The sequence below is a fragment of the Sphaeramia orbicularis genome, chromosome 2 (genome assembly GCF_902148855.1).
Source record: "Sphaeramia orbicularis chromosome 2, fSphaOr1.1, whole genome shotgun sequence".
Lineage (NCBI taxonomy): Eukaryota > Metazoa > Chordata > Actinopteri > Kurtiformes > Apogonidae > Sphaeramia > Sphaeramia orbicularis.
Genome location: NC_043958.1, coordinates 10,513,188 through 10,651,809, shown reverse-complemented (window position 1 = coordinate 10,651,809; position 138,622 = coordinate 10,513,188). Strand labels below are relative to the sequence as shown.

The window sequence follows — 138,622 nt, the reverse complement described above, 5'->3', positions numbered from 1 at the left end:
CTCTAAAGAGATGTTACGATATCATTAAGGAAGCAAAAGTAATGTGTTAGGTTGTATAAATGTGAAAGGGGGGTGGGATTTAATAAGTTTTGTTCTTCCTACCCCTTTTTGAGTATTACATATTGAATTCATTTTGCCATCACTAGTGTACATGACAGTTGCTATTTTGTTTTGATTATTTACTAATGCAGTGTTTTTCAACCTTGGGGTCAGGACCACACATGGGGTCACCTGGAATTCAACTGGGGCCACCTGAAATTTCGAGTAATTGATAAAAATTGAAAAAAATAAATAAATAAAAAATTACTAATAAAAAATATATGGTGAGTCAAGAGAGACAATCCCAATCCATAAAAGCCATGACAAACTGTGAAGCTGAAACTGAAGCACTGTGGTTCTGTTTATCTGTCAAATGTTCATTGTGGTCAGTTTCAGATGCTGCAGCTCTTTCATAATTCATAGTTTGAGTTCTTGTTTGTTCAGTATTAATTGTCAGCCTTGTAAATCCAAGCTGGACTGACTGTACATATCCTGACCAAGGAAAGTAAAATTCTCCCTTTGTGCAGTAATCTACACCTGGCTTTTCTGCCTCCGTCCATAATAATATACATTATATTGACTAAATGTCGTCTAAAATTAAGGTTTATTTGCAACATAGTATAACAAACTATTACATGATCAAAAACAAATTAATTTTCGCAAAAAAAAAAAGTTTGGGGTTGCCAGAAATGTGTGATGTTAAATGGGGTCACGAGCCAAAAAAAGGTTGGGAACCACTATTGCTCTGCTATTAGTTCCTTGTACACAATTTAAAAAAATTTTTTTTTTCTTCTGCTCAAAACAAATGAATGAAATGAGAAAAACCTGCCTGTAAAATCCCAGCTGCATCTGATCCAGAGAATGCATGTGCACACAAACATGCACGTGACCTCTGTCCAGGCCCATAATTAACCCTCTTAATTAAGAGAGGAAAAAAAGTTGCTAACTAAGGAAATGGATTTAATTAGCCTGGTCTTAGCCCAGACCGACGTGCACGCAGCAAAACACACACATGTGCACCCGCATGCACACACAAAACAATTAAGCCTCTTTTATCCTGGCTAATGGCTTCAGTGACTCAGAGCCTTTCTCATTAAGACTATCAATAATATGCTGATTACATGCATCCACCGGTCTCCTTTATCAGGGCACAAAGGGACGAGTGTGTGTCTCTGAGGTTTCGGAGGTGGGGCAGTCTGTCTGAGCGACCTTATCTGCTTAAATAGACGTCTGAATTGTCTGGCTGGAGAAGCTCAAAGAGGCTTCATTTTACCGTGTCTTTATTTTGTGAAGTTTTATCTTATCAAAGAAGCCACGTGTGTCATTCACAGGGAGGAAATGCCTATGAAGTTGTTCTGCTGAGGGCTTCATGGGAGCAAGATAATAGACTGAGGAGTGATGGGTTTGTAGGGTTGGAGATCTACTGCTTGTATGCCACCAACTCCCGCTGGCTTTATGTCAAATATGTTCCTACGCCTAGAACTGCTTTCTATTTTTAGGTTTCTGATGGGTTTTTTTTTAGTTTATCTATTACTTTAGTTGTTACAATGAGAGAATTATTTCCTCCATGACAGTCCTAAAATGTGTTCGATGCCTGCCTGTCATTTCCTGCACCACTGCATGGCGGGGATGAGTCAAACTAAATCCAATTAAATCATGGTTTTACTTGAAATGATGTTGCACATAAATCTCAGATTAGTTTTGACTCTAAACCAGGGGTGTCAAACATGCGGCCCGGGGGCCAAATCTGGCCCGCCAAAGGGTCCGGTTCAGCCCCTGGGATGGTTTTGCCAAGTGCAAAAATTCTACAGTCTTGAATTGAATTAAGAAAAAAAAAGTAGCTTGAATTAAGGAAAAAAAACCTTGAATCAAGCCCCCCAAAAAATCTGCGATTAAGTTAAAAAAAAAATCTTCAATTAAGGCAAAAAGGATCTTCAATTAAGTAAAAAAAAAAAAAAATCTTCAATTACGCAAAAAAAACCCCTCAAATTTAGCAAAAAATCTTGAATTAAGCCAAAAAAATCTTCAATTAAGTAAAAAAATCTTCAATTAAGCAAAAAAACCCTCAAATTTAGCAAAAAAAATCTTGAATTAAGACAAAATAAACTTCAATTATATAAAAAAAAAATTCTTGAATTAAGCCAAAAAAAAATCTAGAATTAGCAACGTATTTTTTTTCTTTGTTTTACTGCAAAAAATAACATTTAATTATGAAAATATTTACATTTACAAACTATCCTGTAACACTAAAATGTGAATAACCTGAATAAATATGAACAACCTGAAATGTCTAAAGAAAATTAAGCACAATTTGAACTATTTTCTCCCTGTTTGTAGATCTGATCCATTATGTACATGTAGAAATGATAAGTTGAGGAATAATATTGTTAAAATGCACTAAATTTTCTTACGTTTTTTAATTTAAATTTAAGTTTTTTCAGTTTTTTTTTTTTTTTTTTTTGGATAGTTTAAAAAAGTAAGTATTTTCATAATTTAATGGTGGTTTTTTTACACTAAAACAAAGACAAAAATTTGGAGTTGTCATTATTTATAGGTTATTATGTTATTATTTTTCTGGTCCGGCCCACTTCAGATCAAATTTAGCTGAATATGGCCCCTGAACTAAAATGAGTTTGACACCCCTGCTCTAAACCTTTGTTCATTTTAGTTCTATTGCACCAACACGTTCAACTCCATACACCTTATAAATGATCTTGTATTCATTACTATAATAATTTGTCCTGTTGGTAATCACTGATAGTACAAAGCCAATACTGTGACAGATGTGACATATCTGACAAACAGCATGTCCATGTATGTCAGTGATAAACACACTGAGAGGGAGTTTATTTACACACTTCAACATCAAATACTGGCTCCAGCTGAAGTTCTGCCCCTTCCAGTATGAAACATGGAACGAATCTTAAGAAAAAATACAAACAATAATGATGTCTGTCAGTGTAAAAGAGGATTTTCTGAGGCAATAAACTCACAACCTACTGTGTTGAATTATGGGGATCTACTTTTAAAACCAAAACTGATTAAATTTGTTTCTGTGTTGGCTGTAGCACAGACTCATCAATAGTGTCAATAGCATCAATGGTTTTTAGCTTCAGTGACACGGTGGTGCAGTGGTTAGCACTCGTGCCTCACAGCAAGATGGTCCTGGGTTCGATTCCAACACCAGTCGATGGTGGGTGGGACCTTTCTGTGTGGAGTTTGCATGTTCTCCCCGTGTCTGCGTGGCTTCTCTCCGGGTACTCATGCTCCCTCCCACCATCCAAAGACACGCACTGATAGGTTAATTGGTTAATCTAAATTGCCCGTGAGAGTGATTGTTTGTCTCTACAGGGTGTCCCATAAGTCTCCATACATAGGAAAAATAAATGTTTCTTGACATAAACCCTTTTTATTTATATAATATGCTCTATATGACTGCCATTTTGTCGGGAACACATTTCAATGCCTGTCCTCCACTGCTGAAGAACTATAAAGAAGAAATATAAAGAAATACATGTTAGAACCATATGTATTATGTCTCCTATGTATGGAGACTCATGGGACACCCTGTAGATGTCAGCCCTGCGATGAACTGGCGACTTGTCCAGGGTGTACCCCGCCTTCGCCCCTGTGTAGCTGGGATAGGCTCCAAGCGACCCCCGTGACCCTAGTGAGGATAAAGCGGGTTCAGAAAATGAATGACTCTTTAGCTTCACATTGTTGATGTCCCGCATCTTTGTTTGATATCTACGATAGCTGCGTATCCGATGTCATTTCAATACACCACGATACACATTGTGCCTTTTGTTGTGAAGTAGCCATTTTTAGGCATTTATTTAACAGAAGCTATTTCATCACCTGAACCTGAAATACACAAATGTATATCTTATCAATTGCTTTTGTACAGGGTGGGGAAGCAAAATTTACAATATTTTGAGGCAGGGATTGAAAGACAGTGTATGACCAGTTAGTTTATTGAAAGTCATGAGAATTTAAATCTTCAAATCATATTTTACTGCATTTCTAACAGTCTTGTTGTCTACCTCAAGTTCAGTTGCCATTTTTCTCATGGATTTGGTTGGATCCTTTAGGATTTTGGATTTGAGAGCTTTAATAAAAGCTTTGGTACGTTTTTTGTTGCTTCCTCCACTTCCAGACTTTCTCGTAATAGTTTTGCTCATAGTCATTCTCTTCTTTCCATTATAAACAGTCTTTATGGACACTCCAACTATTTTTGAAATCTCCTTTGGTGTGACGAGTGCATTCAGCAAATCACACACTCTTTGACGTTTGCTTTCCTGATTACTCATATGGGCAAAAGTTTCTGAAAAGGTATGGATAATAGTGTTAGGTATGATTATGACATCAATATATGTTTAGTTTCAAAACAATTGACGTAGTGCCTGCTGAGAAAAAACAACTAAATGTTCATTTTAAATTTTGCTTCCCCACCCTGTAATAAAACATTTTAATTGTAAAGAGACTTGGTGGACATCCCTGCAGTAACTATCCAATCTGCTTTGTTAAATCCAGGTAGCAACTTTTTTCTTTTTTGCCCACATATGTGTTTTTGAGACAGAGATAGTGAAGACAGACAGGAGTCCGTCACAACCAACAGGAAGACAATAGGTCTGTGCTTTGACCTTCAGTCTCTTCCTGTTGGAACGTACGTTGGGTTTTCTCCCAGAGGAGGAGAGAGGAAAGCGGAGGCTTGACCTGCCGAGCCACACCTTTACCCTCCGACACGCTGCATCCTAAACATCCCTGATGGGGGGCTGCCACGCTGCCTCTGATCTCCAACGTTTTCCACTCGATGCTATTGTCAGATTTGTTTTTCATCCGAGTTCTGAGGGTCTCATGTGACCACCTATGGAGCTGAAAGACAGACCTTTGTTTGGTTCTCAGCCTCCTTCAGCCCACGCAAAAACTGACTTTCAAATGTTCTCTGGGAATCTATGCACTCAAATCCATACTACTGTCATTTATTGTAATAGTAACAGTCACACAGAACAAACAGTCCGTGACAGTTTCTTCCTCTTCCAAGTGTATCTGTGCACATCAAAACATTCAGACCTGCACAACAACTCCATCTTCACACAAAATGTTGATCTTTAATTGCTGTTTTGCTGTCATATATTCCTCTGCGTCAACGTGTTTGAGTCTCCCAGTTCATTAATTTGGAGTTAGCAAAAGCATTTTCCTGAAATTTAGAGTGATTATTTTCTGGAAGTAGCTTGGAGTAAATGTGGGAGTATGTCTTTAGTCTTTGGCTGTTGCATTGTGAGCTGAGTCTCCAACTAAAAACAACACAGGGTGTGTTAGGATGGAATTAGTTTTTTAACCCATAAAGACTCTGTGCTACTTTTATATCAGTTCCAAAATGAATTTCCTTCTAGATTTAACCTTTCTTAAGTGATTTATCATCATTTATTATAATATTATCCTCTGTATTTTGCATTTTTTTCAACAAAAATCATGTATTTTTCCTCTGTTTAATTTCCTGATCATGCAGATGCTCATGAAAGCTCAGATTAAAGTTGAAAATTATTATGTTAAAAAACAAAGAAAACTAAAAAAAGTGACTTTTAAGCACAGATATGAATGACTGAACACAAAAATAAGCATCTACAACCACTGTCATTGATCCGACTCCATGGGTTTTACTGGTGAATCAATGTTGTAGAAGATGACGGTGTTTCCACGGTAACTACAGAACCTCTGAACGTCCAAATGGGTCATATCTGATGACCATGAAAAGATGAATAACTATATTTTACACCAATTATTTACATGTATTGATAGGATTAGTGGATCAATAGGTATTAAACAGTTTAGATCAGTAGATGGTTTTATTCTTTATGGGTAAAATTTTTGGTTTTTTTTGGATATTTTACTCCAAATTAAAGCTGATACTGGAGCTTTATCAAACACTGAAAACTCCTGGGAAGTCTCATTTTTACTTTCCAGTCAAATTTGAAGTTTTGCCCTGATGCATTTTCTGTTCTCAGTGTGAAGATGTGGTTCTTTTTCTACACCTTTATAGACTTTAACTGGAAAAGTTGTACTTCTATGTGTATAAAAGTTGACTTTTCTCCTTGGAAGTCATGAATGTCAAGAAATTTTTAGAATAACTTTGCTTGGTAAATATCCAACTCAACTTGTAACTTAAAAACAGCTTACTTTTTTTTTTTTTTAATCACCCATACTGAACGTAGCCAAACGTAACAGCTCCTGAATGAGAATAAAGTATTTCTTGGAGACTTGAGTTCCCATGGCTCTTGGTCAGCTGTGCCAACAACACCGTACAGAACCTCTCCAGCCCAAAACACCCACCATATGAGACAAATAAATCGCAAGCATCTGCACCAGTGAAGGACTAACATGGATATGACTTAGTGCAGAACAGATGTCGTCTGTGACTGAAATAACACCAGATCCATCGCATAGTGAACCCAACACCTTCCTTTTAAACCACCAGGAGGATAACCACAACAAAAGGGCCCCTTTCCGTTTATTCCCACTTCAGATGTGGTTTTTTTTTTAGTAGACAATAGATGAAAATATCGTGGCCTTCATGTTTGATGTGGCCATTTTCTTTCTTCTCATGTTTTACATTTCCTTTAATGGGAAATGTGCTGAACGCTGTTTGATCACCGTTCTCAGGTGCATGTCGGACAAAGAGATAAGGAAATTAAGAAACTCACACCTTTCTCATTTGCGGATTCTAATATACACATTTGTCCTATAGACCACGACCTTTAATCCTGATTGGCACGCTGAAAGTGGATCAACACCCGGCACACAAACACGCTCCTTTATCATTCAAAGTGTGCCAGAGCTATCAACCTGAATAAATAAATCCCCCTCTTATCTCACAATGCAAAACTGGATAAGCGCTCCCACTGGGTCTGGATGGAGGAAGCTGTCAGCACCTCTATTTTGGTTTGCGTTTTGCCTCATACAGGGACAGAATCCTGTTTTTCTCTCCAATCCATCCTCCTGGTTTTCAATCCCCGGAGAGTCATTTCCCTCCCTGTGCGTGAGACATATGTGTCCCACCACCCCATCCATACATGATCCCCTTTCCTGCTTATCTTCCACACCGGGCCTATATCTTTCAGCACTGGATAAATCCGCAGTGCTGCAAAAAATTTCCACATTAGGGTGAAAGAAAACAGGATTTTTGACATTGTGTGACTTTAAAGCCTATATTTGCTTTAACTCATCCCACCATTCCTTCCTATATCACACCCATGTGCCCCCTCTGCCTGTTTTGACACCTGTAGCTGCTGTGGAAAGACACATTTTATAGCCTTTTGTCTCGTAAAATTATATGCTGATGTATGCATTGGGATGTTTTTTCACATTCAATAGAAGTTTGGATTTATTTCATCTTATATGTATTAATACTTTAAAAAAACAACATTATTGGTTAATGATCAATAGTCCTCAGAACTGAATCTACATGAAGCAAAAGCAATTTGTCAAAATAATTTCACACCGTTATGTTACTTTGATGATGCATGCTTCCATAAAGTCTGTATTCTGCAGGTTTTTCCATTCATCACAAGAACAAAAGAAACCATCAAAGACAGCAAACAAGAGACGGCGAGCCATGCCGTGCAACTTTCCTGCAGAGCAACATTGCCACCTGCAGCCAAAACATTTCAATAAAGTGTTGCTCTTGCCTGGGAGGACACTTGTGTGGCTCAGCAGAGGCATGCTTAATCCAACACAGATTCAAAGATTTCACATGAGCTTTGTTGAGAGTCTATGAAAGTCTATTCCTTGTGCTTTGCTGCCCTCATGTGGAAGTATAGGGTCATGATATGATCAGGTCTTTTCTGCACCTTTTGCTTGTTTGTGTATGTCTGCTGTGGAGGGTTTAATGTTTAACCCATAAAGACCCAAACATCCACCAAAATAATCTACTGATCTAAACTGTTTAATACCTGTTGAACCCTTACTCTTATTAATACGTGTAAATAATTGATGTAAAATGCAGTTTTTCATCTTTTCAAGGTCATCAGATATGACCCTTTTGGATGTTCAGAGGATCCATAGTGAACATTAAACATCTTCTGCAGCACAGGTGTCAAACATACGGCCTGGGGGCCAAATCCAGCCCTCCAAAGGGTCCAGTCCGGCCCTTGGGATGAATTTGTGAAATGCAAAAATTACACTAAGATATTAACAATCCTTTTAGTTCAGGTTCCACATTCAGAACAATTCAACCTCAAGCGGGCAGGAATAGTAAAATACGACCATAATAACATATAAATAATGACAGTTTCAAATTTTTCTCTTAATATTTTCATGTATTTACACTAAAACAAAGTATAATTTCGCCAAAAAATGTGAATAACCTGAACAAATATGAACATCCTGAAATGTCTTAAGAGAAGAAAGTACAATTTTAACATTATTCTGCCTGTTATTTTAAATGTTTTGTGTGTTTGTAGATCCACTGTGATTTGGAAGTTATAATGTTCATGAGTAAATGATAAACTAAAGCATAATATTGTCAAAATTCCACTTATTTTTTTCAGTTTGTTCATGTTATTCACATCTTTTGAAAAGATAGTTTGAAGATGTAAACCTTTTCATAATGTAAATTTACTTTTTTCGCTCTAAAACATAGAGAAAAGTTTGGAGTTGACATTATTTATATATTATTATGTTATTATTTTACTGGTTCGGCCCACTTCAGATCAAATTTAGCTGAATGTGGCCCCTGAACTAAAATGAGTTTAACACCCCTATTCTACAACATTGATTCACCAGTAAAACCTATGGAATTGGATCAGTGACAGTGTTTGTAAATGCTTATTTTTGTGTTCTTGATAACTTTGCTTCAAAAGTCACTTTGTTTCAGTTTTCTTTGTTTTTTAACATAATTTTCAACTTTAATCTGAGCTTTCATGAACATCTGCATGATCAGGGAATTAAACAGAGGAAAAAGACATGATTTTCATTGAAAAACTGCAAAATACGGAGGATATTACAATAAATGGTGATAAATCACTTAAGAAAGGTTAAATCTACAGGGAAATTCATTTGGGAACTGACATAAAAGTAGCACTGGGTTAAAAAAAATAATTCCACCCCGACAGACCCTGTGTTGTTTTTACTTGGAGACTCAGCTCACAATGCAACAGCCAAAGACCAAAAACGTACTCCGACATTTACGCCAACCTACTTCTAATTTCAGGAAAATGCTTTTGCTAACTCAAAATTAATGGACTGGGAGACTCAAACACGTTGACACAGAGGAATATATGACAGCAAAACAGCAATTAAAGATCAACATTTCGTGTGAAGATGGATTCACCAGAAAAACCCAAGGAGTTGGATCAAAGACAGTGGATGGAGACACTTGGTTTATGTTTAGTTAATGATATATATATATATATATATATGTATAGTACCAAAAAAGTCCATTTTTCTTCAGATTTCTCTGTTTTTGATTTAATCACTCTCAACTTCAGTTCGGAGCTTTTATGAACATCTACATGATCAGCATATTAAATATAGAAAATACATGATTTTCACTGAAAAATGCAAAATATAAAATCTCTTACGAAAGGTTAAAAATAGAGGAAAGATTTGTTTGGGAACTGCTACAAAAAAGGCACTGGGTCTTTATGGGTTAATTTAAACATAAAGCATAAAAACTAATGCAACACAGTGAGATCATACATGAAAATTTTCATTTATCCATATATTTGTTCTCCTTACCGCTGCCACTACTTGTATTTAAGAAATAAAAATCAAATATTCTAATCAAATGTTCTTAAACACAAAAAGACGTGACAATAGGACACATATTTATGCAATGCTTATGTTTTATTCAACAAAACAATAAAAAAAAAAGCATTTTACGAAAATTTAGCTTTATGTAAAAGGTTAATTTAAGTAAAACGTGCCAAAGAGTGTGGTAGGATCATTCTAACATCAAAATATAGATGAACTCATGACCTGCTAATGCACTTATACTTGAATTATGAGAAAATTTTATTAGATCATCATAGTTGGAGCATAAATGACCTTGCACAGCTACCAGTCGGCTGATCCCTGGATAAAACTATGAACAATACAACCACAAATTCATGGTAAGAGACATTTTTTCAATTAAAAATGACCTCATTTCGGTCATTTGAAGGACAACTTGCAAGACACGATCAAGGCACTTATCCAAACAGAGTGTTTGGCGTGTAATTAATAAGTATATTCTGTTATTTCCTGTTGGTTTAATTATGCATATTTGAAGTCTGTCAAAACTACAACAACAAACCATAAATTAAGAGACAGATTCTGCTCAGACAAATGAAAAGAAAAGCCACTTGGTGTTGATCAGTGTCCAAGCTTTTCATGTTTCATTTGTTAAATGGTGCAATATTGAAATTTAATAATATTGGAATCATGGGCGTTAGCTTTATTTGGGATCTGGATCATTTTGAGCTGTAAATATTTCATTTCATTTCCCACATATGCATCCATTTGTGCCTTATCTTAATGACACAGATGGTTTTATTAACATGAAGCACATGTTTCTGAACTTTTCCAACTCAAACTCCAAAAGATAAATTTATAAACTTAATGGGATCCAGACTAAAAATCCAAAATGTAAAAGTGCAAGTGACTGAAAAACACAGCCTGAAGAAAAAAAAAAAAAAAAACTCGCCACCTGGATTTAACTAAGCAAATCAGTGAGATCCTTCCATTGGATAATTACTGAAGTGACTAATATGTTTCAGCTGCAACAAGTTCTTCAACCCAAACTCAATTAGTTTGATAGAGAACATAAGGTGTTGACTCTGTTTCAGTGGAAAAAAGTCATGTGGTCTGATGAGTCCAGATTGACCCTGTTCCAGAGTGATCAGGCGCATCAGGGTGAGACGAGAGGTAGATGAAGCGATTACCCATCATGCCTTGCGCATATAGTACAAGTTTATGGAGCTGTGTTGATTCAGTTGGTCAGATGTACGTTCTGCAATGTTATGTGTTCGGAAAAATGACAGAAATACTGTAAATGTTGCAGATTGTTCAGTATTCAGGTCAGTAAGCAGGTCAGCGATGTTATATGTCCATAAAATGATGTAAATGAATATTGTGACATGGCAAAAGCTTACTGAAGTGATAACCTCGTGAATGCACTAAGAAGGTCCGTGTATGTTTCATTTTAAAAGTACAATACAGTTTCTTTGCACTAAAAATGAGGGAAAATGAAATTACCCAGAATACAGTTGTGGAAAAAACATTAGACCACCATTATTTTCTTCAGTTTCTTGCTCATTTTAATGCCTGGTACAACTACAGGTACATTTGTTCGGACAAATATAATGATAACAACAAAAATAGTTCATAAGAGTTTAATTTCAGAGCTGATATCTAGCCATTTTCCATGTTTTCTTGATAATAACCAAAATCACTTCAGTTCTTCCATCAATATCTATGGCATTGTACTGACAAAAACAGTGCTTTTAGGCATTCCATGTTTTCTTTTCTGTCTGTTTTAGTCACATGATACACACAGGAGTTAGCGCTTGATTGCATAACCATTGTTTTTGATGACTTTTGATGGTCTAATTATTTTTTCAGTGACTGTATGTGCATATACATGAGATGTTTGACAGTTTCCAAGCATGTGGCTCTTGCATTCTGTGTTTTATGATGTCATATCAAATGTACATTGTTGGAAAGTGGTAGTTCAAGCACTTTATATGAAACATTTGGTAATTTGCAGTGGTGTTTAAAGCAATGTCCCCAACATAGAAATGCATGATCCTTTCACTGTGAAAATAGTAAAAAAAACAAAAACAAAACTGAATTCATTAACTCATAAAGACCCAAACCTCCACTGGCAACCAGATGTAAAGTGCATAATGACTACTGATAAACTATTCCTTTTAATACATGTAAATAATTGGTGTAAAATACAGTTTGCCATCAGATATGACCCATTTGGATGATCAGGGGGCTCCTTAGTTACCATGGAAACACCGTCATCTTCTACAACGCTGATTCACCAGTAAAACCTATGGAGATGGATCAATGACAGTGGATGGACAAACTTGGTTTATGTTCAGTTAATGATAGATTTGCTGAAAAAGTCACGTTTTTCTCAGTTTTCTCTGTTTTGATATATAACCTTTAAATCTACTCTGAATTTTCATAAATATATAAATTAAATATAGGAAATTATATACAGGAAAGCACATAATTTACAGTGAAAAGTGCAAAATATAGAGGATAATATTATAATAAATGGTAATAGATTGGTTAAGAAAGATTGAATCGAGTGGAAAATTTATTTGGGACCTGCCACAAAAGTAGCACTGGATCTTTATGGGTTAAACTGAAAGAGACTGTGCAATAAAAGTAACAAAAAAAGCAGCAACAATTACATCATAATTACATTACAACAAATTTCTGCAGAATATTGATCTTCCCCACTTTTAACTTCCATACAGTCCTTCCCATTTCTTGTTTCAGGATCATTTAAGTACATCTTATATCAAAAATACAAAAAATTAAAAATTCTGTGACACATTTGGACATGGCAGAAGGTTACTTATATAACCCTGGGTGCTTCCATCAAGTGGATTAAACCTGTCTTTTCTAGATAACATATGAAGGGACCCAGGATATTATAAAAAGGTGATGGATTACACATGATAGTATATGTATTTTTTTCTAAGGACAGAGTCATAGATAACTCAAAAATCCATTTACCCACACTCGGCCTACTGACCCTTTTCCATGATTGAGCAATAACTCTCTAGATGTCTCCTTCTAATCTCCTAACGTTAAGATTAACTGCATATAAAACTGGTATGAGAAGCTTCTGATGTTGGTTATATTCTTGTGTCAAAACGGGTTTTGTGCTTCAGCAAAGCATCACATGTATTTAATTAATAAAACAAAGAAAAAGACAACAAATTACTATACCATCCTTGGCCACTAGATAGAGCAGTCTCTTCATTATTGGAGGTCATGATTTAGAGGAAATACAATGAAATGTAAAACGAAATTAAACATAAAAACATATATAGAAGGAATATGAAGTCACTGGGTATTCACTGTAATTTTCACAATAAAAATTAAAGGTCGTTTTAATGAACGAAACGCTTGGTTCAGGATGTTGAGTTGGGTAGGTTTAATCAACATGCGTTAAAAATGTATGACCCAACACATGCCTTTAATGACTTAACCAGTCCTAAACCTCATCTGTCTTTAGTCCAAGACCTAAAAGACTATGGGAAGACATTTAACCGACATCAGTATTTGCAGATAATTCATTTATATTCAGCTCAACCAGAAAACAAATTAGCTCACATTAGGCCACATTAGCCCGATAACTGTTATCTGCTGTGTAAAATCTTTAAGGTGCAACATTGATTGGCATCATTATCCTATTGGGGAATGGGAATGGCTGAGTGGCACTACCATCGTAGGAGGATAGTGTACTTAGCAAAGGTAGCTGTCACTGTCGCTTTACGATGTTTAACAGTAATTGTTTAGACAGTGGTGGCCTGTCACATTGTAATTTGTCCCAGATCTCACCAAAAATATCATAGCAGAGATGATTTACTCAGAGTTCGTCTTCAGCCCAGATGAACTGAACTATAGGAAGAACATAAAACAACTTAATATGGCAAAATGCGTGTCTTTAACCCTTTCATACATAGTGGTCACTACAGTGGACAGCTATTCTACAGCTGTTCTCTTATCGTATTTTCAAGGATTTTATTATTTTAGTTCCATATCAGCCAACACGGTGGACACTTAAGCATCATCCCATACACTGCAATTCATACCATTACAGTAACTTTGCTGCTGATAAACCTAATCTGTAGTAACATGTTTGAGTGTAAATCAGGTACTTGTTTTTGTTGTTAGACTGTCTTTAACATTAAGTTTTTTGGTTTTTTTTTTTTGCATATAATCTCCATAAAATGAGTAATAACTAGTTTTAGAGTTTGTTAAAATGTGACAAAACATCAGATTAACAATATTTTAAAAATGATTTCATAATTTTCATACAGTGTATCAGTAAATATATGTTTCTTTGCTTCAAAAATTCAACACATGGTGTCCAGCTGAGTGGCCATTTTTGCAACTCCATGAAAAATAGGTTAATAAAAAACAATTTCAATCGCATTACTTTTTTTCATGCCTAAAGAGGAATAAAAACACCCAGGAAAAAAACAAAATCTCAATTAAGTTTCTCATAATTCATGCATGATAGGGTTAGTATGGCCATAGGTGACTCAGAGTTTTAGAAGTATAATCTTATTTGGCTGTTTTATATGGAGCTTAATTTTTTTTTTAAATGTGTGTAGAATAGATGATAATCCAGTGATTATTTTGATCATATTTTGTTTTGTTGTTTTTGTTTGTTTTTTTTTAATATGTATGTGTTTTGTATTTTGTATTTAACTGAAATAAACATTCATTCATTCATTCATTCATATTTAAGGCCACAGAGTCATGGGAGAAGATTTTTTAGCATTTAGAAATCAAAGACAGAGCTGTGTACAGTCTTGTTGCAAACAGTTCTGCATCCTGGACCAGATAATTGAACTGAAGATCTGCATTTGTCCAATACTGTCAGGTCAAGGAGGGATGCTGATTATTCAGAGATGTTCAGGTCCTCTGAGGTCTCTGATCTCTATGAATCTACTTTTCTGCTTTTTGACAGGTTCCAGCAGCGACAACAGCTGAGACAAGACACCACTTGGGATTCACCTCCCTCTGCCACTTGGTGAGTGAAAAAGTCATTCAGAGTAAAGCTTCTCTGATAAGAATAAAAAATACTCCCATTTTTTTTATTGGTTAGTTAGATGTAAAATTGGCTGACAACCCACAACACAACATACTTTCCCAACCATGATATTTAGATGGGTAATGACAGCAAACAGTGTACATATTGATGATGTCACATTCCCTTTCATTTTTCTTTCTGAAACTTTTTAACTGAAGTCAGTCACAGGTCATTTATTGGCCTTTTTTCCTGGTGTGGCAAGCTAGCTAGCTAGCTAGCTAGCTAACGGAATAGAAACATGAAGAAACTAGCCAGCTAGTTGTTTCAGCAGAACCAGTAGCATTTTTAATGCGTTTTATGGGCAGATAACAAACCAAAATGCTTTTGTAATATAACATCTGCTTAGTTTGTCAACTGAATTTAGTTTTAATCTCCTTGTGGAAATTTGTCTCCATATTGCCCATCCTAATACACACACAGTAATTAGCATTAGCAATTAGCGTTAGTATTAGCACATAGCACACGTTAGGGGCAGTGAGCTGCCATTGAAATAACTTTAGATCTTAATTAGCAGCATGGTCAAAGGCGTCAGTAGAATTAACTTATATGCATTTGTTTTTAATGGCAGGGGAATGGAATTCAACACAAAAACAAACTTTTTAGCTGTGAAGTAGAAGTGCTAACCACTACACCACCTTTGTACCCACTACTACATTTTATAGTCTATGATTGTGACTTATTTATATGCAAACTTAAAGCTGCAATGCTTAATAATTTTTTGGCGTCATTCGGCAAAATTTCCATAATTACATTTCATTGTGTTCTAATGTAAGGGGTCTGGGTGAAAATAAGACTTTGACCCACTTTTATGAACTCCATGGACTGTAGATAATTCACATAATAACAGACTTTGGTGAATCACAGATGTTTCCACTGAGGTAGGAGGAATTAACTGCATGACTGACAGCTGTATTTGTCAATCATACATCAGATTCTACTCTTCTATTCTTTTCTATTCTGCATTTCAGAAGCTCACTCAAGTGTCTTTGGCAAGAGCACAAGGCCAGAGAGGGAAATTTACTTTTATATTTTGGCGTTTTTCTCCTGATTTCAGCTCCTGTAGCTTTATCATGTATGATTTCCATCAATATAACTCATAAAATGAAAATCCTCTGTATCACAGAGGGTGGAAATAGTAATCGTAGCAGAGGCAGGTCATAAACACTTGGACTGTATTACTACTATTCTATTTGGATCATACATTAATGCATAATGCTTCCAGGTCAAGCATACATGTGAGTGTACATAGGAAAGGTATTTAATTAATTTAGCCCATAGGCATATACACACTTGTGCACAAACACACACTCACTCACTCACTCGTCTTCCACCCACTCTCATCCATAAATACATTTCCACTGCAAATCACACAGCAAATAAATCACCATGGTTACTGTAATATAATAATTGCTGTACTTGAAGGAGGCTCTGACTGATGATGCTTGCAAGGCCACTTAGAAATCGATAATTACAGAGAAAATATGGCGTGCGAGATTCATTTAGTGGCAGAGCGAATGTTTCAATGGCTGTTTGATACACTTTTAGCAGGATGAAGTACAGAAAACTGAGCGAGAATATCAGCAAATATGTGAGTGACAGAGTGAGTGTATGTTGGTCTTCTCAAATCACTTCCATTGCTGTATGGGATGTCAGAGGGTTCCTTATCAAAGTTATCTGCATCTTCATCAAAGAATTGCTTTTCAGGACAGAATGAGAGCTTAATTTCTCGTTACTGATTAGAGACCTTAAAGCGTAAGATGCTGCTAATGATCTGATATGTTTTGCATGTTCTTTGATTAAAAGAATTAATGAGAGAATGCGAATACTGAATAGAGAGAGAGTGGGGATCGCTGTGAATGACAATTATCAACCAGTTTTGCTTGTTTAAACAAGATAAACTAGGAGTTTTTTCTTGATTTTCAGAGGGATGAGGAGCTTAGGTATTGCCCATAGGTTTGTGGAAGACTTGGAAGAATGGGGTGGCTGGAAACTTTTTACATTTTTATTTAAAAAAAAAAAAAAAATTCTCCTTTTACTGCACTTGGGGTATTTAGTTTTACAATATCTGTGCATTAAAGTCATTTAGCTAGTTTTGATGCTCTCTGTTACAATGGGGCATTCATTTACATGACAGGTACATTAATCTGTTAGACTTTGCTTGTTTCATACAGTACTCAATATAATAGATCACCAAATAATGTTCCTGTTTCTTGTTGCAGGTGAGATGCAACAGAATTCTTGGCTTAACTAATTTACACAAGTGTTTTTGCTTTCTTTAACCAACATAGTTTTAACCTTAAACCACTGTGTATCTATTCATTCCAATATTCTTATCAATTATACCCACAATAGTGTCGTAATGGCATCCCATCATTACCCTCTCCACACTGATTTTACATTTACATTTTGTTTAGGTGCTGCCCAAAATGGCTTGGGTGATGCACTTTGGCTAAGCTTTATATTGGAAATAAAAGCCCTGGGAGTGGAAAACATTCTGGATGTCAATTTCCATCTTGTAAACCATGAAAATCAAGCTATTTTGTGTTTACTAGACACGGTGTAGGCTAAATTGTTGAAATGGGGAAGTTAATTTTGTTTTATTTATGTATCTTAAAATGATGACTCCACAGAATAGTATACGTATTACTTAGTAGTTTAATTTAACATTGTATTAATTGCACTCTGGTGAGAAGGAGTAATAATTCCTTCTCACCTGGAATTACAACTTTAATCTTATATTTTTTGTTTTCAGGGCGATATAGTAAAATATGTGTAGGGATAACAAAAGAAAAATAAAATTTTGCCTGATTCTGACACATTTATAGCAAAGTTGAATGTTGTGCACCGTCTCTGTCAAAAGAAATTATAAATAATTAAATACATAAAATAAATGGAAGATCATAAATGTCGGAATTTTTTTATTGTTATTTATTTACTTATACTTACACTTATATTACTGTTTGCTGCTCTTTACCAATACACTCATTTGAACTTCTGCTGTTTTTTGCAGTTTTGCAGTGTACATACCTGCGAGTATATAGCCGCGAAAAAAATTATTAGACCATCATAAGTCATCAAAAACAATGGTTATGCAATCAAGTACTAACCCCTGTGTGTATCATGTGACTAAAACAGACAGAAAAGAAAACATGGAATGCCTAAAAGCACTGTTTTTGTCCGTGCAATGCCATAGATATTGATGTAAGAACTGAAGTGATTTTGCTTATTATCAAGAAAACCATGGAAAATGGCTAGATATCAGCTCTGAAATTAAACTCTTATGAGCTATTTTTGTTGTTATCATTATATTTACCCGAACAAATATACCGTTAGTTGTACCAGGCATTAAAATGAACAAGAAACTGAAGAAAACAAGGGTGGTCTAAAAAAAATTTCTGCGACTGTAAGAGGTTTCCGCCCGACAGTAACAACATGAATGTTTTTGCTAAGGGGTCTGAGGTGTAATGACCTTTGTCCAGGTGTGCAGGTGGAGAAGACGGTTGTCCTCGGCCCCGTCCTGCTGAAGGACACCACTCTACCGGCCGGACTGATGGAACTGTCTGACCTTCATTCTGAGCTGCAAACTCAACCCAAACAGGCTGATGCAGGTAAAAACGTGATGTTAATTATATTTGTCCAAACAAATGTACCTTTAGTAGCACCAGGCATTAAAATGGACAAGAAAACAAGGGGTGGTGTAATAATTTTTTCCGCAACTGTATGTATTATCTATTACTTACCATACTACAACATCCATCCATCTAGATTCGTGGCCCTGGCTAGAGTTTGACCTGCCGGTGGCACCAGCAAGTCAGATATTATTAAAACTGAAAAGTTAGAGTTGAACTGAGTGCTCACTGTAGTCTATGTAATATATAAATTATACATGTAACGAATAAGAATCTCTGTTCCAGAAGCAGAAACAGGCAGAGGCGGGTGGTTCCACAGTTAAACAGAAGGTCAGCGTCTCTCTGCCTGCTCGTCCATGAGGCTTTGGAAGTGTCCTTGGAACCTGCTGCAGCAGCCGGCAGCCTTGCAGCAGAACCATCAATATTTCAAACTGATGGGTTGCCTTGAGGTAGGTTATTATTGTCTGTTATACACACAAGCGTTGCAACACAAACATACTTTTTTTTTTTTCCTTAGTTACATCCAGCAGCTTTATGGACTCACACACTAGATCATATTTCATTCACAAAAATCCCAGCATCATTACAGCTTGTCAGCGTGCAAAACACTTAATTACTACCTCCAACTTCACTGTGTTTACAACTAAGACAGACAGAGAGAGTGTGTGTGCATGTCTGTGTGTGTGAATATAATTAGCAGACTTCTCTCTGATCCTTAATGCATTATTGAATATTTCAGAGGAGTCTAAATCCTTTGGGCTAAGTGACTGCCAAGGCGGGATCACAGGGCGGGTTCGGCCCTGATGAAGGAGGTTCAGCCATTAGGAGTCTGGGCCCGAGCTGTTGGCCTTGTGTGAACCCCACCGCTCATGAATAATATACATTCCTTTACTGTATTTGGAAGCACTTTGGACTGTGGTGGGAAAGCCGGCGTCGCCATGATTACATTTTCGGTCACACAATTTCAGGGAACGGGCCCGTTCAGTTTTAGCGGTGAATAACGGCGCGGAGGAAAATCGACAATTTACAGCTATTACTCCTGATGGAGAACAAGAGCCGAGGTCTTGTTCCGTTGCCGCTGAACTCCACTCACCACAACCCTGACAAGACAATAGCTGCGTTGTCATGGTAATATGCCATTTCTACTGACATTTCCAAGATTTTCATCTCTCACAATTACAGACACTCTGTTTTCTTTACCGAAATGCCACCATTTATTAGTGGATTTACTCCGCTCTGCGATGAGATCTCACAGTTGTTCAAACACAATATATCTATTGTTGTCAAAGTTTATGCAAATATTGATTATATTGAGCTGAATCGTAATAAAGACATTTTATATTATTCAGAGGAATGAGTTTATATCGAAACAGTGACCAAAAACCAGAACTAAATTATGTTAAAATTGCAGTTATTCCAGTAATGCTCATATTTGACACGCCTACCTCCTCAAGTGTGTTCTTGACTTGGCTGAATGTGTTAAAATGATGATGATAGATTTATTTTGAGGTTTTTTTTTTGCCTTCTTCACTTGCACTGACCCCTCACATTGAGAATTCTAGCAAACAGATGCCATGTGCAAATACCTGGTGTCAGCTGTAGGTCTGTATGTGTTTCATTTGTCATAAATAACCAGGGAACAGGACGCATCTGGACATGAATCTGCTTTTCAGTTAGTTCCTCAACTACTTATGAGCTTCTAAAAATGAAAGGAGTCTGCTTAAAATGATGATAATTCCTAAATAGTTAATGCCATATTTTTTTTTGTTCCAAGTGTTTTTATTACATATTGAGTCATCCACAAAAGCATACTGCAGTCATCACTTTTTTATACCCAAACCCTGGAACACTCCCACCCTGTTGCGCCATAAAAAAGAAGATAATTAATTAATAATAACAAGAAAGAAAGAAAGAAAGAAAAAATAAATAAGAGACTCAGATATTAATCATAGATAAGTATTAATAAAACTGCTGTGGAATAAGTGAGGGGTCTACCTCTTTTATGTGATTCATAATAGGGGTGTGTATTGGCAAGAATCTTGCCATACAATACAAATCACGATACTATGATCATGATACAATATATCACAATATATCATGATACTGTTAAAAGGCAATTTTTTTTTTTTTTTTTTTTGAATGATTAGTTCCTGAAGAATTGAATTACACCAGAAATATGCATGAATACTAAACACATTTTTATTTTATCACAAGAGGATTTATTGCTATATCACAAAATTTTCCTGTGTTAAAACTTAATTCTGTTTTACAGACATTACAGTTTAAGAACATGTTCAAGTGTTCATATTCTATTAGTTCATTACTAACATCATAACATTGTTTTTGTGCAATCCCACGAAAGGAACTAACATTATTTAATAAAAGAGTGTTAACTAATAATAAATAAAATACAAACAAAAAAGAAAAACAAGAAAAACAGACCTCCACCAAGACAGATCTGCTCCCCCCCAATCACCACCAAAATTTAATCATTTGTTCATTGTGCCAGTATCAACATTCCTGAAATTTCATAACTTTTTGAGTTATCTTGCTAACAAACAAACAAACAAACAAACAACAAAGCGAAGTGATCACAATACCTCCTAGTGGATGTAAAAATGAACCTCCACAACATCTGCATTTGAATAAATACGTAAATATATCGAAACAGTACTTTTTAATATCGATACAGTATTGGGAAGCGAAATATCGCAATATATTGCAGAACTGATATTTTCTTACACCCCTAATTCAGAACAGGTTGCCAGGTACTGAAAAACTTATTGACACGTCCTCTTATAGAATATCTAATTTTTGCCAATGTTAAATGATGTAAAAGATCCAGAAACCAAGATTTAAATGTTGGAGGTTGTTTATCTTTCCATGTAAATAGTCTTAGTCTACGAGCTAGAAGAGTGGTAAAAGCAATCAGATTTTTATATTTTTGATTAAAAGGAAAAGAATGTGAAAATGCCATATTTTTGTTAAACTCCTTGAATTAAAGCTGAAAGCCTGTGCTCCAATTCCATCCTGCAAAATTAACAAAATTACTAAATTTGTGCCATTGTGCAAATACTTATGGACCTGACTGGACATGTACTTTCAGGTGATGAAAGCAGAAACATTCAGAAGAGTTTTCGGACTGGAAAAGGTTGAGGTTTACACCTGACAAACCTGATATTGTTTCACTCAGACAAGTAACTCCTTCTGCATTTAAACTCTGAGGTTTTTCTCTTCTCTTGTGCAATGACAAGTTGGAATAATTAGCAGTGTTGGTTGAAAAATCCAACTTGATTGCCTTTGAACCGACCAAGCATTTATGATGAAACACAATGATCTGTTTTTATTGATTTTTTAGAGAGTTCTTTTATTTTCTTTTGAGGTTATGTCGGGTCAGATTGAGATGGTCTGCGGGTTGGCTCTGACCCTCAGGCTGTATTTTGTACATGTGTCATAGAGTCTTCTGTGAAAGATTCAGTTCAGTATTCACATATCACTGAACACAAAACAACCACAAATATATATTTTGTTGGTGCTGTTACAACAGACACAAAAACAAAGGAAGAAAATTAGAATTGCAGGGCAGTAAATTCAAGGAAACAAAGATCTTTACAATAAAATTACATTGCAAACGTCAAAAAAGAAGAGGAAATGCTAGGGGAAAGGGCATATGACTGATTCTTTTATCACAAATGATATTAGCACTATAAAGGCAAGTAGGAAAAAAGTTTCTGCATGCCTCTTTTTTAAAAAAAACCCCACGTATTTATTGAGATTTCTTGTATTAACCAAAAGAGCAAGTTACAAACAAACAAAAGGTGCATAGAGAGTATATATGTATATAAAAATATAAAATACACACACAAAAAAACAACTCATACCTCTTTTTACCTGTGTATTGTTCTTTTACCTTATGTTTTACATTTCTATGAAAATATGTGCAGATGTTTTGTACTGGAACAATCTCTCACATAAGCAGATATGAGAAGATTATATATGCAAAAAAGTAAAACCAGCAGTGTTTTGGATTAAGTACATCAGTGTGTTTGTTGTTGCAGTTGTGAAAGTCATTCATATGGTGCTCGTGTGTCGGTTTGTTGTAAAAGTGTCATATTGAATAAATAATATGCTTAGATATTGATTGCAGAGTTACATCGATATGGAAGTCAGATGTGCCTGGCTCAGCTTGTGTGTAGAGTTTTGACACAGATGAGCCAAATTCTGCAACAAGTAAGCAATCAGCAAAAACTGGATTTCCCAGCAGGGAAGTCTAACTGTGCCTGAGTAGCATTTAGACACACCCAAAAAACAAACACACTGAAATCCCCCAACTGCTGTATTGTTAGGTCACATTAGCTATAGCTATGTATTTAGTGATCGACTGGGCTGGGGAGTCGTTAAATCCAACTATCGTCAGACTTCAGTTGTAGGTTTAGGTTCCACATCTAAGGGCACTGACAGGAGAACTTACCGAGCATACATGTTTTAACTGCATGTGGAGAGTATGCAAACTTCACACAGAGACACAGAGTCCTGGTCCACACAGATAACTAGAAGCACTTGGAGAGCGCAGACCTCCGCCAAGGCTGATCAGTGGCCCCCCCCGTGGGCCCCCCCACCCTCGATCACCACCAAAATGTAATCATTTCTTCCTTATCCCATTTCCAACAAACCCTGAAAATTTCATCCAAATCTGTCCATAACTTTTTGAGTTATGTTGCACACTAACGATCAGTGGCCCCCCCCGTGGGCCCCCCACCCCCGATCACCACCAAAATTTAATCATTTCTTCCTCATCCCATTTCCAACAAACCTGAAATTACATCCAAATTTGTCCATAACTTTTTGAGTTATGTTGCACAGTAACGATCAGTGGGCCCCCCTCGTGGGCCCCCCCACCCCCGATCACCACCAAAATTTTATCATTTCTTCCTCATCCCATTTCCAACAAACCCTGAAAATTACATCCAAATTTGTCCATAACTTTTTGAGTTATGTTGCACACTAACGATCAGTGGCCCCCCCGTGGCCCCCCACCCCCGATCACCACCAAAATTTAATCATTTCTTCCTTATCCCATTTCCAACAAACCCTGAAATTTCATCCAAATCTGTCCATAACTTTTTGAGTTATGTTGCACACTAACGGACAGACAAACAAACAGACAGACAAACAAACAAACAAACAAACCCTGGCAAAAACATAACCTCCTTGGCGGAGGTAATTAAACTCTGAACAGTACTAACTACAGAACTACTACTGAAGGCAATTATTCATTATTTTTATTTTCCTTCCAAGCATTGAGATTGATCTCAAGCTAAATGAATGGATAGAAAGGACAATCGCCTGGTGTATCAGTGTCACAAGATATAACAAGAAGAAAGGGATGAAACACGATACGACATGACGTAACTAGACCAACACTCACTTGCAGCATCTGCGTTTGTGAGTTCATGGTTATGTTGTTCATTTTGATCAATAATACGTATTTTGCTTATTTTTCTCTGGATTTATCAGTGTTCATTTACTGTATTTTGATGTCACAAAAGACAACACAAAAAGAAACAGACGAGCAGGAGGTGATAAACACTGTTTTAAAGTGCAAAAGTAAGCTATCCACTGACTGTCATGATATTGACATGACGATTGTTAAAAGAGTCATAAATAACATTGCAAAACCTCAAACCCATATCTGTAACTTATCATTCCAATCAGGTCATCTCCCAAATAACATGAAAATAGCAAAAGTCATTCCACTGTACAAAAATGAGTGTAAACACAGCTACACAAATTACAGACCAATATCCCTACTACCGCAAAATTTTCAAAAAACTCTTTAATTCCCATCTTGAAAAGTTCCTCAACAAACATCAGATAATCAAACAGGGTCAATATGGTTTCAGAGCAAAAACAACCACCTCAATGGCAATAATTGAAGCAATAGAAGGAATCACAAATGCTTTAGACCAAAAAAAAAACATGCAGTCTGAATCTTCATCGATCTGAAAAAAGCCTTTGACACAATCAATCAGTCAATCCTACTAAAAAGACAACATTTGTAATTGAACAAAAGCAACATTTATCCAGTCACTGGCAAAGACAAAGACATCCATTGACAGCGCTGTAAAATTTATTCTCACACTAACATGCTGATAAGGAAGTTTTCTATGTGCTCTGATTCGGTGAAGTGTTCTCTGTTCAGAATGTACATCACACTGTTATATACTGCTCAATTGTGGTCAAACTATAAGAAAATGAGTATGCAGAGGCTCAAGGTAGCCTACACTGATGCAATACGGTTGCTGCCTCGCATCCCTAGGTGGCATAGTGCCAGGCAATTGTTTGTAACCACAGGAGCGCCAACTAGTGACACACTATTAAGACAGTTGATGTTTAGTTTTATGTGTCCCCTGGATAAATCAGAGAACCACATCATAGAAGCCCTAGTCAGCCCCCTGAAAAGCTGCTATTGTTTCACTTCTAAATTGAGACGCCACTGGTGCAATGGTCTGTATATCTACTCATGTGCACAAATTCTGTATCTCCTTTTTATTGTATTTATCCTGTATGTTGTGTGTATGTTGTAGGCTTGTGTCATATGGACTTGTCTGCAATAAAGTTTATTATTATGATATAACAAACAAATGACATTAAAGATGTACCAGCTTAAGATAAGATAAGATAATATAATATAAGATAAGATAAGATAAGATAAGATGAGATAAGATAAGATAAAATTAGGTAAGACAAGATAAAATAAGACTTTATTTATCCAATCGTGGGGAAATTTCACAGTTAACAGCAGCAATGTACAACAAGCAAGTGAAGAGAAAGATGGGTAGAAAAACAAGAAACGAGTGAAACATGGAATATAAAGAGAAAAAAAAAGAAAACGGTGTGTGACAAAGACCACTCCTGACATTGCAGAGCCTGTTCTTTTTCACTTTTCTAAAGTACAAAGTTGAATCAATACTTTTTCTTCTCTGACACAAGCTGTAATTCTCCTGTTCTAGCTGTACTTTCCCTCCCTCTGGTTGCATACCTGGCCAAAGATTAAACTATTATATTATTGCAAGCTGATGCAATCTTTCAAAAATGATTTTGAATTGACTCTCTTTAATATACAGTATCTCCCTTTAAAGCTGAAATGGATCCAGGAGGAATGGACGATGCAAAATGAACAAATAGCCACAGCAGATGATTTATGATGATGTATAACTACAGCCTTTTCTCCGCAGACAAATGAGCCTTCCTCAAAATGGTTTCTCTCAGCATTTTGAATAAGCTGGGCCTGCAGTGTGCACGCATTTGGGAATCCGTTTGTTTAACGCCAGAGACAGACCCTCTTCAATCCATCATTACTTAGGCCTTGTGATTAGAAAAATGCTCATCAAAGTCATAGCAGGGAGTAAAATGCCCAGGTGATCTGTCCACAATCAATCAAATTGACTCCTCCGATGTGCGCACACATACACACACACACACACACCACACTGTCACCCCTGAGCTTTGTGTTAGCCGTAAGCTGTTTCCATTAAACCTGCACTGCATTAAGCATTTGGGTTAAAAGCTTTCATAATCAGGTGTGTTCTCATTTAGCGCACAGAGATTTCAAGATCAATACTGTCCTTGACGTGAGAGCTTTATCCACTGTGTGTGTGTGTGTGTTTGTGTGTGTGTGTGTGTGTGTGTGTGTGTGTGTGTGTGTGTGTGTGTGTGTGTGTGTGCAAAAGGACCTCAGAGTCAAGGCTTTGGCCCTGGTGTGTGTCATGTATTTGCCTGTCTGAGTGTGTGTTTACTGTCTGCAGTCCATGGGGCCAAACTGTATCTAAGTGCGCTCTTCTTTCTGTGTCTGAGAGAAACTAACAGCAGAACAGTGGTGTTCTGCAGAGATACCGAGGTTGTTTTTCTGCCTGACGCCTCCATGGTTCATCTCGTGGTCCACTCCACAGACTGCTGCTGCACCAAATGGAGAATCAGAAAACCATTAATGAGCAAAACGCACCACAGACATCTGCTTTGGTCCACTTTTCTTGAGTTGTGTGTATATTTTAAACAAATACCCTGTTTGTCTTAGCATATGGGAGTCATGTACATTTTACAAGCAGTTCTTAGGCTGGTGTTCAGCCTATATATATATATATATATACATATATATATATATATATATATATATATATATATATATATATATATATATATATATATATAATCAAATGTCTAATTATTACTATGAGGTGAGCAAATTTTACTTTGGGCTATTTCTACTTTATAAGTTTTAGCCACTGAAACACCATAATGTGTCTTTAAAAATACTGTGCTTATAATAATAAGTAAAAACGTAGAAACACATTTAACATATAGACTTAATATTCTTAATTTAAGAAGTTATGCAAGTGATGCAACTCAAGGTTTAGTTTAATAAGTAATTTCATGTAGCATTCTATAACCAACCACTGAGCAGGTGAACCACACATTTACCATTTAAGTCTTTAAAACACTTTTAATACTGTTTCAATCTCAAAATATACAGTACTCAGGCAGAATCAGTGCCATGTACAGTAAATTCAGTCCATGAAGTATAACATAAATCACACCCTCACATCAGTTGTCAACCCTTAAAAAAGGAAGTTGTAAAAAAAAAAAAAGAAGTAAAGGTAAATAAATAAATAAAAAAAATTACATATCAATTATTTATATCCTGAGTGTAAATTATGCATGGTCATGCTTGACATAACACTGTACATGTACAAATAAGTGGAAAAAAATATGTTTCTTATTAATTTGTTTCCTTCCATAAACAATAAAAACATAATAGATGCAAATAGGATTTTAAAACTTTTGCTCTATTAAGAAAATTGAGAAAATTTTGATTAATCTGTCCTGCATTGTGGGTCTGACCATAAGATTTTACTCTCATCACATGCAGATAGTTGAAAGGCTGCAGTTCTGCAAAATTGTATTGCTGTTTCAAAGTTAAAACATGAATTCAGTTTGACACACTTTGTAAATGCAGTGGCTACAAGTGCACATAAAAAAGTGTAATATCCATGCTCTAAAAACATTAAATCAAACAACATTCTCACTGCAGTAAAATGTTCTTCCTTATAGCATAAATAGGAATACAATAAAATCTCTTGCTTTTAACAGACTTGTTTCAGAGGCACAGGAGGGACATTATGTGCATTTTAAGATTTCAAGGAAAACATACTATGTATGTGTGTGTGTGTATATATATATATATATATATTTGCTTTTGTTTTATCGGTGTCAGATGATGATAAATATACACTCAGCTGCAGGTTAAAAAGGGGAATAAACTTCTCTCTGAAAGTGACTAAATCTGCCTCTAAAACTCACAAATTACCTCATAATATCCTTTCTGCTTAACCTGAGCTGAAAACTGAAATGTATAATTTACTGCAGTACTGTTATCACTAAAGATTTAGAGGTGGTGAAAGGCCAGGCTCACTGTTTTTTATACCAGAAAGATTTGCACGTTGTGTGAATTTTCTCTTCCCCTGTTGACAAGAAACCAAATAAACATACTGCTCAAAACGACTTATTGCCCTTCCACTTTCATAGTCTGTAAAAAAACAATAGGGGCCTGTCTCTCTCTGTAAGACTTTACCACCTGTTACTAAAACACTCTTTAGGTGACAGCCAAAATATTTCATACTCGAAAACCCAATTTGCAGACTAAATTGTTGCATCTTGAATAAATTAAGAGAGAAAAAAGGACACAGATGTATCAACTATACGCCTACATCCAACTCCAACTTCATTTCAAGAGAGTACATAAAGAAAATGTCTTGTTAAAACTGATATTTTTGCAGCTTATGCAGTGTGTATGTGTGATTTTTGTGTGTATGAGAGAGCCAACTGTATGCTTGTGCGGTTGTTTGTGAGTGTGTGGGCGTTCAGGGACTTTTAGAAAAAGTATGCCGGCAGCAGCGTTTTTACAAATGCCTCCTCTGCATTGAGATCAATACGTTAGGCCTTGGGGATGAGCTTGACCTATGTGAGCAGTTTTTCATAATCACTTACGTCTTGAAAATTCTGTTTTCTCCATAGTTGTGCTGCCTTGGATACGCTGTATTTTTACTTTTCTCCTTGCTGGAATCTGATGAACATTTGCTACACAAATGGACAGAGGAATCAAGTGAGTAATGGCTTCTATTTTTTTAATTAAAAATGTTGAAAGGAACATGAACAGGATCAACAAACAGACTTTCATTCATAAATAAAAAGACAGTTGCTTAGGTTTTATGATGTTGGTCGTCCCATATGCATGTTTGGTAACTTTTCAGCGTTTACATGTATTGGTGTCGAATATCACATGATGGATTAAGCTGTGACTGGGTCAGACAAGAGGTGACTCAGTACATTTCCAAAGGTCAGCAGTTATCATCACCAGTCTGACCCCAGATCCTTTTCACGTCTCTAATTTCAACATGGTCATTTAAATTGGACTGTTACAGGAAAAACATTTGTTCCTTATGAGATAGTGACACAATCGGGTGATGCTGACTAATAACGTCTTCATCCATGACACTGTCAAAGGCCGATGCTTTGACAAACTGTGATGCCTTCATTCCCAGCAGCATTCCTCTGAAGCAGCCCTTGGCCCTGACAGAGCAGTCTGTGATGGCTATGTTCATTGTTCATGTGCTCAATAGGCAGCACATGGCGTGGGCAGCAGTCAGTGGGGCTAAATTTGTGCCTCTCTGCCCATTCCGGGGATATTTGTGACTTGCTTCTTGTTGACTTGCTACGCTCCTTGCTGACAACGGGTCTCTGTGTGTCACAGACTGCTAAATCCAGCCAGCTGTATGTAATTAGGCTGCAAAATGCTGGGGATGTGCAAGAACCGCTCTGGAGCATCAAGTGATGATGATGTGCTGATTTAAAGTAGCTGAGGAAATCAAAGTACACACCTTTCTGTCTGCAACATGTAGAGTTAAGCGATTAATATTGTATCAATATGAAAAACAAGAGACATATGTAAATTCAATACATTTGTTAAGGAAGTTGTGTCCTCAGGAGCCAAATGTAATGTGTTTTAGTCAAGTAAAGATGTTGGGACTTGAGAGAGACAAGTGTCACACAGAACACACTGCGATCTGTTTGTCAGATGTCTTCAATGTGGTCATCTTGTCGATGGCAGGTTACTTTGACAGACAGACAGACAAGCACTGGTTCATAAATCAGTGGCTACATCTTTTCCCCCAGGGAGATTCACTGTAGTTTCCTAGGTAACAAGCCCCCCCTCCCTTTACCCTTGGTTCCTCTGGACTGTACCACACAAACTGGAGGGTGGGACCTGTGTTGTTTACCGAATAAAATTAGGTATCCGGAGAGAAACGTGCTTTATACGTTTCACCGCGTTTTAACCACGTGTATTATAGCTTTTAGCAGGAGGTTGTAATAGGTTAAGGAGTTGTTTTGTCCTCTGTTACTAATGTTTTATACCATCGTACTAACCCCCATACGAAGCTCAGTCAACATTTCCTCGAACTGTCAAAATCGCTTGTTGCTTCCTACCCTAGCCTTAAAAGTAGTTAGCGAGCTAGCGTGTAGGGAGAAATAGCCTACTTTCGCCTTTTACTGAAATACTCTTCGGAAACGAAAAAAGTTTACATCTGAAAATAAATCCTGAAAACCCTCAGTTGAAGACCTTTTTTGTCATCGTGTCCCGACCCGTGAGTCCCGCTCCAGACGAAATAGCGCTCGCGACAGGAGGTGGTGGCGATCCAAGTGCAGCTGGATGTGACAGGTTCGTCATCAGGTAAGCTGCAGGTAGTAGCTTAGCTTAGCAGCTAGCACCCTTTGGCTGTGGTTGGTGCTTCTTCTAACACTTGTTACAGCGTCAAGCCCATACAGCGGCCTGTACAGTACACGAATGAAGCACAATGTGTTCGCTAGTAGTGCTACAGCACTTTGGTAAACATTTTTCGCGGATGGCTGGTTGTTATGCTAGCTCTAAATCACTGTCCACTTAGCTAATAAAACAAGTGAAAGCGAAAATATTATATCCACAGTCATTACATCGAGGTGGTCCCGGTGTGTTTGTCTTACACTCTCAAGTCTAATGCTTTCTGAGACCTGCTGTTTGGTATTACAGGAGTTTCAGAAACCAGTCCTGATAATAACTCATTTATTATTTACTCCGTGGCTGATAACTATATTACCAGTACTAAGCTGTGGCGCTTGCATCATTGTGCCACGGAGCATACAGTCAACTACTGCTCCCTGGTACTTGTAACTGCAAATGCAAAAACACAATCAAAGTAATGGCGCCCTGATTAATGGATTGTTAGATTTAATTGCTGTGTACAGGCAAAAATAAAGCTGCACTAATGAGACGTACGTGGAGACACATTTTCAACCACTGCTGGTTGGTTGAAGAGCTTGTACACCTGGCTGAAGTTAATATGTTTTGATCAGGCCAGCTGATTGGTCATGCACATGTAACTAGCCCTTGTCAAAGGCAAATTGATATTAACTTCAAATCATGCAGTTTAGATTAAACAGGTAAAGTGGATCACAGCTTTTTATTTAGATTTTGTTTTACATCCACTTCTATGCATATGGGCGTTGTTGAATGTCTAATTAGTATTAAGTTAAACAGCAGACTGTCTTTGTAGTTGAATTTGATCTAATGAGTTTTTTGCTTGAATTTAATTGCTTTTATGACTTTTGCCTCAGTGTTCAGCCTTGAACTTGAGCCATAATACCATGGTCAACCTATATGCAGCTATTAATTGTTTGTATATTCTCAGTCTTCATGTGTGTGACAGACTTATCAGAATGAGTTTCAAGCGGAAGGAAGCGCAAACCTCTGCCGCTTGATATTTGATTACAGCTAATAATAGAAAAGACAGAAGCTTTTCCATTGATCTGCCTTCACTGCCCTATTTCTGAGCCCTGCTTTTTTTTCCAAAGCTATCCAATTGTAATAACACTCAATACAAGCAGAGCTCCGTGCAGGGAGGAATTTTCATTTGTCCGTCAGTGTTCATTTGCTGTAATTAGCCATAATTCTCCTTTTTTATTTTGGAAATTAAGTCGCTTTGGGGTACAGAATCCTAAAATCTGATTGTGTGTAATTGAGCCAAGCCGTTTAGGGTCAAACAGGACAAAGATAATAAGAGGGGAGGGGATACCATGCGGGAAGGAAGTCGCTCAGCTTGTTTGTCTGCCAGGCTTTTGTTTGTTTTCCTGTCGGACAAATCTATTTAGGAGGTAGGCTATCTGAGGTCTGCCGGTGGAAATTAGCTACAAGCAGTGGTTGTTATACAGTTATTGACAGTTATTCAGTAATCTAGTTATCCAGATGACAGCCACATGAAAGATTGTTAAAGCTAAGGCTTCATCTGTCACCAGTTATGGAAAAGGCTGCCCTCCACAACTATAGCTCTGAAAGAATGATAACACTGAGCTGTTTTTCTGCTCCAGATTTCTACCTGCAAGAATATACTGTTGTTGCAGTCTGAGAGCATTCCTTCTTCCTTAATCTCCTACATCTGTGTACATGACGTACTGTCGTAAGGTTATTTTCAGGGAAGGTGTAAAGTAACACTTGCTTTTGAGTGAGGCTGATGTTCCCTGCAGCCCTCCCTCATGCTTCTTGTACTGCCAGTAGACTTGGTGTGATTTCCCTACAAGTGCCCTAGTGATGTCAGTATACACTGTCATTCGCTGAGGTGGACAATTTTTCATGCAAAACGGATTAATCCCCCCACCCCCATCTCCCCAAACCATTTGACAAAACAATTGCTTGTGGAGCACCATATTTTGTAAAGCAGTCACAGTGTAACCAGACATTTAATAGGTTTGTTTATCATGGAAGCGTAAAGCATGTTTAGCCTCACGGATGTTCACGAAACAGCCAGGCTGCCGGGCATTCATAGCCTTTGTATGAGATAGAGAGAGACAGACAGACATAGGGAGAGGCAGAGACACAGAGACAGACAGTACAGCTGTTCTATTGAATCTGGATCGAAAAGTCATGAAGCTGGATCTCTGACTCATCAGTTCTGTGACGCTCTGGCTTCACGGCTCGTATGATGCCAACCAGCATGTCATCAGCTGGGTGGAGAGGGAGGAGTCAGTCCAAGGCTTCCAAAATGCAACCAGCACTTTTTTTTCCCCAAGCGAATTTTGATGCAGTTACAATAATGGAAAGATTCACTACTGTGCAGTTTTCTGGTTCAGTAAACTAAGGAATGAGATTGAAATTGAGCTTGAATGATACAAGTAGAAAAATGTATTCATATAGGTGAAGGAGATGTCTAGGAGAGGAAAAGAAAAGCATAAGAGATGGGAAGAGGGGAGTATCAGGTGGTAGAGGACGGATGCTGAAAGGTAGAGGAGAGAAAAGTCAGGAGGGGGAGGAGATCCCGTGCTCTTATTCCTGAGGGGATGCTGTCAGATGTAGAGCTAGAACTTAGTCAAGGACAGACCTGTACTGTGAGATAGGGTTGGTGGAATATGACCAAAATCTTACCCTGATATTGGCCATTTCATATGCGGTTAATGACGCATATCATCATTGATTTACCATTTTTTTCTGTAAAGGAAATGAATAAATAGTTTGTATAAAACGATCACGGGGAAAGGCTTATTTCTTACTGTATTTTCAGTTATATACGAAACAGTGTGGTTCTTCATATTTGACTATTTTTATCCTTTTGTCCAACGATGAACATATGACAGAAGTGACGTCTCTTTAGATACGAGCTACTTGGTAAGTCTTGGCTGGTTGTAGTGCAATGGCGACCTCATAATGTGTGAGGACAGTGAATTTTCATATTTCTGCTTGTAATGGACCGAAGAAAGATTTATGTTCTACATTTGTTATAATGTTTGCATATTGCGGTTGGTCACACAGTGTTATTGAATGGGTGCAGCTCTTACATATTATAAAATATTGTAATGTTATGTCATCCTCCGAACAAAAATAAGAGTTTAGATTTTCAGATCTGTATATAATTGATTAAAAAACTGTCCTGTGCACGATATAGATGCAGTATATTGATATGGACTGAGAATCTTTACCAAGCCAGTTTCAAATTTCAAAACTGCATCCGCAACATGATGAAATAAATGATAGAAACCAACATGAAACTGTAGACGTTTTTTTGTTATCATGCAGTATCATGATGTCAACAACTCTATTTTGAGACTGCACCAACTTTGGGATGATTGGTAGCAGATGCTGCATGAAAAGTTTAGGAAACATGAACGTGTTCCATTTCAATGTCTCTGCCAAAAGACAAGTGGATATCAAAATAAGCTATGTGATCACTAGTTAAACAGGTATGAAATTGGGGAAATACCTTTCAAGTTCAGCATTCAGAGGTGACTGTAAGAGCAGTTCTCAGCTCATTGCATAGTCTAGTCTCTTCCAATAAAAAGACACAGAAAGCTGTGATTCAAAGTAGCTGTCCCTCTATTGGCTGGAGCTGTTAAGGGGCAGGGCCTTGCCACAGGCTGGTGGGCAGGAAGGGGCTGGCTGTAAGGGGTGTGCGGTGCTGGGAGGGAGGGGAGGGGGTTTGCTGGAAGTGTTTGAGCCAGATAGTTGAAGTAGACACTCTTCTGCTTCCTGCCTGCCCGCCTGCCTCGCTCGCTTGCTCCGCGGCTGAAAGGGAGAGAGAGAGAGACATCGAGAGAAAATCCCTGTCTAGGCATGGACCTCCGGCTGCAGCACTCGGGAGCTCGTGAGGAATGACAACAGTTCACATGGTCATTAACTCCAGTCGCTGAGGCTGAAGGGAGAGCTGTGCTGTAGCTCAGCGTCACAGAAGCACCGGGTGCCTCCTTACTGTGTTTGGGACAGCAGACAGACGGAGGCTCACAGCAGAGCGACGGAACCCAGGGAAACGAGGGTGGGAAAGGACCGACCGTCATATTGGCTGGCTTTTTTTTTTTTTTTTTTTTGAAGATTTTTTCAGGAGTTTTGCTGCAGTGTGCTGCATACCACTTTGGGTGGGGGAGGAGGGAGGAGAGGGAATGTTTATCTATGTGAGAGGAAGAGTGCAGGCTAAAGAAAAGGGGGAGAAATATAGAGAGCGTGGGATAAAATGCATAGCAGCCACGCAGTAACTACTGCCTCACTGTAATAGACTTTCTCTTCGACTCCTGAGGGAGAGGCATTATCACAGCAGTTGACTTGCCCCATCTTAGTGCAAATGTCAGAAGCTCTTTTTGCCACATGAGCTCCATATTTTCACATCCCTAGAGAAAAACTTGTCATGTTTTGTGGCATCTGTCCTGCCACTGTGTGTATTGTGTAGTTCTCACTAAGTTTTTCCTCATAACTCCTCCAAATTTTCCAAATAGCTAAAGGCATTGGTTTGTACAGAGCTGGGTCTGACGTTTTGACACTATTCATGCATGTGGACGCAAATAGCTAACAGCCTGATTAGACGAGGACTTCACAGTTCTAATAAGTCTCACATTATAATTAACCTTTTGAGTTACATGGGGCTCGGTTGACGTGTCCCTAGCTTTCCCCTGTCTGTCTCGATTTAGCTTTAGTTTAGGGGCCCTGCGCGGTCAAGAGCTGGACATCATCGCCTGCATGGAAAAGGCCAGGGTGGTGTCATACGTCTGGCTGTGGATCAAGGGGGAAGTGGGTGTTTTCTAAAATGGAACATCAGTTCAGCCCTTCCTGTTGAGAAAAGAATGGGATAAGTCTCAGCAAAGTTGTTATCGCAGGACTCGTCCAGCCCAAAATTCCCCCAATTCCATCTCATTCAGATTGCACCTCGACATGGCATTAACTGGGATTTAGTGGTGGAAAGATTTTACAGCATCTTCTGCATCAAAGAGGGAGTGTGATGCCTCTGTGACACAAGTTTGCTGAATCATTCAGCTGTTATGTTTTCAAGTGCAGTCTTTGGAAGGCTTAAGATTTCCATCCTCTTGATGTGTTTCACTTGAAGGAGGTTTAATATTCCCTCTCCTCCATGCTCTAAAATGCTCAGGCAACACTTTTACATTGGGAAATCTTCTGTTAATCATGGTGTTTATCTGAACAGCGCTAGTCACCCCTGGCTGCTAACCATCCTGTAATTAGCAGATGACTTGTCTGTGGGTAAATGACTAGACTTGCACAGGGAAAAGATGCTGACACTTTTTTTGCTTGTTAAACAAAAACTTGTCAAATATTGAAAAAATTTATGAGCACATTGATGGGTATATAATTGGGCTAGGGAATCAGGACAGGGATATCCAGTCCTATATCATGTACAGAGCCATTCAGGTCACTGTGGTCTCACTAAGGCTATTATAATATGGGGCACACCTATCTGCTGACACTGTGAAATGCTTCTTGTGTTGCCTCCGAATAGTAGCTTAGTCCTGCTATAGCCTCTGCTGAGCTCACTCAGCCGTCCTTCTCACTAATGGTACCTGATGATATTGAACCTAAGGAGCCGTAGCTTATGCCCGAGACAATTTCATAAGTGTCATAACGTCTATAGCATTAAGTAGGAATTAGGAATGTAGGGTATAGCCCTTCTCTGACCTGCGCTGGAAGCTGCAAAAGGAAAATTTGCAGGCAAACAAGCTGGTGATGTCAGACTAAGAGGTGAAAAAAGGTTAGGTTTCTTAGGGACGGATGACGTTTTGATCAAACCTGTACAATGAAGCTCACTTACTTTCCATTACTCACTGGAAGCTGAACATTTTCCTATTTCCCCCTCCTCAGTGAAACTCTCTGCAGCCTTGAAAAACATAGACTGCTTGTTCCTCTTGGCCATGCAAATGACCAAACATCTGGGGGTTGCCAGCAAAAAATGGTAATAAATGGAAATGCAGCCACTCAGGTACCCGGCACGTGTGTTCATCTGTCACAGCCATTTGTATCTTTGCTTAATTTCACTGGCAGCACCTGGTTGGTGCCACAGTAAACATTGTCACAAGGGTTACGGCCAATGGAAACCAGGTAGCTTATCGTCTCTGTTGAACAAATACGAGCAGCTAAGATAAACTGTAGAGCACAGTCACAGCGCACAGATACCAGACTAATGGGTTACATACGTGGTATTCAGAGGTCAAGCCAATGACTTTCACTCGAGACGCCCCAGTCCCGCTGACTCTCATTCAATTAAGCAGACTGACCAAGATAATGCCCCTGCCAGCTGGCCTTAGTAAGCGTCAGTAATCCATAAAGTCTAGTACTGTGTTGCCTTTCTTCACATCTCTGCCCTGCTTTATCAGGTCACCGTGTCTGCCCACTGTTTGTAGTATGGACAGAGGGGGCAGATTTCCTGTTGCAGGAGCAGGAACTAAGGCAAAACAAGATACAGATCTGTACGCATTTGACTTTTAGGTGAAAAAAATTATGGAACACTCATTCTGACAGGTACAAATTCATACAGGGTCTCACATCTGGTATAAAATGATCCTTGGACACAGAACGGCACAATTTAATTTTACACAGGTTCCATTTATTTTGCATCACTTGATTTTCAATATGTTAAAGCTGTGTTAGATATTAATCTTGCTCAGCGTAATACAGTAGGAATTATTTCTGTTGAATTCACACTAGCCCATAATTAATTTCTGTATGGATGTGCTCAAAACTGCAGAAACAGAGCCTGGATCAGCCACGAGGGCACATGGGAGGGCTAATCTCTCGGGTCAAAACATAGGGTGCTCCATAGTCCTTTCCTACCTGCCGACCATCTGTCTTTCTCTCCATTTATATCAGAAGCATTGTGCTCAAAGCGTGACTGCTAAGCTCAGCGTAAACTAAGCCAGACTGTATGTAGGTAGCCTAAATCAAGACAGACTGCAAGCACGCTGTTTAGCTATATCAGAGGTTTATAAAGCAGCCATTTTGGTAAAATAGTACTGTGAGGTTCATATGCTCCTCAGATGGGATGTTTTTTCATGAGAGAGGTAACATTTTTCACTCCAGGACAGCACTTTACTTTCCAGCAGGGGCTGCGGTTTGTTTCATGAGAGTGCAGCACTGACAGCATTTGTGGGTTTCAATAATACATGCTACAGCAGTATTATGTCAATCTCTCACACACGCACACTTTTTTTCTCCTTGTTTACAGTGTATTGATGAAGAGATTGACTAATTAAGGAAGATAGTAGTAGATTAATCAGGGTTTTCCCTAGCTTTGTGGAGGGCTGTGATGGCTTGTTTTATATGGAAGGGACTGAAAACCTTGCTTTGTTACATAATTGAAACCGTTAATGCAATATTTAGAAGACACAAGTCTGCTTATTGATGAAGTAAACACGTTTAGTAGTTACTTTTTTCTGCAGTAAAGATTCTGTTGTTACAGTTTTAGTGTTGATACTATTTTATCCGTCACAGTTAAACACATTACACATTATTCCTGCAGGTCAAAGGGGAATAACCAAGCATTTTTATTGCTGACACACTCTAAAGAATCACTACAATGTCCTGAAATGCATTCACAAGCTGAGCAACATTGATCACAACAACAACTGACAGACAATCCATGATGCAACACTGTAAAATGCTGGTACTAGGCCCATTGAAAATGGACATTTGATATTCTTAGCATACAATTTCCGTCTTTCAAATAGTAGATAACCCTGTGTTTTAAGTAAGTTATTTCAGAAGTCCAGAAATGTGGTCTAATATGGTATCTCTTCTCTCAGGAGAGGTTGAGAAATTTTGGCATAGTTTCTAAAGATTAGGTACTGCCCAAAAATGCTTTGGCTCAGGGCCTCAGTCTTACAATGATATGGAAAATCTTGAATGAATCAATGATGAATATAATAGCTGCAATTGTCTAATAACATACTAACCAGATAATTAAAGCATTGATTATGTCCCAGTTTCAGTGCTCCACTTGTGTGTGATGAAGGTTTTCTGGGGCAGCAGTTAAACATACAGTTTGGGTGCAGACACGCAGTCATGTTCTTGCATGACTTTTATCTTACCATCACCCACATGAGGGTGCTTGTGAACGTCGGTCCTTGCCATTTGTTTTGAATAACTTTCATGGCAAGCATTGTTTGACTCTTACTTGTTGAGTCCCCCTCTGAACTTTTCAGATGACCCCGTCTCCCCAGCCAACCCATATCCAGCTGGCGACTTCCATGTTTTTGGCCGTTGTAAACAGCCACTTTTATGACAATATTTCCAGAACCGCTTACTCAATTACTTGAGGCCACAGAGAGAATTGGCACCATTGTGCCCTCTCATATTTTGGCAAAGTAGGTTAGCTTGATCATAGACTTGTATGGCTTCTAAAAATAAGAAGGGATTAATTGTTAAAGGTCAGATCTGACATGATTCTTACCTGACTGTCTCTTCTGCAGTGATTTGCCTCTCTCCTTGGGGAGACAGTGTGAAATTAAATCCTGCCTTAGAGAGTGTAGCCTGAGCGTCAGTATGATCCGGTGAGGAAGCTTCTCATCTCATTTCACATGATCAGCGCTGAAGTGGGACAATATGATTAGTTAGACAATGGTCTGGATTCACAGGCTTGAAGCAGTATGTGGTTGGTGCGTGATTTTAGTGGAAATGTTTTTCTCGCACTAATTGTCAAACGAAAGTCTACCTATCCTGTATTTGTCTCTAAATCTGTCAAATGTATACATACACACACTTTTAAAATGTCTCCCACTCACGGTTAAGACCTCAAAAACAAACACAATGTTATTAGAATAATAAGTGAAGGTCTACAGGACAGCAGGAGAAAAGGGCTGATTGATGATACATGTGTGCACAGTTTTTTTCATGCAAATCATGACATTTTTATTGGCCTTACTCTTGTTTCCAAACTTCACCTGATAAATTAAAACAGCATTTAATGACATAAAATCTAAGAATGCAGTATATAAGTTAATATACTGTTTGTTGTCTGTTGAACAAATAACTTTCCGAGTTTCTTTTCTAACATGACAAACATGTAAACAATGCAGTTTAAGTATGCAGCATGGCTGGATGAAGACCTCCTTATAAAAAACCAAACAGTTGTCATCGAGTGAGACATTTGAGAAGCTGACAAAGTACAACCAAGGCAACAAATTCAACAGAGAGGTGACTGCGTGGCCACTTTTATGTAGCCGAAGACACGGTACCAGTAGAAGCTCTGGAGAACATGGGTCTGAAAATACTAATGCAGACTGAAGACCTGTGAAATGACATGGCTGCAAGTATTTTTCCATTCCTGTCAGTTCTTTCCTTTATGCCAAGTGTTGACAGAAGGTTGCTGAAAAGGTTACTGTTTAAATTAAAATACTTGCTGTCTTGTAATTTTCTTAATAGTACAATATTTGTTATACACAACTCTCTCATGTTAGTCATTTACTACCAAAACATGCTCTGAAATGGAAATAGTCAAATCTTAAATCTAACGTTTTGTTTTATTCAGATGTTGAGAAATGAGTAGAGATTAAAGGCTGACATAATAATTTAGAGCCAGAAAAAGCTAATATCTAACCATATGATATCTTGTCACTGTCTTTCTTCACAAATAATATTCTTCATTGACAGAAATGGACTCAGATGTACTAGAATGGGATAAGTGTTGGACTCAACATCCAAAGCAAAGTAATTAATCAGTAACTCTAGACCTGAGTACCACATTCCCCATTAAAACTATGTGGGTCTGATTTTTGTTGTTTGATCTATTTTTTTTTCTTCAGCATCAGTAATTCCAATGAAAACCTGATATTTGACATTGGCTATTAACTGAACCAAGCTCTGCTGATACCAGTAATTTGTAAAGAAGTACAGTTGAATCAGCCAAACTAGCCAAAACTAAACTAATCAGTCTATTTCTTGCTTTATTTGTGCAAACAGAGAAGTCAGTCTATTTATAATACCTATGTATTCCATACTTCACTTATAAATTGAAAAAAAAAAAAAGATTGGCTTTTAAGTTATTGATAATGATTGTATTTAAAAACACAGTGAAATGATCTTTTGGCCTCCTCTCCCGTGTCTAAAAACACTACCCTGAGAATGACTGTACACCTGTATGACATCTGTGCAGGCCTGTTCATAAAAGGGACATCCTCTCCCCTTAACAGTAGCAGACAGTATGAGTACAAGTCTCGACCTGTCTTCATTAACACAGAGTAATGCTTCTCATGTTGTTTTCATGGGTTTGCACTTTTTCTTAGACCTAATTCCAGTAGCAGACCAAGTAAGTCTGGCATCTCTCCCTAATGCCATTGACAGTGTCTGTTTTCCGCAGGTACTTTTATAAGTTTCAGACAGTTATGGGGAATCTTTTAAAGAGAGCTGCAGGTTTTTACAGCCCGTCTTTTTCTCCTCCCTCAGTCTGGTGTCCCCAGCCCCCTTTTCCCGCCCCCAGTTAAGAGAAAAACATTTCCAGATGTGCCAAGAAAGGAGCTCCCTGCGCAGTAGCTTAGTAATGGATTTCATACACTCAAGCTAAAGGTCACTTCCTCAGATTGTTGCTTCACCAACATCCCCCCCACCCCCCCCCACCCCAAGTCTGCAGAGACAACAACCAGACCCAGAGTCCGATATCTTTACAAGACAAGGCAAGGCACACATTCTTCCACCTGAATTTAAACGGACTGGCTGCTGTCAATGAGCCGGTATCTAATTTGGACAGTGGAAGACCAGTGAATATTGCCGGGCAGCGTCGTAATGGTGTCTGGCACTGGCATATGCATCTGTCTCGGTCCCCTCTCCGGTGCTGGACGTTTGCCTAGAATAGTGCTGCGCTGTGCGGTTTTCTATTGGCCACCATATCCCGCCGTGCATGGCTGTACAGGGTGGGTTGGACCCTGGGGCTTTTTTGTATCTCTACTCTGACTCGATGCTCTTGTCCACTGTCTCATAGCACAGGGGCTTCTGCCATTCACCCTTTTGAGTGCAATATGTCGGAGAGCCAGTGGGCTTGTAGTCACCCTGTACAATAGCACAAATCGGCGATCGGGGACTTAAACTCGAGTGGCTTCGGAATAACCTCACAAGTGCCTTTTCTCTGGTCCATCAGTCTCTGTACCTTTTAAAGACAGCATCTTTCTGAGGCAGCACACAAATCCAGACTGACATACATTCACAAACACTCTCAGCCTGTTAGATAATTTGTTGCCTATTATTTTTAACAAGGCATCTTCTCACACTGAAATTCTCTTTTTGTTCCTTGTCTGTCTCTGCAGATCACTGACAGAAAGTGCCTTGTGAGACGACACCCCTACTTGAAGACAGATCCCTTGGCGTTTCTGCAGAGCTCCCGACTTTTTCTCTCACTGCAGTCGTGACAGGACACAGCTCAGAGGAACTTCGAGGTCAAAATACTGTGTTGTTGGCCAAGGTGCCAAAGAGTAGGTACGGAGGAGGTCTAAACAATAGAAAGCCATTTTGTGTTGTCCTAAACTGTGCCATTGCACCTTAAAATAGCACCCCTTTTGCATCTCAACATCCACGCTCGCACAGATATCATCACTCATACAGAGGGACATTTGAGGACGTTGGTACAACCAGTCGGGCTTGTCTCTGAGCATGTCCCCTCTGCCTTGTCAGAGGTCTGCACCTGAGACTATCTGATTGATGAACAATTAGTTGTTTGAGTGACAAACACAACCACAGCAGTGCAGTCCCATGCTCGGGTCACAGAGACTTTGCCAGCCATTACCTCCACGTTTCTGCCCACAAGGACAAACTTAATCCACTGACCTGAAGCAGAACATTTTAGCTACATGTCCCATCAGTTTTAGTCCGTTGTGTGTTTATTTATTAATTTTTTTTGTACTGGAACATTCTGAAACACGTCCTCAGAGGATTGTCTCCTCCTTAAACCAAGTGGCTCCACTCCACTCCGGCTCCTCAGCCAGCGCTGCTGACATGGCTCTAAACATTGCCTCCATACGGGACACAAAATGGCTGACCCTGGAAGTGTGCCGGCAGTTTCAGAGGGGAACTTGCTCTCGCAGCGATGAGGAATGCAAATTTGCACACCCGCCCAAAAGCTGTCAGGTGGAGAACGGGAGGGTGATCGCCTGTTTTGACTCATTAAAGGTAAGGACTTTCAGTAGTTTTTTTTTTTTTTCCTTGTTGCATAATTTCACTGTATTGTTTTTCTGACTGTGACATGCTTTTGCCAAGTAAAAGCACAGAAATCATCCTGAGAAGACTTAATGACATCCCTGCAGTACCAATATAGCATCTGATGTAAAATGTTACAGCTTTGTGGGCCCTCATGGTCGATGGGTGTTGGTTGTGCTGCTCAAATTAGCATGTGTGTCAGGTCTCCATGCTGTGCTGCAGTTAGCAGTCCAGCCTGACCTATGAAGCTAAAGGCCAGTGAGGTCTGTTGTCATCTTCACTGTCACCACAGGTGTGTGTGTTTGTGCGTGTGTTTGGTTTTTATATACGGTAAGTTCTTCTAGGGTTACAGTGTCTTGTCCATCACATGAACTTGTGAACCAACATCCAATCGCCTTAAGTCATTCCAGAGGTTCTATTTGTGGATACATGTCAGCTGTCACACAACCAACACACACACAAACAGCCAGCATTACTGTTGTTTATATTGTTAGGTCTGCCCCAAGTGTGTGGTTAATACATTATGATGATCTACTAGTTGCCCAGAGCCATGTTGAATTATAAATCTTCTATTTATCTAACCCTTCATAACATGAAATATATTATAGTGATGATGACATTGTACAGTGCATTTATTTTTGCACTGCTTGCTGGTAAAATATCATAAAGAAGCTCAGACTCAGACACTTTGAATGTCTCCCCAGTTACAACAAGGTTTCTTCGCACTAGCCCCCACATTGTGCAAATAAGAAGACTGCATCCAAGAGTAGCCTATTATTTTTCACGCTCGGTGAAAAAAACCCCAATAAAACAGCTGTGACAATGATAAATAGCCAAAGAAACTAGAGCAGAACACTGGGACTGTGAGGAGATAGTTGTGTTTTTTTTTTTGTTTTTTTTTTTTCTAAGTATGAACTGCATTTCACATATACAGCAGTGCGGGGCTGCTGCGTATACTCTACAGCATTCAAGGTTGTGTAGGATTTCAATGAAAAAAGGTGGACTAGGTGTACGTCATGGGGATCATCATCGATTTATGTTGAAAACTGAATGTTACATTATAAGCAGTAAACAGCAGATGCTTGCTGTAGGATTCCACACTGCTTTGAAATGTCTACCAAGTGCGTCAAAGGCTTTGTCATAACAAGTTGCTCATGGTCAGTTATTTGTCCACACTATAAAAGCGAGCCATCAGCTGTATCATTGGCCTAGACTCACGGTTAAGTCCTGCTGAGTTATTGCTTTGCGTTCAGCCGCTGAGTGACACTCCTTCCCAGCTGCCAGACTCGTGAGCATTTATGGTTTAATGAGTAAACAGCTGACTCCAATCGGGATCGATTTGCTGTTGCGCCATGCGAGGGGAGGCCTGATGTTGATCCTCTGCACATGACATAATTTGGTTGTTTCTTCCAAACTCTGAGCAGTCATGCCAGACTGATGAAAAGAAATGACCAGAACACTCAGCCTCATGCTAATCTACTGAGGCTTTTCTCATTGACATTGCTTTGAGTACCCTGTCAGTACACGCAGAAAACACAACAAAAGAATACCCTGAGTTATATAGAAAAAAAGACCTATATTTACAGCTTCATGTTCTCTGACAGTGTAATATGTTCCTGCCAAGAACAACTTGAGGTTACTGATCCCGTCACTCTCTCAGAAAGCTTGAGTTCGACCAAATTCCTGTTTTGTGCCATAAGGCCAGCTCCATGGGACCTATCATCAGGTCCGAGCTTGAAGGGCTAGACCGCCTGTAGATTCAGCACTGGCTTCTGGGCAGCCTGAGGCACACAACACAACACACACACACACACACACACACACACACACACACACACACACACACACCATCTACTTGTGACATTGTGCAATCATAGGGACAAAATATTTGTGGAGGTTTACTGCTTTTGTCAATAATGTTTCGCCTCAAATAATAAGAAAGGAGAGGGTATGTTAAAATGGGTTTCCTGTGGTTCAGCTGAAAAGTAACACACTACAAGGTATTTTGTATCCACATAGCAATATGTATCACAATGTAGCACATTTTTCTTTTAATTATACTCAACACATTAGATGTACTTAACCATATTTAATTATATTTCTCCTGTTAGTTACAACCTTTGCAAATTTCCAATCAAACAACATATAAAATATTAAAATATGCAAAGGTAAATAGAAACCATCCTGTTTGACATGATTCCTGCACAGTGTGATGTTCACTCAATTATGCTGATTGTTTTGATTAAATTTTTCATTGTTGTTTCTTAACAATCTTGCATATTGATTATGAAACTGTAATGCAAATATAAAATTGTAAATTTAGGGTTAGAAAACAGGAGTAGCACTTACTACCTTTCACACCTTCAGTGTTATGAAGGTGCATATTTATTCATTCATATCTTGAAAATTTCTCATTTATATAAGTGCTAAGTCTTTTTTTTTGTTGATTTAGTTATTACCTGTTAGAAATAATGTAGACTAAAGTTGCAAAGACCAGCCTGTGATATAATTCACACATTACATTTTTCTCATCCACACCACAGTTGTTTTTTTTTTTTTTTCTCAGCGTGACCACCTTATTTTGTCGTGGCTGATCATCGACTTTATCCTTTTCAGAATTATACGTGTGTCACCATGGTGCAAATTTGTTATTTCATGGAAGAACACAAAGCATCGTCCAAAATATTGCCATAAAGAGTGGGATTTGTCACACAGCCAAGTAAATGACAGAGGCTGATACAAAACGACTTTTTCCTATTGTCACAAGATATATATCATCATATTGCACAGCCCTGTCTTGACGTCAGACCCTGTTTCACATGCATCGGTACACAGTGTTGAGTCGGATGTTACAGAGAGATAATCCTTCATGCAAGCAACACTTTCAATATGTTCAAGACAATATTGATATTGAGCCTTTTTTGAATGCCTCTATTTTTGTATCACAAGGGTTGTTAATCTTCAGTGGTTTCTCGATTTTATTACTATTTACCTGCCAGTCATGCACGATGCAATTTAATGGTCACATCCTCAGATTTCTATATCACTGCATATTTACTTTTCCAAAGTTAATGTAAAAAGTCTTCAAACAGATAAACTCCCTCTCAATCAGACTACAACAGGCTGAAATAGCTGCATTTTCCCATACCAGTGTCAGTGCTCCTCCACGGTCTTACAATGAACCAAAAATATGGTGGTGAATAGAATCTCACTTAACCATGTTGCAAATGATGTCAATTCATTTTGGACCAAAGCTAAAAATGCACTGGTATCATTACAATACACACTGATGAAAATGAAACTAACCACACAACAGGCACAACAAACCCCACCCCTAACACATTTTAGCTCGTTTTGGCATCAATCCAGCTGATGTCATCATGTCTATGCATATTCTGATGTCAGCATATTAATTGCCTCTTTATATGTGCCAAGTTTGAAGTAAATTGAAACAAAATTGATGTTTTTATAGACATTTGAAATTTTGCCCATTTTAAGTAAATGGGAGAAGAAAAAAGATTTCAAAAATTCATTAAAAATTTGAACTTTGACCTACTTTTCCAAACTGTAATGACATCTATTTTGGGTTACTGGCAATCTCTAAAACCAATTTGGGATGAATTCAGTCAATAGTTTTGCTACTACAAACATTTGAAATTTCTCCCATTATAAGTAAAAGGGGGAAAAAAAAGATTTTAAAAATGCATAAAAATTTTTTAACTCTGACCTCCTGTTCCCAAAATGTAACCACATCTATTCTGGGTGACTGGCAATCTATAAACCCAATTTGGTATGAATTCAACCAATAGTTTTGCTGCTAGAGTGTTATGAAACCAACAGATGCTCTGTGTGTTTATTACAGGGGCAGGAACTGGTCCGTTCTTACTTATTTTTGCTCGGATTCACACTGCAGCGAAGTAACTGAACATCAGTCCCGCTTATAATGAGCGTTGGTATAGTATGATTTTTATGTATGCAGGAGACTATAGATTACTGATTTACACATGCAGTATGCTGAAGTCCACATTGTGATGCATCTTATAATTAATGACTCTCCCCACCTCTATTGTCATCACAAAAGGCTATGAGTCTGCCAAAGCTTGCTATGACTCCTTGTGTTATTATTCTGAGTATCTAGAAGTTTCTCTGTCTCCATTTGATGCTGCTCTGTGTAAGCCCATCACTATTGTAGCTGAATCGTGGATGCACATATAGACGGATCTCATTCCTCGCTCTCCTCTCTCACACTCGTTTTTTTTTACCCCAGAACCCAGTGACAAAATGAGAATACAGGATTCTCTGTACTTTTTAACTCCATCTCGCCCCCTCTCTCACAAAGACTTTCCTCGTGACAGCTAAGAGAATGAATGCTTTATTATGCATTAGGAAGTGTGCTTTGCTCCACGGCAGGCTGGTTTCCACCCCATTACGCCCGTATCGTCTTCCTGGGTCCTCTCATCTGATAGGGTTATCATGCCAGGGTTGTGCGCTGCCAGGCGTGACTTGGCCAATGATCAGAAGGGCCCTTTTCATAAACACGTGAAAGGTAAGGCTCTGGAGTGGAGTAGAGTAGGAGTGTAAGTCTGTTGTTGCATTTGTCAGGCTGCAGCGGGAAGCATGCCGACTTGGTGTAAAATTTGACTGATCTGATTGTTGTTTCCAGGCTGAGGTGGTAAAAAAAAACACTTGTGTGGTGACAATGGCTCAATCTATTTCATATCCCTACAGCCAAAGTGTCAAAATGTTGTTGTTAGCCGTGAAATGAAAAGATTCTAGATCTTTTATTGGCATTTGAATGACATACAGTAAAACACAGACATAATCCTGACTTCAAGATATTTTTTCTAGTTTCTCTCCCTTATGAGTCACATTAATTCTTGTCACTTAATTTCTAGGCTTATTATTCAATGAGTGTTTGGGTTGCAAAACAGGAACATTTTAGATGAGATTATGTAAATTATAGGTGGCAGACTTGGCAAAGTCATTCCTCACAACACTTCGTCTAAAGGTGTTATTAATTTTAAACACTTACACTGAGACCGTTCAGCATTCAGTGGATGTCGTTGCTTTTGGCATGAGATGCAGAAAAGATAAGTGCCACATATATATGTATATATATATATATATATATATATATATATATATATATATATATAAAATTTTTTTTTAACAGAGTATAAATTCAATTTAAGGGTTTAATCCAATCATTGCCCCTGAGTGTGTGTCCACCCTTATTAATAAGCCTCTGAGAACAACACAACCTTTTTAGACAGAGAAAAGGAAAGTCATAAGACCATGGGGTCAGGATAGAGCATCCCAGCTGCTCATCTGGAGCGGTACAATGACCTAAGTAGCCAACGGCCGCTCAAATCCAAGGGTTTTGCATTTCTGTTAGCGTGCTTTGCATGAGACAGTGTCGACAAGGGGTCATTCCTGTTCCGTTGGCTCCTGCTTTCTCGATCACACAGCTTGTGGTGTCCTGACTCTACCACTCTCTTCTCAGCGTTTCTATAGTATAATGTCTGGGGGATTATTTTTTGTCCACATACGCCACACAGTAGGCTGTATGCTACATTTGTCGTCTCTCAAAATAGAACAAGCTGCTTTGTCTCTGTCTAGGCAAATATCTGTCTGATTCAGTTGGTACACATGATAAAGCTCACCAAGTATATCTTTGTTCCTTTGAGATATGAGGTGAAAATTTGACAACAGTGACCCCCAAATACAGAAACGCTTTTTTTTTTTTAGTCTTCCACCTTACATTTCTGCTTTGGATGGGGTTCTGAGGGTTGTTGGAGCTGTAAAAGCTGCAAGAGCACAACATTAAATGTCAAGCTAAAATACAGATTGTTGGTGTTTAAATGGACTGTATATTATGATGAGAATCCAATTATATGATATACAGTTGGTCATTTCACTTCTAGATAACAATATATGTCACGATTTAGCACTTGTTCTGTACTTTTTGAGTTAACACTTGACAAAAAATAAGCTGTTACTCATTTTTTCTCTTTCTTCCAATACTTCAAAATGCTAAAAGTGGTTAGTAATGTGTTCAACTTTCTTGGGGATCGGTCTGGTCCTAGCCAGAGTTTTCATGCCCTACCCACATTCATGCAACAATAGTAGTTTCTCTTTTAGGTGCGAGCTCTTTGTTTTGTCTTGGCTGGATGGAGTCTTTCTCCTCAGAGCTCGCTCTCATCCATGTTTGTTTGTGCAGACTCTGTGCAAATTTCCTGCCTGTGAATACTGTCAAAACTCAATACCCACACCATGTCCGGCAAAAGCAGAGTCCCCTCCTCATCTCCTTTGTGTATCTGCGTTGTGTTGAGGAACAAAAACAAATGATCAAAATGATGAAAAATATGATATGTGTCTCAACAAAATGAATAAGAACATAATATGAAAAATAACAGGCTTTTTCAATCATAACACAGTATACGTCTCATCCACAGCTGTTATATTATGTGAAACTACAGTAAATATGTGAATAAACCTGCAGATGTGATAAAAGGCTTACACTAAAGCTCAACACCATTGTAGACCATAAGGACATACATATTTTATTTAGTCTAAACACTCTCATTTTTAGTAATAATCAATAGAGGAAGACGCTCTCCATTTCCAAAAGCATCATGTGTCATATGGTGGTTGCTGTGTCCTTAAAGCTCTTTGATACTTGTTGCTGTGACCATGGAAACCGTGACATGGTGATGTTGGGGGAGGAGGGAGAGGGGGCGGAGAAGGAGGAGGAGGAGGGCATAGGAAATCAGTGGGAATACGAACGTTAACAGAGTAAATGCAATCACACAAGTCATATGACGGTGTCACATTGGCTGCGCCTCCGACAGTAGGCTTTTGTTGATGCCTGTTCCTCTGCTTTTCCAGTTTTTGCTCTCTCTAGTGCTGTCTCTGGGCTGTATTTATTTCCCTTGCAGCCATAGGCTAGTTATGTAAAGGCAGCTTGTCTTAATTTATGTTTCTCATTCCAAAAATATGACATATTTAATTCCAGGTTTATATATAGAAGACAGATATGTCATAGCGTCTCCTTTGAGAAATGTCCATTCAGTCTCTTAAGCTTTTCTGCGGATCAGATGTTAGATTACACAGGCTGTTTAGTTTCTCTCCCCTTCTTTTTTTTTTTTTTTACCAGTCAGATTTTACCAGGTGACCTCCACGCCTGAGTGAGCCTCAATAGTCTGGGAGGCGGGAGCAGGGGGGGAGTAGTCTGCCGCTGCATCCTGGCACTATCATGTTTCGTCAAGTTGCGGTTGTCAAAAAAGAAAGTGGCGAAGGAGGAGAAACAATAGAGGCTACTTTTCAGGTGCGCGGACTGTTTTCTCATTTGTATCCCAGACTCGGCTCAGTCCCCCTGGGGGTGAGGTGCCCTGGTTTCCCTCACTTGGTAAGAACATCTTAATCCGGACTGTGCTTCAAAAGAGCATACGTGTTTTTTACGGGGGGCGTGGGATGGAGACCGGTAAATGAAGAAGCGAGGGAAAATGAAAACAGCAAAGTGTTAATATTTGAACAGTCGAAAGGATAATGACATGAAGAAGTGAATCAACAACAGGAGGAAATGAATTAAAGTGGCCTTCATATTTGAAAGTAGCAGCTCCAGACAGACAGGGCAACGTTTTAAACTAATTATCAGATTGTTATTAAGATTCAGATCGTTGTTACCACATTATTACTGATCCAGACAATGACGGCTAAATGTCAACAAGCACCAGAACCTTTTTTTTTTTAAGTAAAGATCCCTCTGACATAACTGGAACTTCTCCCCTATGGGCTTATTACATTGCATTTTTCTTTAATCTTTCAGAAGCTTCAATGAACATGAACTTTATGCCCGTGGCCTCACCCCCCCCCCCCCCCCCCCCCCCCCCCTTCATCTCTTGTTTTAAAAGATGGGCTCGGCTGCATTCCTCAGCATAATCCTCTCGAACTGGGCCACACCCTGGTCAGAGCAAACATGTGGAGGGGAATGTATGCAGCGCAGCAGGAGCTTGGTGTTTCCCCAGGGTCATTCACACAGACACAATGAGGCACTGACTTGAGCTTAACGTGGGGGGCTGCGGCGGACGCGGCGTGCTTTGATGAGCCCCAAGAAGACCCCCGCCGCCACCGCTCCTTAAACAGGCCTCCTCGCACGCAGACACATGCGCACGCACTCGCGGCCCTCCCAGTGCAAACCATGCCAAATTTCATTTGATCCGTGTGATTTCACCCTCCTGTGACCCTCGTGCAGTCTCGCTGATGTGGAAGAAAAAGTTCCAATAGACAGATAAAGTTATTTGAGGAAAAGGTCAAATTGGCGAATCGCGCAAATCATATGACCCAGATCTGTCAGTCTTTGACACCAGAATGTACAAATCCTTCTAAATTAGATCCCTTTAGCTACCATTAAACCTAATTAACTTAATGTTACAGATAGTCTGCAGAATATTATTTAGAAGTAACAGTAAAATTGCATTTTTTTGTAATTTCATGTTACAATTTCATGTCAAGGTTGTCAAACTGATGTGAAACAGACTCTATTTTCACGTTATTAATATTTCTCCGGGCGCACCCTGTTGCACCGTGCTGCTGTCGATCGGAGATAAAGTGGGCTACATGTTTGCATGTTAATTGGGCCACTACTGTGACCCACATCTGTGTGTGTGTGTGTGTGTGTGTGTGTGTGTGTTACATAGAGAGAGTCTGCTGCAGTCCCCACATTGCTCCGTTTCCCTGTGGGTCTGGGTGCAGAGGTGGACGTAGCCAAGTGTAGACGCTATTCTTAGAAAATTCACGTTACAGAAAATAAGTGAAAGACGAGTTAGAAAATGAGGAAGGAACTCATAGCCTGTAGTGCAGTGAATTTCCTATGTGCAGGTATTTGCACACAGAAAGTAAGGCTTATGAGGATACCTTACATACCATATTGAAATGTCAATAATAATAAAAAATCATAAGATGTAAATGATCAGAGTTTTAAGGCTAAGAGGCAATGCAAAATTGATAGGATACCATAGTTTAGTTGAGATGCTTTACAGTCTCGACTTGGAAATTGTCAAAGTTTTGAGAGATTTTCAGATGCTTTAGAATAAGGGTATGTAAAACTGAAGGTAGATTACTCCCTAGTGATGGTCCTCTGTGTGTCAGCGAATATTGATACAGGTTCTCCTCTGAAATGACTACAAATGACTACTTGGTACTGGTGCTTTACAGTGTTGTTGCAAATTCGCCTAGCAACAGGAATATGGGTGCACTGTAATGTGGGCAGTTAAACTAAAAATAAAATCAACTGAGGAAGGATAGGTAGAGGTAAATGTGAAATGTGAGAGCGTTCCGGGAGGATTTTTCACACAAAAGAAAGAAGAGAAAGAGTCGCATTCAAGAGGTACATTTGTGAAATTTTTTACCAAAGTTTATTAATGATTTGTGTGATGTCTGAGTTAGATTTTTATTGATTTAGTTCCATCTCCAGAGAAGCCAGGATATGGATTTGTAATAGAGCAGCAGCCCTTTGAATTCAGCCTTTCCGTGTGTTGCTCAGAGACACTACAGCAGCCCTTTAGCGGCGCTTACTGTACACTCAGGCCTTCCAGATGTAGGACACTCTACTTGCTCTCTGCACCACTCTGCTAATGCACAGCTTTTTACAGTCCCAATATTGAACTTGAACTCCATCATATCCTCTCTCCAACAGAAAATATATAGTGTTGCCGTCGGTCATGTTAGATTGAGTAGTCCTGTAGGTGTTCGTCACCCAGAAAGCCGCCTGCAACATGATGGAAAGACTGAAAATCTGCCCATCTGCTGTACCAGTGTCTCACCTGGTCTCAATCCACCCACTACCTCTGAGTCATCCTCTTCCTCTCCTCTTTTTCCATCGCTCTCTGCTGCCCACAATGCTGATAAAGTACTAGATTCTCTGCATTTTATTTCTCCCTGTAAAAAAAAAAAAAAAAAAAAAAAAAAGAACAGCAACAGCAACTTAAATCAGTGCAGCAGAATCAATGCCATCCTCACATTTGGTGATTTCAAAGCCAGCTGGACTCAAACTCCCTTACTGCTGCAGTAGTCGCTGCCGTTGTGAGCACCTCTGCAGTAAAGCAGATCTATAGCACGTCAGGCAGGAGGCTCACTGCGTGCTTGACCTTTAGTATTGGTCTCATTAATTATTGATGTGTAGTTTCATCATCAGAGACACAGTCAGGTTGTCCTAATCTAATTTCTGCTGAGGAGCATTTATCTGTCTGCATTATTGAATCAATTCCTCATTTAATTGTATATGATACAGAGTGTTTTTACATCGCAACAAAGGAATTTCAAGTCAAAAAACATGTATTTCATCAAAAAAGAAAATATGTCTTGTCTTATTAAGTTAATAGATAAGTGAATGTATGAGCTACATTTAACTAATTAACAAGCTGAGTCAATGCATTGCATAATATACTAGCTGATGATTGAGGCTGTTTTCCTTATTTTAATTATTAAAAGTAAAAGTGAGCCCACTTACACTGCCTCTTAGTCTATCTGTGCTTTTGCTTATATTAAGTTCAACTTGCCTAAATATTTTATTTTCTACTTAATAGATCCATTATTGTCTTTCAGTGGTCAGGCTGACCTCACTGCTACTGTGTAGACCTGTCAAAATTATTACATATTTGTATTATTGCAGCCATCTGAGGCAGGTATTTTTCATAATCCTGATAATAGTCTCAGTTCAGGTGTAAACAGCAAAAAAAGCAAAACAGAAATGCAAAAGCAAACAGAAGTGTCTTATTTTATCTATATTTCCACATGATTTTTCATCCTTTGAGATTAGTTGGCAGTCTTTTAATATCCTCTCATTTTGTCGTGTTCATCTCAACTCTCTTATCCCTAAGTTATTTGTGTATTTCAGTATTAGCTAGGGCTGGGTGATATGAAAAAAATTATCGTGATATGATTTTTTTCCATATCAGTCGATATTGATAGGTATTACAATATAAATCAAATCACTATTCACTTCCGTTACTCATAAGTTAGTCGTGAAGACATCAGAGGGTTATTTTTTATTTAAATCTGATTTATTTTCTGTCAGAGGTTGAACGTGACAGATGTACTGACGAACATTATCCAACTGTTTCAGATAAATAAAACAGGTCCATATTTATAAAACTAAACTAAAAGTCTGACCAGGAGGCAAAAGCTTTCAAGTTTTAAAAGAGAACACAAACAAAAGAGACTATCTTCACCTTAAAATGCTGGGGGTATATATGCGGGGGTGTGTTCCGTAACTGCCGTAACTGGCGTAAACCGAAAAAGAAACTTAACCTGCTTTGAATGTCCGACTCCCAGGCTGTATGCTACACCCTTCTTTTCAGTAACCCGGTCGCCTGAGTTCTCTGTCAAATTTTCTCCTGAGGGAACGCTCATTACCTCCCACTCCAGCCCAAACATTAGCGTATGTGTTGCGGCTGCTCTTTCATCTGTGCTGTGTGCGTCAACCTAACTTGACATAGCTCTAGCATGATCGGTTCAGTGCAGTGTTACTTAATTGTGATTGGCTGTTTTTATGTCTGTCAAAACATGGACAAATGAATTCTGTCAAAATTGTGTCGAGCATGTCTCATATTTCTATCGAGGAAAAGTTATTTTGCGAAATATATTGTTATCGTTTTGTCACCCAGCCCTAGTATTAGCCTTTGTATATTTAAATGATATTGTATTGAATTTATTCGCAAGTCTGCCATTTTCAGTTAAATTTCATTTTCTTCACGTTTCAGTGTTCAGTGTCAATAAATGGCTTTTCATTAGATCTAGTGTTGTATGTGTAAATGAATGATTGTAATGCTGATGCTAGAAGGACACAATGTGAAAACAATTCAGCCAAAAATGTTACCATGATAAAAAATGCTTACTGATTATTAAGATGAATCTCTCTTTTCTAGTGTAAATGATTATTTGGTCCTGAATGAAATTTATTTTTCACTTCTTAATGGTCAGAACACACATTTGCCAAGCAGCAGAACATGTTGGAAATAATTACGATGGTTGCTCAACATTAAATAGTAGAGTTAAGTTAAGCAAAACAACAAAAACCTGGTATGTTTTTAAGTGTTTTAGCTAACTGTGAACACAAACACCAAGTTTTGCTTTCTTAAAATTGTAAAAAATTGCAAAATCATCATTGTTCTTCTGGAGAACTTTGTTGCTTACTAAAAATTCTGGCTACAGCCTGTTTCCATCTTACAATATATTAATTGTGAATGTGTCCAGTTACACACGGCATGTAATTAGATTAAAAAACAGGTATTTTCTTGATTGTGTTTTGTCTTTAGTTTCCGTGTCTACATTGTGTATAACATTAAGAAAAAAAAATCTGTTTAAGTGTTTATAATAACGTAAATTTTTTGCCCAAGCCTGATTAATTGTAAACTAAACTTTTATAGTCCTGGCAGCCCTACTCATTGGCATATTTTGTTGCTTAATACAAGACAGTTTGGTGATGTTTAAGACTGTCTGGCATCTCCTGTTTTAGTGGCATGTTTGTGAGGGTTGGAGAGTCTTCCCACAGTCGGTTCAGTGCACTCCTGTAGCATATGGCGTCTGCAGTGGCCCATATGAAACATGGAAATTAATCGTTGCTCAGGAAATGTGTTGACGGCTCCCCCTAGGCTGCCTCTGAGTCGCTTCTGATACCAAAACGGACAAACTTACAAAGACACAAGACGCCTCGCACACGCTTAACCCACACAGGCATCCGCACACATATACACCTAGGGAGTCGCAAACAGTAAGACAGACAGGCCCAACCGTCTCTAAGGGGCCAGTCTTTATAATGAGACAGAGATCTTCTTAATTGGCTCCAACTAATGAGGCAACAGAAATGCAATCTTCAGGGACCCTCCACCAGAATGGGTCCCCTTCACTTTTTTTTTTTTTCCCCTAAATGACTATTGGTCTGTGTCAAACAAGTGGGCCTAGCATTCCAATCCCATGTGAAGATGTGTCACTTTGGAGCATGTGAAGGCTTTTGTGTTGACACGTGGATATTACAACGATTCTGTTCTATTACAATAAGCAGTACAAAATGAACTAACAGTGACTGACATGGACCAGTCTTCATGCTCTGTGTGAAACCTGTCTTTTTCCCATAAGTATTCTGACTCATATCCTATTGAGGCTTGACAAGCACCAATCATACAGGAAAAGCGGAACCTGTCGTGATTTCTCATGCTGAATTGAGACCACTTTCTTATCAGTAAAAGCACTTAAAAATCCTTTTTTTTTTCCTGAACTTGAACCTATTCCCTTAAAAGAGCCCTAATTGGAATGAAGATCAATATTTCTGTTGCAGTCGCTGCCATGAAGTTACAGTCAAGGCGATTTATTGGAGGCCAATCTAACATTCCTCACAAACATCAGGCTTAATAGGCGAGTGTAGCGTTTCCAATTTGGGGTTATTTGATAGAGCTTTCCTGGATGAAAGTGCTGAGAGTCGGTGTAAATGACTCTTGTGTTAGCGTGTGAAAGGCTTACAGCGCTCTAGTTAGAGGGAGAGTTGGTCTATTGCTGTAAATGTTTTGATACTAGTATGAGCTTTGCCAATACAGATTTGATACTCGTTCTTAAATGAAGCTCTGTTTATGCCCGTTTGCACCTCCATCTTATAGTGTGCAGATCTGCTGCTTTTTTCTGTTTTACTCGCACAAAAAATGAAAATATATATTAATCAAACATAACACCGACATAGGTCTAGAAAACTGTGCTGTGTATACATTATGTAAAATATTTATTTATTCACATTTTACATAAAAATACCTCTTATGTATTACATCAGGGTGCGTAATTATATTTGATTTGTCTCTTTTTGTTGCTAACCTTTGTGCAGATTTTCAATTCAGCAATAACAAAAGCAAGCAGGAGTCTGGGGTTTGTTTTGAGGACTCGGTTGTACTCTTGTGGCTCTCATCCACAGACTCTCTCTGTAGTGTTTGACTTGATTCTTGCGTGGGTAGTGAAAGAGTTTAGCTGTGTTTGTTGTGGAGAATGGCTTGCGGTATAATTTCCTGTTTTAGGGTCTTACTTTTCACACCTGAACCTCAGTCATGGGACAGAATTACCCCGTTCTAGGTCACATTCCCTTTCCTCTATGTTTGTGCTGTCTTCATGCGGTGGTGATTTTATATAGTGTATGAATTTAACATGTTAACCTGCTTTTAATAGAAATCATCCAGATCGTGTCATTAATGAATAATAGGAACATTGTCCAATGACTCCAACTCCACTAATGTTCTTTTTAAATGCACAAGTAGTGTAATAGTTACATCATGGGACATTGAATAAGTTCTAAGTCCACTTTAACCTGCAGGAGTTTTTGTAATATAGTTCTCTGATGCTGATGAAAAAAATTGTGATGAGTTTTTGGTTTTACACACATTTTCAGAAGCAAGGATGGAAAACAGAACGTTTTAGGTCTTTCATGTGATTAGGGGAGATGTAAAAATATTTTCAGCTCATTGTGAAACTTCAGTCCACCACGTTATAAGTTATTAATAGTGAATAATACAGGTATTAATCGTTATATTAGAACCAAAATATAGACTTATGCTGGAAATAATACCCTAAAGAGTGAGATACAACCTTATAAATATAGTATCATAAGTCTGTGGATAGGATATGGGTTTGAATTCTATATTGTTTTACTTAAGCAGAATAATCCCTTAAGAATCCCAGTACCTAAAAGCATGCATGGTAATGTCTACTGTTGGAATAAGGATCGCTTTCCAGTGTTGAGTTGAAGTTCGAAATATTATTTGTATCTTGCCCTTCCCCCTTCCACAACCACACAGGGTGGCCATACCATAAAGGTCAACTTTAGGTCATCACAGCGTATCTGTGCCTCTGGGAGAGTGTGTTTGTACGTGTTTTGTGCACTTGCGTTTGTGTGTGCGTCTCGGCCAACGGGGGCTGGGGCATGCAAAGTTCATGGACGAAAGTGAGATGGCCAATTTCACACCCAGCAGATGCCTGCACCGGTGACCCGCGGCGACAGGTGGGGGACACTAATTGGCAGCGCGCACCGCCACAGAGTCGGGTGAACCCATGGTGGGTGTGGGACTGAAAGTGGGAGAGTAGGATGAGATGGAAAGAGAAGAACCAATGGGGGGGTGTACACTGGCACCATATTTGCTATTATAAACCATCGAAACAGTCATGGTAGTCAGAGCTAGAGATTTAATGAGTGTGTGGCAGTCATTCACACAGCAGTCGGAGCTGATATTTCCACTTTTATGATTTAATTTTTGACTTTCTTCTGGCTAAGTGCTTGATAAAGAAACAAAGCTGCTTCCTGATTTCATTCTGCTGGCATTTCACTTCCTCTAACTTGAATTAAGTCTTCTTATGTCTCTTTTTTTTGATGAATTTGTTCCGCAAAGACACAGCTCAGCTTCGGGTAAACACCAAACAGAGCTGTATGATGACATGGGTGACTACTGTAATCAATATGTTTACCTACGTCCCATGATTTCAACATAAAACATGCCTAGAAGCAACTCCGAAGCTGTATGAGTCACTGTGCACTGTTTTATTGATTTTGTTCCTTTGACCAAAGGGCATTTATTATTTTAACCAAGTGTTAGCAGTCCTCCATCACTCTTTACCTTAGTATTCTTAACCCTTAGAGGACTTCTTTCATCATCTCCAAATGCCTTAGAGTCTTTTCAGCTCACAGGAGAGCGCGTCCTCAGAGGCCTCATCATTATTACAAACAACAAACAACATAGGGAACCAGGCAGTGCTGCTCTTTATTCCCTTTTGGTGACATTTATCAGAATGAAATCACACAAGTATCTGTAGTAATGTAATTTTCCAGTTACTACCAGGTTTCTGTATCAAGCGTATTATTTGACAGATGCACATTGTGTCTTTAACAAACATTTTCATAATCCACATGGGCATTTTAATCCATTTTTAAAACAGAAAGATACTGATTAGAGCTGCTGTTAACAGGCCAAATTCTGTGAATACTGTCAGATGATTTGTTAGGTCTCTCTCAGTTCTAATCGTGCCAGGATATATTTTAGAGATATTTTATCTTAGGCGTGATTAATCATAAGTTGGGTACTAGTTTGCTTGTAAACAAGGAGAAGCAGGGCTCTCCGGTTTCTCTGTACTTTGAATTATAAACCTGTACCTCTCAACTTTTTTTTGTCAGCAGCTGCAGCTTTAATCTCCAGACTGGAGAGTAAGCAGCCATACAACATTTCTGCCCCTATCTGCTGAGTGTGTTAGAAAGAGGCTTTGATGAATAGATCTGCTTTCTCCCTTCCATCTCATTATCCTCCTTTATCTGTTTTATGGATTTACACAACTCCTCAACACACGCTGACACACGGTCGATAGTGTCAGCGGGAAAAGAAGATGTAGGCTAGCACTTTTTTTTTTTTATTCCCCCACATTGTTTGTTTAATTTCTCTCATTAGCGTTTGTAGTGAATTTGTGCTATTTTGGGAGCACTGCTGAGTTGCTTTGATCGCTCGAGAGTGATTGAAATTCAGATATCTGTTAACAAATGTAAAGTTAGGAAATTAATTAAAAAAAAGCTACTGTCTGTCTTTTGTTTCCCCTTGGGTGTACTACAGATCTTCTCTTTCCCAATCTAGGTCATCAACATCATGTAATTCTGTTATTCGCATGGCTATGGGATGGCTGAAATTCACCATGATTTATCTTCTCAACATACTGAAATGACAGCTTGTCAAAAGCAGGCTTATGCCTCAGTCTTTTAGCTGTGACTCACCTGTCAACAGACTGAGAGGTGGCATTGTCATTGTGGAGCCTTTCTTCAGTGTGTGTTTGTAGGAGTGTGCATGGGAGTCACAGGAACTTCAAGTGTACTTCATGCTTGAGAGGCAACACATGCTGGGATGAGTGTTAATACATATACTTATCAGATACAAGTCTCAATGCATGTGTGTTTACATGCATGTTTGTGTGCAGATTAGAGGAGCTCTGAAGGGTGGGTTTCATGTCTCAGCAGGTCACAGATGATCAGATTAACTGAAGCTGGCCTACAGCCTCCAGCTGGATTAACAGTGGGGACCAGGACTCTGCAGGTGCCGCTGCACCATTACCTCCCCAAAAATGGATACAGCAGGGACACATGCACATTTGGCGTGGGTGGCTCGCGCAGCTATCCTTGATAACCTTAATTTGCCTGTGCCTTTTTTTCCTACTTCATCATTACATGAAAGCTCTTTTGTTAAAAGCCTTCAGCTGCTGTGACAGATGAACAAAAAGTTGTTTCATAACCTGCACATGGAAAAGAGTATGCATTTTAGCTCTCTTGAAGTGACATTGGCTCTTGCCTGCAGATGATTTCTTAGTGGCATTAGAACAGAAAATGCCATCACCAAACTTAATAAGCACTACTTTTTAAAGAGCAAGTAGTGCAGGGTTCATAAACATGGAAATTTCCTTCAAAAATACATTTTTTTACTCTGAGAAGTAATGCCTAACTCAAGGCAGAGTTGCATCTTATAGTTTGACAATTTTTTTTTACAGTGCTCAAAAATGCTGCTTAAATTATTTATGAGAATGATCAGAACCAAAGACATACAAAATGTGCACTGTGTAGTAAAACTCTTAACATATTGACCATGGGAGAAGCTGCAAGTAGGGAGTCCTGCTAAAAAAAACTAAACACAAGGCTGCGGCTTCTGTATAAGAGTCAACTCTCAACTGTATTTGCAGCTTTTTGAACACCAATGTAACACAAAGTAATGTTTGTGGACACTTTGGGTTACTGATTAATTTTTAAACATATACATTAAATATATATGCAACATTTCTGCATTGAAATATCAAAACATTTCCAGGCTTTTTTATGTAAGTTTCCATCATTGAACAAATTTGGAGAAATCCCTACTGTTATTCAATGCAGCAGCCCATGTCAGGCCTGTCAGCGGTGTCCTACTTCGTATTTGTGTTACATGTTGTTACTTCACTAGAACACAGTGACATAACATGAACATTAATGATGAAACGTTATTTCAAATGTAAACATGATTTTGTCTGAGTCAGATTTGCTCTTGTAGCTTCTTGACATTCATTGTCCTTTTTTCTGGTCTGGGGAGAGGGAAGTCTGGGCATCCCTGCTTAGACTGTTGCCCCCACAACCCGGCTCCGGATAAGAAGCAGACAATGGATGGATGGATGGATGGACTCCTTTTTTTGTTGTTATTTTTGAAATGGAGAGATTTTGATGCTTCTAAATCAATCTTTATTTTGTATCAAACCATAGCCTGTCATTAATTTTAAATAAGAGATTGAAGATCAATTCAAGTTTGACATGGATTTTTATGCCTATTTATTTAATTATTTATTTATATACACTGCCATTTCAGCAACTGTAGAAGAAAATCGTTGAGAATTTTTGTCTCAATTGCGTGGAAAAGCCAAGAAACCTTATTGGAAAAAAAAAAGTGTCTGAATCCACTTATGAAATCTCCCATTATTATGTTATTTCTCCCTTTCTGTTGTTAACACACAGGATACTAGAACATGTACAAATAGACCCATCCTAATTATCGCTTTAACATCTTTCCCATTTCTGTCTGAGCTGCAGTTGGAGCTAACTGATGACTAGCTGCAGTGCCAGTGCTGCATAGTGACAACACTATCATGTGATTTTCAGCTGATGCACAACAGTCTGCAACTATCCCACAACGTCACTGCTCTGACCTACAAGGAAACAACGTGAGCTAGTGTAGCTGCTACAATGGGGTCACTTAAAACAAGACAAAAATGAGTTGCATGAGACTCCAGGGTGTGGGCACATGATTAACACAGATCCAGCCTTTATTCCACGTTTTAGATGCAGGTGGGAGTGTTTGCATTTCGTACCAGGGGAAGACATACCCCTGCAATCTGAGCGTCCTGGGCCAAAATATATTTTATCTCACCTTTATTCCACTCTCACCCTGTCTGTGTATGTCTCCCCAGCTCCCCTCCTCCTCTGTCTATCCTTGGATAATCTCAGGCGTGTCAGCAGCAATACTACTCCTCCATCTGTAGGATTACAGCTGGTGAAACAAAGACACTTAATTATTGCTGAGGCAACACGGTCTTAGGCGTGTGTTGAAAGAAGACAGTGGAGTACTGTTTCTAAATTACCTGGTCTTAGTCTTATGAGCTGAGGGTATTTACTTGTTTGTACTTATTCAATTTATCACTCATTGCTAGGCAGGTTAACAGCCAGTGCATGTACTCGTGCACAGACGTGAGACACAGCCAGATAAACCTGATTGCTGTTTAACTATAAAAATTCAAACTACTTGTTCTTACTCACTGTCTGTCATTGACTCCAATTCTCCATTACCAGCTGGAATGTGAGCCAAAAGCTCTCGGCCATCATGTCATAATGGATTTTCAGTGTTTCCCTGTGTCCTGGAGGTTCGCTGCGTCAAACTGATCCATTAGTCAAAACGGATCCATTAGAGTTCCAAAAAACAAAACAGGATCCTTCTGAGGAAGCTTTCTCCTCTTCTAAAAGGGAAGCCCTGTCTGTGTGCATCCATCGCCTCATCACACCGCTCACCACCAAGGTCACTGGGTCTGCTTTTTTTTTTTTTGTGGCCTACTGAGCACAGGAGAGCTTGTCCTGTTGGCGTCTCTCATAGCCGGGGGTTTTCACCAAAGTGGTTTCTCCCTGACCAGTCATAGGCTGACCCATAACTAGCTGTTAGTGCCCCTGAAAGAGACTCTTTCCTGAAAGAAGAGAGTAAGATACCATGATCTGTAAATTGTCGAATTGTTGTGGGGCTTTACTTACCTCACCAGTAGAAAAAAAACAGGGGCTGATTTCATAAAGGTTTTTCGAACCGAAATATAGTGTTAAACCAGTCTTAGATTTGCTTTTAGATTGGTCTAATCCAAAATAAAGTCTAAAAAGGTGTCAACTCTACCCCTAGGCAAATGTAGATCTCTGTTACTATGGTAACACTCTGTTAGGATAACCAGTAGCACCATCTGCCTAAACAAGGAAGGCACAGGTCTGCTTTTGATTTAATAATATTGTAGGACAAGGAATGAGAAAAAGAACTGGTTTTGTGATGAGACTGAATCAAGAATTTTTAAGTGCTAAGCTGTTTTTGCCAATTCTGTACCTGCATTTTCCCAATGAAATACCTTGTGACTGCAACACTTGAAAACTTATTTCACTGGAGTAAACTGAGGCGAGTGGTTGAAGTGGTGGCACAATCAGCCATGTTTTTAAGTCTGAAAAAGCCTCAATTTGCCAAGAATCTAAAGCAAATTAGTCCTACTGAAGATGTGAGTGAAAGATACTTTTATTCACCTCTTCTAAAGCGTCTGAAGGGTCTATCTTTGTGAAACCAGCCCTAGGTCTTTATTGGAAAACGGCAAATAGAAAAGAGCTTTATTTCCTAATCCCCCTCCTTTGTATTTCATCTTTTTTTAGTCAGAAACCTTTTTTCTTGTTTTGACTATACAAGATGTGGAGGCATGGGTAAACTTTGTGCCACTGCTTGTTCTAGGATCTGTTCCAGTAGGTGTTTTGGGCTTAAGGAATGGTCTTTTTAATATTTATAGCCACCCATAGCAAAATCTGTAAACAAAACACCAACGCAACAAGCCAAAGAATGAGGATGAGCTGTATTCCTAATGGTGTAAATGATGTCGCATTAATGGCACGGCAAGATCAAAGCAGTGAGGGACAAAGAAAAGAAAGAGATGTTAGGGAACACTGAGTATTGAGAGACAAGGAGACAGAGTCAGCGGCTGTCCTCCCCTCCTTCACTGGTCAGTGGGGATACAACAGGTTCTACAGCTATGCTCTAAGGGGATTACACATATCACAGGCTTCATGTCAGAAAAATTAGTGTCAGTTTCTCACGGCGCCTCTCCTCCTCCCGTGCTGAGAAGGACAATCGGATAAACGGGGGAAGAAGACTTTGATACAGTTGCTCTGTAGGGTATAGCCATCCAGAAAGAGATGCTTGAGGGATGCACCAGCCAAACTGAAGCACCATGAGCAAATTTGTGGTAATTGCCTATGTGATGGCCAGTACCGTCAGAAGCTGAAATAGAAGCCTTTTTTTTTCTGCTGAGCTGACTTCTTTCTGGGCTGTTTTCCCCATAATCTCCTTCCCTGATTGGTTTTCTGGATTTCAGTCTGCCAATACTGCCACTCACTCTGCCATTGATCATGTCACAGAGCGCTGTGTTAGCATCAGAAACACATCATGAGGGCTCAGATATGTAAAGCCTACACAACGGCTGGAGGAAAGGAACTTAATGGAGAAATGCATGCACACATACACATCCCAGATTCCCCAGATTCTGCTCCTTGGTTTCATCAATATTGTTTCTCAGTTTGAATAGTTGATGTGGGAAAGGAAAGCAAGGGCTTCATTCTGAGTGTATCCATCTTGGGTAATCACAAGCCCACTAGCTTTCCTGTTGAGGCTGATTGGAGCCATTGGGGCGGAATATAAAGGATTGCTTCCAGCCGCCTTTACGAGGACGTTTACAGCTCTTCTGTCGGCTGCAGCCTATAGGCAGCTACTCTGTGCCTCCAGCAGGCCTGAGGATAGAGCGCCCATTGAGGGCAAAATGCAAATGTTACAGTGGTGAACGAAGAGGCCCACAACTGAAGCGCTATTCTGCTGAGGGGGTGGAAGACTGGCCCTCTGTGTCTGTGCCACCCACAGACACACAGCAGTCATCACTCTGACCATTCAGCCTGGCTGATGAAGGAGGTGGGGGGTCGGAGAAAGGCTTTCTACCTCTGATGAAGATGGCCAGTCAGTGGATGCTAATGCCAGTTACACATGGACCATTTGGGCCAGTGTTGCCTCTGTGTTTATTATATTCTGCAGGATGTGGCTATATGTGTCTCTTATGAATAGGTTGTGACAAATGAGATTAATGTAATCTAAGTGTAGTTAAGGCTAATTTAGTAAAACTAGTCTTCAAAAGCAAGATTTTTTAATGGAAACTGGTGTTAAATTGCAATGAATGAACTGGATCTGTAAACATCCAGTAGCATATAATGTGAGGATGGTCAAGAGTTGTAACATTGGTGATGCAGCTGCGTTTCTTTCGCTGCCATGTTTGACAGCCAGTCGAGTCTTTGTGTTCAGCTCTAAAACAGTTACATTACTGATGCACTACCCTGAAAGATACTCAGCAACATTGTAAAAATCTGCTTAGTCTGTCCTGTAGCTTTCTTGGAGGACCTTGATTAGTTTTTCTTAGTTTTAGTGCAACCAAATTAAATGTAATTTTTGTTCTGGGCCAAAAAAAAGTAACCTAAAAGTTAAACCATGATTTAATTGGGTTTCAAAATGAATCCTTGTTGGAGCAGCTCAGCATAAAATCCACCCACAGCCTCATGATGGGTTCCAGTTGAATAATGGTACAGGCATTCTTCTTGTAATCACGGGAAATATGTTTTACATTCTGTCAAATTTTTCCTAGAGAGCAGGGGACATCAGTTTCATTTAAATACTGACACAAAATCAGGCACATGAAGTGTACAGCTGACTCACAGGAGCTTTCGTAGCCTGTCTGTATCTGGTTAGCATCAACAGCATTTTGTTCTCGAAATGTTGCCTGTCAACAGTAGAAGGACATCCTGACACCCAAATCTGACACAGGAAACATTATTAGAGGCAAACACAGCTACATTAAGGAAGTCAGAAATGGTTTAAACAGACACAAACAGGGAGAGAGTGTCTCCCCTGCTAGCATTTTATATCTTTTTAGCCTTGTATCTGTATCTGTTGACCACTGTTGATGTGGGCAGTAAAAAAAATAGTCAACATCTAAGCAGCAGACACTTCCTATTATTACATCTCATGCATCCTAAAGCGTTTGTACATTTCTACATTGCACTCAGATTTTGTAAGCAACAGAATACCTTATACAATTAAACTTTATATCCCAAACTGGTATTTATATGCAGTAAATATTAGACATTTAAATAGAAATATCAAACTAAAACCCCCCAGGCAAGTCTAATGTTCTTTCATTTGGGGCCTATTTAAAAAATGGCAGCACTAATAATGGGCCTTAATGAGGAGAACTAATAGTTAAAGATGTCTCAGTGGATGAAGTGAGTGTAATCCTAATCTGTTTATGAAATTAGCCGCCTTTATCCCTGTCCCCTCTGGATAACCCCTAATATAGAGCACATTTTTATTGACATCACTACTGTATGAAAACTTGGCAATGACTTAATGCTGCCGTGTTGGCAGTGGCCTCGGGGATTTCGAGAACATGCCAACGCTATTGTCTCTTTTATAAACTTGTGGACAGATGATCAATTTCAAAGCAAACAACCAATAATTTGTCGCTGATCTCTCCGTCATTCATTTTCTAGTGCGACGCAAGGAGATAATTATCCAATCTGAATCAAAGCAGTTATTAGTGTATGTCACAGAATGGATCATAGCATTTCCAGCACACAAGGGCAACGGCACAGCCTACAATGAGATGTTGCCATGTGAGCACCCCTGCTGAAAGGTATAATTTCGCTGTGTAGCTATGACTACACACCGCCGGCTGGCGCGTGAATCACAGAGGTGCCTTGGTGCTTTCAAAGATCCTTTTCATAGACGGCTGCTCGAAAGCAATGCCCGCAATGAATGGATCTCTGCTCCGCTCCGAGTGGGTGGTTTAGACAGAAGGCGCAGTGCACTTACTCTGGGCATGTGTGTCTTTCTGTGTGGGTGTTTGCATGTGTCTACCGCCCTCTCAGAAAGATAAGGGTCTGCAACCACATGATGGCATGCTGCGTTTTAGCTCTGTCATTGTTGCGTCTGAGGACCACCTCACTGTCTGGGCTTTAAACCACGAGCCATAAGCACTGCCCCCTTTTTTTTTTTTTTTTATGTGCGTTGCAGCGCTGCCTCTCGACAGAGCTTACCTCATCTTATGTGCTTTGAATTCTCAAGTGTGGCAAGCTGATAATCATTAGTAATAATCCCACCCTCCAACTGCACCGTCTACCCGTCATTATTACCTACACAGGTCTTGCAGTTGGCCTTTGCCTGTTTTATTTATTCCAGTAAGATTTACATGTGCCATACAGCAGATTTTCATCCTTACTTGAGGCTAATCAGAGAGATGTGACGTGGGTGAAAGCTTTTTAACTGCCGTGCACACCACCAATAAATTAACACCTCCCTGAGTTTAATGAATGCGTCAGTATATGTGTGAGTGTGGGTGTAGTCAGTTTTGATCAGCATTGTTACTGTATGACAGCTGCGACTGCATGATTGTCTTTTACAGGATTAGAACAGTCCAGAATTTAGCCTTACCTCCTGAAGTATTTGCTACCTGAATACAGCTGAAATTCTTCCAAATGCACTGACCTGTCTGAACTGACATTATGTTTGAGCCCACTCAGAGGGTCCTTTAACCATGACGGCTGCACGATTAATTGTTAAAAGATCGCAATCTCGATTCACACATGTATGCGATGTCATTTCTAAACGCGGACGATTCTTAAGCATTTTATTTCATGTGCTGCATTACAAACAAATGCCCACAAACGCAGAACCACCGCCGCCTCCTCCCTCTGCTAATGGTGAAGTGTCTTTACAACATGTGAGCCTGCTGCTGTCAGCTGGAGTTGAGTGAGGAAAGAGTGAATTACAGCGGAGGAACGTCTGCGGTAAAGAGAGTGAAATGGATGAAAACCCCAGTAGTAGTGGTGAGAGTCACCCACCCGAACTCATGCCCAATAAAGGTTTGCATTTTGCGGTGTTAATCTCGTGTCTTTCTTCTTTTCTGTCATCCAGATCCAAGTGTCTTTTCACTTTCACTTCTCTGACTTGTGCGCTTTTCTTCTTCTCCTTTTCTTTTCTTTGCTGGTGAGGATAACTCGGCCCTCAACCAAGAATCAAAAGTCTCGCCCTCTCCAAAAATTTTATATTAAAAAAATTCTATTGTGCCAGCTGGGAAGTTCCTTTGCGCTGCAAACTTTCACAGATCAGCTGACGTCGCTTAGCAGCCGGGACCATAAGTGACCGGACTACTTGCAGAGTGATATGAAAGACGCGAATCAGAGGTAAAAGAACCCATTTTCCTTGACAGTGGTGCAATAAACATTTTTCACTTTTTTGCCAGAATCGTGCAGCCCTATTAACCATATATGTACATAATAAATGTATACATTCTGAACCAGGTGAATTCTAAGCTTCTTCCATTTCCTTCTCACGCCTCCACGTGTGGCAGAAAATGACAGCTGAGCCCTGATTTAGTAGGCCATACAGGTGGAAGATAGTAACTGTGATTTCACCCATTGGTTTGTGGGAAACAGTTTTGGAGCCCCGAGTTTGGCATCTGGCTGTTATCATTTGGACAAGAAGGTGGAGCAGAGGGTGACGTTCATCAAGCTGCAAGGCTAACCACATTGCTAAATTGGAATATTCATGTTAAAATCTATTTGTTTGGGTCATTTAACAGGAAAAGACATACCAAGTAAGGATAAATATTTGATTAAAATCCTCTTGGTAGCATCTAAAAAAAGCCATCACACGAAAATGGTGTAAAGAGGAACCCCTACCCTAAATAATTGGAGAGACATTGTGGAAGAAATTCACAACATGGAGAGACTTACTTATTTCATAAGACTACAGCAAGCAACATGTGAAGATCGATAAAAAAAATGGACAATATACAGGATGACAACTGACACTATGTTCTAAATGTCTGTGTTGTAAAATTTAAAAAATGAAACAATAGAATATAAGTACAAAAAATCTATTTGTAATTTCAGCTACTTGCTAAATATTAACACATACAGTTGTATTTGATCACTTTTATGTAAATTTTTCAATTATGTAGGGTATTGTTAGCAAGCTGACAGATGATATATTCCAATACATAATGAATGTTAACATTGCTGACAGGCCATGTTGAAATTAAGTTGTGATAAATTGCGTAAAAAATTCTCTAACGGCATTATTATGTAACTTCTTAACCATTAGTGCTGTAGACCTGTCTGTCAGGAGAAAATACATTTAATTAAATAAACAGAAGTGACTCAGTAGGTGAGCGAGCTAAATTAGACAGTCATCATTGTACACTTCCATTAGCCTAAAATCTAATTAATGTAGAAATAATTTACAAAACAATGATTAAGACCATAATGACTGTAAAAATTATGTTTGATTTAGTGATCCTGGGTAGAAGGTGCCACTTTCAAAAGAAACGGATTCAGCTTGAGCCAGGTTCTAATAGCCATCAGTGTCATTACACTTGAAATTACTTCCTCATTAGCTTCAATTTCAAGCTGAGGTTGTTGCCTGTCAATAACAAGGCACAACGTGATAAATGGACGCATGAATGAAATGGATGAGCAGTTTCACTTGACCAAGGCCTGCACTTAGCGTCTTATGAACCACTCTCAAAGTAACTTCCCCACCATTTACCGCATCACTTCAAATGGTGAGCAATTGTGTAAATCCCGTATCCCTCATAGGCTATAGATAGGTGAAAGGAGCACAAAAAAGGAGGTAATGGCTTCACTTTGCATCCTTGTAAGAGCTGAGGGTTTACAGAGTGTCTGCGAACCGTGCACCCGCTGTTATTTGTGTCTGTGATCTCCATAGGGCATGAAGAGGGTGCTGCGTTTTCCTGCAGACTCAGTTTGGGATGCCATCCAGAGCACAGCTTCAGCACCAGTGCCCTCACACACACACACACACACACACACACACACACACACAGAGTCACACCCGCCCACACAATTTCTCCTGGACACACATGCACAGTTACACCTGCCCACACATTCTCTCCGGTGGACACATATACACAAGGCACACATGAACACGCCTTAGTCTGTGTCTGCGACGGTGCATAAGACTCCAATTAGTTCTGACACCTCTGAGGTTTTTGGTTGTGGGGTTCAGTGCTAGCATTATTCCTCCAGTCTGGACACTGTGGGTATTAAAGCCTGTGTTTGTGCGTGTGGGCGACGGTTATAAATGTGCTCATTTTGTCGTGAACGGGCGGTTCGAGTGTGCATATGTGTGGGCAGGTGTGATCTGGTGCATGTGAACTATAAAGGTGGGGGTATCGCTGGCTCAGTGCAGCTTTAACACTGTGGTTTAGAGGTCAGAACCACTCAGGGGTCACTGTGAGTGTCAAACCTGCTATCTGACTCTGGTGCAGCCAACATATGTCTCACAGAAATATGAGAAGAAAAACAACCATATTCACATCGTTGCGTGTTTATTAATGTGGAAAGAAAAAATAACAACGTGTTGGCAGGTTCAATATCCTTGCACTTCAAATCAGTTGAAAGTAATTGTAACTATACAAATATGTTTGATGATCTGTGTCTTTAATATCAGTCAGAGGGAAAAAGGATAGCTAGCTTTATTAGATTTTCTTGGATGAGACTTGAAGATTATTGGTTATTTACACTGCGAGCAGGGTTTATACCTTGAGCTCCACTTGATTAAAGTTCTCCTCTGTTTCATTTGCCACGTTTCGTCACAAAACAAAGCGCTTCAGACGGATATATGGACTTAAAAAGATCCACATTGTTCCGTAGCTCCCAGTAGTATTTGAGTGACACTTAAAAGCCTTACTGCTTTTAAGCTAACAGTAGTATTCCATATTATTCATCCTACATCGCGGCCCATGGGATGTGTTCCAGTTGTGTGTTTCACTAAGAATAGCAAGATTAAGAATAACACAACTTTGTTTTTAATAATGTATGTACGCAAGTAACAAATTATGAGAAGCATAGGAACATAGAAAGAAAGACTCCATAAGGGACTGACGCATATTAGACGAATTTGTACAATAACAATAGCAAAATAAAATAAATGCAAACCAATATAAAGAATGATAATAGTGTATAAAAATTATGAATGCAAATTCAAGCAGCTGTTGAATATAACACAAGTCAGTGCAGCCACCAGACACAAACTGATCTTTGTTTCACCCATTTTAGAACTGGGTGTAAGTTTATTTCCACTCATGATTTTGGCTTCAAGCAATTAAAAGAAGATAGTCAAGATCTGTGTCTCATAAATCAAAGACTCTAAAACATTATTTTAGTTTTTGGTTAGCAAGAAAGGCCTGAGCAAAGCATTACAAGATTTGTGTCTGCATCATCAGTTTGTTAAATCCTCTTAAAATCAATCACAGCAGTCTTTAACAAAACAATAAAGGAGCAAAAAAAACAGAGAGAATTTAAGTCCGCATGTTTTTTTTTTCACTTAATGCATGATGTTTCCCATGTGTTACTGTAGGATTTTTTTTGTTATAACTGAGCAGCGCATGTCTGTATGGAATGGATGCTTCCCCGTTTCCGTAGGAGAATGCATTAGTGACACAGCTGCACTGCATTACTATGACGACACTGTGCTCATGTTATGGACTAAAGGGACATTAGGGCCAGACCTCCTCGCGATAAACTGCTTTTAATCTGGCTCCTCATTCTCCTTCACATTCTCCAATATATGCCGTGTCATGCCGGTCATGCCATGTCCTTTCCTCTTGTTCTCTTGGCCTTTCCCTGTTTTCTCTCCGTGCCCTCTCTCTTCGTATTCATATCACTCCACTCAGCTCATCTCTCCTTACCACTCCACACTCATACACACACGCACGCACGCACGCACACACACACACACACACACACACACACACACACACACACACATTTACTTTCCATCTTCCCCCACAGCTCCACTTTCTTTTTCCTCCACTGTATTCTATCCTCCGTTTTGTCGCTCCCTCCTGACCTCACTCCTCAATTCCACCCACTCTCCTCACAGTAAGAGCGGCCGTGAGAATCCATATTGGATTATTGTGTTTGCCATTAGCCTCTAGGTTGACAGTGTAATTGCCTTCATCCACCAGGGTCTTTGTAAGGCTGACCCTTTCTACCCTGGATTTGCATTTCTGCAGAGAATACTGGGTGACCTGTCCATCATAAAGCTGCAGATTTAATCTTAATGACTAGGATCAGATGAACCCTTGCACCTTGTTCCCCCTATTTCCATCTTCTGAATTGAATTCCAGCAAGTCACTTTACTCTGGCTGGCACCAAATGGAGGTTACAAACTTGCAAGTCAGAAAACCCAGTAATCATGCTTTGTAATGTGTATTTTTTATTTTATTCAGAGCTTGGAGCTACGTGTTACCTTCTCTGGCAGGGGATCTCATGATGCTCATAATTTTATACATTTCACACTCCCTTAAGTATGAATATGTAAGCTGCCTTTAAGCACTTGATGTTTTGTCAGAATCAGTGAACAGAAATCTGCCACATCCTCAGGCAGGCACGCAACCTGTTCATCGTCAAAAAAGAGAGAATTTGTCAAGTTCACCGTTGATCAGAGATGTTCAGACATGACTGTTAATGACCTGGCTCCACTCTTCTTCTGCTCACAGGGCCGTTGCACGCGAGAGAACTGCAAATACCTCCACCCGCCCGCTCACCTGAAGACCCAGCTGGAGATCAATGGGCGAAATAACCTGATCCAGCAGAAGACAGCGGCCGCCATGTTGGCTCAACAGATGCAGTTCATGATCCCAGGAACCACCATGCAGCCTGTGGTTAGTGTTGGAATATCTCCTGTGGGAATGAAGTGGTAGTGCTGCATGACTCACTGCGAAAAAAAGCTCTGAACCCTTGTGTTTTGCAACAGTGTAAAACATTAGGCTTTGTTATAACACATCGATGTATTAGGCTGCACCAGTCATTTAATACATTTGACTGAGGTTACCTTTCCTGGCAACATGATTTGTCTCAGTGAATTGGCAGAAACTCCAACCCTTTTGTAGGGAATGATTCACTGAGAAGATATGAGTCTGGCGTAATACATTCATGCAGGTTTCTACTGGATAAGCACTCATTAACTATCTTCTCTGATTACAAACAAGGGACAACAACCTGATCTTAAAATTCATGCCAAATCACACGTATCTAAGGGAAATACCACATACAGACACCAGGGATTGACTCTAAATCTGGCACCTTCTCTCTATAAACATGCATTTGTTCTTCCATTGTAGTATTTTAGTTTTATCATCATATGAGTTTGATTCACAGGTTGTTCAGACAGCTTCTTTTACATTTTTAACAGACAAATCTACTTTAATTGTGGTTAAAAGATGACACTAGCAAGACTCCTTTGTTTCAGGAAGTTTAGCATAGTTACAATACCTGGCATCTTAGCTTAATTTAGCTACATTAGCATTCATCAGCATTAGCATTCATACAAGTATGACTTGATGGCATTCAGTGTAATATTTACTAGTAGGCAGTGTGGTCAGTGTTTTCAGAAAGAATCCAGTCTGCAATGATTATGATTACTAATGATTATATTCACTGTATGTTAATTTTGTGAGCATTTTCTCAGTTAATCAATGAGTTTTTTGGTCTGCATAATGTTACAAAATTATGAAGAATGTCCCAAAAGCCCAAGATGGTGTCCTCAAATGTCTTGTTTAGTTCACAATCCATAGATATTTCATTTCCAGTCATAGAGATTTAAAGAAACTACGCATATTTAAGAAGCTAGAATCCGTGCATGTTGACTTTACTGGATTAATTACTCTAAATGACTTTCACAGTAGTTGTCGATTAACTTGCGCTGGTTAACCTTGATCCTCCACCTTCGTCCTTCTTGGTCAGATACGGTCACTTGAAGACAAAATTACAGACTTGAGGATTCAGATCAGTAGTCCACAAAACAGGGCACCAATTGGCTATATTCACTTCTTTTGCACAATCTATAAAAGTCTATCGCTCCGGTTGGAAACATCTGCGTAAAAATAGCAAAATGGCGATGAAATTTGCTCTCATAATTGGATGCCCTTGAGCAAAGCGCCAAGTCACCAACTGTTTCTCAGCACTCACTGGTAGGCTGTATTTGCACAGGGCAGCTGCCAGGTGTGAACGTGTTCGCCTGCACTGATGTAAGGCTCGGTGTAGCTGAAAAAGAACATGCATGCTCAGCAAATCTTCCCAGGATATATAAAGGTTAAAAAAAACCCTCTTCTGCCACTTTTCACACTCATTCTCAAACCCCTCTCTCCACAGCTGCACCTCTCACTGCATTCGTCTCTTATGTCTCTTTTCTTCACCTTCTTTTTTTATCCTGATACTCTGTCTTTGCCTTTCACCTTCCATTCCCCCAGTGTCCCTCTTTGCATCCACCATTTAACCTCTTTGTCCTTTCACTACTTTTTGTCTGTGCTTTGTAGTCTAAGTGTTTGTAATCCGTCTTTTCTGTCCATCTACAGCAGACGTTTCCAGTCAGCCAGGGCTTGGGCTCCAGCGCCGGTCTGAGCTACACACCCTACTTGACTCCGATGTCCCACAGCATGGGCCTTGTGCCCACAGACATCCTGCCCAGCACGCCCGTCATCGTCCCCGGCAGCCCGCCCGTCTCAGTTACCACCGGATCTTCCTCCAACCAGAAACTGCTGCGTACCGACAAGCTGGAGGTGACCCATCCAATCGCAGACCAGCTTCTCAGACCAATTTGCCATTGTAGCTAATGTTTTCTTTCAGCTCAAGAAAGTATAATAAGGGCCACATTTTGCCACTATTATGCCTGTGACAGAGAAGTAAAGGAATATTATTTACAACTTCCACAGCAGCCATATCAAAAATTACCCCAAACAATCAAGTGTTATTGAGGTTGTATATAGTAAATAAAAACGAGCTCTGTTGTTTCCACAGTATCACGATCATATCTAACTTAATGAGAGTCCTCAGCACAGTTAAAAACATCTGTTGAGACTAAGTTTGTTCACTCAACTGTATGTTTTACCAGCTTCCATGAATGAGGAACTTAAAGGATAACAGTCACGTGTGATCACAAACCTTAAAAGCCTTATTTGTTCTGTTTGGGTTCCAGGCTGAGAATATCAAAAGTTTTTTTTTTTTGTTTTTTGTTTTTTTTTGTTTTTTTAATCATTGACCACTATTATAAATCCTAACATTTTAGATGTTAAGCAGTTTTCTTTTACCTTCTTTTTTTAAACATGTATTTCTTGAGATTTTCTTTAACCAAGAGAACAAATCACAAACAAACCAGGCACATAGAGAGTTTATATGTGTATAAAAATACAGAATACACACACACAAATATTACAGAAAAAAACCAATCAAATAAATAAGAAAATAAATCAATCCTGTCACCCATCCAACCATTAATAGATTTATTGTTTTTCTCAAGAAAACTGTAGAAAATGGTCCATATCTCCCAAAACTTGTCAGGTCTTTGTTGCATAACTTATCTTTTCCAAAGCAAGATGAAAAGTTTTTCCCTTCAACCATTGTGAAGCAATACTGGGGGTGTCAGATTTCCATGATCAAGCAATACACCATTTAGTTTCGAAAAAACAAATATTCAGCAAAGATCTAATATTTTTGGAAATTATAAGATCCTTTGGATAAATATTCAATTCCATTTTAGGACTTAGAGGGTCATAATTTTGCCCCAGAAAAATAAAATTTGTGAACATTCCCACGTACAGTGAAATAGGGAGCCTTTCTGATCTTTACATTTTAGCCGAGTGTCAGTTATAAGGATTAAAGTGGTGCAGTTTCACATTTTCGTTTTGCTTTTGCATTATCCTTGAAGATACCTTTCTAAACATGATTACAGAAATGAGATTCTGTCAGAAACAAGATCCTTGTACAGACTTTTTTAGGAGACTTTACAGTAATGTAGGTAGGAGTTTGGCAAGTGGTCCTTGTCAGACTGCCACACTTAGCCTACAACAATTGAACAATTACAATGACTTCAGCTTTTGCTATGTGTCCTCTGGCAAGCATCGTCCCCTCTGAATGAGAAGAGGTTGATAATTGTGAGATTTTTGCATAAAGAGGATTTTTTTCCTACTAAATTTATGAAGATAAACAATAATCTCCCCTAGACCTGGAGGTGATGCGTAGGTGTGTGCCTGTATGTGTTTTTCTCTGGGAGTGTTCTCACTTAGCAACTGAATGAAGTTGGCTCTAATGAAACAGTATCCCTCTGAGACACATATACACTCCCACGCAAAGTATGCATGTGTGTGTATGCATGTGGGTACTCATGTTTTTGTGTATGCGTGTGCTTCACTGTTGCCTATGTATTAGTGCTACGTGCCCTCCCTGTGTGTCAGTCCCAGAATACAAGTCAAAAGCAGATCCCCCTGTGATTACGCCCAGGCCGCTGAACAGTTGAACACTGACTGGTTCAATGATTCTGCAGTCATTTGGGTTTGGCTCACACTGTGGGTTTGTTACATTGCCTATTCACACTGAGGCCAAAACTAATTTATAGTCTTGATTAGCGTAAATGGCTGGTATGATTATACAAATATCTGAGTTAATGTGAGGTTTGTAATAGGGTTCTGCTGGTCCTTAAAAAATCTGAACTCAATGATCTGAATTTTAGGTATTGCATGTCTTTAATATCTTAACAGGTCTTAGAAAGGAATCATTAATTTAACCAAGTTGCATTAACTTCATTTGCACTTTTAAATGTGTTTATGTGAAATGTTTCGATCCCACTGTAACTACAGTTTCCCAGATTGGGCTCACTAAAGTATATCTATCTATCTGTCTATCGAACAAAAAACTCTAAACAAATCCAACTTGAAACCGATAACCACTAATGCAGACAGTGCAGCCTGGTCCCAATCTATCACAGCACACCAAGCTAGTGTGTCAAGTGCAGTGTGTGGGCTAATGTGGTGTCGCTTCTGGTTCAGTGAAGTCAAGCTGACCTGCCTTTACACAGAATCAATGTACAATACACACAGTGTTCAACTCATTTTTAATCTGAATACATTTATTTACTTTCCAGGTAATTCTGTGACTCATATTCTTCATCCTGTTTATCACTGTGGGCTTGAAATAAAACTTAAATTGCCTTTGTAATGGTCTTAACAAGTCATAAACTTAATTTTTTTAAAGCCTGCAGAGTGGTGTAATATATAAAAGAAGAACAGTATATGCTCATAAAATTATTCTTGATAACTGTTTCTGAGTCAGTGCCGTGGCTGGTGATCATGCACCACAGTAAGAGGGTTATAAGAAATAATGAAATTGTATTAAGCAGTGAGTGGTTTACTCTCCCGGGTGAATATAGCAATTGTTTCCTCACTAAGCTGTAATATAAGTGAAGTACTCACAGTCTGTGTTTGTTTGTCTTTGTTTTCTTTCTCTGCATGCATACATCTGTGTGTCTGTTTCTGTGTGTGTTTGCCATCCGTGTCTCTGTCCACCCGTCTTTTCTACACCCAGGTTTGCCGCGAGTTCCAACGGGGTAACTGTGCCCGCGGCGAGACCGACTGCCGCTTTGCCCACCCGAGCGACAGCCCCATGATTGACACCAGCGACAACACGGTCACCGTCTGCATGGACTACATCAAGAGCCGCTGCTCCCGCGAGAAGTGCAAGTACTTCCACCCCCCAGCCCACCTGCAGGCCAAGATTAAGGCCGCCCAACACCAGGCCAACCAGACAGCTGTGGCTGCGCAAGCCGCTGCCACAGCTGCAGCCATGGTGAGAGCACAGCACCGCAGCCAACTACTGTACCTTAAGCATACACACACATACTCTGTCCTTGTGTTAACAAATCTCTCCTTGTTTAGAGCAAATAAAGAAGCAGCAGCTTGTAAGGTCAGGTTGGGACAATAAGGCTTTCTTTATAGACTCTATATACTGTCTAGCTCAAACCTTCCAATAGAACTTCAGTCTTTTGTAATAATATCCTGGGAGGCTCTCATAGGGAACCAAATAAACATCCATTTATTGCAGGTTTTACAGCTGTGGAACACTAAGTAAGCACAATATATCCTGTGGAAATTTGAACTCTAAAAACAATACGAATAGGACGTCTGGTACAAAGTTGGCATGCCAATACTTCTAACTAGAGATTTCGCTCTTACTTGCTCATACTTTATCTCTCTCAGCTGATTAATTGGAGCCAAACATCTACCATTCTTGGCTTGTGCAATATGTAAAAACATGCTGTCGATGATGACACCCACAATAACATAAAATGTGGAGCGCTGCTTTATTGCTGTATAAAACGTACCCACCTCTGCTGGCTAATTCTAGTGGACTCCAGTGTACTATTCAGTCACAATAGTCATCCCAAAGTGAGGCCGTTGTATACAATAAACAGGGTTTAGTGAGTCCTAAACGCATCAGTGTAATGCCACAACAACAATTTGTTATTATCTCACCGCAGTCCGCTTTTATTTTCCAATGCCCTTGGTTCATACAGAGACAATGTGCTGGCTCACTCTCCCCCCCGCACCCCCATACCACCACCCCCACCCTCCACCCCTGCTCTCAATGATAAGTGCGGCTCTCTGCAGATCAGTGCAAATTGAATCAGAGATGGATGAGAACGTAGCATCGAGGGTGGGGGGTTTACCCTCCCCTGCCATTAGTCGGAAAATTCCCCCAGCAGGCCCAGCGAAGACAGAGACAGGCAGACAGGCAGTGAGATGGGTTTGGCAGTGTGTCTTGGCTGTGCCCCACCCTTCCTCAGGCTCTGAGTGGCTTCTTTTAAACAGCTGCTGCACTTGCACACCTTGTACCGCGCCAGTGTGCTGACTGACTTTTCCTCCTCCATGGCATGCGCATGCTTTATGCGTTGCACATACCTCCTCCCATTGGCTGGCTCCATCGCTGCTTGCTCTCCCTGTCCTTCCTCCATGAGATGATAAGGTGACTGTGAGTGCAGGTTAGTCCGGTCTGTGCACAGGAAAACAAGATGAAATATGAACACGCACAAATGATAGAGCCTGAGACCCTCGGTGCACCCTAACCTGGCGCTGACTTGTCTCCTGTTTCTCCTAAAGGTAGACGGAGCACCTGAGATCTGCATCTTCCACATTAGGAACACAATGCGTCACGTCCCCAGACTTAGTTTATCCTTTACCTCATACTTTTTTTTGTTCTTCACATGCCCCAGTTTATGAACTTTATGACCCATTTCCCAGTTTACTACAAGCTGTAACAAGCTAGGCTAGAGGTGATGGGGGTTAACCTTAAGACAATGACTTGTTTAGTCAGCACTTTTAATCCAATTCTCTTTTAGCCCTTAGCCTAAGCCAAAGCACTTTTATTGAAGCAGAGACCCATAAAACCTGTATTGCTGCACTGCTGCAAATAGGTAATATCATTATCCATAATTCACTTTTTTAATCTAAAGCAAATAGGCTAAAGTGTTCTGTAGATAAGGTTACATATTAACTGATGCAGTTACTGTAAGAAACTCCTCTATTACTGAGATTATGTTGTTTTACTGTGCCACATTATGTGTTGCTTGCCATGCTGTGATCCTCTTCCTCATTGCAAGTCGAATGCAATCATCTTTGCTTTTCATGTCACTTTAAAAGACCATCCTCCATTTGAACTAACCACAGTGATAATATGATAGTGCGTCATTAATGTCACTCTTTGACAGGAAATGCCATTATGTGCAATTAGAAAATCCACATACATGAAGCAAGAGGCTTGTGCATGGACCCTTTAAATGCTGCACTCATCACCTCCATGTCATCTTTTTTTCTCTCAGCAGTGACTCGAAATTGAAGGAAGTTTGTAGTCCCGTAATGAAAGTGATAATAATACGCATTGTTAACTTGTTACAGTAGGTTGGCTTCATGCTAATATTAGTTCTGGAAAGATCTGTGCTGTATTTGCTCTTAGTTTTCGGATATTTCTTGTTTGTAAAAGGAATATAAGAATAAACAGAGCTCCACATTCTGTGATTAAAATCCGTCGCATCACATTATGTTGCCTCCCCAAGTCCATTGATTACACTAACATGGCACATACCCTCATGATGCAGGATTAATTCGAGGATTTCTCGCTTATGTCAAGCACTAGATGGGAATTGAAACTACCACAGAACAGGGGTAGGAGTGCTTATGTTAGCTGCCTGAGAGCACTTTATGAAGTAGTAGTGTTTATCTGTATCTAAAACCTGCCCACACAAATGGACACAAATGTGTCCAGTACTCGAGGGCAGTTTTTCATTTGAGCCGTATTGACCAAAGCTCACTGTCATCTCAGTCTGGTGTGTGTTTTTGAGATATTTTATTAGTTTTTTTCCAAACAGGCCCCAAAGCAGCTCACGTCATCATGCAGATTTTTAAGAGGAGCACTGTTATTAGTGTGTAGGATAGTAGCATCCTACATCAAAATCTGTAGACTAATCTGTTCAGATCACATTAAATGCCAGTTTCATAGCTCGTGTTTACCCGACTGCATTTTGTTTTCACATAGATGTACAAACAGTTGATTTACCTGTTCACAGATAGTTAACATTACTACTAAATGCTTTCCCAGTAGTGTGAAATACATCATAGAATCTTGCTTTTTTAACCAAAGGTTAATGTAGATGCTTTTTTTTTGCTTTTGTACTAATTCAAAAAGTAGCAATGTTTCTTTAAATTAAACAAAACTATTTTTTGTTTATGTGCATGCCTATTGTTTTGTATGTGGTATACTTGCATTCAGATTATTTTTGTTTTTGTTTTTTTCCTTCTCACCTATCCACAATGCAATGCTGTCCCCCATGACGCACCTCTGCTTGCTGTTACCTGTATGTTAATACGCTTGAATCCCATTGGCCCACTGCCATCATGTGCTCGCTGCCTGCTAATTAAAGACTCAGTCGACTGCCAAAGCAATGAAGCGACCCCTCGAGGCAACTGTAGACCTGGTACTTTGACCTTTCACCTTTTGCTTTGCATGTAGCTTCTTTAATTGTACTGTAGCCACTCACAAAATTTAAGTTGGCTCTTTTGTTTTTGTGAAACCCTGTAAGACACTTTAAACTTTAAATATCTATACATCAAGTGGCAATTCTTGATTATGCTGTACATTTATTAACTGAACACTGTAATGCTAAAATATTTCAACTATTTCTAAAATGTGTTGTTGATGATTGCCTTGCTATGGTGTAGTTTCTCATTGTCCTTGTGGTAGTTACAGCAAGTTTCCATTTTTGCCTTGTTGTGCTGTGCATAGTCAAGTAACAGATTTACAAATATCATTGCTGCCTCGTGTAATTATACAGTTCATATCTACTCTGTTTCTGTTGTGTGTGTGTTTCTGGCGGGCAGGCGTTTCCCCACGGCGTCCTCCAGCCCCTACCAAAGAGACCAGCACTTGAGAAGAGCAATGGAGCAAGCTCCCTGTTCAACCCCAGTGTTTTGCACTACCAGCAGGCGCTGGCCAACGCACAGCTCCAGCAGCCCGCTTTCTTTCCCACAGGTAAGATCTCGCAATCAATACACACGGCACACAGATGCAGATAAAAGTGCTCATAGGTATGCAGAGCATGCACGCACATAGGAACGGCACACTGGCTGTGCTTAGCTGACCTTCTATCCTTCACAGATCTTTTTGGAGTTTCTTAGACGAAAGCAAAACAACCTTGAATATATATCTGTTTAGGCCCTTTTAATGATTCGTTTTGAAAGAGATTCGTTTGAGTGACACACATAAGGAGCTCACCTGTCATGGCGTGTGATACCGTTTCAGATATTCACCATGCCATCCTTAAACTTTGATCTGCAGCCTGCCAATATAAACACGTAATTGATGCCAGGTGGAAGGGCCGCACAGGCTTTGATCAGGGCAATAAAAGCTATGATATATTACCACCTGAATATGATACACCTGTTACTGTAACAGCCAAGCATACTAAAGAGCTAAACAAAGCCTGTTGTTTCCAATACAAAGGTTCTGTAACCATGTTGAAGTCCTGCTAAAACCAGGGGTTAGTTTTTGACTAAATGATGTCTTTTCAGTTTGCACAGCTCTGGAAAAAAAAGATGAAGACCACTTGTTTTCCTATTTAGAGTTATATGTTTGTTTTTGAGTAAAGTGTACAGTGGTGGCCAAAATTATTAGAACACTTGGTCATTAAAATACCCATAAAATGAATGACAAATCTACAAATTCACCATTAGCTATAAACCATAGAATAGAGCCGTCATAAGGAGATTTAGGTCATTTTCAATACAAATTCAGTACCTACTTCACTTGTCACACAATCACAGTCCTTCACAGAAGAAGCCAAATTCTTTGTGTGATCATTTTCAGGTTAAATTGATGGTGATGAAGAGTCTGAGGACACAGCTGTTTGATTCTGTTGAATCTACAAGGCCTGTCCCACTCTTTATGTAAATGTTAAAGTTAGAAGTGGATAAACACAGTAGGATTCACTTCATCTGATATTTGTTCAGCCATCTACAGGTTTCATAAAGATTGTGAAATCTATTCATATTTTGGAGACAAATAAATGTCAATATTTTCAAAATTTTTGCCACCGCTGTAATATTCTAAAAACTACTGACAATATTTCTCTCAAATTTCCAACAAAAATTCCATCAGTGAGAGCATTTATTTTCAGAAAATGACCAAGTAACAAATGCAGTGTTTTCAAACCTTGCATTATGAAGAAAACAATTTCATATTCACTTGTAAACCTCACAGTGATTCAACTAATGATTTCACTTTGGAAGGGCACAGAAATCAATTTTCGGCTGGATAATCCTGAATTTCAATCCCAGTTTCCCTGCTTCTTGGCATGCTCTCTACCAGTACATCCCGTCATTGTTGAGAGCTTTATGCCACTCCTGGCGCGAAAACGCAAGCAGCTTGGATTTGTCTGGCGACTCACGACCGTCCGTCTTCCTCTTGATCACATTTCAGAGGTTTTCGATGGAGTTTAGATCGGGAAATTTTAAGTGGTCTCTTCATTTTTTTCCTAGAGCTGCATGTAATCTGGCCTGGCAGACATCAATATTGGAGGAAAAAATCCCATTTTTTAAAAGGCTTTTTGTGCTGATTGTCCTAAATTAATTCAGGTCTGCTCCCTTACCTCTCTTTAGTTAATCCCCTCAAACTTCTTTCCGCTCCCCATGGAGAAACTAGTAATATCTCAGGCCGCAGGGGTCATCTGCTAAATGTGTTACCTGCAGCTATTACATTAGCCTGCAGCCACACTAAGACATGAGGATGAGACTCCTATCCCTCTGTCTTTTCTCTGCCTGTGTCTGTTTTGTCCCTGTGGTGTGAGATGCCTGACAACCCCTCATCCCTGCCTCCCTCTGTATCTGTGTGTGGGAAGTAGCCCTGGGTCAAAGTCGTGTTTGCAATTTTTTTTTTCTCTTTAACTCATCTGAATTCTGCATGGGTGGGGGTTTCTTAGCAATAGAGATAGAAACATTTACATCAGAATAATTACACAGTCCCAACAGAGTCCCTTTTGGATAAAGTTTGTTTTTTGTGATGATTTTGATCGAATGACCCTTCTTCCCTGGGCAAGCACCACCTGATCCAGGTTTAATTTGGAGACTTTACTGACACTGCATGTTGTTGTTATGCCATGTATTTGCTTTTATCCTTTCTTATTATTTTGTCTTTTCTATGTTTAGTTTTGATGATTAGTTAGCATATAGTACAAAGTGAAATAGTGATTAGTCATCCATCATTTCCTGCAAACAGTAATGAATAAATTCACAGAGCCAGCTGACAGAACATGATTATATCATATGATCTTTATCAGCACGTGCAGCTTATTATAATATTATATATGTTCAAGTTTTACATTTTTCTGAGCATTTCAAGGACCTCATAAAAGTTCTTTTCTGATCATGAAAAGAAAGAAATGGAAGTTTTTTTCCACCAAACACCACTGGCATGACTCTGCTTGCTCACTACTCACTAGTTTTCCATAAAGTTTTCTGTAGTACCTGGAACTTTCAAAGGTGACATGTTAATGCTAAAATCCACTGATCAGTCAAAAGGAGCAGTTACAGTTACAACACAGTACCACTGATAACATGGTAACCTGTTGAACAACACCCTGGTCAAATTACAGTCGTGGAAAAAATTATTAGACCATCAAAAGTCATCAAAAGCAATAGCTATTCAATCAAATACTAACTCCTGTGTGTATCATGTGACTAAAATAGACAGAAAAGAAAACATGGAATGCCTAAAAGCACTGTTTTTGTCAGTACAATGCCATAGCTATTGATGTAAGAACTGAAGTGATTTTGGTTATTATCAAGAAAACCATGGAAAATGGCTAGATATCAGCTCTGAAATTAAACTCTTATGAGCTATTTTTGTTGTTATCATTATATTTGTCCAAACAAATGTACCAGGCATTAAAATGAACAAGAAATTGAAAAAAACACGGGATGGTCTAATAATTTTTTCCGTGACTGTAAGATAAAGTTGAAGATGTAGATGACGTCTCTGTGTTTTCACATGATACCGTTTAAAATGACCAGCTATCTCATATTTACAACGGAAAACTAAACACCTGGTCATGAAAGTGAGTAGAGAGTCGGTTGGATTCAAGCCAGTACCATGTGGTAGAAAAGTGGCATTTGACACAATCATCTCATCCCAGAGTCTGTTTAGTAGCTTTTCTGTAGCTTTTGGCTCCACAGACGCTCTCCTTCTTTTAAACCCATATGGCTGAGAAACATATATAAACTGTATAAACTGACAGATATAAATATAAACACGAAAACTCGGCTGATTAAATTTACCGAGGAATACGGCGTTGTGTGATTGAAAGCTCCAGAGCAGCTGGTAAATAGCCTCCTGCCGCCTGTTTTCGAAGATCAGAGGTGAACTTTGAATGTGAATAATTAAAGCAGCTTTGTAACATGTAAAGCCTGAACCACACATTTGCTGGATTAAGCTACAGCCAAAAGCATTAAAACAGTTATTTCCTGCTAATACAATAACAGAACAAGACAAATAAATGCCTCTGCTTGCTACCGCGTTCATATCTGGCTGTGACAAACAACGCTGTAACAATAGCAGCTGAGCTTTTTTTTTTTGGTCTTATCTAACCTTGTTGTTCTCCTCCCTCTTAATTAACCCATTTATTTCCTTCCCCCCCCCCTCTCTCTCTCTCTCTCTCTTTCTCTTTCTCTCCCCCTCTCTGTCTCCGTCCCACCCCCCTCTATCTCTCTCTCTCACTGTCTTTCTCTGCATGACCACAACAGGGTCAGTCTTGTGCATGACTCCTGCTAGCAGTCTTGGTAGGTCCTCACCTTCCCTTGCTCTCTCTCTCTCTCTCACTCTCTCACACACTGTTTGACATAGGTGGGAGTGGGCGGGAGGAGGGGAGGTTCGGGGGCGGGTGGAGTGGGACTAGATGAGTGGGCAATATGCGCAGCCCTTGCAGGTGAGACAAAAGGTCATCTCCGCACCACATCACATACATTGACGATCCCAACTGTGTGACCCCCTCAGCATAGCCAGATATAATGTCAAACACATGCCCTCATGTCCATTTTGTGTCACCTGAAAGAGTTGTGACTCTCAGCTCTTGTTTCCAGACTGACTTGCTCTCTAATGACGGTGTGTTGATGATTAAAATGTGTGGATAAAATACTGCAGACTGTGTAAGTGTTTCTAGGCTGTAGGATAGCTAATGTCTGTTTGCTGTGCTGTGTTGATCAGGAAATTTAAATCAGTTTCCCAGAGAAATATTATCAGCCACACGGAGCATTTGTATCTGCTAAAAGGGGATGGGAATTAATCAGCAGCTCCTGCATTAAAGTACTGGGAGAAGAATAAATAGAAGTTAACTATCCATCAGAGCTGCATGTTTTTGGCATGCACGGCTGCTTTTTGGCATTTTCCTGTATTTTAGTTAGCCCACAGCGATTAAAAAAAAAAAAAAAACCCTGAAATTCCCATCCCTGTTGCCAAAAATGTCATTGATTCATTTGTAATTGGTATCTCATGCCCCTCAGCTTCTCTGGGAAAACAGCAAACTGATTTTCCGTATAAATTTCCTTACTTGTGATTGTAATCAGCTTCTCTCCTCTTGTTTTTTGTTTTGTTTTGTTTTGTTTCTTCTCCCATGCTCTCTTTTTTCCTTCCTTTCTTTCTTTTCTTTCTTTCTGTCCTTTCTTTCTTTCTTCCTGTCCTCCTCGCTTTGCATTGTGAATGGTTGCATGCCATCTGCCGGTGTAACCCTAACGATGGCTTGCTGGCTCTCTGTAACATCCACCACCACCACCACCATCATCATCATCATCATCATCCTCCTCCTCCTCCTCAACAACAACAACAACAACAAAAACGATAACGTCGACCCACACACACACCCACGCACAAACACGCACCACAACTGTTGCCATGGTTACCATAATGCTCCACCTACCTGTCCATTGCTACCACCTCCTTCCCCTCTCCCCTACCCCCTCCCACACCTCCCTTTTCCCACCCTCAAAACAAAGTCCCAATGATGTACAGTGCTACGCCTGCTACTGTCTCTGCAGCAACAACTCCTGCCACAAGTGTCCCCTACGCAGCAACAGCACCAGCCAATCAGGTTTGCTCCTTTTAAAGCTTTCTTTCATCAGTCCCTGGAGCTCTGAATAAGTGCTGCCTTCTAATAGTGAGCTGCGATAACCTGCAGCTGAGCCAGAGCCCACGCCCCAGCCCCTCCCCATCCACCCATACGCCTGCACTGGGGTGAGCTCACGCAGCTACGAAAGCCTGCGAGTGGGCGTTTGTTTTATTTTTCCACCGCATTTAAAAGCAAAGGGTGGCTACCTGAGCCAACCAGTGCAGCGCTTCTTCAGAGCTCCCACATTTGCAAAGTAGTAGTTGTGTTTGTGTTGCACTACTTCCTGGTTTGTTCTGCATGTTCTGTTGTTTTTTTTTATTTCTATTTAAGTTTTATTTTCCACTTTTCTCATTGTTGTTGTCGAATAAGCCTCTCCATTTGCAGCAGGGGCGTCATCTGTATTGCTTGTGTGCTATGCAAAAAAAAAAAAAGAAAACACACACATCCAAGCAAATACATTCAAGCAACTTCTGCAGCATATTACAGCTGGTTCGCAGCAGCCGCCATGTTTCCGCTTCTCCTAGTTTCACCTTTTTACCTCTTTTCTGGTTCCGAAGACAAAACGGGCAAAATGAATCATGTGAGGAAACAGTTAGACACAGGGCCGAGACAGACAGGAAGAGTGATCATAGAAGCCGTCTAAAAATGGCCTGTGATCGTCGGCTCTCCTGTTGCTACATGTCAGCAGGAGCCAGGGAAGCGGGGCCAGGTTCGGATGCCAGAGTGACGCATGTGTGCCCCATTTTAAACCTGGAAATTTCAGCACAATGCTGGCACTCTGGACACACACAGCTGGCAATCATTTACTGGTAGATCTTCAGAGAGCTTCCATAAGGACAATAAACTACAGGTGCCACGAAAACTAGTCCACAATCATGTCATTTTTCAGACAGAGTTGCCTATAAGAGTGATAATTTAAATGTGGACAGACAAATCATCTGGAAAGAGGGCATCTCCTTTCCATGTTTAACCCTTTGTCCTTCCTTTTTATACACACACAGAAAATCGAATATTTTTGCTACTGACATGTGTTGTAGACATATTTTCCTTTATCATGAATTCATCTTTCAAATAAAATGACTGATTTGAGGAAATAAAATGAACAAATGAAACCTTTAGATCACCAATACCGTTAAGGAATATCCTCTATTATCGGGAAATAAGGATGAGAAGGTACAAAATATCATCAGTCATCCCAGATCCCCTCCTTCGTCATTAACCGCTGATCTAATACCGAGCCTCTTTATTGGCCCTCGTAGGCCAGCCGTGCGTGCACTTCCCGTGACTCACCGTCTCTTCCTGTAATTGGCATGCAGCAGCAGTAGCAGCAGGAAGCAGAGCTGCTCTTTAAAGATGCATGTGGGACAAGGAGCTGGAGAAACACTGACGTCAGCCCTTGCTGTCTGTCTCCGTCTGTCCCTCTCTTGTTCTCCCCCCTCCCTCCCCCTCGTTGTGCATAAAAATGATTCCAGCTAGGAGACGGTTAACACTTTGAATCTGGGCTGCGTACAATCCAAATCCTCGTTTACTACCGCCATCCCCTCTGAGAATAAAAAGCCCAGTCTTAATTCAATAGCACACCATTGTTGCTGGAAACACCCCCTCAGCCCCAAACATGAGCAGCTGTAAATCCTGATGCATTAGCATTAGCATCTCTTAAAAATGACCTGCCCTCTAACTCTAATATTCTTGAGTGAATTATTATAGTCAGGACAATAATTTGACAGAGTGAGGTCTGTTTATCTCCAAATGAAATAATCTAAATGTGATTGGAAGGTTTCTGTAATTAGGTATTGCCAGACATTTACAATTTAAGGTAGAAAAATAATGACACATAGGACGTAAAACTCTCATACTGGGACAGAATGATGCTCAAGGGTCCAGAATGTGGTCCATCCTCATTTTGACATGATTAGTAACCAATCACACATTTTCATGTCCCAGTTTATATTAACCATATAGCATGGAGTCTCCAGTGATGCTACTGCTCTGAGATTAAGCTACAGCACCCTCTACTTTCGACATGTGGCATTACATTACCTGTTTGAAGGATAGCCGTGCAAGGCATTTAGCTCTGGGGAGAAATAGTAGACCACTGGTTTGGCTGTTTATCAATATTTACCCCACCCCCCGAAGGAGAGGCAGGGGGTATTGTTTTTGGTTGGGTTTGTTTTGTTGTTTCTTTGATTGTTAACACTTTAGTAGCGAAACTATTGGTTCAGTTCATACCAAATTGGGTTTATAGTTTGCCAGTGACTCAGAATAGATGTCATTACATTTTAGAAAAGATAGGTCAAAGTTCAAATTTTTTATGATTTTTAAGAAAATCTTCCCATTTATTTATAATGGGCGAAATACGTGCGAGGGGCGGGGTTCGTTGTTCCTGGCACCACTTGTTTATTTGTTTAAAATGGATTCCCATTAGTTGCTCCCAAGGTAACAACTAGTCTTCCTGGGATCCATCACTTAAAGTAGCATATATGTTATTTTAATGCATACATATAACATGCAATAATATGGAGTGAGATGAACCACTGAAAACATTTCTCCAGAATTCCAAATACAGATGGCATCATAAACACTTTGTCATGTTTCCAGACCTCAAATAAACCAGAGAAAACATTAATTTTAAACAATACAATGCTAATGTTTTGGGAGATTTGTGAAAACAATATTTGGTGGAATGATTTTAAAGCCTCTAAAATCGGGGATTACTTTTTAGATCATGTTTATTTCTGGAGGATAGTAGCAGTAATAGTTCACTGTTGCCCATAAAGTTGAAATAAAATATTTTTACCACTTCTCATGAAATGATTGTGACAATGGGATTTATTCTTCATAAAATGTAACTAGGACTCAGTATGTGATCAATGCATCTGGTCAAAGGTGGATGTGTATAAATAGGAATAAAAAGAGGAATGTGTCTGGGAAAAAAAACATTCCAACTTAATGGGCAACAGTGTAGTTTGGGTAAAAGAAGAGAAAGAAGTGTCTTTATTCCAGAAACTGAGGAAATTCCAAATAAAAAATGTTCTCATTCAGTGTATATAATTTGAAGAAACTGACAAATTCAAGGTAGCAACAGGATAAAGTGTAAGAAAAATGTACATGCATGGAGATAGTGCAAAATACAAATAATAACGCCAATAATAGGAGTAGGTAATAAAATTCTATAGGCTATATACATCTTTACATAAGAAGTAGAATTGTAGTATGTTAGACTCAGTATTTATGCAGAATAATGCAGTTCATTTCCACTTGTAAATATCGCCATATAGTTGGAGTTGAAGTCTTTCTGTGTATCTCAGAAACAAATGGGAAAAAACCCCAAAAGAACTGAATCTTCAAAGTTTCCAAAAACTAAATTAGAGTCGCTGCCAAAACTTTCAACTACGACTTTACTCATGTTTCAACTTCAGAAATCATCATTTTGCCGAATTCCTCTGACTTTCAACTTCTTGTCTTTAACCTCGCTGTTGGGTACTTAAGGAAAACCCAGTTACGAAAATCCACGCAGTTTGTCTCGTTTGATGGCGTCTTCCTCTTGATCCCATTTTGGAGGTTGTCGCTTGGGTTCAGGTCTGAAATTCAGAGTGGCGTCTTCATGTTTTCCCAGAGCTTTGTCTTCACTGAGCAGCTCTTCATACAAGATAAGGTTAAGATAATCCTTTATTAGTGTCACAGCAGCATAAAGTATAGTAATATTAAAAGTAAGGATTAAAGTAAAAATGTAAAAAGTATAGCAATATATACAGTGGCACTTCAGAAAAACTGTAATAATAAGTCATTGTCATCATTATTAAGACTAACGCGATTATCTCACACTTAGAATAAATCACATCTTCACTCTCTAACTTATAGGTGTCTAGGCTGAATTCTACTGCATGCACCAACGCTGAGAACAGATCAGACCTGCAAACAACTCTTGGCATTTGTTTTTTTTTTTTCCACCTGTGGGACCAGATGGGTGGGGTGTGCTGTCAGATCCCACCCATCTGTCTCCTGGGTTTTTGTTTTTTTTTTCCCCTTCTATTTCCAACCTGCACTATGGAGCTGGCTTCCGTCTCAGCACATCACATGCTCCGACAGCGGTGACCTTCTGTGATGTGCGATGTGACCAGTGGCTTCTGTCCTTCGCTGGCTGTCTGTTGTCTCTTTAACAAGCGCCATGCTGCCGTGTCGTGCGTCGGCTTGCTGCCAGCGGCAAACACATGACGGCAGCCAGCAGCTCTTCTACCTGTCCTCCCCCCTGTAGACTATCTCTCTCTGTCTTTTTCTACTTTTTATTTGTTTGCGTGATGGATTAGAGTTTATCTCCTAAAGGGAGAACATGTGCACAGGTGACCGGATCTGGGTCAAATGCTGTTTGCAAATCATCTGCATGAAAAAACAAGCAGGCGGATTCACCTCCAAGACTGTTTAACCCTTTATAGGGCACTCTGAAATACTCTGAAATTCTAAGTTTCAACCTTAACCCATAAAACATCTACAGCACAGGTGTCAAATGTGCGGCCCAGGAGCCAACACCGGCCCACCAAAGGGTCCAATCCGGCCCGTGGGATGAATTTGTGAAATGCAAAAATTACACTGAAGATATTAACAATCAAGGATGTTAAAAATCATTTTAGGTCCGTTCAATCTAAAGTGGGTCAGATCAGTAAAATACTATCATAATACCCTATAAATAATGAAAACTTGTTTTAGTGTAAAAAAAAAAGTAAAATTGCATCCAAATGTTTACATTTACAAATTAGCCTATGACAAAAGATGTGAATAACCTGAACAAATATGAACAACCTGAAATGTTTTAAGAGAAGTATGTGGAATTTTACTAATATTCTGCCTGTTATTAAATGTTTTGTGTATTTGTAGATCCACTGTGATCTGTAAGTTGTGATGCATATGTATAAATGATAAACTAAGGTGTAATATTGTTAACATTACACTTAGTTTTCTTAAGTATTTTCAGGTTGTTCATATTTGTTCAAGTTATGTTCAATTACAGTTTGTAGGTGTAAACATTTTCATGACAGAATTTTACTTTTTTCACCCAAAAACACAGAGAAAACTTTGGCGTCGACATTATTTATAAATTCTTATCCTATCATTCCTATTATTTATGTTACTTTACTGGTCTGGCCCACTTTAGATCATATTAGGCTGTATGTGGCCCCTGAACTAAAATGAGTTTGACACCCCTGATCTACAGATATGAACTGTTTAATACCTGTTGATCTACTAATCCTATCAATACATGTAAATAATTGGTGTAAAATGCAGTTTGCCATCTTTTCATGGTCATCAGATATGACCCATTTGGACGTTCAGAGGTTCTGTAGTGAACATGGAAACACCATCATCTTCTACAACATTGATTGACCAGTAAAATCCATGGAGTTGGATCAGTGACAGTGAATGGACACACTTGTATTAACCTTCAGTTAGCAATATCTTTTGCTGAAAAGTCTCTTTTTCTTAATTTTTCTCTGTTTTGATTTAAATAACTTTGAATTAACTCTGGGTTTTCATGAACATCTACATGATCTGTGAAATAAATATAGGAAAATATATAATTTACACCAAAAAATGCAAAATACAGAGGATAATATTATAATAAAAAGTTGGTGATAAATCAGTTAGGAAAGGCAGAAATAGAGAAAAATTCATTTGGGAACTGCCACAAAAGTCTCACTGGGTCTTTATTGGGTTAGTGTGTTATTGGACATCAACATCTACCTCCTCATCAGTTGCCGTGACAACAGTTGCCCTCCTCTTGCCATAAAATATTCAAGCAGCACTTGCTAAAAAGTAAACTCATGCGTCAAAACAAGTGTTACTAGGCCATAAACTGACAAAAATCACTCATATTCACTATTTACAGCTTCAAAATATCTTTACAATCTCTGCTTCTTGACCTCACTGAGGGACAGGATTGGCCCCATATTACATATTTGTGGAAATTACCAAAAATAGTCACTTGCCCGATAAAGGGTTAATACTTTTATTTACAACCCACCTGAAGTCTGAGGGTTTTAGTCTCCTTCAAACAAAGTCGTTTGTACAAGTGAAACAGTTACAGTCATGTTTAAGTGTTTGGACAGTCGCACACATGTAGGCATTTCACTTACTTTACTACCAAACACAAATTCAACATCTGGAATCAAGTCCAGACCGTTTACCTGCTTCATTTGTCATAAGTAACCAGGGAACAGGACACATCTGGACATGAAGCTGCTTGTCAGACAGTTGTCCATTTACTTTTGAGGCTCTGGAAATGGAGGGACTATGTTGAAAATGATTGTAATTCCAAAACTGTTAATACAATGTTTTGTTAACCCCGTTGAATTAAAGCTGAAAGTCCACACTTGTTAACTGCTGTGGTGATAAACAGAGGAGCAGGTGAACTGTCCAAATACTTATGGACCTGATTTTACATCGTTATAGCTTTTAATGTAGTCAGATGCATTATGAATGTAATGTAAAGTCGCAGTCTGTCGGAAATGGTACAGATTACTAGTTACCCTGTTGAAAATGTAATAAGTTTATTTTTGATTTATTTATAAAGTTTATTTGATACGGACAATGCAAATTACATAGTATAACTTCTATATGGTGCAAACAACCTGTAGTAACTGATGATTCACATAAAGAGATTATAGCTATTGGTAGTTTCCATCTTCAGTCCCTAGTCAGGGTTTTAGCAGAGAAAGAAAGAGAGAGAGAGAAGTAAAAAAACATTTAAGGTTGCATAAAATGACAACGTACAATCACAAAAATAAATAAATAAACACACACACACACACATACATATACACATACATATATATATAAAGAGGAATACAGCATGTGTAAATATTTAAAGTCACATGAAAGTTACATAAAATTACAGTAAAATCAGAATTGTTAAAAATGCTCACATCTCTGATTTTTCTTTAGCCAGCCTTTGATGCTTTTTTAAAAAAGTTTTTATATCTCATGTTAATTTTATTTCTGTGGGCAGTGTGTTCCATATAATCTCACTGTTATGTCTTTAATTGTATTACATTTGTTTTTAGTATATTTCTAGGCATTTTGATATATTTTCATTTGGTATACACCTTAGACATAACATTCGAGCTGTTTTCTGATTTTAGTGGATAATATTATTGGATTTCCAGCTCTGAAACAGAAGTATTTGTCCAGTGACAGGTATAAGGATAGCGTTTATTTGATCGGCTGTCAAGAGGCAGTGCAAGTACTAACAAGTGAATCGTTAAAAACAGTGAATAGTTGCAGAGTCTGTTCCTCGTAAGCCGTCAGATTCATTCCAATGTCTTTGTTGACCTGTTTGTCTACAACAGCAGAAAGATGTGGAGCCACAGAATGAATGTTATACATATAAGGTTATTTACCCAAATATATTTGATTGGAAGCCCCTCGACACATTAGAATAGCTGCAGTTCAGTTACACATTGTCAGGTTCACTTTTACTGAAGCCTCAACACTGTTCTGTGTTCCTTTTTGTGCTAAATAATCCCATACAGTTTGTTTATGTATGGAAACCTTTTATGTGTAGATTGTGGTTAAGTCTGCCGTTGCAAACACTAGCTGTAACTTGAGTCCAGTGTATTTTTCTGGCCAAAACAAAGGTGACAAATTAAAGGAAAAAACAGCATGAAGTCTCCTAAGGGTGTTGATTCTCCAGTGATTCTACAACTTGGTAAAACCCTCATTATAGTCTCTCAATTGGGGTTTTATGATGGGGTTTGAGATCATTTTATCAGTCCAGAATCTTCCACCGGGGTTCAGGTACATTAAGAGCTAGTGAGGTTTTTTCCTTTAATTTGCCACCCATCTGTTCAGCGTTCAGGGCATTAGCTATTAGTACATAACATGAGATAGTTTGACAAACACTTTGTTTGATGCTCACTAAGACCTGATGCGGGTAAAAAAAAAAATAGATTTGACCCAGATCTTATGGAGGCAAAAAAGACACGACAATGAAAAACAACACTGTACTTATTTGATCCATTGTTAGAAATAACGACAAATGAATTTCACTGAAGATATATGTATGTATTGTCTGATAATCACATTGGGTTATGAGTAAATAGAAAACGTATCTCTCTGACCATTAAAATTGCATTTGTTCTCCTTCGTTTTTGTCCTCCAGATCATCCTGAAGTAAGCGTCAGCAAGGGATTGGAGTGTCACGAAGCTGCACTAGGAAACCCAAAACAGCCCCTGTGTAAATACTACCTTACCTCTCCCATAGAGGTCCAGCAACCTGCATGCTAAGAGTGTAACACTTCAATTTAACCGTAAGAACTGCAGTGCCGGTGTAAAACACACACTCACATACACACACACAGAAAAAACACACATATGTATTGCTAAAAAAAAAAAAAAACTATTAACACAAAAAAAAACGTCAAAAATATTCTTATGTATAGTTCTACATACATAGCCAACACACTATAGAGGTCATTTTAACAACTGTTCTCCAAAGTACCGTGGATCCCTCTCTTCTTTCATATTTATTCTACAAACCTCTGCACAACTTTCATCCCTTGGTTAGTAAAAAAAAAAAAAAAAGAGAGAGATGCTTGAGTTGCACTATATGACATATATAGTGCTCAATCTTGAAGAGGAAAACAGGAAGAGTCACAGAACCGCGCCGACGCACTCGACTCTTTTCAAGAGACGATGAGTTCGAGGGTGTTAGTGTTTCTCTCTCTACAAAGTTGAATGTCCCTGTGGGCAGATGGGCTCATGATCTCTTAACTGTCCCCTGCAACGTGGCCCTTCCACTGCCCCAGATGCTGTTAAGATGCCATGATGAAGCTCCAAAAACCTCCCTCCTCCTCCTCCTCCTCCTCCTCCTCCTCCTCCTCCTCCTCCTCCTCCTCCACCACCTCCTCGTTCGCCAACTTCTCATCTCCGGGAAACATCTTGCCAAAGTTGCGGCTTGGAAGAAGTCGGAAAAGCAGAGCCAGTTCTGAACATCCTAAGTCTTTTTGCATCCCTTTGCCATCGCCCAAGCTGCTCAGTACGCAAATACAACCCACCCAACCCGTGTTTGTTTTCAGTTCTTTGTCTAGGAGGAGTGGTGGGGTAGACTGTGCACGGATTTTTGCATGCAGTCGGGACAGGGGGGGAGACAGTGCCCAGTGTTGACAGAAGATAGTCGTGGCCATTACCGAAAAGCCTAAAGGCTCGGGTCTGTGCCAAGGGCTTAACAAAAGCTTGAGGGTTAGCTCCAGACATACCAAGCCTTGAATGTGTGTGCATGTGTGCAGTCGATGTGTGTTGAGACTGATGGTCTGCCGGCAGACTGGGAACTCCAAGCAGGCGAGGTCTAGCAGGTGACGACAACACCCGGCCTGGTCGGAAAGAATTCGGGGGCGAGGGGAGGAATTTAAGTGCTAAGACTAAACAAAAAAAAAATAGACAAAAAACAAACAAACAAAAAAAAAATACCGGTGCATTTGACGACGCTCGTCAAGCAAAAGATGACTTGAACTTTTGACTGGAGGGCTATCTGTGACCGTCGGTTGTCCTGTCCAACCCTACTATCACCGATAATCCTGTTCCATTTTAGAAAAAAAAACTGTAGAAGTGCCTAACAAAATTGCTCATCAACGACACACATCCAGAGTGGTATCACTTTAAAAGAAAAAAACTACAAAAAAAACAACAACACACAGGAACACACTGGCAGTCAGACGCTACACAGACTTTTTTGGGGAAAAGACATTAACATCACAAGTGACTTTATCGAAACAAAAAGAAGTAAAGAAACGACAAATCAAAAATAGCTTTGTAGAATGTTTGGTGACTTTCATGGTGTACCATCGTTTCTTACCATGGTTTGAGTAGTTTACATGAGGAACGTGAGTGAGAAAAAAATGTATTGTAAACTGTGTAATGTATGTAAAAGTGTCTCTTATTTTGAGAGTTTATATTCATGGTTCTAGAAATGTATTCAAAGTTATTTAAAATTTGTGTTGTGTCTACTATCAAGGTATGTTTGAAACCCCCCGAAACCCTCCACCACCTCCACCTCCTTCAACAACAATCATAAAATCTTTACTTTAACTCACGCCACACACTAAATCTTATTTTCCATATTTCGAAAATTCTGATGTAATTTCATGGTGCTTGATTAACATCGACAATCCACAGATCATACTTTTGGAAGCGAAGTGAGTCCTCACTCCTTTGGGCTTCATCCACTTTCTGATTGTCTTCACATACATTATGGTTTGTATGTAATATTTGATTGTGGAAAAAGGTGGTAAAAAGTTATATTTTGTTGTAATTTATCTTGCGTTACTCTTGGTCAAAAAACTTTAGTCGAAAACAATGTTGTAAACTATTCTATTTTGAAATGAATGTAATTTATTGAGCTGTGCTACATTCTGCACGGTTGGTCATTTCAAGGTCTAACCTGTCAGGTCAGCGAATGAGAAGTCGCACAGGAGCAAAGGGGCGGGACTTTAAAGTCGACCCACCAATAGAAAGCTACTGGATCTTTCTTGCCTTCTCATTGAAAAAAAAAGATCACGGTGTTGCAGTAATGAGCATAGTTATAGAATTGCTTGTGTTGTTGGAAAAAAAATGTTTATTGTATAGATGACATTTTACCAAAAAAAGAGAAGAAAATTTCAAAAAAGATGTACTTTTCACTCTAGTATGATAGTATTTCATAACAATATTAAGTTGTTGCTGTGGCAACCAAATGTTGCAATTACTAAAGTTGGGTATTTTTGTAAATGACATTGTTAAGTTGATTTTTTGTTTCTTTTTGCTAGAACACTGTACACAAGGTAGATTGTAAAGAAGATATGAACATTTCTTATTCTTCACTGAGATTATGACAATGACCTAATATTTTCATTAGCAAATAACAGCCTGTATAGCGCTGTGACTGTAACACTTAGAGATTTAAAGTCATCAATGTTACATAGATTATATATATATATATATATTTAAATATATATATATAAAAATATATAAGAACTAAATAATCTATAAATTAATAAGTTCAGATGTACAACTTTTCCCCTGACAAAGGACCTTTAGGTTCCACATGGAGACATTTTATTCGATGTATCACTAGAGTTAAGGATTGCACTTTTCATATTGTTTAAAGATGTGATCTGTTATTAATTCCTTTAAGGGTTTAAAGGTTATTGCACCCTGTTAGTACAGTAAATCTGTTATCAATCAAAAGCAGATACTACCGGTAAATAACTTTAATTAAACATGTTGCATGGGAAACTAATTTTTTTTTCTTACTTAATGATAACGTACTGAATGTTTCTAGTGGAAAAAAAAATGTCTGTACACAAAATGTCCTCATTTGGTGACCCACAATTCCCTTGTGTATGGAATCCTCTTGAGATGTAATGTTTTTACTTTTCTTTTTCTTTCTTTGAAATGTGTTGGCAATGATCGACTGATGGTAAAAAGAAACATGTAAGCACTTTCTGAGCAGTTGGTCAACTGAGCAGACTCAGCTTATCCAAACACTTTGCCTTATCTTGAGTCCATCGTGCTTAAGGTTTTATGTTTTTAAGAGCTGTTAAATTTTATTAAAAGAGGCTTGAACGGGTCTCTGTTCTCAAACCCCTTCTCGGTTTCATTTCAAGTATTTATCTTTATATCTAAAAGGATTTTTGAGGTTTTCACGTACGCGTCACATGGCCAAACGTGGACACTGCAACAGAGTGAACAGTCATTAATCTTTACTTCTGGTCTCCAAGTGTGTGTTGTCAGGTCTTTTTTTGTCCCATTGCCTTACAATGGAACGGTGTGTAGATTGTAATTGACAGCTGTAGCCAGCAGAGGGCACTATAGTGGAGACTGCAGGTTCTAATTCATGACTGCCAGTGCCATCGCTGTTTCAGTGCACCCTGACCAACAAAGTAAAGATATAACTGATAAATTGACAAGAAGATCCTCACTGAATTTATAGTTTCAATGTAATCATTTAAATGTATTCTTTTTTTTTTTTTTTTTTTGCATATATTTTGTGCTATTTTATGTTTATATAGTCAAATGTTTCTTTGGTTCCAGCAAGATAGTGTAAAATCTATTGAAAGAAAAAATAAAGAAAAATCAAAGACGTTTTTTTTTTTCTTTTTGTCTGCATCTTTGTGTCTCACTCATGCATTTTAATAACCTCAAAACAAGACTTGTGCATTTACTCTACACAACGAGGCCAAAACAGAGTCAAATAATCCTGTTTTCTCAGACTGAAATGACTGTGGTCTCATTTTTTTTCCTCAGGGGCCCTCTCACAGTCTGCTGGTACTTCCTGAAATCCAGTTTTGGGAACAGCTGCTATAAAAGTAAATAAACAGCAGATCATACAGGAAGTAGAGGCACATTTAAAAACTATGAGAATTAACAAGCTCTTCACAAAACACAAGGCTGAATTAAAGAAGGGCTCAGAGTTACAGCTGCAGACCGTAAACATGTAAGTAAGGACAAAGACTTTGGGCAAGCAAACTGATTCCTGGTATTTATTTTCTGTGCTATTTCCTGTTTCTGCAGTGAGGATTTCAATACTGCATGAGGAGTCAGTCAGACCAAATACTGAGCTCTAAACAATAAAGTCAGGCAGCTTTAACGGGTAAGAAATCTGTTCATGTTCCTATTAAAGCAGCAGTTTCATTGATGTTACTATTTTAATCAGCTTGTGCAACTACATCCGTTCCAGTCCACTTTATATGATAAACTTTAAGACATTGTGTACACTTAAATGAACTGTAGACAAGTCCGATGTAATGAAACACATCAGTGCTGGAGTTCATTTAGATGTTACTAAAATCAGCATTTTAAATTGAATCATAGCATTCATGAAAAGCAGAAAATGATGCATTAAAAGTAGCTCAGCACACCATCTACTGTTAGAGTAAAAGCATCTACATTATGAAGCACTAATCCTATCAATACATATAAATAATTCAGATCAAATGCAGTTTCTCAGCTTTTCAGCAGCATTAGATATGAACCGTTTGGACGTTCAGAACTTCTGCAACACTTATTCAACACTAAACTATAAATGACAGTGGTTGTAGACACTTGTTTTTATGTTCAGTTAATCGTACATTTTGCTGAAAACAACACTTATAATCCAGTTTTGTCTGTTTTGATATTATAACCTTTGAATTTGCTCCGAGCTTCTATGAACATCTACATGATCAGTGGATTAAATATAGGAAAATAAACGTAAAAATGTAGATAAAATGTTTATTTTATTCAACCTGACCAAGAGGCACATCAGTACAGTACAAATGAACGAACAGAGTATAAAACTTGCATACAATTAAGACAGCATAAAATGGCTAAAAAACTTAAAAAAGCTGAAAACCAGTTTAAGGACAGCAATATAAATATAAAAAATGATAAATGTGGAGAAAATTCATTTGGAGGTCGGTGCAAAAAAATACAAGGATTTTTATTGTCATACCAGCAAACATTTACACATGAGATGGCACAAAATTTATTACTCAAGGTCCCAGATTTAGTCCGGTAAAATCTATATATAAACAATGTGGACATGAAAAAGGCTTTTGGATAATCATAAAAATAAAGAAAAAAGAGCCATGTATAAAAACACTTGTGCGTGTGTTATTCTAGGTCTTTAAGTGGTAATCCAACATTCAACCAGTCAACCTTTTGGGACTTATTTACAACAGGAAAATATTATTAAAACACAAATTTAGTGAATAAAACACAAAGTCACAGAGGTAGTTTTCTCCATTAACCCATAAGGACCCAGTGCTACTTTTGTGTCAGTTCCCAAATGAATATAACCTTCCTTACGCAATTTATCCCCATTTATGCTAATATTATCTTCTGTATTTTGTGTTTTTTTCAATGAAAATCAGGTATTTTCCTACATTTAATTCACTGATCATGTAGATGTTCATAAAAGCTCAGGGTACAGTTGATGGTTATTTCAAAAACAGATTTATTTCTGTCAAATATATCATTAACTGAACATAAACCAAGTGTGTCCATCCACTGTCATTGATCCATCCCCATTGGTTTTACTGGTGAATCAATGTTTGTAGGAGATGACAGTGTTTCCATGGTAACTACGGAGCCACTGGTCATCCAAATGGGTCATATCTGACGACCATGAAAAGATGACAAACTGCATTTTACACCGATTATTTACACGTATTGATAGGATTAGTGGATGAGCAGGTATTAAAAAGTTTTGATGGGTTAAATCCTCCTCTATCTGGGAGTTTTTACACAACAATAATTAAACACAGGAGCATATTGGTGTTCCATTGGAAAAGTCCATCCTGCTTTAAAAACAAGTCTACCCACAGGTACAAATAAACTAATATGACTTGACATGACTTTAAAATAAAAACATCTGAGTCCTTTTCTTTTCATATTGAAGGTTTCTTTGTTTTTTCTGACACATAAGAGAAAATAACATCAGCCAAGTTCTTGTTTTAACCCTTTTGGATCCTTTTATTTACTACCCTCTGGACCATCGAGTCAAAACTATACATGCATAAAAACTCTAAAATCATGATTATCAATATTTTTCTGTTTTTTTTTTTTGTTTTGTTTTTCAGTTTGAGTTGCTTAAACTTGTTTAGATCTGATCAGAACTACCAAATGTGCTCTAGATTTCTGAAATTTAATCCTTTGAACATGTGATGCCACTTGTTTTATTTAAAAAAAAAAACACACACAAAATATGAGACATTTTCTATATAACATGTCAAAGATTAGCAACAACACTGATTTCATTAACAGATTATCAGTTTTAGTGCAAATGAATCCTCATTAACTTACATTGAAACCATTGTTTTTGTACAATATATTATACATATTATACTACAAGTAGCTGGGATAGGCTCCAGTAACCCCCATGACCCTAGTGAGAATAAAGCGGGTTCAGAAAATGAATGAATGAATAAATATATTTATTGACTTCACTTTTTATACAAACACCTCAGACATACATATCCATGTATACACACACACACACACACACACACACACACACACACACACACACACACACACACACACACACACACATTTAACAAGCACCACAATAAACAGAGATGTTCCCCTGTAACAATAATAACAAATACCATCAATAATAAAATTACAGTTAAAGAAATCATCATGACAGAAACCATATTTTTTTTAATGCTAATGTAATGAAATCATTGGGGGTCTTTAGGGGCCCTTGACAATCAAGCACTGGAATATTATCCTCAACAATGAATTTCATAATCAGTGCATCTACAGGGTGGGGAAGCAAAATTTACAATGAACATTTAGTTGTTTTTTTCTCAGCAGGCACTACATCAGTTGTTTTGAAACCAAACATATATTGATGTCATAATCATACCTAACACTATTATCCAGACCTTTTCAGAAACTTTTGCCCATATGAGTAATCAGGAAAGCAAACGTCAAAGAGTGTGTGATTTGCTGAATGCACTCGTCACACCAAAGGAGATTTCAAAAATAGTTGGAGTGTCCATAAAGACTGTTTATAATGGAAAGAAGAGAATGACTATGAGCAAAACTATTACGAGAAAGTCTGGAAGATACTATTAAAGAAGAATGGGAGAAATTGTCACCTGAATATTTGAGGAACACTTGCGCAAGTTTCAGGAAGCGTGTGAAGGCAGTTATTGAGAAAGAAGGAGGACACATAGAATAAAAACATTTTCTATTATGTCAGTTTTCTTATGGCAAATAAATTGTCATGACTTTCAATAAACTAATTGGTCATACACTGTCTTTCAATCCCTGCCTCAAAATATTGTAAATTTTGCTTCCCCACCCTGTATACTGAACAAAAAAATACATATATATCATCCTGAGACCCAGGAAAGTCAAAATTATCTTGACTGGAAACAGCATGATGCACCAGTTTTTTTCCAGACCCTTTTTTTTTGTTATTTTTATGGAATGTCCTTTTCAGCAGACTGTTTTTGTTTTTTTTCATAAAGCTGTGAAACTCTTGTCCTGTGGGTTTCAGGAGGATATTTATGAATTATGTAAAAAAAAAAAAAAAAAAAAAAAAAAAAAAAAAGAAGAAGAAGAAGAAGAAGAGCTGCAGAAATGTTTGGTTTATTATGTTTCATTTCATCATCAACATGTTTGTGTTAACACAGATCTGTTTTTTAATTTCATAAAGCTGTGAAACTCTTGTCCCATGGGTTTCAGGGGGATATTTCCAAATTATGATTTAAAAAAAAAAAAAAAAAGCAGAAATGTTTGGTTTATTATGTTTCATTTCATCATCAACATGTTTGTGTGAACACAGATCTTTTTTTTTTTTATATCATAAAGCTGTGAATCTCTTGTCCCGTGGGTTCCAGGGGGATATTTACGAATTATGTTTTAAAAAAATGCAGAAATGTTTGATTTATGTCTCATTTCATCAACAACATGTTTGTGTGAACACAGATTTTTTTCTTAATTTCATAAAGCTGTTAAACTCTTGTCCCGTGGGTTTCAGGAAGATATTTATGAATAATGTTAAAAAAAAAAAAAAAAAAGAGCTGCAGAAATGTTTGGTGTATGATGCTTCATTTCATCATCATCATCATCATCATGTTTGTGTGAACACAGATCATTTTTTTTTATATCATAAAGCTGTGAATCTCTTGTCCCGTGGGTTCCAGGGGGATATTTACGAATTATGTTTTTAAAAAAAAATTGCAGAAATGTTTGGTTTATTATGTCTCATTTAATCAACAACATGTTTGTGTTAACACAGATCTTTTTTTTTTAATTTCATAAAGCTGTGAAACTCTTGTCCCGTGGGTTTCAGGAAGATATTTATGAATAATGTAAAAAAAAAAAAAAAAAAAAAAAGAGCTGCAGAAATGTTTGGTGTATGATGCTTCATTTCATCATCATCATCATGTTTGTGTGAACACAGATCTTTAGTTCCAAATAAATCCTGTGTTTTATTCTATCACATGTCCCTGGTGGGCTGTATATCCTATAAATAAAAAAAAAAAAAAAAAACTGCTTCATGCTACATTTTTGGATCCTTCCTGCTCCAATCGCGTTCCATCTGTGCCACTAATCAACCTCACCCCCCTATTTTCCAGGAAATAGTCGGATCCAGTGGATGCACCGACTCCAGAGGCGTGGATTTCCCAGCACTGTCGTCTTCCTCGTCGGGGATAAAGAGCGTCTTTGCCTTTGTAAGTCCACTGTTCTCCAAGTGTGCAGCAGGCCGGGACATGTAAGCCTTAGCCTTCAGTCTAGCCGGTCCATGAAATGATGTGCCGTCTAGTTGATTCTAATAATAGCCAATCTTATTTTTACCACCACACCGACGCCTTATTGCATTATGGATGCCTCTGGAATGGTTTCCCTTCCAGATAGCGTGGGAATATTTCAGTAGAGGCTGCGGCTTGTGCGTCTCAGGGTGCAGTCGTCCGTCGGTGCGTCCCCTGTTCATGCCTGTAGTGTGAGTGGCTTTTCTCCGCAGCAGAGGGATGCTTTTCTTCTGTGCACAGCTCCACAGTTTCCTCCGTGCATGCCGGATCTGAGCGCGCACGGGGAGCGCGATGCGGGAGTATAAGGTGGTGGTCCTGGGCAGCGGCGGCGTGGGCAAGTCCGCGCTCACGGTCCAGTTCGTCACCGGGACGTTCATCGAGAAGTACGACCCGACTATTGAAGACTTCTACAGGAAGGAGATCGAAGTAGATTCCTCCCCGTCCGTGCTGGAGATCCTGGACACGGCCGGAACCGAGCAGTTCGCCTCCATGAGGGACCTTTACATCAGGAACGGCCAAGGCTTCATCCTGGTCTACAGTCTGGTCAACCAGCAAAGTTTTCAGGACATCAAGCCCATGAGAGACCAGATCATCAGGGTCAAAAGGTAAGGCCGTCCTGATAGTGCTGGATGACTGGATGGCTTTGAGGAGAGCATCCTTTACATGGCTGGACTCAGCTGGGAGGGGGCCAAGGGGTACACATCTGCTTTGGGCCCCCCTTTCACTGACCCCACATGCATAACCCAGACAGCAAATATTTTGGCAGTATTATGGCGTACATTTGGCATTTTTGGCATTATGAAAACCTTTAGGCTTAACTATGATATGATTAAGTTTATCTACAGGTTGGGGAAGCAAAATGTACAATATTTTGAGGCAGGGATTGATAGACAGTGTATGACCAATTAGTTTATTGAAAGTCATGAGAATTTATTTGCCACAAGAAAATGTACATAATAGAAAATGTTTTAATTCTATGTGTCCTCCTCCTTTCTCAATAACTGCCTTCACACGCTTCCTGAAACTTGCGTAAGTGTTCCTCAAATATTCGGGTGACAACTTCTCCCATTCTTCTTTAATAGTATCTTCCAGACTTTCTCGTAATAGTTTTGCTCATAGTCATTCTCTTCTTTCCATTATAAACAGTCTTTATGGACACTCCAACTATTTTTGAAATCTCCTTTGGTGTGACGAGTGCATTCAGCAAATCACACACTCTTTGACGTTTGCTTTCCTGATTACTCATATGGGCAAAAGTTTCTGAAAAGGTCTGGATAATAGTGTTAGGTATGATTATGACATCAATATATGTTTGGTTTCAAAACAATTGACGTAGTGCCTGCTGAGAAAAAACAACTAAATGTTCATTGTAAATTTTGCTTCCCCACCCTGTATAATAGATATGGAAGCGCCAACGATATATGACTGAGTTATGGCATATGTCAGGTTAACCAAAAGACTGGGTACAGAGCCGGATCAAGTATAGGGATGGTATGGCATGTTTATGGCAACCCAGAAGATTGACTAAAGAGCGGCAACGCCTTATTCCATATATGGATGTGTTTTGGTTGTGTTTTGGCATATTTCTGTAAAGCCAAAACACTGCACAAAGAGCGGGAATTTCCACCCAGAAGAAAACCCCACTTCATTTTAAAAGCATGATCAACACAAATTTTGGGTGAATTTTGGCCTCCTTTTGGCCTCTCTTTGGGTCAGTTTTGGCTACTTTTTGGCTGGATTATGGGGATTTGGGGCTTTTCAGGGACAATTATGGCTATATCTTGGAAGCCTGCAATTAGTTTTGAGTGAATTTTGGCTTCCTTCTGGTTGGATTTTGGCTTGCCTATTTTGGGCCATTTAGGGCCCATACATCCGCCCAGAACTTTGCCAAAATGGCATGCCAGTTTTGGGCCAGATTTAAGCCATAATGATTTTGCTGTCTGGGAATAAAATTGAACCTCTGAGACCCACAATGCACTTTTGTCCTCTGTAGTGGACAAGAGTTTCACAGCTATATTTAACCCATAAAGACCCAAACATAGAATAGAATAGAATAGAATAGAATAGAATGCCTTTATTGTCATTATACATATGTACAATGAAATTAAAATAGACAACTCTATAGTGGTGCGTAGTGCAAAATAGTTTAAAAGAAAGGAAAGTGTAAATATACAGTATATACAGAATAAAAACAAGTATGTCACCCACCAAGAAACAGTAGAGATAAATATATATTGTACTTTGACCCTGGCTGGACACTAAGGATGTATGTTAAATATATTTCCTTATTTGAGGATCATCAACCAAAATCACCTACTGATCTAAACTGTTAAATACCTGTTGATCCACTAATTCTATCAATACATGTAAGTAATTGGTGTAAAATACAGTTTGTCATCTTTTCATGGTCATCAGATGTGACCCATTTGGACGTTCAGAGGCTCTGTAGTGAACATGGAAACACCATCATCTTCGACAACATTGATTCACCAGAAAAATACCTGATTGATACTGATAAAATGCAAAATGCAGAGGATACTTTTTGAATAAATGGAGGTAAGTCACTTCGGAAAGGTTAGATATAGAGAAAATTTCATTTGGGAACTGACATAAAGATAGTGCTGGGTCTTTATGGGTTTAAAGAAAAACAAAAAAAAAAAAAAGCGATCCACTGCAAAAGACATTCCAGAAAAAAAAACTATATCAATCAATAAATCAAATTTTACTTATATAGCGCCAAATCGTAATTATTATGCATTATGTTGTTTCCAAAAGCATCTACTGATCCACTAAATCTGTTAAAACCTTTAAATAATTGGTGTAAAATACAGTTTGTCATCTTTTCATAGTCATCAGATTTGACCCATTTGGACGTTCAGAGGCTCTGTTATTTATATCTTTGCAGAAAAAGTCACTTTTTTTAGAGTCTTATATAATAACTCTCAACTTTAATCTAAGTTTGTATGAACATCTGCACGATAAGTAAATTAAATATACGAAAATTCCTGATTTTCTTTTTTTTTTGTTGTAATTTAAGTTTTTATGCGAGTTTTTACTTGGTACATGACAATCATACAATGTTGCTCAATGTAAACAAGCAGGGCTTTTATACATAAATGAAAAGTATCAGTAACACTACAATGCATGGAAGTTCTTAGAAAGACGAAACAAATAATTACATAAAATAAATAAATACTGGAGGGAGGTAAATCAGCTGTCATTCTGCTGACTGGCAGTAATAGGAATGTAAGACCAAAATGGTTCCCAAATGGTGCAGTGGTACCTGATTTTCACTGAAAATGCAAAATATAGAGGATAATATCATAATAAATGGTAACTTGAGATAGGTTCAATAGTCAGAAAAATGAACATGGGATCTGCCACAAAAGTAGCACTGGGTATTTATGGGTTAATGTAAAAAAAAAAAAAAAAAAAAAAAAGAGAAAAAAAAGCCAAAACTTTTATTTCCTGGGTCTCAGGAAGTTAAAGCTAATGGTATAAAAATAAAGTCAGTAATGTGTTTTTTTTTTTTTTTTTTTTTTTTTTTTTTTGCTGAAGTTTCTGTACTTCAGCAGGACACAATACTCAAGTATTTATCTGTACTTGCTACCTTTGCATTAATTCAAGTTAACTTATTATTTCTGTAATTGCTAACTTGCTAAGAGTCACGCAGTACAGATATAGTATATACTTTGCATTTTGCAGATTGAGACTCCAGCTAAATAAACACTAATCTATGATGGCAAAGACTACAGATGGATTCACCTGGGAGGGGGTCTCACATCTGCTTTGGGCCCCCCAGTGACCTCACATAACAAAGTTTAAAGCTAATATATATGAGTTTTTTGCTGGAGGTTCTGTACTTCAGCAGTACACAATTCTAAAGTGAATATTCTTACTTGTTATTTTGGTAATTTTAAGTGAAATTGTTATTACGGGTATTGTTTTTGGTTTGGTTTGATTGTTAACACTCTAGCATCAAAACTATTGCTTCAATTCCTACTACATTGGGTTTATAGATTGCCAGTAACCCAGAATAGATCTCATTACATTTTGGGAACAGTAGGTCAAAGTTTAAATTTTTTATGAATATTTTAATTTCTTTTTTTTTCCCCCCATTTACTTATAATGGGTGACATTTCAAATGTGTGTAGCAGCAAAACTATTGGTTGAATTCATACCAAATTGGGTTTACAGATTGCCAGTGACACAGAATAGATATGATTACATTTTGGGAAAAGTCGGTCAAAGTTTCAATTTTTTATGAATTTTTTAAATCTTTTTTTTCCCCTTTTACTTATAATGGGCAGAATTTCAAATGTCTATAAATACATCAATTTTCTTTCAACTTACTTAAAACTTGGCACATATATAGAGGCAGTTAATATGCTGACATCACCACATGCATAGACATGATGACATCAACTGGATTGATGCCAAAATAAGCTACAATATGTGTGAGGGGCGGGGTTTGTTGTGCCTGCTGCCATTTGTTGTTGCTATCTTTGCTAATTTGTCATGCATTCCACTGCAGACCTGTTGGTTTTGTGTTCATTTTGCAGATGAAAATGAGACTGTAACTAAATAAATGTGAATCTACAATGACAAAGCCTAGATATGGATAGGATGTCAGTGCAGATAGGACTATAGTTGGTGTCAGTAACTGGAAGTATGTTCAATTTAAAGGGGAATAACAGCTCAAAAGTTCAATTTTATGCTCAGTTTCACATTTGTGGGTTAATTACTTTGAGTTTAATATTCTGTGATTGCGATTCATTCATTACTTCACCTTTATTCACACAGGACTAGTGTGGCCTGTGGACCTCTGGTAATTGGTAATAATTGCAGAGGTTGTCTGTGGTGTTAATCCCGTGTGAATTTGTAAATTAAAAAAAATTCCATCAAAAATTATCTACCCTATTTCAACAAACAGAAACCCTGTGATAATATTAGCTCTGTGCAAATCCATGTCTCTAATTAGCAGCGAGATGCGACTTCTTTGTATCTTCTGTGCTTTTATTCAGTCTATTTCCTCATCGAGGCTGTGCTTGTGATGATAAATGGAAGTTTTTAAAAGTGTGTTAGGTGGAAATCCAGGAGGCTCATGTCGTATTATAGCGTGGATGTTCACTGAAAGAGCAAACTGAGATCTGTTAGAGGAGCAATATCTGAAAAGATGGATGAATGACATGCACAGCTGCTAAAGTAGGAACATTTTTTTGTCTTTATTCGTCAGTTTTGGACTTGTTTCTGAATGAAGAGTTAATTTCCAAATCCAAGTCAACCTCCAAACTCCAAAACTTGATTACATTATGATGTGAAACTATGCAAAAAATCAGATTTGACCCATAAAGACCCAAACAGCCACCAGTGACACAAACCATCTACAGATATAAACTGTTTAATACCTGTTGATCCACTTATTCTATCAAGACATATAAATAATTGGAGCAAAATGCAGTTTGTCGTCTTTTCATGGTCATCAGATGTGACCCATTTGGACGTTCAGAGGTTCTGTAGTGAATGTGGAAACACTGACGTCTTCAACAACATTGATTCACCGGTAAAACCCACAGAGTTTGATCAATGACAGTGGATGGAAACTTGTATTTACATTCAGTTAGCTATAGATTTGCTGAAAAAGTCACTTTTTCTAAATTTTTGTCTGTTTTGATATAATTAACTTTGAATTAACTTTGAGTTTTCAAGAACATCTACATGATTTATGAATTAAATATAGGAAAATATATGATTTACACTAAAAAATGCAAAATACAGAGGATAATATTATTATAAAAAAATTTTAAATTGGTGATAAATCAGTTAAGAAAGGTTAAAAATAGAGGAAAAATTCATTTGGGAACTGCTACAAAAGTAGCACTGGGTTTGTATGGGTTTAACAAAAAATTGATTTAGAATTAAATAGCCTTTATTGTCATAGTGTGTGCAAAGAAATTAGGGGCAGATTTCAGCATTAGGACCTGTAGCATAAGATAATCTGGTTTAACCCTTTACAGTTCACTCATAGAAATACTCTGAAATTCAAAATTGTAACCTTAGTGTGTTATTGGAGGACCTAAAAAGAATGTTATAGTGTTATGTAGAAAATCAAGGTCTGTATCTGTTTTTTGTTGTTTGGACTTTGTATGGCTGCTACCTTGGCCAGGTCTCCCTTGCAAAACAGATTCCTAACCTCAATGGGGCTTTCTGGTTAAGTAAAGGTCAAAATAATAATAATTTAAAAAAAAAAAAAAAAGGTCAGTGAAGTTACCATATTTGGTTCCTTACTCGTATGTGGCAAAATAATAATAAAAAAAAAAGAAATCTGAGAAGAAAATATAAAAAAAATACAAGAAAAACACATGGAAGGTGAAAAGAACATCACTTTTAAAACATTAGACCAACATAAGGGCTGATCCAGACCCCTGTCCACATCCACATTCTCCCTTTGAACATCATTCCTTACATTAGTACCATTACTTCATGGTACCTAACAAAGCAGGTCCACTCACTGTTCATGCAGAGGTGGACCTTACAGACCCTGTAGACCACACTGGACCTGAGATTGTTGACTCACTGTAACTGTTGCAGTCACTGTCTTGTGATGTATGTGGAAGTTACCAAAAATAGTCACTTGCCCAAAAAAAGGGTAATTACTAGATTACACTGAGGATCCACACTGCAAAAATCAAAATCTGACCAAGTGTATTTTTTCTCATTTCTAGTCAAAATATCTCATCACACTTATTATAAGACATAATCACCTAACAAGTAACTTTTCAGTGAGATTTAAGAACTTAATGTTAGGCAATAGATCTTATTTCAAGAAATCTTACCAAGATAATTTTCACTTGTTCCACTGGCACATTTTTTGCGTGAATTAAAAAAAAAAAGAAAATCTTCAGTTAAGCAAAAAAATCTGCCACTGGAACAAGTGAAGTGACTTCTTGAAATAAGATTTTCAAGATCTGTTGTCTAAAAATAAGTTCTTGTATCTCGCTGAAAAGTTCCTCTTTAGGTGATTATGTCTTATTCTACGTGTGATGAGATATTTTGACTAGAAATGAGAAAAATACACTTGGTAAGATTTTGATTTTTGCAGTACAGGTTAAAGGACAAGGGTTAGTATCTTTTTTTAAGGTGTGACATAGAATAGGGATACTTATTGCACTCTAAAACTGAAGGATATTTCAGTTAAAAGACTATGACTGTTAGTGAAACTCATATCTCCTCCTCCTCCTCCTCCTCCTCCTCCTCCTCCTCCTCCTCCTCCTCCTCCTCCTCCTCCTCCTCTTCGTGCAAACCGTTCGTCTCCAGTTCATATGTTCCTCATAAGAGCCTCCAGCTGCAGCTCACCTGTCAAGTATCAACCCATTGAACTCTCGCTGGGGTTGATATTCGCTGCCTCACACACATGAATGACTCTGAGTGGCTTTGATCAGTTCAGTCCATTAGTCAACAAATCCACTGAGCTCTTCCAGGGCTGGAGGATAGCGCAGAAAAAGCTGTGATCTTTCCTTTTAGTAGTGACACGTTCTCTATTTTTTTTTTTTTTTTTTCTTTTTTTTGGACTCAGAGCCTTTGGTCGTCTAATGACTCACTGGTCAAGTTTGGTTTCCAGATGACAGTATGGAAAAAGGCAGACGCTTTCAAATAGAGATGTCATGATTGTGATAGTTTCGCTGCTGCGGATTCTGGGCCACGATAGGTCATTAGAGCTGTCAATCACCTGGTTTTATACCATAGCAAAACAAACTGATCAGAAAGATGAGTTGAGCACAAGAGAAATTAGTCAATGAATGAGTTTTTAGTTTAAAAGAAGTCTGATAGAGTAACATGTAAAGGTGGGGTTTTAATTCTATATCCATCTTTACATACAGTCAAGGAAATAGTCACAAATACGAAGTTTCAGCTTAAATAATCACACTCAGGTGATTATATAGCGCCTTTCAGAGCCATGTTTTTACATGAACTACTTTTATTTAAATTTTTTTTACAATAAAAATGTTGTAAATTGTAAAAGCCAGATAGAGGCTGATATGTTTGACCATTGCAGAGTTTCATTTTAGGTACTCTTTTAGTTCCGTGTATTACCGTATATGCTGTAAATTTCACCAATTGTAGCATCTCAAATAAAGCATTCATTATGTTATTATTATTATTTAACCCCAGTACATTTTTCTCTATATTTAGCCTCATTTATCATCATTTATTCTATACTTTATTGTGTATTTCCTTATATTCAATTCACTGCTCATGTAGATGTTCATAAAAGCTCAGTAAATTCAAAGGTTATTACATGAAAACACAGAAGACTGAACCTATAAACAAGCATCTGCATCTATATTTATCAAACATGGATTTTACTGGTGAATTAATAACGAAGGAAACAACGGTGTTTCCACATTCGCTACAGAGCCTCTGAACGTCCAAATGGTTCATATCTGATGCTGCTGAAAATCTGAGAAACTGTATTTTACTTTAACCCTTGTATGGTGTTTGGGTCTGTGGGACCTGTTTTCATTTTTTATTAAAAGAAAAATGATGAGTAATTTTTTTTTTCCTGCATTTTTTCCTCTCATATCTGGATTATATTACATTTTATTGAAAAAACAAACTAAAAATGAGTAGCACTTTAATTCATAAATGTGATCTAGCAAAGGCAAAAGGCAAATATTAAACATATATGCTTTTTATGCTGCTTGGAAATGGGATGAAGTAAACATCTGTTGAGTATTTTAACGTAAAATTGTTTGATTATGTTGAATTAAAAAGTCACAAATGCAGCAGGTCCACCACACCCATGAACACTAGCTGAATAACAAAAATCTGAACACCACACAAGGGTTAATTATTTATATGTATCGATTAAATTAGTGGTTCAAAAGTTATTTAGCATTTTAGATTCAGATGTTTTTGGTTGCTGACAGCTATTTAGGTCATTAAAGGTTTAATAATGATCTCAGCGTTCTAATTCATCCTCCTTCAGTCGGCGAATTGTAAAGTCGAGCATTGTCACCCGCATCATATCTGCTCTTTCCTTTCCTCACTTGACTTCAATTCAAAAAATGAATATAAACTAATATGTTTTAGTGTCACTTGTTTGCGTGAATATAGCGCTACCATCTGTACCAATAATGTGTCACGCCATCGCTAAAGTTGTGATAAAGCTCACTCTATTTTCACAGATTTGGTGGTTTTCACCTTTTGTTGTGTCACTAAAATGGCGTTCACTTTTGTGGGAAAATCTCCAGCTTTTACGCTTAACATTGTGAAGGGTGTGAGTAGTCGTAGTGTAGGGATTTTTGCCGAATCATTGTTGTGAATGCAGTTGTGTGTTGACTTTAGCCAGATTTCTAAGTGAATAGTATTTAGTGTTGCGGAGGTCAGGTTACATGGTGCTCCATCTATGTTTTTAGCTTGATTGTGACGTTGTTGGCTGGTTTTAAGTTTCCTTGAGACTAAATTTGCCATCAGCTCAGTAGTAAATTACACATGGTTTGCAGAAATAGGGTTCACTAAGTCTGTTTATAACTATGTAATCCTTCACCATATAGTAATGTTATATTTGTCAAATTTCCCCATGGTGGGATTAGTAAAGTCTTATCTTATCTCATCTGAGTTAGATTTAGTGCTTTGACACTGTTGATATCATGTTGCTGATGTAAGACACATGAATTTGATGCAACCCATCATACGGTTAACTCTTTAAAACCTGACGTGTCATCGCTGACACACCCTGCACATGTGCACTTTGGATGGCTCTAACTCCTTCACTGTTTGCGCCGTTAGAAAAATTCCAGCACTTTCTGAAACCTGAGATGTTGCACTTCATAGGTTTTGTTAGGTCATTATAGTATTTTCCCTCATGCCTGTACTAAAAGCTGGAGAAGAAGCTGCTTTAGCACTATTATAACATGCAGTAGATTGGAAATGTTTGCTACATTTTGAAAGATCTGGGGAAAAAAAGTGCAAAAGTAGAAAAATGGGCAAATGGACTCACTCACAGCATATTTTTTAGCCTTTTAGAAAAAATGTCTAGGTGAACCATTTTAGGCAAGGCAAGGCAGGTATATTTATATAGCACATTTCATGTACAAGACAATTCAAAGTGCTTTGCATGAAACAGTAAAAGCATTACAGCAGAAGGCATGAGAAAAACAAACAAACAAAAATCAGATAAATAGGTAAAACAGATAAAACAGACAAGCAGATAAAACAGATAAAAACTTTTAGCTTAAAAGGAATAGTGCAGATCTGAACTGATGAATAAAAGCTCTATTCAAATGCCGCTGAGAACAGGTGGGTCTTTAACCTGGATTTAAACAAACTGTTTCAGCTGATCTGATTTTGGGCTCAGGGTTTAAAGGGTTAAATGTCAATTCAGCCTAGCCAAGCTCTAAGGCTACGTCCACAAAAGAATGCTAATTGCTAATGCTAATTCTAAAAGTTTTGCGTCCATACATGTATCGTTTTAAGAAATATCTGCATCCAGGTGGAAAAGGGAAAACTGGGTTTAATACATATGCCAAACCTATATTTGGCACTGTACACAAACACAGACAGTCGCAGAATACATTAAAATCACAGAAGAATGCAGCGAGCATGTGCATGAGCTCTAACATTCCTCTGTTATCTGCCATTGTTGTTGTTACTGGTTGTAATGCCCAGGGTTTTCTTCTTCTGGTCACGTGGTACTATGGCGTCATCGTTTCCAAAAAGTGGTGTCTTATCTATCCATACGGCAACGTGAGGGCAGCTCTGGGACCCGTTCTCCAAAAATTCCATTTCAGGGCCCTGACAACACCGGTGTCATGTGGATGAAAGGCAGGAACGATATTAAACTTTAGTGGATTGACATAATTTTGTTGTCATGTACCTGACCAGACCAGCAAAACCAGATATAAACCCAAAGCAAAGCCTACATTTACTTGACAATGCTCTCGGGTGAAAACGACAAAATATTTGATCAGATGTGCCTTTTATTCAGACGGCAACAGTGTTTTTGGGGGTTGAAAACGCAAAAATGTGAAACCACTTTCCAGAGTGGAAATCTTAAAAATGCTCCACTCTTGCGCATCCGTCTAAAGGGTTGAAAAGGCAAAACTGCGTTTTCTCGTCACGTAGAGTTTTCATCCCATGCACGCACCAGTACAGGAAAACATGTCGGATTATTTCCCTATGATGGACCTTCAAGCTGCCCAAGCTGCTATAATTTACATCCAAGAGTCGTTTCAGCAATTGTCATGAATCTTTGTAGAGAGTAGTGTTCTCTGTTTCCTGTTTTGTGATGGTATTTTGCCCTAGGAGAGAACAGGAAGAGAAGTAGAAAGGTTCTACGCAGGTGCTTGATCTTGGTGGTGGTTATGCCACCTAGCCACCTGGCGACATGGATACTATATCGATTAACAGGAAATTTCACACACTTCTTCGTGTCTGTCTGCATGCAGATATCCCCCCAAAATGCATGTCGAAACACGGAATTAAAAGTGAGAACACAACACCACTTTTGCATTTTCAGTTTAGATCGTTGTCGTGTAAACTGGGCCTAAGTGGATGCAGTGGTGAACTCAGGGTCGACAAGGACTGTTATCAGGGATGCGACGACCTCAGATAGTAAGAAAGAGCTCATTTTACCCACATGTTGGAAGTAAAAAAGGGATTCATACGTGTAAGTTCCTTTACATGTAACACATACAGCGTTTATAAAGGAGCCCTCTGCTCTTTTTTTTATTCATTGTCAGTTTGCTCAATGTGTCCTGCTGCTCTGAAGTGAGAATAAAACCCAGATGATCTCACCAGGGTGATCTCACACTGGGCTTGGCATTTCAAAGAGTATGTGTGATGAAGATGGGGTGATGGGCTTTTCCTCAGCGGGGAGCGTCGAACATATAAAACAGGATGCAGGCGTCAGAGTTCCAGTACGTCTTAGTCACTAAAGTCACTACGTCTCATCTTTCAGTGTGATCGGGTTCAAGATCCAGTGGGAAAAGCTCATAATAGAAGGTGTCTTACTTATTTGCCTCATTGTGTAATGTGATGTATAATTTACCCAGTGCAGTGTGGTGCAGTGCTGTTTCTGGAGTGAAGTGGGCGCTCCTGCGGGTCGGACGTCACAGTCGGGAGCGTCACCGCTGACGACACCCAGCAGGGACCGATGCATGAGGGAACTCCTCTGACAGGAATTGTATAATGAATCTATCACTACAAATCTGACTGAGCTGCGTCGGCCCACCCAAAGCAGCTGCCGACACTGCATCAGCCGCCACCGTCCTCTAGTGTACGTCTTTAATATTTCATACCTTTATTTTACACTGCTCCACTTTTCAACTGGGCTGTGTTACTGTATGTGCGAACATGGAGGCAGGTGAAATGCTGCTAAATGGATGCAGTCACAGAAACACAGATAGTTCTTATAGGAGTTAAATGTTGACGGCTGCAGCTTTAACCCTTTAACCCCTGACGTGTCTGTGCTGAGCGTTCTGAATGTATGATTTATTTAAATATTCATAAAAATTCAACTGTTTGCTCAATAAGAAAAAAATCAAAACGTGCTGATAGAATAGACCTTGTTCTTTCCATAGACATCTGAGCATGCTCAGTGCACCCCCCACTACCTGTGGGATGGGGGGGGGCAATACACAAAGCAGTGAGTGAGATTGACTCGCTATAAAAAATAGATGGTTATAGCTTTTTTGCTTTTTTTTTTTTTATACGCTGTTTTCCTTGTGGTTGTTTGTTTTCATCATTGTTTGTAGTGTTGTGGAGATTTATCTTTTCTTTTTCTTTTTTTGCTGTATTTGTACTGAGTTTTGACCTTGTAACTGCTTTTTGGAGTTCAATCAGGTGCCAAAAAGCAGATTTAGAAAAAAAAAAAAAAAAAAAAAAATTCAACCAAAATTCAAATACTTGTAGTTCAGCGTGTTCCAGTTCACAGTTCATCCTAAATCTCCTATTGTTGTACATTCTGAGTGCCTTATTTCATAAAAACCTGTCAAACTTCAAATCCTTTCTTTGTCTTTTTCTGCTATTCCACCCTGTTTTGACCCTAAAACACACACTGAAACACAAGCACTGAAGAAAAGGAACATGAGTACATACTCACAGCAGCTTTTATGACACTGAAACAGATAATAATGATATAATGGTTCATAATAATGTCTCTTTAGACCATGAAACTGCTTTTTGGAGTTCAACCAGGTGCCAAAAAGCAGATTTAGAAAAAAAAGCCCCAAAACAAAAACTACTGAGCCAAAATTCAAATGCTTATAGTTGTTCAGTGTGTTTCAGTTCCCAGTTCATCCTAAATCTCTTATTGATGTACATTCTGAGTGCATTATTTAGTAAAAACCTGTCAAACTTCAGCTCCTCTCTTTGTCTTTTTCTGTTATTCCACCCTGTTTTGACCCTAAACACACACACTAAAGCAAAACCACTGAAGAAAAGGAACACAAGCACATACTCACAGCAGCTTTTATGACACTGAAACAGATAATAATGATGTAATGGTTCATAATAATGTCTCAGGAGTTAAAGGGTTAAAGAATTCAAGCAGCACTTTTGATCTTATTCGCTGATTTTATGTTGAGTATTAAGTTGAATTTGTCAAACTGCCAGGACAGAGGCTCAACAAATCACTATTTACACTTAATGTACCTGTATGTGGAATCAGATAGACGTTTTCTGTTTATGAATTAAAGGAAAATGCTTTAGTCAGACCTTTGTCTTGTGCATTTATTAGAATTTAAGTTGCAGACAAAAACAATATGTCAGCTGTTATTTCAACTCCGATATTGAATTGAGTCGATTCTGTCCTTAATGTCTTTTGTACAATTATATTCAGCTTTTCACCCTGTTACTGCTAATTACATTCACAGCAGGTAGTTGCTACTATTTCAGCTATCTGCAATAATTCCTGTGTCCCATGGTGTTGTCGGCCCCTCTGGTTATTATACGATGTAGGTTTCAGATCTGTGAGAATGTTTGGAGATTGTTTCTGAAACATAGCTGAAACACCAGTGCAGACAGAGATCGTTGTCATTTAAAATGCATTAGCGCTGATGTGTCCTTAATGCAGTGCTTCTCAAAGTTTTTCAGCCTAAGACTAAAATGAGTCATTTGTTGTCTCTTGGTGACTTTTCCGCAGTCTGTGAAAGTCTTTTTATGTCTTTTTTTTTTTTTTTTTAAACATCATTTTAGTCTTGTTACATAATGTTAATCTCTTTACATGTTTTATGTAATGTCCGTCTTGTTGCATCTGTCTGTCTTGTTGTGTCTTTTGCAACCTTTTTGTTCTTTTTAGGAACATTCATAGGCTCTTTTTTTACTCAGGAAAGTGGCACAACACAATCAAAACAGCTTACTTATTACTGGCCAGAGGAGCTGTGATGTTACCTGTTGTTTTCTGCAATTTGGCTGTTGCTATTTTGGCTTTTTGGACCCAGAGGTGACCATTTAAATTAAGAGAGAGTAATGATCATTTAAGAGGCCCTTATATATTTGAATGTATGAAAGTGAGGACAAATGTGAAATCCAGATTCGGTTGTGGGTGTGAAATTATGGAATGGACTGGATGATGAATTTAATTTGTTCGCTTCTCCAACCAAGTTTTAAAAAATGTCTTCAGGAATATTGAGTGGAGGTGGTAGATGTGTTTTTGTTGTTATTGATTCTTTTGTTATAATGCAAATTCTCCATCATGTACACATTTAATTTTTATGTAAATGGTGTGTCAGGTGAAAAGGAAAGGCAAAAAATAAGCTTCTGCTTCGGGCTTATTCCTTTTTTCGGTTTTTGTGTTTATTGTGCTTGTTGTGCAGTGTGCGGTAATTTCTGTACAAGCAAAAAAAAAAAAAAACATTCATTCATTCATTCATTAGGACATCAGGGGCGGAGCAATGGAAGCCCATGGGGTCAGAGGTGAGCTAACGCTAAGTGCTAGCAAACCGACTTGACAAAATAGTAAACGTTATCAAACATTAGATTAAAAAAAAAGTCATTTTACACTCTTGTTAATGGAACCTATTAACATAACTACAGTCTGTCAGAAAAATATGAATTTTATGAAATCAACAGAAACTCTAAAAGTGTGACTCAGCAGGTATTAATCACAGCTCAACCACGAGACATCAAACAGTGGAAAAATTAACGCATCGACAACCAGATCAGCTATCAGAGCGCCCAAATTAAATGGATGTGCCCAGAATGAGTTCTAGAAAATAATAATGGATTAATATTATCAGACAGGATTTCAGTGTAAGTCTTTGGGAACCAGGGTTGACCCCAGTGGGCTTTACTGCTATCACAGCTGTACAATACTTCCGTACTGGCTTCATTTTTTAAGCGCCTTTGTCCACACCCCAAGTTTGGAAGATACAGCCTTAGTGCCATCTAGTGGTGAAGCTGCACTTACTGTCTTTGACTCTCTATATAAACATTTTAAGGGAATTAAAACACAGCAATTCTAACTTTCAGCTGTTTATACACTTATTCGTTTACATTTCTCCTCCTGAATCCCCTTAAATTGTATGCACTGAACCTTTACATTTAGGATTAAAACAAACTGCATCCGCCTATACAATCCACACCACACAGAACAATAGCATGAGCCGGAACGGGTTTGTGTCCTACTCCCCTACTCCCATTACTGAACAAAAATCTTACTAGCGATCAGGTTGGAGACAAAACAGCCAATCAGAAATGACCTACTTTTATACAGGCAGAAACTGTGGCATACAGAAAACACAACAAAGAATGTGAGGAAGGGTTATTATTATGTAGACAATGATAACACACAAAGGGGTGGGGGGGTTAGTCTGATGTTTTTACATATGAGTTGCAGCCGTGTGTGTATGTGTGTGTATGCAAATTACAATGCGTCTATTGTCTTAGATCTCTTCCAACAAAGAGGGTTGTCATCGGTTTATTTAAGGACAGTAGGAATAATCTCAGTTGATCATTAAGACTTTGCATCCTTGAGTCTGTGCAATTTAATTGAAACAAGCAACACACTCGGTCTCTATTAGCTGTCTGCAGGAGATCCGCCTCTCTCCTTGCAAACTTCTCGCTGAGGCAGCAGCAGCAACAAGCACCACACAGAGATATAGTACGCGCCCACTCACCAGAACTTAATGGGATTGTGTTGGCTTGGAAGCCAAGAAGACATCAGGCCTCCATTAGGGGAGTCCTATAAAGCAGAATGCTTATGCAGGGCTGTGGTGGGAGAAAGGAGTCACATCCTATATGTTACTCTGCAGCAGGTAGCATGCTGGGATAAGAATTTGCTCACATATCACCTTTACAGACCTGACTTATGAATGCAATGACGCACAGTAACACATTGGAGGTACGCTTAGATATTTTCACGGTGACAGTTTCATTTGAGGTTCAATTTGCTTGTTTTTATCGCTTGAACACACCATATTTTACTCTTTATAGGCTCCACGCTAACCAAACAAACCAATATGGTGTCAATTTCTATCTGTGGAAACATCTGGGTGTGGCTCTCCAGTTAATCTAATCGTCTTTTCGCTTGCATGTTAAGGTTTATGTTTGTGTGGGCCCTGAGAGGAAGCGCGTTCAAAGCGGCCATACTGTGTTTTCACGCTGCACTGATGCTGTGTCTAATAGTGGGAGCCGGGAGGCGAGCATCACGCGCCACTGGGTGGGAAATAGGGTGGAGAGACCAAAACTACGTATCCCAGGAGACACTCTGGTGTAGGTACAAAGCAACTTCCTGACCTCAGGCTTTTAGTGTTGGCCATCAGGAACAGAGAGAGTTGTTAATGCAGCCCACTTGAGCTAAAGTGTGAGTGATGGAGATCCAGTGGTAAAGTGCTCCTTGTTGGTGTATTAGTGTGTGTAAAGTGCTGGGACTTAACATAATAACTGTTATATATGCAGAGATGTGAAGCCTCCACTATAGATGACATCTCTCTGTGCAGTTCACTCCAACATTAACCTACAGCAGGAAGGATTTTCACAACTTTTCTAGCTCTTTAACGCATTAGTTTAAAGCCCTTTGTGCAACACATTTGTATCGTTTATTGCCCGGGCAAGAAATGCATCACATAAGGGTCGAGATGATTCCTCTGGTCAATGAGGCAGCCTCTGGGAAGGCGCATCAAGAATTGGCAAAAAAAAGTTTTACACCTAAAAATGTAGTGATATACCTCCAGATGTGGTTTTACAGGTCGCCGTAGTCCAAAACAGAGACAGAGATAAGACCTAAACCTTCAAAAAGTGGTCTGAGTTAGTTTCAGTTTGTTTTGAATATGCAACACAACAAGGTAATTCTACTTTAGCCCTAAGAAATAAAACAGACTGCAAGAAAACATGAAAAACTATTCCCTTGGATCTTTTGTAAATAGTTAACCTCACTCGTCATTTTCACATACACACACACACACACACACACATATACATTCACACACACACATATATATATATATATATATATATACATAAATACATACATACATACATACATATACAACATACATACATACATACATACATACATACACACACACACATAACATATACAGGGTGGGGAAGCAAAATTTACAATATTTTGAGGCAGGGATTGAAAGACAGTGTATGACCAAATAGTTTATTGAAAGTCATGAGAATTTATTTGCCACAAGAAAATGTACATAATAGAAAATGTTTTTATTCTATGTGTCCTCCTTCTTTCTCAATAACTGCCTTCACACGCTTCCTGAAACTTGCGCAAGTGTTCCTCAAATATTCAGGTGACAGCTTCTCCCATTCTTCTTTAATAGTATCTTCCAGACTTTCTCGTAATAGTTTTGCTCATAGTCATTCTCTTCTTTCCATTATAAACAGTCTTTATGGACACTCCAACTATTTTTGAAATCTCCTTTGGTGTGACGAGTGCATTCAGCAAATCACACACTCTTTGACGTTTGCTTTCCTGATTACTCATATGGGCAAAAGTTTCTGAAAAGGTATGGATAATAGTGTTAGGTATGATTATGACATCAATATATGTTTGGTTTCAAAACAATTGATGTAGTGCCTGCTGAGAAAAAACAACTAAATGTTCATTGTAAATTTTTGCTTCCCCTCCCTGTATACATACATACATATCTACATATATATATATATATATATACATATATACATAACATGCATACAGATATACATAAATGCATATATACATACACACCTACAGAAAAATAAATGAATAAATATTCATCCATCCTTGAAGGCCACACATAATGAATACACCATAAAACAAGAAAAGCACTCAAAGAGCGCAGACCTCCGCCAAGACAGATCTACCCCCTGATCACCACCAAAATTTAATCATTTCATTTCTTCCTTGTGCCAGTATCAACATTTCATGTAAATTTCATGAAAATCCGTCCATAACTTTTTGAGTTATCTTGCTAACAAACAAACAAACACACAAAGCAAAGCAATCACAATACCTCCTGGCGGAGGTAATAAATATATTTTATAATAATAGTGTTGAGATAATTTAGCACAGATTATAGAATATAAGCCTTGGAGTGTCATTTGTAATAGACTCTATTAAATTCCTCAAAAGGTATCATTATAAATACTTTGATTACTTCAACTGTATTGTACACTGTTATTGCTATTAACAGTAGGAATTAAATCAGTGTAATATTTTATTTCTAAAACGTATATAGACCTACTTTTATTTTTTACAGCATCAAATCAGAGTAATAATCATTGAAGAAGGATGAAAATGAAAAAATGTGGATTTACAGTTCTACTCTACTCTATTAGTTTAATATGAATGGACAAAAACAGAGACTTTTGGAAACAATGAATTTGTTGTGTCCATCATGTCAAAGTTTCAAGACGAATAAAAGTCTGCAGATGTGACTAGTTCCAGCTGTTAAACCTGACTTTTTCTCATCCTTCTATGGACTACATTCACAGTATGAGCTTTCATTGGAGTTATTTCTGATCCTTTCCGTGTCCAGTGGAGTTTGGCGTTGTAACTGATCATGCAGTTCGTTTCAGGAAAGTTAGAGTCTTTGGAAATTATTATGAAACTTTACAGATGTATTACTGTAGGTACATTGTGTGCTCTTGCAACTAACCCTCTAAGCAAAAAAAAAGACAGTTTTTATTTCCTCACCATGAAAGAACGACATGAATTTTCAGTTCACTTAAAAAGGTGCATTCTGTGTTCATTATTTTTAGAATATTTTCACCACTTTACCTTATCCTCAGTCCTGTTTAACATGCATACATTACTCACTATACATATACATGACACACATGACCAAAATAGTCATTTTTCCTCACAGAATATGGAAGCTGCTCATTTATCGCTGCTTTGATTGGTTAGTTTAGCTGTCTTAATGTTTATTATTGGTGTTTTAACCCTCAGAAACCCTCAACAACCAGTGGCGACTAAAAGCATCTTCTAATCTAAAGTGTTTAATAACTTTTCAACCACTAATCCTATCCAAACACATAAATAATTCAAGTAAAATGCAGTTTCTCAGGTTTTTAGCAGCATCTGATTGGACCCATTTGGACGTTCAGAGGCTCTATAGTGAAAATAGAAACACTGTTGTCTTGTGTAACATTGATTTCACGTGCTTTGATAAATGTCAGTGGCTGTAGATGGTTGTTTTTATGTTCAATTTATTATATTTTGGTGAAAAAAACACTCTTCAGTTTTCCCTGTTTTGATATGATAACCTTTGAATTTAATATGAGCTTTTATGAAAATCTATATCATAAGAAAATTTTATTTTATTTATTTATTTAACCTTTATTTAAACTCAGAGATATATTGAGGATACAACCTTATTTACAATATAGCCGAGACAGAACAAGACATTTGAAACATCCAATGGACATATCAGAAATACCAAAAAGTAAAAGTGACAAAGATGAATTAAAAACAGAGAACTCTACTTAAAAACAGGAGCAGCTGGAGGTAAAATAAGATGGAATTATGGATTTAAAACACAATATATTTGAAACATATTAGAAAAAAATATAACAAAACATCTGTTTTTCACTAGCAATGCAAAATGCAGAGGATAGTATTGCAATAAATGGTGATAAATCAGTTAGAAAAGGTTACATTTAGAGGAAGAAGTCGACACTAAAGTAATTCTAGCTCTTTAACCTCCTAAGACCCAGCTATGGGTTTTCTGTCCACATTTGTGGACAAGAGTTTCACAACTTTATACAAAAAAAAGAAAAGAAAACTGTCCACCACAAAGGACATTACATATAAATTTTAAAAACTGCATTTGAAAAAACTGTTGCATCATGATGTTTCCAATATAGGCACTTATTTAATTAAAACAAAACAAAAAAGCTTGTACTTTGCTGACATTTCCTGGGTCTCAGGAGGTTAAGGTTTAAGGGGTCTACACTAAAATGAATGAAACACTAGAAAATTGCATCATATACAAACAAACTAGACCAGCAACCGTCATTTTCTGATGTAAAATGGCTGTTTTTGTCAAAGGAGTGTGGTTGTTGGTTGCCTTATTGGAAAGCACTGTCTGACAGGAAGGTAAAAGAGTAAAAACATACTAATAAACAAACACTGATGCGTTTTAGAGGTTTGTATACTGTGTATTTTGCTGTTGCTTTCCACAGTAGTGCATTTTGCATAGTTTCTGCTGTTGTAGGCACTACTTATTATGAGTTTACCTTTCAGGGAAGTCTCGTTACAGTCTCAGGAAAATGTCACAGATGTATTTCTCACTTTGCATAACTTAACTTTGCAGAGCAGTGGGCATAATACAACAAAGGAAGACTTGTCCGTTAACTCTGACCATAGTGTGTTTGCATCTCAAGTGGAGAAAATTTGATTATGTCAAGACCTGGGCTGGACCATTAAGGATGGAAATGAAGGCTTTTATCAAGAAACGAGCTTTTCTCCATCTGCTGTGCAGGCCTCCTCTGACTGTTTATCATAAGGAATGCTTGTGGTTTGTTTTTTGTTTCCTTTGTTTTTCTTTCTTCTTCCCTCTTGTCTCTCTCATGTATTAGCTTCGATGCTAAAGCGCTGTAGAAACATGAGCTGCAGATGCTTTGTTCTTCTCCATTAACGCCCTTTGGGAGTTAACAGAGCGTGGGCCCTGTAGGTTCTGTGATGTTTCTGTCCGATGTACAAGCAGATACATGCGTTGGGTTGGCTGTCGCGCACTGTATCTGCTCCAACTGCTAATTACCAGCAGATGCAGAGAGCAAAGAGGGGGCTGTGGGGTAGGAGGGCTTCATGTTGGAGATGCCTGACTGTTCTTTTGTAATCTGTATGTGTGTTTGCCGGTGCTATGGGGCTTGTAAAAGTGGGGATGTGAAGTCACTAGAGCTATTTAGCACAGCAGGTAGGCTTAATAAGACTGTTGTACCCAGAGGCCGAGTGGAAAATGTAGAACCCATCTTTTTTTTTTTTTTTTTTTTTTTTTTTAGTGACTTATAAACAGTGCTTCTCTGTGTGTGGGAGGGTTTGTGTTGTTTGCCTTTTTCCCAACAGTTGGAATAACACCCTGCGGAGGCTAAAGGCAGTTTAGTTTTTGTGTGTTTCTAAAGGTCAAACATACAACACCTCATTCAGGATGCCACATCCTTTTACAAGCAACACAGTTGAAATGAATCGAGTTTGTAGGCGGACGTTTGCAGCCACCTGCTGTTGTCTGTTCCTTTAATCCGATCGGACTCCTTTCCCATGAATTTATCCCATTTTTCAAAACAAAAAGCTGCATATTCATACAGCTGGATCCTGTAGCCAAGAGGTCTGATTGGTTAAAGATGCATTCCAACTGTGCCGATAATTCCCATAAGGCACGGCTGCCAACTCTTGTACTGGAACAACAGCGAGTTTGCCGTTTGTGTCATTTTCTCCTGCTTTATATGCATATGTATGTGCAGTAAAAACAGCACATAATCACTGGCAACCACTGCTTACAAGCCATAAGGATATTATACAGTGTAATGGTGACGCATTACTTACAAAACAGGGTTTCAACGCTACATTTTGAAATGATTACGAGTCACAAAAACTGATTTACAGTATACTTTTATTAGTGATAATGGAGATTTGTGCTTAAATTACACTACATTACATTGTAGCAGCTCAGTACATGGTTAATGCTGTTTGGGATCTCACAAATGTACATTAAGAGCTTTTATTGAGGCTTTTATATAGATATTAGTGCATAGGCCATTGTTGTGATGGATGTAGTCAACTTAGACAGTTTGGGAATGTGTTGATTGTTTAAAGGCTCTTCCACACTGGCCAACACTGTAAAAAAAAATCCCGTTGTTTTTACGGGAAAAAACTGGCAGCTGTGGCGACCAGAACAATACTGTAAAAAAAACACATAAAACCATAAACATATTTATGGAGTAACATGTAGCTTCAACATTTTAAACATGTAGATTTAACATGGGATTTCAGTGATATTTACATGTTTCAAATGTTAAATGTACTTTTTTTTATTACTTTTCAATAAAAAATTAAAAAAGTATGAGGATAGGCTGTTATTTCAACATTATGGTCTTGTAGTTTAAACGGCACCACATTGTTTTATTTTCTCAAACTTTGCATTGCATTATCATTTACCATTTTTTATGTTGCAATTTTAGAACTTTTTTGCGTTAATTCTACAGTAATTTTTTACAGTGTTATAAGTTCATCAGCAGTTACACTCCACAGTATGTATTACTCATTAAACTTGTGTATGACACATTTGCAGAATATACAGTGATAAAACTGAATCTCAGGCTATCATGAAAATAAAGATACAAGAATTAAACGTCACCTGTGCGGGCCATGTACCTGTGCTGGTATAGATGTAAAAAGTGAAGCTAAACTATTGATGGTGCTGTTGCAATAGTATGGGGAAAAAATGGACTGGAAGGAACAGAATATGGACCCAGTTGCTCAGAAAAGGAAGGCAATTTGGAATGGTCAACAAAAAAAGTAGTTTTAGTGACATAAAGTCATTGATTAATATGTTGTTTCATTGTCTTTCTATTGGTTGTTTAGTACACATAGGTAGTAGTAGCTTCACATGAGGCGCTTTTCCATTGGACATCTGCGGAAAACTTTACCAATATTTAGTAAATGTTGAAAAACAGATGTGCGTAATGTCAGTTTTTCCATTAAATCCGAAATGCGATGATTTGTTTATTTATTATTGTGAGATGACACAAGAAGTCATTCCATAAACAGGACGACAAATGTAAATATTGTCTTGATTTACAGATATATTCATTATTATTATTACATATTATCCTTCTATCTTGTATTAAATTAAAAATGATTTGGTTTCCTGGTGTGTCCACACATACCAACATATGTTTCTTTTAAAACTCTTCTTCTTCGCTTGTTGTAATGTTCATCAACATCCTTTTTTTTTTTTTTTTTTTTTTATTCACGTGACTCTAGTTGCAGAAAAAGGTCTTTCCATTGCAGTTTTGTGTGATATACCATTTGCGCTATGCCTGAAAAACCACCTCTTGTCAGCTCAAAAACTTTTCATCGGAAAACAAGTTTTTGGTGAAATTGTTGTTTTTCCATTTGGTACATTTTTATGTGCAAGCTATATTCGCACAATTTTAGGGTCAGTGGAAAAGCGACTGTTGTCAGTATTTTGTCCCATACAGTCTTTGGTTGCACAAACATCCATCTTTTGTGATGTAGGACCACGACCGTTTTTTGAATTTTTTTTTTTTTTTTTTTTTTTTTTTTTTGCCTCAGCTAAAATGATTGCTGCTTTTTCTCATCTTTGGTCTGGGACACTCCCAAATTGTATCATGTGTACCAGGTTTAGTGTACAGTACTGTGTTAGAGTCTCAGTCTATGTTTAGTTTTGTTGTTTTTGCAGGATTGAAATGAGCATATTTTTCATTTTCTTTTCTTCAGATACAACAAGAAAATACAGGAAATATGTGCGCAGCCTTAAAAGACACAAAATGAACTGAACTAAATGTGTTCTAAAGGTTAAAGTATTAAGTATTATCACTATTTACTGCTGTACATACAGTCGCAGAAAAAACTATTAGTTTTTTTCCATGTCTTGTTCATTTTAATGCCTGGTACAACTAAAGATACATTTGTTTGGACAAATATAATGATAACAACAAAAATATCTCACAAGAGTTTAATTTCAGAGTTGATATCTATCCATTTTCCATGGTTTTCTTGATAATAACCAAAATCACTTCAGTTCTTACATCAATAGCTATGGCATTGTACTGACAAAAAAAGTGCTTTTAGGCATTCCATGTTTTCTTTTCTGTCTGTTTTAGTCACATGATACACACAGGAGTCAGTACTGGATTGCAAAACCATTGTTTCTGATGACTTTTGATGGTCTAATAATTTTTTCCGCAGCTGTACTTCACATATATCAGATTGGATCTTAATACAGAGATTGAGAAATGCATATGTGTGGTCATTAGAACTTCACTAAACCAACAAACCTGATTTAATCTGGAACTTTTGCACACTACTGTATGTTATGAGGCATTGACACATCAGACATTAAAAAAACATGTTATTTTTTAAAATATTTTGTACCTTTAAAGGTGCCGCAATTCATTTTTCGGACGTTTGCAGGTAATGAAACCAGCTGAAAACCAATGTCTGACCTTTTGTAAATCTATAAAGACCATCGCTGGCACATAATTACTTTTAAAATTACTTCAGTCGGTCAAGTTCTGCTCTGGGATATTGAGCCCCCCGGCTGGAAAGACCTTAATGCACTTATTCTTTTATCTGCAGCGTTTAAGCCCCAAACACTGAGTGACAGATCTGTCGTGAAAACATGGTATCAGTCCATAAATCCCGCAGGGCAGGTTTTGTTCGTGCTGTGGCGAACAGTTGCAGCCTCTCCTCATCTGGCGAGGAGGGAGGGGAATGCTGGTTTGATGCTGCAACAAAACAAGCTCGGCACAAACTCCCCGCACCCCAGAGAAGCTGGCTCTCCCTGTGTCTTTGTAGTTATATATAGAGTTTCTCCTGCAAGGCTGTCAGATTGCATTTGTCGGCGTGGTGCTCTCCTTGTTCACACTTCGCACCCTTTCCACTCCGAACACACACAGGCCGTGCGAGATGCTTGGCCCACTGAGGTCAGCTGCTGCTTGGGTGTTTGTTTGAGTTCACTACGGGGGAACAAATGTCAAAGAGCGAAGAGTTTAGAGGGAAAACACTATAGAAAGTTGCTGGTGTTATTTCAACCCTCGCTGGTGTTTTTATCCAGTAGGTCAGAGGTGAAGCTCAGGAACATTTCAGCTGTTGGAGTTTTCCACCACCCCACTCATCCACCCCCAAACACTCCTTGCCCCTGCAGCTCTCTGGCCTCGGTTCGCTCAGTGACACCCTGCCAGCTCTTTTCCACGCCTCAGCTCTTCTCCCAGCTGAGCGGCGTGGCAGCAGGCCACCAATTTGTAGATAAGAGCCCATTTCTCAGGAGCACCAGCAGATCAATAATCCAGGCCTGGAATGCACTTAGGAATGACTGATGGTGGAGGCTATTAGGTGATCTGTGCCATTACCTGTTGTGAGAATATATACCCTCTGTAATTGACATTCTGCAGTTCTTTAATCAGAGAAAACATGAAGGGCGTCGAACGGAAATGAAATATTTGCTATCAGAGCAAAGAGGGGTCTGACTGTATTACTGCGGATTGGAAACTCAGTGTCTTTGTGTGTTTTTCAAACATTACTTCACCCAGTTTACAAGAAAATGTATAGAACTATACAGACACCAGTCTTTTTTTTTTTTTTTTTTTTACATATATTTATTTGCATTTTGAATGTTAGAATCACAGTACATCTATACAAAGTGAACATAGACATAAAATATGAACATAGTAACCCCAGCCCCAACCCCCCAGCCACATTTTTATGTATCAAGGTTTACAAAGAGGAGACAGTAAATGCATGAATAAATAAAAATGAACATAAATATACATAAAGTTACAAAATTAAATGTATAGTGCAATACCATTAAAACTTATCTAGACAGCAAATTGACACTACTAGAGCATGGCATACAAGTATTATACTATATTATGGGGTTTTTTGTGTTTTTTTTTACTTTATTATGTTTTTATTACTTGTATGTTATAATACAAGTATTATCACACAGGTATGAGGGACATCAGATCTAGTCTGGTTTGCAGTTGAAAGAGGGATAGGTCTTGAAAGCTACTAATTTTTTCGATTTTACTGCAGTTAAATCTGTTTTTTTTTAGCTACTTGCAACCTTTGCTGCTTTATTGATTGATATGAATAGTATCACAAGCAAGATTTCCATATGTAGTTAGTTACTCTTCAACTTTTCATATATAAACTCCATAAGAAAACAAGTGGTGCCAGGCACAACAAGCCCCGCCCCTTGCATGTATTGTATCTGATTTTGGCATCGATCCAGCTGATGTCATCATGTCTATGCATGTGCTGATGTCAGCATATCAAATGCCTCTATATATGTGCCAAGTTTGAAGTAAATTTAAACAAAATTGATGTTTTTATAGACGTAAAATTTTGCCCATTCTAAGTAAATGGGAGAAGAAAAAAGACTTTAAAGATTCATAAAAATTTTAACTTTGATTTACTTTCCCAAAATGTAATCACATCTGTTCTGGGTCACTGGCAATCTATAAACCCAATTTGGTATGAATTCAACCAGTAGTTTTACTGCTACAGACATGTAAAATTTCGTTCATTATGAGTAAATGTTTTTTTTGTTTTTTAATTCATAAAAAACCCAAACTTTGACCTATTTTTCCCTCAATGTAGTGACATCTATTCTGGGTCACTGGCAGTCTATAAACCCAATTTGGTATGAATTCAACCAATAGTTTTGCTGCTAGAGTGTTAACAAACAAACAAAGAAACAAACCAAACCAAAAACAATACCCCTTGTGTCCCCTTCGGGGAGGGGGGGTAAAAAAGGAAAAAGGGAAAAATATATATAATAATAAGATAGTAATCTGTGTAGCTTTAGAAATCATTTAAATAGGATTCTGTTGTCCAGTGTTTTTACTACAAATCCATGGAATGAAGTCGAGTGTGTAGTGAGGACAGATTTTAATAATGTTCTTTTTTCCCATCATCTTTTTTTCCAGACATGTACAACATACTGGACCCATAGAAAGCTTAGAAATATGCAACGGCATCAAAAATCCTCTCAGTCCCGAAAATGCCTGAAGCCGTCCTACATTGCCTTATTTTGTGGTTTCATGTAAGCCTTAACAACAAACCCCAGACCTCCAACAGATCTAAATCCACAGCAAAATGCACCGTGTTACAAGTGACAGACTGCAAAAATACAGCAAATTCAAGTAAAAACGGTACGAGTGCTTTGAAAAATGGTAATAAAAGACAACAATTAAACATGGAGGAGGTTTCTACAGTTTAATAATGGGAATAAAACTGTATATTTGAGAATAAAATGACATGTATTTTAATGTATGTTTAAAAAAAATGACAAATTGCATGTTATTTTTTCCTACCCTGCAAAAATATCAATCACAAAACCCTGAAATATCCGAATTTTCAAGTCAAATATGCATTTTCATGGTGTTTAACTGACACCCTGCCCATCTCTGTCCATGTGGAGAACATCAATCGATGAGGATTGGTTCGACTTGTACAGAAGATAGAAGGCTGCCAGTGTATTTATACAGAAGCCTTATGTACACTGGATGATTGTTCAAGCACAGAGGCTTATGGATCACTTACCAGATATGACAGACTCTGATTTCCTCGTATTGATTATGTGGAGAGCCTGTCTTTCCCAGCAGTTTGATGTTAAATTCTGTTTCTTTAGTGCGAATAACCTGCACAGCCTGTTTTTGCATCACACGTCGCACTCATTTGTTAGTATCATTAGTGCTGACCTGAGCTACAGTGGTTTAAATACCTCAGTAATACCACATTATCTTGAGCAAAATTATATATATTACGTTTATTTAATCTCTGAATATATCAAGTTGAATGCCTCATTTGTAATATAATCAGTCTAATTAAACACAAGGAATAATGATGTTAATTGAAGCAATAAAAAACCTTAAGCTTTGTTGTTTTTGCAGGGTTAAAAAGCACATGCATATTTATTTCTCATTCTCTTGTCTTCTGATACAACAAAACATACAGGAAATATGTGCACAGCCTTAAAATACACAAAAAACTGAGCTAAATGGATTCTAAAGGTTACAATGACTATTTAGTGTGAGGAAAATTAAAGCAATAAATAAAGAAATCAATAAAATAAATGCAATACATCTCATATTGTCTGAATAAAAGGGTTAAAGACATGTTAAGTGCAAAGGGAAGTCACACTAAATACGACTACTATAGTTTTAATGCTGTACTTCACAAATATCCAGACTGGATCTTGATATCGACATATAATCAGTAAAACACAAAAAAATACTGATATTGATAGAAACCTAACGCATAGAATTAGACAGTTATTACACTCAAAATACCAAAAATCACTGTTGATGGGAAATGCTAATTGGAGCAAAACAAAAAAAAATCTTTAGCTTTGTTGCTTTTGCAGGGTTGAAATTAACATACATATTTATTTATCATTCTCTTTTCTTATGATACAACAACAACAAAAAAATACAGGAAATATGTGCACAGCCTTAAAAGACACACAAAAAAACTGAGCTAAATGAGGTTCTAAAGGTTAATGTCGCTATTTCGTGTGACCTCTGACCCCAGGACAAGAAGCAGCACAAACAGTTAGAAACATGTGACATTTGTTGAATGAAACCTGGTATAGAACATAAGAAAATGAATGTAATAAAAAGACACGTTAAGTGCAAAGGGAGGTCACACTAAATACAACCACTATTGTTTTAATGTTGTGCATACTTCACATATTTCCAGACTGGATCTTAATATAGACGTATAATCAGTAAAACACAGGAAAATACTGACGTTGATGGAAACCTAACGCATAGAATTAGACAGTTATTACACTCAAAATATGGAAAATCACCGCTGATTAAAGAAAAATAAAGACTCAATAAAAAGTAGAACCAGTAAAAGTGATTTGAACCATTTAAATGAGCTAGATTAAGAACATTTATGAGTAAAATGTGGTGAAATTATGATTTTAAATAGCTTTTTCTGCTGCTGTTCTGTGAGTAAAACTAGATTCTCCGAGATCATGTGACAATGAATAAACTCATTACAGCACATTTTACGGAATATGTTTGTATTAAAACATAGTAATGCAGTGATGTATGGAGGTAAAAAAAAAAAAAAAAAAAACAATAAGTGCTCCACCCAGTTTTGGTGTACAATTCACAATAATAAGGACTGTAGTTGTGACCAGTGATAAACCTTAAATCCGAATTAACAGCATCCAACTGAGTGATTTATTTATAGAATAAAAACATAAAAGAGAAGTCCCTCAATGATCATTTTCCTAAAATAATTCCTGAAGTTTTCACTGCTTTAATGTAATTGTACTGTGTGTCACCCTTTCCATCTGGCAGTACGTACGGTATGATTGAAAACAGAAAAAGCAGTATTGAGCTGGATTTAATTAAAAACAGAATAACAAGAGTTGTGTTGCAGTTTGCCATAGTTTTTTTTTTGTTGTTGTTGTTGCTAAATGGGTTGTTCTATGAAACTGGGTTCATTTCAGTACCAGCTTTTTAGACCCAATAATAAAACAAAAATGTAGACATATTTCCCCCCAGGACGTACCAAATGACGACCTCAGATAAATGCAAAAAATTATACACTTGCTCTGAGCCATCCGAAAATAAATGAATTTTTAATAAATACTGGGGCCAGAAATAGGACCAAATTTCGGACGTGAAAAGCTACATCGGCGTCAGTGCGTTTGATCTGGAAAACATGGCTGTAAATGGTCTTATATAGCGCTGTGTTAAATTAAGACACTGTGTTAAATTTGAGGATCCTAGTGGTTTTTCTAATCCAGACATGTGGGTTTTTCATAAATCAGCAGTCTCATTCCAGGTTTCGCGTGTAACCCATCGTGTCCACTGGTGTTCCATGCAGAACCTGCCCATTTAAACACATATAAATCACGAATGATGCTGCAACAGCAGTCATTTTTGTGAAACACTCTGCCTGGAATAATTAGTTCAATATTCAAAATGAACCTGTGAGAGAATGAAAAGATATTTGAAAAAATAGTCGTGCGTAATTTTCGTGTCCTTTTTGTGTTACACACAGATTTTTGGATAAAATTAATGTAAAAATGTGTTTTATCCGAAAAATTATTTTTCTTTTATGTCAGTAAGTATTTATTTCTAAAACAGACCCCAAAGTGCTTCCAAACTTGCTTCATAACATCAGTCTCCATTTTGTTTTTAATTTTTAGTCCCCATGTCCTGTTTTTAGGGACCAGTTTCATAGAAGCACCCAAATATGAAGTAGAAAATACTGAGGTCTGAGGCCCCCACCCGTGTGTGAGCAGCACATTAGCTTCATTCAATTATTCAATAACCTATTCCATTACTCTCCCCAGCGTGGCTTCCTTGTATCGATGGCTCACGGGGAAAAGGGCCGCGTTCGTCAGCCGCACGCCGACGTAGAGAGCTTTTGATCCGTTAAGACATGCTTAGTGCGTGATGGAAATGATGCAAAGTGAGGAGCTAATGATTTTCTACAACAATAAGGAGCCATTAAATGTACAGCTCGCATGCCACACAGATACATGCATTTAGGAATAAATAGAGCATCATGGGTACTGTTTTTTTTAATGGATGACAGTTTTCTAATGGGAGCGCCTCCTGATATTAGACACCCAGGCAGTGATGGAAGCCTCTTGGGAAGCTGGAACTGAAAGCACTAGCTGTGTTTATCCCTCTCTTCTGGCTCCATTGTGCATTGTTGGAAAAACCTGTATTGTTTCTAATAAATACAGTATGTAGGCCAACGCTGCACACACGCTGTCTCTGAGTTTATAGTCTCCGTTCCCCTACTGCGTTGTCCCTCAGCTCCCGAAATCTGCAACAAAAATAACAGCAGGGGAGGCGGCAGATTTCCAAAACGTGTGATTTTTTTTTTTTTTTTTTAATTCTCCATCTCATTTGCAGGTACCAGCAGGTGCCTGTGGTGCTGGTGGGGAATAAGGTGGACCTGGAGGACGAGCGGGAGGTGTCCCCCAGCGAGGGACAGGCCTTGGCCGAGGACTGGGGATGCCCCTTCATGGAGACCTCGGCTAAGAGCAAGACCATGGTGGACGAGCTGTTCGCCGAGATCGTCAGGCAGATGGACTTCTGCCCTCTGCCGGACCGGAGGGAGGCGTGCTGCCCCGCCTGCAGCATACAGTAGCATGGACGGACGAACGGACAGGGGGACAAATGGACCAGGATTAGAAATAAGAGAGAGATGGAGGGGGTTTATGGCAGAAATCCACTCTTTTGTGTTGTTATATTATCACATGACCTCGTTGAGGATCATTTCTAAGGGCGCTGATGTGATCATATATAGTCATTTCCACAAGAACAGACCTTCGATGCAGCAGATTTCAAGTAGATGAGATATAAAGGCAGTCTGATGCATCTGTTTCTAAAGGAGTTTAACCTTGACAGAGCTACACAACAGCCAGCAGCCAAAAACAACTACCGATCTAAAATGTGTAATAACTTTTCAACCACTAATCCGATCGATATACTTTAATAATTCAGGTAAAATGAAGTTTTTCATCAGATATGAGCCAGTCTGACGTTCTCAGGCTCCGTAGTTACCGTGGAAACACCGTCATCATCTGCATCTTTGATTTGCCAGTAACACCCATGGAGTTTGACTAACGACAGTGGTTGTAGACGCCTGTTTTATGTCCAATTAGTGATATATTTGTTCTGTTTTGATATGATAGCCTTTGAATTTAATCTTAAATTTTATAAACATCTACATCATCAGTGAATTAAATATAAGAAAATACCAGATTTTAGCTGAAAAGTGCAAAATTCATAAAATAATATTGCAATAAATGGCTATAAATCACTTCGAGAAAGATTAAAAATCATTTGGGAAGTCACCATAAAAATAGTTGTAGATTTTTTAGGGTTAATTTTCTCATGCAGGACTAATTTTGCTTTGAATTCTGGATGAATTTGTCCAGCCTTCTCAGCGCTCTTTTGACAGAAAACTTTTACTTTCAGAAGAATTTTAACAATTACAGGATATTTTACTGGCAAAATTCATTCATGATATAAATGCAGTCTGGAAAAAAATAGTGCCTGGCTGTGAAAACTTTACCCAGACACAGAATAGTTAAAAATAATCATTAAAAATGTTCCTCCCTTCATTTATCTTTCTACAACAGGAATAAACTGCAAATTTATGAAAGGTCATGGCCTTTTTATTCTAGTTGGTGCCATTTTTTAGTGTAGCTGTCTATATTAGTCATAAACATCTACCATAGTTGTGGGGCACCTATCAAAACAAAGTACCAACAAACAGATAAAACTCATAAATTAAACTGAAGTTAAACTTATAAACAAGTAGCTCCAGGATAACCCAGATACACTGAGAGAGAAAACCATGTTTGAAGCAAACACCGACTCAGACCGGCTGATTTCTGACGGCTCGGTTCTTTTTAGTTTTCAGCCAAGATAGACAACCGCTGCCCGGGCATCCCAGAATGAGCACAGACTGTTACCACGGTAACAGAGGTCTTAGATCTAACTTAGACCGGGGGTACTGTTGCCAACTTTTAGAGCTTAAAACAAAGAGCTACAACTACAAAAGAGCTACTTTTCCACCATTTGGGACTGAAAGCAGCTCTCAAACAGCCCCACTTTTTTTGTTTTATTTCCCTTTAATCTCTCAGAAAACACTACTTTACTCTCTAAGAACTTATATCAATGTGAAGTGCCAGTAATCCTTTGCTTCATGGCAACAAAAGTACGAAGCAGCAGAGCAACACTACCTAGAGCCGGGGTGTCAAACTTATTTCTTCCAGGGGCCACAAAGCCCAAATGGATCTCAAGTGGGTCGGACCACTAATGTAATAGCATCATAACCCATAGATAATGACAACTTTCTTTTTGTTTTAGTGCAATAAAAAACATTAAATTATGAAAATATTTACATTTACAAACAATCCATGTGAATAACCTGAAAAACCTGAAATTTGTAAGAAACAAAAGTGCAGTTTTCATTCAGTCATTCATTTTGTTTATTTCATTCATGATTGTGCATTTCATCAGCAGACATTCAGTAATCATCAGGTGAACAAACGTGCACACCCATGCTCAAAAAAGGAGCAGGGTGAAGAAAATCTTATTCATATTAATATTTCCTGCCCTCTTCTAAATAATAATAGCCTTAGTGGTTAGCCATACACAACTAGCTGTAAAGTCAGACAAATCAAACAAAATACATCCAAAGATAATACAAAATGAATACAAAACCAAGTGCAAAACTACATATCCAGGAAGTAAAAAAACAAACAAAACCTAGGTAAATATATACCTGACAAAATGATGCAAAACCATTACGATACCAGATCAAAATAAGTAAATAAATATGTCACAAAATGCAAAACAAATACAAAGCAAAATGTAAAAACTTACAGTTTTAACAACATTATGTTTCAACTTATCATTTCTACTTGTGCATTACACACAATGTTGCACAAACATGTGGTAACAGGCAGAATATTGGTCAAAATTTGGAGTTTGAAACTAAAATCAGAACAATTTCTCATTCAGTTTCTCATTTGCTCAGGTCATTGTTCTTGGTAGTTCTTTGAGGTTCAACTGGACGAGTTTCAAAAGAGCAAAACTAGTCCAGTTGAACCTAGAATCTAGAAAAATGGAATTGTCACTATTTATAGGTGACAATTCTAGTTGTCACCTATAAACCTCTAGTTGTTATTATTTTACTTTAGATCATATTGGTCTGTATGTGGAACCTGAACTAAAATGAGTCTGACACCCTTGATTGTTAATATCTTCAGTGTAATTTTTGCACTTCGCAAATTCATCCCGCGGGCCAGATTGGACCTTTTGGTGGGCCAGTTTTGGCCGCCGGCCCGCATGTTTAAGACCCCTGACCTACACTGGAAAAAATCAAAATCTTACCAAGTGTGTTTTTCTCATTTCTAGTCAAAATATCTCATCACACTTAAAATAAGACAATCACCTAAAGAGTAACTTTTCAGTGAGATATAAGAACTTATTTTTAGACAATAGATCTGGAAAATCTTATTTCAAGAAATCTTACAAGATAGTTTTTACTTGTTCCATTGGCAGATTTTTATCTTGGTAAGATAAGATTTTCATGATCTATTGTCTAAAAATAAGTTCTTATATCTCACTGAAAAGTTCCTCTTTAGGTGATTATGTCTTATTTTAAGTATGATGAGATATTTTGACTAGAAGTGAGAAAAATACACATGGTAAGATTTAGATTTTTTTCCAGTGTAGCGTCTTATCTCTTTGCTTCTACATTGTTAGAAACAACCGTTATTTTTTTTTTGTGAAAGTCTAACGTGAAAGAGTGAAAATGATACCAGTTTAAAACACTCTTATCGGAAACTGGCCCCTGTAATCAATAAAATTCCCCATTAAATAGATGTTTTTGTCAGATTATCGATATCGTTAGTGAGTAAAAAGCAGGATGAACTGGTCATTGTTGCAAAAATAAACCTGCTGCTTCACTGAACATTTTCTATTACTGATCATATTTCTGCTTTGTGCTAAAAAAAAAAAAAAAGGCATTCTGGGAAATGTAGTAAACTAAACAGTTAACATTCAGAGGAACTGTTCAGAATTTTCCCGTTTTGAGTGGATTTTCCCATGAACCCCACATCCATCACCGTCTTCCTAATGAGCACGGTTTTTTTCTGAGTTTCCCAAAAGCAGCACAGTGCCAAAATCATCTTAAAAAAAGCCATTGACACAAGTGGATCATAGTGCTAAATGCTTTTGGGAACCCAGCCATACAGTAGGTCTGCACAGGGATAACAAACAGTCTGCTCAGCAGTTCCTTTGGCCTGTTTTTTATTCTGCTTATTCAGTTTTTTGGCACTTTGGGGACTTTTAATAGTGCAAAATATAGTAACCGAACCTATGGCAAGTCTGATGGTAACATCACTGTGACGGGAGGTCATTTCAAAGCAGGCCCGCCTAACAATGAATGAATGAACAGATGAATGAATGTCTAAAAAAAACAAAAACAAAAGGAACCTGCACCTTTGGGGAAATTCACTCAGAAGATCCCAAATGTCGAAATGCTTGTTACTGTGGATGACGTGTGCATGAAGTTGTACTGTCACACTGACATTGAGTACAATCAATCTCACCCAAAGAGACAGTATCAGTCAATCAATCGATGACCAATCAGTCATTAAAATGTACCACACGTCTTTACACTTTACAGATGATCAAAATGCCTTGTTACATATTGTATGAAGTGAACATCA

The 138,622-nt window shown here is 38.3% G+C and overlaps 2 protein-coding genes and 1 long non-coding RNA gene across 12 annotated transcripts; 2 read left to right on the top strand and 1 right to left on the bottom strand.

The window, feature by feature from the left end:
• The first annotated feature begins 30,045 nt into the window (after positions 1-30,045).
• mbnl2 (muscleblind-like splicing regulator 2) lies at positions 30,046-94,334 on the top strand. Of its 9 annotated transcripts, none has more exons than XM_030151760.1 (10): positions 30,046-30,283; positions 41,641-42,499; positions 71,951-72,115; positions 73,811-74,011; positions 76,809-77,069; positions 80,197-80,250; positions 80,654-80,804; positions 84,569-84,604; positions 85,814-85,908; positions 87,186-88,131. In XM_030151760.1, the coding sequence occupies exons 2-10, from the start codon at positions 42,326-42,328 to the stop codon at positions 87,249-87,251; spliced, it is 1,203 nt and encodes a 400-aa protein (XP_030007620.1). In that variant the 5' UTR covers positions 30,046-30,283; positions 41,641-42,325; the 3' UTR covers positions 87,252-88,131. The 9 variants fall into 9 exon arrangements, with proteins under 9 accessions (XP_030007620.1, XP_030007638.1, XP_030007612.1 ...); XM_030151752.1 differs by having other exon boundaries at positions 30,048-30,283; positions 73,808-74,011; positions 87,186-88,128; XM_030151787.1 differs by lacking the exon at positions 87,186-88,131 and adding an exon at positions 94,079-94,334 and having other exon boundaries at positions 30,051-30,283; positions 73,808-74,011.
• A 300-nt stretch (positions 94,335-94,634) lies between these two features.
• Positions 94,635-94,916, bottom strand: LOC115431471 (uncharacterized). Its single transcript, XR_003937106.1, has 2 exons — positions 94,818-94,916; positions 94,635-94,781 (listed from the first exon to the last, which is right to left on the bottom strand). It is a non-coding gene; the product is annotated as an uncharacterized LOC115431471 (long non-coding RNA).
• A 3,113-nt stretch (positions 94,917-98,029) lies between these two features.
• On the top strand, positions 98,030-136,093 carry LOC115431459 (ras-related protein Rap-2a-like). 2 transcript variants are annotated; one of them, XM_030151837.1, is made up of 4 exons: positions 98,030-98,389; positions 98,467-98,545; positions 103,029-103,807; positions 134,283-136,093. In XM_030151837.1, the coding sequence occupies exons 3-4, from the start codon at positions 103,494-103,496 to the stop codon at positions 134,518-134,520; spliced, it is 552 nt and encodes a 183-aa protein (XP_030007697.1). In that variant the 5' UTR covers positions 98,030-98,389; positions 98,467-98,545; positions 103,029-103,493; the 3' UTR covers positions 134,521-136,093. The 2 variants fall into 2 exon arrangements, with proteins under 2 accessions (XP_030007697.1, XP_030007706.1); XM_030151846.1 differs by lacking the exons at positions 98,030-98,389; positions 98,467-98,545 and having other exon boundaries at positions 102,811-103,807.
• The last annotated feature ends 2,529 nt before the right edge of the window (positions 136,094-138,622 follow it).

Bases quoted from the DNA above. Each gene is read 5' to 3' on its own strand.
- mbnl2 (XM_030151752.1), top strand. From the start codon at position 42,326: ATGGCTCTAAACATTGCCTCCATACGGGACACAAAATGGCTGACCCTG. The intron at 42,500-71,950 runs GTAAGGACTTTC...TTCTGCTCACAG, and splicing joins CCTGTTTTGACTCATTAAAG to GGCCGTTGCACGCGAGAGAA. The intron at 77,070-80,196 runs GTGAGAGCACAG...TGCTAATTAAAG, and splicing joins CTGCCACAGCTGCAGCCATG to ACTCAGTCGACTGCCAAAGC.
- LOC115431459 (XM_030151837.1), top strand. From the start codon at position 103,494: ATGCGGGAGTATAAGGTGGTGGTCCTGGGCAGCGGCGGCGTGGGCAAG. The intron at 103,808-134,282 runs GTAAGGCCGTCC...TCTCATTTGCAG, and splicing joins CAGATCATCAGGGTCAAAAG to GTACCAGCAGGTGCCTGTGG.